Source organism: Hemitrygon akajei, chromosome 18, assembly GCF_048418815.1.
Source record: "Hemitrygon akajei chromosome 18, sHemAka1.3, whole genome shotgun sequence".
NCBI classification, from domain to species: Eukaryota; Metazoa; Chordata; class Chondrichthyes; order Myliobatiformes; family Dasyatidae; genus Hemitrygon; species Hemitrygon akajei.
Window position 1 is genome coordinate 22,123,614 of NC_133141.1, and position 102,327 is coordinate 22,225,940.

General features: G+C 42.8%; 1 protein-coding gene across 3 annotated transcripts; it reads right to left on the minus strand.

The window, feature by feature from the left end:
* Positions 1 to 7,723: 7,723 nt before the first annotated feature.
* Positions 7,724 to 65,927, minus strand: cd63 (CD63 molecule). 3 transcript variants are annotated; one of them, XM_073071062.1, is made up of 9 exons: positions 65,783 to 65,811; positions 65,283 to 65,367; positions 52,377 to 52,504; positions 20,257 to 20,445; positions 18,321 to 18,395; positions 15,606 to 15,695; positions 13,166 to 13,297; positions 11,333 to 11,416; positions 7,724 to 9,736 (listed from the first exon to the last, which is right to left on the minus strand). In XM_073071062.1, the coding sequence occupies exons 3-9, from the start codon at positions 52,383 to 52,385 to the stop codon at positions 9,671 to 9,673; spliced, it is 645 nt and encodes a 214-aa protein (XP_072927163.1). In that variant the 5' UTR covers positions 52,386 to 52,504; positions 65,283 to 65,367; positions 65,783 to 65,811; the 3' UTR covers positions 7,724 to 9,670. The 3 variants fall into 3 exon arrangements, with proteins under 3 accessions (XP_072927163.1, XP_072927161.1, XP_072927162.1); XM_073071060.1 differs by lacking the exon at positions 52,377 to 52,504 and having other exon boundaries at positions 65,783 to 65,927; XM_073071061.1 differs by lacking the exon at positions 52,377 to 52,504 and having other exon boundaries at positions 65,661 to 65,786.
* Between the last annotated feature and the right edge of the window lie 36,400 nt (positions 65,928 to 102,327).

Here is a 102,327-nt window from a genome sequence, read left to right on the forward strand (position 1 = left end):
CAGTCGTGCAAAGAAAGTGTTGTTATCCAAATGAAAATTTCTGTATAAACAAGTTTTAATTTGGGTAGTGGAGTTGTTTTATTAAATCTAGGTGGGATAGAGCAATGGTTCCCAAACTTTATTGGATTACCGCCCTCTTGGCTCCCAGACTACAACCTCTCCCTTTCCAATTAAATAAAAACTTAAAAAATTGGTTCACGATGCACAATGAAAGAAAATAGAAAGTGCAAATTCAAAGCCGTGACAAATAATTGCAAAAATTATTCAAATCTATTTATAGCTACAAATGCAATTAATTCTTTATTTAATTGCAGTATAAACAATTTTCATCAACAATTTTAGGGTATACATTAGTAGTCCAACTATTCACGACTTCATTATTTTTTCAACTTTCAGTGAGATGGATGGTTTGGGGCAGTGATATCAGCTTCTCAACATCAGGCTCAATGTACCTCAGACGGAGTCTCACTCAGATCCCCACGTTCAGTAATTTACAGTCTATTTTCTTGCTTTGAAACAAGTTGGACGACTTCACTGAAACCGCGCTCCACTAAATATGATCTTGGAAAGGCAATAAAGAACATCTTCACTTTTTTTCCACAGTGCAAGATGGCATTCAGAGATGTGTTTCTGCAGCCAAAAGTCTTGATATGATTTTTTGAACATCAGCTTCAGTTCAAAGTCATTTTGTAGCGAGATCAGTTCTTCCTCCATCCTTCATGTTCATTCCTCATTACAAGTGTTCAGGAATAGATTTATTATCCAATCTGGAGTTTGGGTAAGATAAATTTCAGATAAATTGCATTGTAAGGAAACTCTCAGTTTCTTGGTTGTCTAAGGGGTATGTGTCCCATCAAAGATTTTGCATGGTAATGTAGCGTCAGGGCACAGAACATAAAACATTACAGCACAGGAACAGGCCATTCAGCCCACAATGCGTGCCAAACTAATTAAGTCAATTTCACAACTCATCCCTGCTGCTTACACTACATCCATAACCTTCCACTTCCTGCATATTCATGGCATGAAGAGTCTCTTGAATGCATTGAGAGGCGTTTGCCTCCATCACCACCCCAACCAGCGCACTCCAGGCACCAAAAGTTGCCCTGCTCATCTCCTCTGAATTTACCCCTTCTCACCTTACTGATTATCTGTTGCATCCATTGCTGTAACCAACCAGGAGTGATGCTAATCTGTGCCTCTCCAGTGCTCACCCTTCCTGAGAGATCCCAGGCAGTAATTATGATCCAACTGTGAAGACCACTATTCATTTCTCAGGTCAGAACCATCAGGAGCAGGGGGTCCGGACTGACTTTACTTCAGCCCTTAGATGCCCCATGAGCAAGTCATATTGCTCTTTGAACTGGGTGCAAAGATAATGCTGATTGTCCTGTAAAACGTTTACAGACACACATATGAATGCTAAGACATCGAGAGTTCCCTAACAACATTTTAATGCCCTTCCATTCCATCTAGATTTAAGAAGACAACTCCAATACCCAAGTTCCAACTTATTTTATATACAAACTTTATCACTGTATTACTTATGTAAAATTAAACCAGTCACAGTAATGATGTGACGTATTCTTGGTTGTCTAATGTAGTCTATGAATAATAGATCACACGTTATGATAAATGGCATTTGGCAATGATCAATCTCAGTGGGAGGTGCATCCACTCAACATTAAATGGTTGAATTGACAAAGTAGTTTGCCTCAAGAATAATAAATGACAAAGCTGTGCACACACTGGAAGTAGAGCAGGCAGTTCATTACTGCTGTTGGATTCTGAGTTTCCATCTTACATTTGGCAGCATCCTACTACACAGACTGACGGTCGCCTGTGGACGTTTAACTCATCTGCAGTAATCTTGTGTCTGCACTATATTAACAGGTTGGGCTGCCTGCATTTACAACAGCGGTAGCAGCAACTGGGCTGGAACATCTGGTTACTTGGAATTAATGATACAGGGACAGTGAAGCACTCGTCCCCCAGCAATCCAATTTACTAACTCTCCAAGTCCATTTCCAGCTACATTGCGGATGTTCTCATGACAGGGTTCCTCAGGAAAATGTGATTCCAAAATTAGAAATATGTTCACTGATGATTTTACTACCAAGGATGAGCAGGGAGGGAGAGGAGATTGTGAGGGTTAGGAACGCGCTGGGAGAAGGATCTTCCTTTAGCAATGCAAAACCAAAAGATAAATTCTTCCCCAATTAAAGGAGGAACCTCCTTTGTTTGTTCATCTTCTGTCTGGGTGTGTTGCAGCCCTTGTGACTATCAAGTTCAACAATTTCAGACAGCCAGTTTTACTGTTGTGTGTTGGAACTGGCTGGTTCTGATGTAAGGGTATCCACTCAGAATTTCTCTCTCCACAGATGCTGTCTGATTTTCTGGGCATTTCCAGCTTTCCCTTTTGTCCCAGACTTCCAGCATCTGCCGTTCTGTCTCTCACAGATCTAACACGTCCTTCTGGTTGTCCCTCCCTCCCGAACCGCCCTGATGCATCTGTTAACTCGGCGGCTGTGGAAGCATTGCATCAGCGGGACAACCTCGACCTCCACCGTCACTGACATTCCCTTGTTCTCTACACCCCTCCAACTCAAAGCACATTCGCTTTCTCAGGCCCCCAGTTCTGATGAAGAGTCCTTGACTTGAAATGCTAACCTGATTCTCTCTTCCACAGATGCTGCCTGACCTGCTGAGTCAACAGGTACAAACAAGCTGGATGAACTCAGCAGGTCAGGCAGCGTCCGTTGAAATGAGCAGTCAACGTTTCAGGCCAAGACCCTTCGTCAGGTCTCGGCCCGAAACATTGACTGCTCATTTCAACGGACGCTGCCCGACCTGCTCCAGCTTGTTTGTACGTCTGGATTTGACCACAGCATCTGCAGTGTACTTTGTGCTTGCTGACCTGCTGAGTGTTCCCATCACCTTCTGCTTTGATTTTCTTTCACTGTCTTGGTCAGAAGTGGATTACCATTGAGGTAGCTCAGGGTAGCTAGCACAGACAACTCCTTACCAAGTCTGGGAAAGGAAGACAGAAAGGCAGAAGGAAAAATATGAAAAGAACTCAGCCCGAAGAGGCACCATGGAATTTCTCTGATTGGTAGGTTTTTACATTGGTGTGGAAGAGTCTATAACCAGAGGGTAAGGGGTAAGAGGTTGGATGAGCAACACCTCATATTCTGTCTGGGTGGCTTCCAACCTGACAGCATGAAAATCTATTTTTCTAACTTCTGGTAATTTCTCCTCCTTCCCATTTTCCTCCTTTTTCCATATTCTTCACTCAGGCTCCCCCCTTAAGCCGTCTCTTTTCCTCACTTGCCTCTCACCTCACTCTGGTGGCCCTTTTCCTTCCCTTTCTCCCATGGTCCACGTTCTTCTCCTATCAGATTTCTTCTTCAGCTTTTTACCCCTTCCATCTATCACCCTCCCCTCCCAGTTTCTCACTTCATACCCCCAACCCTACCCACCCACCTTCCACTCCCCATTTGGTTTCATCTAACACATGGCCAACTTGTACTCCTTCCCCCCACCACCTTGTTCTGACTTCTTTCTCCTTCTTTTCCAGTCTTGATGAAGGGTCTCAGCCCGAAATGTAGACTGTTTTATTTCCTTCCCCAGATGCTGCCTGACCTGCTGAGCTCTTCCTGTGCGTTGCTCTGGATTTCCAGCATCTGCAGAATCTCTTGTGTTTCAGGTTTAGTTCAAGTTTATTGTTGCCATAGGCATACATACACAGGGTATAAATACCATGAAAACTAGCTTTCTGCAGGAGCGGCACAGCACTTTTAGATCCAAGGAGGAACCCCATCTCCCAGATGGTTGGAATCTGGAACACACTGCCTGAGGTGATGGTGGGGGCAGAGACTCCCACAACATTTACGATGTATTTGGATGAACATTTTAATCACCAAGGCAGAGAAGGCTTACAGACTAAGTGCTGGAAAATGGGATTAGCACAGAAGGGTGCTTGATGGGCTTGTTTCTGTGCTGTATGACTATTTTGATAGTCATGATGAAGCCTTACGTTAACTGTTAGTGGACAGGGTGACCATTGGTGCCACATATATTGGCGTGCAAGAATTTGCTCAACATCTGCTGTGAAGTGCAGTGCTCTGGCAAAGTCCTTCAGCCTCACACTTGCCTGCTCCCTTCAACCTTGTCTGGTCGCCATTGTTCCACCAGTGGCGGCAGCACCTTCAGCTGCCAGGGTTGAAGTTCAGGATATCCCTCCCAAAACTTTCACTCTGGTGTTTCCTCAGCCATCATATTTTAGTCTGGCTGCGCTCGGTGAAGTGTCATGCCAAGTTCTTGCTTTATCAGCAACAGACTCTGATGGTTGTAGCTGCAGTTCCAACAATTCTTAGATTTTAAGTTAGGTTTCGAGATACAGTATGTTATCGGGTCCTTCCAGCCCACTTACATCCATGTGACCAATTAACCTACTAACCTGCGTGTCTTTGGAATATGGGAGGAAAGTGGAGCATTCGGAAAAAGCCCACACAATCGCAGGGAGAATACAAATTCCTTAAAGACAGCAGGAATTGAACCCAGGTCACAGGCACTGTAATAGCATTATGCTAACTGCTGCACTACCATGCTGCACCTTGTTCCAGGGCCCTGCGGTCATCAGCACCGAGAGGAAACTTGTGCAAGTGTGAAAAATAACTCAATAGGGTTTCTGCTAAGGAGCTGGAACTCAGCCCAAAGCAGTCATTTATTAAAATAAACTCTGGCCATAAACCAATAGTGGGCCAGCACTGAGCCGCTTAATAATTGACATCCCACTAACACACAGGAATATTAAAATCTGATGCAATGTGGGAGCTAATTGCATGGATTGGGACTTTGGACAACACTCACCTTGTTACACGAGGGCATTCAGCCTATTGAGTCTATGCCAGCTTTCAGAGCAACCCCATTAATTATATTTCCTTGTAAACTATTCACACCAACTCTCCCTGATTTTACCCCTCACCTACACCCTAGGGGCTACTTGCAGCAGACAATGAACCCCAAGACTCCCATGTCTTGGGGACAAGGGAGGAACCTGGAGCAAACATGCAAGGGTTTGAAGGTGGTACAAACTCTACACAGGTAGTACCCAGTCAGGATTGAACCTGACCGGCAGCAGCTTTGACCACTGTGTCACCGTGGCTTTCAGGCTGGACCCTGAAAAACTTACTGACTCCACCCTTAAATCCCTGCAGCAAATTGGGGGGGGGGGGGTGCAGAAGGTGGCAGGCTGGGTTGAAGTCTACCAGACTTGGTGAGTAGGTGCCTGAGGTGTGACACATCTGCTGCCTTTGGTTCTTTGGCAGAGAACTCCCAGCTACCACAGCCCTGCCTCCGTCACCCATTCTCCATTGCCACAGGACATCTGAAGCCTGTGTAGACCATGCAAAGCATGAGGAAGCGATGCACATCTAGGCCCACACAACCTCACTGCCGTGGTCAACTATCGTAACCAAGGTGACAGTTGATGAGCCTGGAAGCTCTCCTTGCCACCATAGGTTGACATCTGTCGGTTGTATTGTACTCACTGGAGTTTAAAAGAATGATTTGGGGGGGGGGGGGGGGGGGGGAAGAGAATCTTGTTGCAACCTATCAAATATCAAAAAGCCTAGAGTGAACATGGAAAGAATGATTCCTGTAACGGGGGTGCCTAGGACCAGACGGCATGACCTCAAGATTACAAGGAAGTCCCTTCAGAACAGAGACGAGGATAAATTTCTTTAGCCAGAGAGTGGAGAATCTGTAGAATTCATTACCACAGATGGCTGTGGAGTCCCAAGTCATTAGGTATATTTAAAGCAGAGATTAATGGGCTCTTGGTTAGCAAGGGTGTCATAGATTACAGGGAGAATGTGGTTGAGGATAATAATCAGCCATGATTGAATGTTGGGATGGACTTGGTACGCCAAAGTCTTATGGGTGGGCCTTACTTGGAGCACAGGTTTCAGATTATGTAGCTCCAGGGTCATTGGAAGAACACATCTATTCCCCATAGAGGCTAGAAGTCTTGCAGTAGCCCAGCTGTGCATCTCCACAACAGCCACCTACGTGGCCATGTGAAGTAGTGTAGAAATTGTAAATAGGAGATATCACCAAGCAGTGGAAAATAAAGTAAGGTGCAGGTTGGAGTTTAATTTGAGTCTTGGAAGCAGGAGTGTCTGGGCTAATGAAGGTGTGGATGGGAAACCATCCCATGTGGTTTGGTCTCCTCAGAGAAGGGCAGCATCAACTCTCTCCACTCAAGCACACTACAGCAGCATTGAGTCGACTTTGATTAGGATACAAGAAGCCTGTTACAGGTTCAAGTCCCTGCTTATTTCCTGATGCATGTTAAGACCACAAGACACAAGGGTAGAATTAGGCTATTTGGCCCATCAAGTCTGTTCTGGCATTTAACCATGGCTAATCCTTTTCCCCCCCCCTCCTCAGCCCCACACCCCAGCCTTTGCCCCATAAACTTTGATGCTGTGTCCAATCAAGAACCTATCAAGCTTTGCCTTAAATACATCCAATGACCTGACCTTCACAGCTGCCTGGGGTAACAAATTCCACAAATTCACCACCCTCTGGCTAAAGAAATTTATTTGCATCTGTTTTAAATGGATGCCCCTCTATCCTGAGGCTGTGCCCTCTTGTCTTAGACTCCCCACCATGGGAAATATCATGTCAAGTCAGGCTAGGGTTGCATCTGTGGAACCAGAACAGGAAGCTTCTGTGTTTTAGAGGGGGAAGCAAGAAAAGATTTCTTCCCCATGATTCGTCATCATATTTCATTGCTTTTAAACTCCAAAGTTCAAAACAAAAAGCCCATGGAATTGAAAGCAAGTTCGCAAACCAGATCCAAAATTGGCTTAGTAATTGGAGCTGGAGATTGCTGCAAATGACATTTACTAAAAGCTCCCTTTTGAAAAGTACTTGGGGTTATTAAAATTAAAAACTGCACACCATCTTAAGAAGTTCCTTCCCCCAGGCAGTCACTGTATTTTTCTGATCTGAAGTCTAATAGATGCTGGAACTCTTAACACTTGTGCTGAACACTTCAATGCAAGTGAGTGCCAAAAGATGCATTGTGCTTTCCTGGTGCCTGGCCAATGTTTGTTCCTCAGCTGACTCCAATTAGCCAGTTAGTTATTCATTGCTGAAACTCAATTGGTAGATGGCTTGTGAAATAATGTCAGAAATAGCTAAAATACTTATCACTCCAAATCCATTGAAATAAAACTAGGGCAGTTTCCCAACCAGGGATACTTAGACCATTTGATTAACAGTATTGGTCCACGGCATAAAAAAGATTGGCAAACCCAAACTACACCATTGTTGGAGATGAGGAACTATTGGAATAACTGCCACATCACAGCAAAAGGGCACCACTGGCAGGGTTGGCATTACCCTGAAAATCAGATTACTGACATTAAATTTATTCTGTGGCAACATTACAGTGCAAAAATGTTTTAAAATGGGTTGTTGGTCCAGTAAGACCTGTTTAAAGTTAACCTTAGTATGGGTATGGAGCTGCATGATCAGATTGGTTTACATTTGGTCAAAAGGCAGCAAATAGTGACAAAGTTTATGAATTCTTCAGGTTCTGTAGCGGGTTCATTCATTCACGACCACAGATAGTTACCTCTAGGTAGCAAACTAAACTGTAAGCTGTTGTATAGACTGTGCAAATAAAACATGATACATTACAGGCATGGCATACAACCTAGAAAATGTTTATTTTGCCACATACAGAACATCAGAAATTCAACACTTGAATAAACAAGGAACCATATTGAAAATAGCATGCGATCACATTTCCATGCTGACAAACTGGATAGAAAATACATCAAATTTAGAATTCCGTCAAAGGATCGCCAACCCTCCTCTCTAAGAGTGATCAGAAAGCTGTGAAGCAGTGTTGCTTTCAGGTGCCCTTATGAAGTTTAAGGATGGGATGTGAAGAGACTACCCCCTCAGTGAGGTTGCACCTATAATCCATAGGAGGCAGTGACTTGAAGTTGGAATGTCCTTTGAAACAGAACAGCGGGGCTTCTCTTTGAATTGGCTTTGGGGAAGGTGTTGGGAAGTAAACTGCACCCCACTCAATATACAAGAACTCTTGATTACCTCCTAAATAACCATGGCACAAACAGAATGCAAAAGGGTGTGGTGCTGGCACAGTTTCTCAGAAGTTCTCAAGATCTAATTTGAAAAGAAGCAACTTCCAATACAACCAAATATACTAACATGACTAAGACAGGTGGTGGTGGGGCAAGGAATGGTGGGAAGTGCACAAATGACATTGCAGATTTAAGCTTCATGAAGTGATATGTCAGGCCTTAGTATTTCCCCAAAATATAAAGACATTTTCATCCACTCTGTGGAGACAGTAAACACCCCACCATTGCAGCAGCCCAAAGCCTGGTCCAAAAAAAAAAAACAAAAAAGAAAACATTTTATTTTAAAAAAATGTCTTGGCCTGCCTTCCCAGATCACCTTTGACAAAACTTCAAGTGAAGTCATAGGCTGAAGTTTAGGAGTGGGAAATTGAAAATGGAACAAGGTGTTAAAGGCATGCCCATCAGGTGTATAGATCAAACAACATGACTGGAGCCAGCAGGAGAGCTCCCATACTCACGTGCCATGAGCTTTTAGATGTCAAACCAATGGTCTACAACACAGAGCCAATCTTTCACCTTGAGAGTGACAAGACTGCAAGCCAAAGCCTTTGAACAAGATGAAAAGGTTACTGTGCCCTCACTCTAGCATGTTTGTTTCAACTTTACAAGTTTCACTCGGGGGAAGAAGAGCACAAGGAGAAAGACAGTCATATTAGGGTTCTGCGTCCCTAGATATTGGAGAGTGCCTTGAAGAGAATTTTGATCAAGTGGAACTGTAAACCACTTCCAATGGGTGAGCTGGGCACAACTGAATAAACGGGCCAAGGACATGCAAGTGGAAGCAGAACTCCCAATTATATTAGCTCCTTGGCAAGGGAAAGAAAAATTACTCCTAGTGATCGCCAACTTCTCCATTGGGAGTCATCTAGCTGCTTAAAGTTGCAAGGTTAAGTAGCCAGGGTGTGGCAATACAAGCTATTAAAGCCCTCAAAAAAAATAAAAAAAATAAATAAAGCTTTCAAGAGATTGAGAGAAAGGTGAAGGGGACATTATCCTGGAAAAGGCTAACAACACATTTTACAGATTGAGCTGCAGAAAGTGCTGTGGCCTCTTGACCAAACACAATGGAGTGTTGCCTGATGATTGCAGAGGCTAGTGAGCAACACAAAACATGCTGACAAACATTTCATCAGAAAGTCCCCCTTGAAATGAGGGAGAAACTCCACCCTAAATCATGGCCCCTACAGTACAGCTGAATAACCCCCAACAAACTAAAGCACACTCTGCACATGATCTGTCTTTCACAAGAAAAAAAACATGGTGATACAAGACATTTGTAGAGCAGGTAGGGGGTAGAAAATGAGTAGCATTTACTGGGTCACCTTGGTTACATTTTAGTGCTCATATGTCAAAAGTAATGAAGGAGAAAGGCACAGACATTCATTTTCTTTTAACAAAAGAATATTCATTGTGATCAAAGTTCACAGTTGTGGCAAAAATACAAACGTAAGGTATTCAATGAACATTGGCTGTTGAGATGAAGACTACATTACTTCATAGCCACTTTTAATGCCTTTCATCAGCACGCATGCAAATATAATTCCAAGGAGCTGAAACAAAAACAAAATTAAATTAGACAAAAATTACACTGAAATCTCATTAACTAGTGATGTAATTGCTCAAGAGATCTTGACATACAATTGCAAATGGAAAGTCTACCATTGGTAGATTTTTTGGTATGCGTATCAAGGTAGCAAAGTGTTTGGACCAAATTTCTATCATTGCAATATTAGTCCAAAAGGACTCTGAGATTCTTTAATCAAAATAACTCAATGTCTAGAAACGACTGCACGTGCAACCTCTAGTGCCAAAACCATCCAGACTCCCTTTCAAATGACACACCAGCCCAACATTTGAAATATAATTGTTGCTTCCAGTGTATGGAAGCATCTCCCCCACAGCAAAGTGGTTCACTAGCACCACAAGGGCAACAGAGGAAGGGTGATAATTGCTGGCCTTGACCTCATCACTTTACAAGACTGCACTCTAACTCAACTGGTGCAACACAACACAAGCATTACTACCCACCTTGCCGACAATTGTTTTAGAAATTATCCACACTGGGCACAAATGAACCAGGTGACTTACCAGCAAGAACTATTACTCACCTACACCAACCCCTCTCCCCACCCCAGCAGATGCCACCTAGCCAGTTGAGGATTTCTATCACATTGTTTTGCTTTACTTGAGTCTTTCACATACAAGGGGAGAAAAGGCCTGATTTTCAATAAATCAGAACAATTGCTAGGGCTGGCTGCAAATCAGATTCTGGTATAGGCTGATCACCTAAAGCCATACATTTCAGGTCAATTCCCCATGTCATACCCCGACTGAAGATAGATTGGACATTATGAACTGGTGTATAGTTACAGGAGGTCAAGGGCTGATTATTTTAGTGCTTCACCAGGCAGTGTTAACACCATGGTCAACCACCCCTCCTAGCAATCTTGACAATTACAACAGCAGCTGGCCTTCACCTTGAAGTATATCCAGACAATTGGATCCCTACTAGCCTTTTGCAGGAGGAATCATCAATCTAATCCCACTGCAATGTTTCTCAGTGTGACATTCAACCCGGCAGCTTTTGAGGAGAGAGCCTCCCTGCCTTCCCTCTTCACCAAGTGGTGCCCTCAACAAACACCAGGAAAAAGACAACTCTTGGCCTTTTCTACTTCTGTGGAAACATGCCCAGTGTCCAGAGCATTTCCCAGGTCTACAACTGCTCACCATTGGTGATGCCTGAAATAACAAAACATGCAACTAAACAACCTGGAAAATTGCCCCAATGAGGCCATTTGATCAAAATGCAAAGAGGTCCCTTCTGATTCCTTTTTGAAGCCATACATCCATTGTCTAACAGACTGCACAGAGACAAGGAGGAAATGCCTTCTATCATTATTTGTTCCCCTCCCCCACCTGGATCCATCCATTACCTGTCAACTCTTGCCTCGCCCCTTTATACTGGCCAACTCCCCTTCTTTAGTGCTGAAGGGTCTTGACCTGAAACAATGACTGTCCATTTCCCTCTATGGAGATGGAGTTCCAGCAACAGGAAGTGAGTTCACTGGCTAGTAACAGTCACGGTTGGTGGATAAACATTGTCAAACTTTTATCACAGGCTGTCACACAGAAGAATTTGTTCTTACCTGGAATAAGGCAATTCCAAGAGCAACACCTGCCACGATCACAATGTTGTTTTTAAGCCAATCATTAATAAGCTGCACACAGCCCTATATTTAAAAAAAAAACAACTTACTGACAGGAAAAATACAAATGATGAAGATTTAAGGAAATGATAAGACCCACATAGATTTCCTTGTGTGCAGAGCTTTAAGATTTCCCATTCTGAAAGCAGGGCCCGAGCAGTATATTAGTGAGCTTCAGCAATAGTGAGTGGCACGAAGTTGGTGCTGATAAAGCCCTCAGATAAGGGACAAAAACTCAGGAAGAGCCAACTCAACATAATGCATCATTCTAGACCATGTCCTATCCACAAGACATCTGGAGCAGAATTAGGCCATTCAGCCCAGAGTCTGCTCTGCCATTCGATTATGGCCAATTTCTTCAACCCTATTTTCCCACCTTAGCTGTAACCCTTACCCTGCTTTCCAGATAAGAACCCATCAAATTCTGCCTTAAAAAACACCCAATAACTTGACTTCCACTGCTTTGTGACAATATTTCCAGATCCACCACCATCTGGCTGAAGGAATTCCTCATCTCAGTTTTAAAAAGTGATATTCCTTTATTCTGAGGCTGTGCCCTCAGATTCTAAAATGTCATACTGATGGAAACATCTTCTGCACACCCACTCTATCCAGGTCTTTCAGTATCTGGCAGGTTTCAATGACATTTCTGTGCACTCCCCCCCCCCCCCCACCCAGTTTCATTCTTCTGAAGTCAATCAAGTATAGGGCCAGAGATAAACATTCTTCATATGTTAAGCCTTTCAATCCAGGGATCATTCTTGTGAACCTCTTCAGGACCCTCTCCAGGATCAATACAGGGGCCAAAATTGCTCAATGTTCCAAATGTGATCTGACAATACCTTATAAAAGCTCAGCAGAGCATTCCAGTCCTCTCAAAACAAATGCCAACATTACATTTGCCTTTTTTCAAAAAAGCTACCAGCTTAACCTTGAGGTATCCTGAAAAAGGACTCCCAGGTCCCTTCGCACCCGATTTCTGAATTATACCCATTTAGAAAGTCTACACCTTTATTTTCCCTACCATAATGCACAGCCCCCACACTTAATGTTGTATTCAAACACTTTTTTGTTCACTCTTCTAATCAGTCCAAACCTTTCTGCAGACTCTGTCTCTACAACACTACCTGACCCTCAATCAATCTTGGTACTGTCATCACACTCCTTCATCCTGTTCATTGATGTGTAACAATCTGCAGTCCCAAAACTGATCCCTGATCCAAATCTAGGACTTCTCAAACTTTCTGGCCCTAGAGGAAAATCTACCTCCTATTCGCCACCTTTTACTTACAGATTTTTATTAAACTTGTTAGATTCAAACTTTGCAGGATGTTGGCACCAAAGTATTCCTAGCTACTCATACATACAACAGTGGCTTATTCAAACTCTTGGAGACTAAAATGGTCCTCATCTGAGCCTTTTGTGAAGAGAAGAGGTGGTTTCCTTTTCCATGAAGGAGAGTTAGTGAAGCTATTGGTTTTCAACGACAATCCAATAGCTCCAGTTGCTGCTTAATACCAGATTTACAGGAGAAAATTAAAATATCCCTAAAATGACTAATGGGATAGAAACTCAACAGCATTCCCATACACAGCATCAATGCCACTAGCAACTTGAACTTTCTAAGCAGGGCTGGTCACAGATGGTGAATGCAACAATCTAAGTGATATTCCCCCACCACCCGCTCTTCACTTGTAAAGCTGCAAGCATTCAAAGGCTCCGACATTAGAATCTGGTGGATGCCAGTGAACAGAAGGTCAAACCATTACTCACCTGCCTGTATATGTTTGCAGCATCAACATTCTTGCCACAATCTTTAGAGACATGCTTACAACAAGAATCTGGCACCGTGTTATTCAGCTGCGGGAACCAGTCACTATAGTTGACACTACCACAGCAGTGGAACTGCAGGAAGAGATGAAACAAATTGAAGCCAACTTGGTTTATGCACAGGTCCAACAGAGTAGAAAACAGGGACAATTGTGTTAACATTGTACCAGTAACAGGCTTAGTTAATAAGAGTTCCAAGTGAGATCTGAACCTTTAAGCATCATCAGTCCAAACCCCCGAATTACCGGCATTGGAGTTTGCGCTTCAGGGTTACAATGAGTCCGTTTCTGGGGGGAAAAAAATTCAAGGGACTGCTGGAAATAACATTTCAAAAATACTAAAGTTTCCTCCAAGTTTCTCCTCTCCCCCCACCCCCCCCCCCCCTCCCATGTGTACACGATAGTGTCAAGCTTTCTTTTTACATGCTATTCCCACAGATCATTCCATACACAACAATACTGGGGAAAAATAAAAGAAAACAGAATGCAGAATATAGTCCTGCAGCTACAGAAAGAGTGTAGTGCAGGTAAATAAAGTGCTAGGGCCACTAGGAGGTAGATTAGGAGATAAAAAGTTCATGTTTCGCATACAGAGGTTTGTACAAAAGTCTGTTAACAGTGGGATAGAAGCGGTCCTGGGCCTGGTGGTCTGCTGGTATGTGTTTAAGCTTTTATCCCTCCTGCCCAATGGGATTGGAGACAAGTGATAAAGAGTATGGGGTATTGGCTGCTTTCCTGAGGCAAGAGGAACTGTAGGCGAGAGTTCATCTTTGGCATACAAGAGGTCCATTCAAGAGTCTGATAACAGAAGGATATCAAGGTTTTATTTAAATAAAATGTAGAACAGGCCAGCATTCATTGCTCCTCCATAACTGACCTTCAAGTAAATCAGAATCAGGTTTATTATCACTGGCATGTATCGTGAAATGATGGATTGTTGGGTTATTTCAATGCCCACTTTAAGAGTCAACCATATTGGCAAAACCTGGAGTCACACAGGCCAGCTTGGAGAACAATATCACTGAAGTGACTGGCACTTACCCTATCCTCCTGGTTTCCCTTGTCCTTACCAACCACTCCACCAGCCTTTGCGTTCAGCACAGTTCTCCGAAACTTCCACTACCTCCAACTGGATCCCACCACTAAACACATCTTTCCCTCTCCCCCACTTTCTGCTTTCCGCAGGGATCGCTCCCTACGCGACTTCCTTATCCATTCGTCCCTCCTCACTCATCTCCCTCCTGGCACTTATCCTTGCAAGCAGAACAAGAGCTAACCTGCCCCTACACCTCTTCCCTCACTACCTTTCAGGACCCAAACAGTCCTTCCAGGTGAGGAGACACTTCACCTGTGAGTGTCAGGGTCATCTACCGTGTCTGGTGCTCCCGGCATGGCCCGAATATCGGTGAGACCCGTCATAGATTAGAAGACTGCTTCTCTGAGCATTTACGCTCCATCTGTCAGAACAAGCGGGATCTCCCAGTGACCATTTTAATTCCACTTCCCATTCCGATATGCCCATCCATGGCCTCCTCCACTAATGTCGTGTTAAGGCCCCACTTAGGTTGGAGGAACAACACCTTGTATTCCGTTTGGGTAGCCTCCAACCTGATGGCATGAATATTGATCTCTCAGACTTCCAGTAATGCCTTCACCACCCACCCCCCCCCTTTACCATTTCCCATCCCCTTTTCCCCCTATCCACCAGAGGGAGGTGCCTGCCCATCACCTCCCTCTGGTGCTCCTTCCCCCCAGCCCTTTTAATTTCTTCCATGGCCTTCTGTCTCTTTTCACCAATCAACATCCTAGCTCTTTACTTCACCCCTCCCCCTCCAAGTTTCATCTATCGCCTGGTGTTTTACTCTCCCATCCCCCCCCACATTTTCAAATCTCCTCAGCTTTTCTTCCCCCTCCAGTCCTGCCGAAGGGTTTCGGCCCAAAACGTTGACTGTTTTTTCCCCCCCCATAGATGCTGCCCAGCCTGCTGAGTTCCTCCAGCATTTTGTGTGTGTTGCAAGGATATCACTGAACCAGATTTCCCCAAATACAACCCCAAGTAGTTTCACAGCCAGATTCAAACCTGCACCTCCTGATTATTAGGAGAGATTAATAATGCAAATACTAGGTTATTGTATCACAGTCAGTGCTCACCTCTGCCGAGGTTCTCACTCCAAGTTAGGGCTTAAGAATCAAGAAGCTTTTGATGTTTGCTGGAAATGCTAACAAGATTTTCCACAGGTGGACAGGGTTTAAACCACATACAGAAAAATCTCAGGATAGGTAGTTACTTTTCTGCTAATAGAAAGAAATGCTCCCTTAAATGTGTCACCAGCAACCATGGTTGACGAAACTTGCAGTCAAAGGCTCCTCAGAGACACACATACCTGTTCCTGCCAATTGTCAATGTCCTTGCTAGTCGTCTGGTTGTACCTCTCCATGGTTTGATTAAACGACTTCTCAAAGGCATCGCGAATCTGTCAGATGAAGATGAGAACAAAAGTTGAAAAAAAATCAGATTGATGTGAAATCACAGACATGCATGCAGAAGCCAACAACCTCATGTTTTGTGCTGTCATTACTCAAGATGTCAAAGAACAAACTTCACCAAACTCCTAGCACTTTTCTCACTCCTAATGGCAAGGGGCTTTTAAACCACTGTAGCCCCACTTTGAAATAAAGTGCCAGAAACTCAAGTCAGGCAGCAACTGAAGCAGAAACTAACATTTCCAGTCTGAAACAAAAGTTCTGACACGGAGTCCCACACTTGGGGAATTAACCCTTTCTCCTTCTGCCTGACCTACTCAAATGGCAAAATAGTAAAACCACAGCTAACAAGGGAAGTCAAAGGTAATGTAAAACCAAAAGAGAGGGCATACAAAGCAAAAATTAGTGGGAAGATAGAGGATTGGAAAGCTTTTAAAAAACCTACAGAGAGCAACTAAAATAATTAGGAGGGAAGAGATGGCATATGAAAGCAAGCTAGCAAACAATACCAAAGTGGATAGCAAAAACTTTTTTAAATATGTAAAAAAGAGATGGGAGTGGATATAGGACCTCCAGAAAATGAGGCAGGAGAAATAATAATGGGGGACAAGGAGATGGCAGATGAACTAAATAAGTATTTTGCACCAATCTTCACCGTGGAAGTATGCTAGATGTTGACAGGTGTGAGGGAAGGGAAGAGAAGAGAGTGCAGTTACTATTAGAAGGGAGGTGGTGCTCAAAAAGCTGAAAGACTCAAAGTCAACCAGACCAGATGAACTACACCCCGGGGTTCTGAAAGAGGTAGTGGTAGGAGATTGTGGAGGCATTAGTAATTATCTTTCAAAAATCATTAGACTCTGGTATGGTGCCAGAGGACCGGAAAATTACAAATGTCACTCCACTCTAAGAGAGGAGGAAGGCAGCAGAGAGGAAATTATAGGCCAGTTAGCCTGACCTCAGTGGTTGGAAAGAAGTTAGAGTGAATTGTTAAGGATGAGGTTACGAGTACTTGTTGACACAGGACAAGATAGGACAAAGACAGCATGGTTTCCTCAAGGGAAAATCTTGCCTGACAAACTTGTTGGAATTCTTCAAGGAGATTACAAATAGGATAGGTAAATAGGATGCAGTGGACGTTGTATATTTGGACTTCCAGGAGGCCTTTAACAAGGTGCCACACGAGGCTGTTTAAGAGCTCATGATATTCCAGGAAAGTTACTGCCATTGTTAGAGCTTTGGCTGATTGGTAGGAGGAAGTGAGTAGGATCCTTTTCTATTTGGCTGCCAGTGACTAGTGGTGTTCTGTTGGGACCACTTCTTTTTAAGCTTGTATCAATGATTTAGACGATGGAATAGATGGCTTTGTTGCCAGGTTTGCAGATGATATGAAGATTGGTGGAGGGGCAGGTACTGTTGTAGAAACGGGTAGGATGCAGAAGGACTTAGACAAATTAGGAGAATAGGCAAGAGAGTGGCAAATGAAATACAATGTTGGAAAATGCATGGTCATGCACTTTGATAATAGAAATAAATGTGTTGATTATTTTCTAAATGGGGAGAAAATCCAAAAATCTAAGATGCAAAGGGACTTGGGAGTCCTTGTGCAGAACATACTAAAGGTCAACTTGCAGGTTGAGTCGGTGGTGAGGAAGGCAAATGCGATGTTAGTATTTATTTCAAAAGTTCTGGAATACAAACAAGAGCAAGGATGTGATGCTGAGGCTTTGTAAGGCACTGGTGAGATCTCACCTCAAGTATTGTCTGTGAACAGTTTTGGGCTCCTCATCTAAGAAAAGTTTGGCGAGGGTTCAGGGGAGGTTCACAAAGATGATTCTGAAAATGAAAGGGTTATCATAATAGGGATGTTTGATGGCTCTGGGTCTGTACTTGCTGGAATTCAGAAGGATGGGAGAGGATCTCATCCAAAGCTTTTGAATGTTGAAAGGCCGAGACATGGTAGATGTGGAAAGGATGTTTCCCATGGTGGGGGAGTCTAGGACAAGAGTGCACAGCCTCAGTATAGAGGGGTGTCCACTTAAAACAGATGTAGAGAAATTTCTTTAGCCAGAGGGTTGTGAACTTATGGAATTTATTATCACAGACAGCTGTGGAGGCCAGGTTGTTGGGTGTATTTAAGGCAGAGCTTGATAGGTTCGTTATCGGACACAGCATCAAAGGTTACAGGGAGAAGGCCGGGGAGCAGGGCTGAGGGGAATAATGGATCAGCCATGACTGAATAGCAGTCTTGATGGGCCAAATGGCCTGATTCTGCTCCTACGTCTAATGGTATTACCGTCTTAGAGCATTTGTAGCATTTTCTGTTTGCTGCAGATTTCCAGCATCTGCAATTTGATTTCTTCAACACCATTTTGCCTTGTTCTGGAACACTCAATCATTCAAATGTGGTAAGAACATACTCAGTTCTTACAAAATACTGCATGCATCTTTGAACCCTGTTGCAATGTACCTATTAAAAAGTCATTCCCCATAAAACTTTTGCATATGACTTGGCAGATTGAAATTGAGCTTCTTGTTCAAGGTCAAGAAAAAAAATTACAAACAACAAAACATTTGTGTAAAACCTTTCCCCAGAGAAGGGAAAAGGTAATACCCACCTTGTCCTTGAAAACGTAACCAGCAATGGCAGCAGCAATCTCCACAAGAAAGATGAGGACCAGAAGAACAGCAAACTAGAACCAGGAAAAAATATAAAGCATTTCAACAGACCATTATAGATCAACCTCTCAACTTCCCAACTCAAGTTGGGAGAAGTACAATTAGTACCTCACAGCAGAAAATAGAGAACGTTTACTATGCACTTACAAATTGTTTGGTATGATTTTTAATAATGGACCAGCAAGCTCCTTTGAGACCCTGCAGAAGCAGACCCTCGCATTTCAAACTATTTACTGGGTGGTGGTGGTGGAGGAAAATGATCTCAAGTCCACTGAACTGTTGCAGATCCCATGTAACCAGTGGGTGAATATCAGATTAGGCTCGTGACCATACTGAATGATACTCAGAGACTCGACTGGCTGAATTGCTACCTTTACATCTCAAGACAATATGAAAAGTGACAAAACCAAGACTTATTACTGGGTAGGCCAGATGACTACAAGGCTCTCTCCACAATTATAAACATGAGATTCTGCAGATGCTGTAAATGCAGCACAACATACACAAAATGCTGAAGGAACTCAGCAGGTCAGGCAGCATCTATGCTGTGGAATAAACAGTGAATGTTTTGGGCTGAAACCCTCTCCATAACTAGTCACTTTAGCAATGATAGCCCATCACATTAACAACCCTGACCTCCAACCTAAATATTTAAGGGGTGCAATACAAAGAGCTGGTGGAAAACGCAAAATGTTCAGTACCAGCACATCAACGAGTCAAGCACTTGGAGACTAGTGTACTGACAGAATACCTATTCCACTACGAACATTGAGGCCACTTTGCCCCTCAAGCTTAGCCTGCCATTTAATCTGATCACAGCCGATATGTCTGCAAGTTCAGCTCTTCCTGTTCACTTCCTCTTATCAAGAATTAATCTACCATTGCCTAATAATCACACTCAAAAAGGGCAGTTGAAGCATCTAGTTCCAGAGATCTACAGCCTTAAAAAAATTACTCCATCCACCTTAAGGATGGGTCCTAGTTCTAGATCCTATCAAGAGGAAACATTCTCCCTACATCTACCCATTCAAGACCCTTCAGAATTGTATGTTCCAGTAATGCCCCTTCACCCCACCCCACCTACCATTCCAGGCACCGCCTTGCAGACCTCTGAACTGCCTTTAACACATTGGTGGTCTTATTCAAGAAGAATACCAATATTGCACACAATATTCCTGATGTGGTTGCACCAAAGCCCTGAAAATCAGCATAACCTCCCCATTTTTATATATTTTTGTCAAATTACTGAACCTGGATTTGCCAATCCTGCCCTCTAACACCCAATCCAAACTGTTGACAGCTAGAGCGCAAGAATGATGGATTAAATACCAACGCCTGTACGCCAATAACACAGCATGATACAAGAGAAGGAACCTCCTTGTCGTGAGTACCAAGTGTCACAATGGAATACATGCCAAGCTATTACAGCCATCAGTAAACAGCGTTGTACAGTAGTCAATAAAACTGGGAATACCACAGAAACTAGTCACCCATTCATCCAAACACAAGAGAAAATCTACACATGCTGGAAATCCAAGCAACACACACAAAATGCTGCCTGGTGTGCTGAGATCCTCCAGCATTTTGTGTGTGTTGCACCCAATCATCCAGTTTGCCAAGACTGCACTGTGGCAGTGCAGACACTTTGTTTAGCGTGACAGCTATTGACATGAAAATATCAAGAGGGCTGCTCCTCGCACCCAGACTCTGACATTTATCCTTCAAAAGTGAAAGCCTCCAAATGTTTTTGTCGTTTCTATGCTTGATTAGGGCAGCCTGGAGGCAGAGCGAGGACTGAATGGAAAGCTGGCAGTCCTCTTTCACTTTGAGTTGTAGGCAATAGTGATATATAAACAGCCCAGGCAGGCCCCTTACCGTGGTTATCATGCAGTAATTCTCATTCCAGGCACCACAGCAACCAAAGAAGGCCACGAAGTTGATGACCACGCCAACTATGATGATGACAATGGGAGCACCAGAGGCAGCAACACTGGTGATGTGCAGTGTGCCATTCAGCTTGGTCTGGACCACAATACCAACCACAATGAGTGCAATGCCCGAGATCTGGAACGAGGAAAAAAATGTATATAGTCATACGATATTGCAGGATTTAAGAAAAACGAGGCACTGAACCACAAAGGCAATGAGAAAAGCAACATATCCGAAATGTGCAGAAAAAAGTGGTTTATAGCAAAACATTAACGAGTGGATTTAGAAGTGTTTATAAAAGCCAGGATACAATTGGACTGAAGAGTGTTAGCGTTTGTCATGACAATTTCCGCAATACATCACAGACAAGTCATTCACCGCAATGTTTCCAAAGCCAAATACTCATCTGACTTTGGTCACCCAAAGTCAAGTGCTTACAGAGGCAAAACAGCTATAGCCCACAACTCCACAAAAAGTTACACAAACCTAAATTGGGTTTTGAGCAGTAAGCAAACATTAATCTGTACTTAAGCAAAGAATCTCACCCACTGGGAAAGTATCCACAATTTTCTACAATTCACTCCTCCATTCCCTTGGAAGGCACTATCTTAAGCCATAGCTCAATTTTTGCACCACTGGTCTTATTTGGGTTGTTCTTGACTCGATCAGGAAATTTAGTATTCTGTTCCTCCGAGGACCTTTGCTTGTGGTGAGCAAGCACAAGACTTGAAAAGCGAGTGGGGCCAGTCAGGACATTACGCACTTGCCGAGGGCTAATAAATAGTTAGGTTTAAGCAGAGCAGCAGTTGCATGAGGGTCAGGGTTAGAGTAGAGAGTTTGAAGCTTTGGCAAGGAGAGATGGAGGCCAAGGCAGGCTTCTGGTAAATTTCTTTCTTTTTGCTCAAATGAAGTAGTGGGAAAGCCAAGCAAGACAGTAAAATGCTCTTGCAGTATGTGGGAGGACAGGGAGACCTCCAGTGTCCCTGATGACTACACCTTTAGAACGTGCATCCAGCTGCAGCTTTTTTCGTGTTAGGGAAATTAGAGCTGGATGAACTCTGGATCGTTCGGGAGGCTGAATTGATTGACAGGAGATACAGGCAGGTAATTACTCCCAAGGTGCAGTACACAGGCAACGGAGGGGGAAAAGGTGATAAGCAGTGAGTGCAGGGTACCACCATGACCACCCCATCAATAAGTACATCGTCTTGAACACTGCTAGATTGTTCACCCCCCCCCCCCCCCCGCCCCACCAAAAACAGGAAAGCCACAACAATTAGGTGTCTGGCACTGAGTCTGGCTCTGTGGCTCAGAAAGAAAGGATGGGGAGGGAAGGGGAAGGAGAAGAGGCAAGCAGTAGTGGTAAGGGGTTCATTGTTTAGGGGAACAGACAGGAGGTCCTGTGGAAGAGAATGAGATACAAGATTCCCAGATGGTATGTTGCCTCCCATGTGCCATGGTCAGGGACATCTCAGATGAAATTCATAGTATTTGTAAGTGGAAGGGTTGGTGAGCAGCCAGAGATTATGGTCCATATTAGTACCAATGACAAAGGAAGGGAGGATGATGAGGTCTTGTAGAGGTCAGGGAGTTAGGTACTAAGCTAAAGGTCAGGACCTCCAGTGAAGTGATCTCAGGATTGCTGTCTATCTCACATACCAGTGAGGCCAACAATAGAAGAATAGTTTCACTCATAGCTAAGGAGATGGTGCAGAAGGGTGGCCTTCAAGTTTTTGGATCATTATGGAAAAGGAGTTTGGCAATTATAGGGATGACTTACAGCAGACTGAAAAGCTTAAGCATATAGATATTAGGAAGAGAATGTGCTGGAGCTTTTGGAAAGCATCAAGTTGGATAAGTCACCTGGACTGGACTAGATGTACCCCAGGCTACTGTGGGAGGCGAGGGAGGAGATTGCTGAGCCTCTGGTGATGATCCTTACATTATCAATGGGGACGGGAGAGGTTCCGGAGGATTGGAGGGTTGCAGATGTTGTTCCCTTATTCAAGAAAGGGAGTAGAGATAGCCCAGGAAATTATACACCAGTGAGTCTTACTTCAGTGGTTGGTAAGTTGATGGAGAAGATCCTGAGAGGCAGGATTTATGAACATTTGGAAGGCATGATATGAATAGGAATAGTCGGCATGGCTTTGTCAAAGGCCTTACGAGCCTGACTGAATTTTTTGAGGATGTAACTAAACACACTGATGAAGGTAGAGCCGTAGATGTAGTGTATATGGATGTTAGCAAGGCATTTGATTAGGTACCCCATGCAAGGCTTATTGAGAAAGTAAGGATGCATGGGATCCAAGGGGACATTGCTTTGTGGATTCAGAACTGGCTTGCCCACAGAAGGCAAAGAGTGGTTGTAGACAGGTCATATTCTCCATGGAGGTCAGTGACCAATGGTGGGCCTCAGGGACCCATTCTGGGACCCCTACTCTTCATGATTTTTATAAATAACCTGGATGAGGAAGTGGAGGGATGGGTTAGTAAATTTGTTAATGACACAAAGGTTGGGGTGTTGTGGATAATGTGGAGGGCTGTCAGAGGTTACAGCGGGACATCGATAGGATACAAAACAGGGCTGAGAAGTGGCATATGGAGTTCAACCCAGATAAGTGTAAGGTGGTTCATCTTGGTAGGTCAAATATGATGGCAGAATATAGTATTAATGGTAAGACTCTTGGCAGAGTGGAGGATCAGAGGGATCTTGGGGTGCGAATCCATAGGACACTCAAAGCTGCTACGCAGGTTGACCCTGTGGTTAAGCTGGCATACCGTGCATTGGCCTTCATCAATCGTGGGATGAGTTTAAAAGCCGAGAAGAAATGTTGCAGCTATATAGGGCCCTGGTCAGACCCCACTTGGAGTACTGTGCTCAGTTCTGGTCACCTCACTACAGGAAGGATGTGGAAACCATAGAAAGGGTGCAGAGGAGATTTACAAGGATGTTGCCTGAATTTGTGAGCATACCTTGAGAATAGGTTGAGTGAACTCGACCTTTTCTCCTTGGAGCGACGGAGGATGTGAGGTGACCTGATTGAGGTGTATAAGATGATGAGAGGCATTGATTGTGTGGATAGTCAGAGGCTTTTTCCCAGGGCTGAAATGGCTAGCACACGAGGGCACAGATTCAAGGTGCTTTGAAGTAGGTACAGAGGAGATGCCAGTGCAGGTGTTTCTTTTTAAAAAAACACACAGAGAGTGGTGAGTGCGTGGAATGGGCTTCTGGAGGCGGTGGTTGAGGCGAATACAGTAGGATCTTTTAAGAGACTCCTAGATAGGTACACGAGCTTAGAAAAAGAGGGCTACGGATAACCCTAGGTTAATTCTGAGGTAAGGACATGTTCGACACAGCTTTGTGGGCTGAAGGGCCTGTATTGTGCTGTAGGTTTTCTATGTTTCATTGGGCTCTCTTCCAGGGAAGGTGGGACTTGTACAGACAGGATGGTCTGCACCTGAACTGGTGGGGGACCAATACCCTTTTGCTACTGCTGCTCTGGAGGGTTTAAATAACAGCTGCTGTGTGGGGAAAGTATGTTAAGCCTACATACACAAGACAGAAACTGAAAAGTTGACCATGGCAAGAAGAATGCTCCAAGTTACATTTATTTCAATTTCAATGCAAGGAGCATTGTAGACAAGGTGTATGAGCTGAGAGTATAGATTAGCACAATGGGATTATATTGCAGCAATAGAGACTTGCTTGGAAAGTAGGACTCGCAGCTCAGTATTTCAGGATTCTGTTGTTTTAGACATGATAGGAGAGTATTAAAGGGGGAGGGGTAGCATTACTAGTCAAGAAAAATGTCACAACAGCGCTCAGATAGAACAGACTGGAGAGTTCATCTACTGAGGCTGTATGGACGGAAGAGGAATAAGAAGGGATGACAGCATTAATGGGATTATATTATAGACCGCCCAATAGTCAGTGTGATATAGAAGCAAAATCTGAAGACAACAGGCATTTGCAAGATAAGTGATCTTCACTTTCCACTTATTGACTAGGACTCCCATACTATACGAGGACTGGATGGGAAAGTTTGCCCAATGTGTTCAGCAAAGTTTCCTTTACATATAGGGGATTCAGTACCACACTCCCTATTAGGTAAAGAGAAAGGGCTGGTGATACAAGTGTACTGAAGGGAACACTTTTGATCTAGTGACCATAATTCCATTAAAGATAATTATGGAGAATGATAGGTCTGGTCCTCCAAAATTTAAAATTGGAGAAAGGCCAATTTTGATGACATCAGAAAGGATCTGGCAAGTGTTGAATGGGACAGGCCATTTTCTGGCACAGGTGTACTTAGTAAGTGGGAGGCCTTCGAAAATGAAATTAAGAGTACAATGTATATTCCTGTCAGAATAAAAGGCAAAGCTAACAGGCTTAGGAAACCTTAGTTTGAAGGATATTGAGACGCTGGTTAAGGAGGTGCATAACAGGTATAGGCAAGCAAGGAACTAATGAGGCACTTGAGTGCAAGGAAAGTAAGAGAACACTAGAGGGAAATCAGGAGGGCTAAAAGACATGAGGTTGCTATGGCAAACAAGACATTAGGAGAATCCCAGGGGCTTCTACAGATGTATTACAAACAAAAGGATAGCAAAGGACAAAATGCATGGAGACAAAAGAGATGGAGATCTTAAATGGATTTTTTGAATCTCCATATACTTGGGAGATGGACACAGGGTCTATAGAACTGAGGCAAAAGATCAGCGAGGTCAAGGACCATATACAGATTACAAAAAGGTGTCTGCTGTCTTGAAGAAATTAGGGTCCCCCAGAGCCTAAGGTGTTCACTGTGACCTTGTAGGAAGTTAGTTCAGAAATTGCAAGGGATCTAGTAGAGATATTTAAAACGTCCTTAGCCATCAGTGAGGTGCCGGAGGACTGGAGAATAGCCAAAGTGCTTCTGTCATTTAAGAAAGGTTCCAAGAATAAGCTGGGAAATTAAAGGCTGATGACTCAGGCACCAGTAGCGGTTAAATCATTGAAAGGTATTCTAAATGACTAGACTCAAGTATCTGGACAGACAGGGTCTGATTAGGGATAATCCATAAGGCTTTGTGCAGGGCTTGTTGTGCCTAACCAATCTCAAGTTACCAGGAAAGTTGATGAAGAAAAAGCAGTGGATGTCGTCTAAATGGACTTCAGCAAGGCCTTTGACAAGGTCCCACATGGGAGGTTGGTCAAGGTGCTTCAGTCACTTAGCATTCAAGATGAGGTAGTAAGTTGGATTTGACATTGGGTTCATGGGAGAAGCCACAGAGTGATAGTAGATGGTTGCCTGTAACTAGTGTGGTGCAGGAATCAGTACTCTGGGTCTATTGTTGTTTGTCATCTACATCAATGATCAGGGTAAAAACCAGATCAGCAAATTTGCTGATGACATCACGATTGGGTGTGTGGTGGGCAGCGAGGAAGGCTATTAAAGCTGGCAGCAGGATCTGAAATGGGCTGAAAAAAGTGGCAGATGGATTTTAAATGCAGACAAATGCAAAGTGTTGCACTTTTGGAGGTCAAACCAGGGAAGGATTTGCTGAACTGTAGTGCACCAAGGTGTGCAGTAGAACATAAGGATTCAGAATACAGGTCCACAATTCCTTGAAAATGGCATCACAAGATAGGGCTATAAGAACACTTTCGGCACATTAGCCTTCATAATTAAAATACTGAGTACAGGAGTTCAGATGTTATGTTGAAATTGTACAAATTGGGAGCATTGTGTGCAGTTCTGGTTATCTACCTACAGGAAAGACGTCAATCTGATTGATAGAGTACAGAGAAAATTTTACAAGGATACTGCTGGGACTTGAGCACCTGTGTTACAAGATTGAATAGATTAGGACTTTATTCCCTAGAGCACAGAAGAATGAGGGAAGATATGACAGACGTATACAAAAATATTATGAGGGGTATAGAGTTGCAAGAAAAAGTTTGTGAAGGGGAATCCAAGTGGGAGCATCTCAACTCAGAGGGTGGTGTGACTATGGAACTAGCTGCCAGAAGCAGTGAATGCAGGTTTGATTTCAACACTTAGGTGATGTTCAGTACATTAACAGGAGAGGTATGAGGGCTATGGTCCAGATGCAGGTTGATGGGACTTTGCAGAGTAACAGTTTGGCACAGTCTAGATGGGCTGAGGGGGCTATTTCTAGCTGTAGCCCCCATGACCCTGTCAACTGGCAGGAACCCAAGTCCAACTCTCACACATTCGTTTGAGCTTTTGACAGGAACAGTCAATGAATAATGGCTCAACAATTGAATTGTGCAACACATTGTTACACAAGTAGAAAAAGCACTTCCACTGCTCTTTACCCAGAAGAAAAATTGACAGTTCCACGTCAATTTGCTTCACCCTGGATATGAATCTGGGTGTCATCATCCTCACACTCCGATGAAATTCCTGCTTCTTGGACGAGGAGGATTAATTTATTGACATCAACCCCCTTGGAGGTATTCTGCTTAAGTCATCTTGGGTTCTCAAAGGTCTCAGCATTTGCAGATTAGAAAAATACCAGAAATACTCAGCAGTATCAAGCACATTTGGAGAGAAACAGCTAATGTTTCCGGTTAAACTGGGAAAACAAGTTAGCTTCAATTTGCAGGAAGAAATTGAAAAGGACAAAGGCAAAGACTAATGGCCACACTGTTGCCATGAGCATAAACTGCACACAAGGTAAATGAGGTTCTGCAGATGCTGAAAATCCAGAGCAACACACAAAACATCGACTGTTCATTCATTTCTATTGATGCTGCCTGACCTCCAGCATTGTGTGTTGCTCTGTTCACAAGGTAAATCAGGTTAATGGGTTAGAGAGGACAATTGGGCAAGGAGAACATGGCTTTCATCATAAAAGCCATGTGAAATACAGGTGGTTAGTGAGAACACAGGCAAAAGAAATGTCAGTTGCAAAAAAATGGAGAGCTTTGGGGTATGCCCAGAAGATTAGGATTCAGGTTTATTTGTCATATGTACATCAAAACAGTAAAATGCATTTTTTGTAATAACCACTTACACATCCAAGGATGTGCTGGGGCGGGGGGAGGGGGATGCCAGCAAGCATCACCATACATTCCAGCATTAGCAATGCTTGGCAGAACACAAGCTGGGCAAGTGGAAACAAAGTTAACATTTCAGCTTGAAAGATAAATTTCCACAGATGCTGCCCGACTCAATGAACGTTTTCTTCCCCATCCCCTCAGATTTCCAGCTTGGGACAAATCTTCAAAAGCTGAAGCTTACAGCAGGGCCACCAGTGACTAAAATAACTGCTGGCATCCCAGTGCACTCACCTTGCCCATCCATCGTGGGATGCTTGGCACCCAAGGGAGAAGTTGCAGCAGTGGAGAGTGGGAGAAAGCCAAGATGCACCCTGTAGCCATGCAGCAGAAATCACAGCTGTCATTTATTTCCACTCACCCAACCCACAGGCAAAACAGCAGACCAAGAAACAACCTAGTTCATTCAGCTGAGCCACTTGAGCAAGCAGATACTATGGCACAGGTTAAAGAGTTTACATGTTACAACAAGTAAACTGGTAATACACCAGAGCAAAAATCTATTTCTTCAAACAGCCCCACCACAGTGAGATGAAAACAAAACTGCACATGGGTTCAACTCCAATTCCACTGAAAAAGCAGAGTCGTTAATCACCGTAGACAGGATTAGTGCAGGGTCCCATCAATGCTTTGCCCGAGGGGGTAAAATGTAATTTCCGAAGTTTACTGACAATTCTAAACTGGGTGGGTTTACAAATAGGGAGTCTAAGGGAGCAGCACAGCAGCTTAACAGTCAGCACAACACCTTACAGGGCCAGCAATCACTGATTGAGATTCAATCTCCATTGTAAGGACCACTTGGGTTTCCTCCCACATTCCAGAGCGTCAGTGAGCATGCCATGTTGCTGCTGGAAACATAGCAACACCTGTAGGCTGCCCCCATCATAATCCCCAGACTGCACTGGCTGTTGATGCAAAATAACATTTCACGGTGTTTGATGTATGTGACAAAGCTAATCTTTAAGGAGATTCTGACAAGAGCCAGTGGAAAAAGGTTTGGCAGAAATAAGTTATCCATTGTGTACAAGACATTTAAACTTTAAAAGAGACTGGGTCAGAGTTATACAGGAAAGAAACAGGCCTTTATCCCAACTTGTTAATACTGACTAAAGTGCCTTCTGAGCTGGTCCTATTTCTGTGTCTGTCCCAAATCAAAGCCTGCCCTAGTTAAGAATTAGACCCACTTCTAATAGTTCCTCAGGCAGTTCAATCCATCCAGACTATTGGGGGGGGGGGGGGGGGAGGAGGAAAAGAGAAACTGCAGGCCCCCCTTCAAATCTTTTCCTCCCTGTCCTCTATGCCCTTTAGTTTTCCCCTTTCCTCTCTATGACCTATAGTTTTAGACTTCCATATCCTAACCATTCATCTATTAACTATCCAAATTTTAAGCCTTTATGTCACGCCTCAACCTCCTTCATGCCAGAAAACAGTCCCAGCCCATCCATTCTCTCCTTAACCCAAGCTAATCATCCTCCTGAACTTTTTTTGCATCCTCTCTGGCTAAACCACATCCTTCCTATAGAATGGGCATGTTCAAAAAGAAACAGGCACTCTTGTACATTAATTATTGAAAGCTAAAACAGTTACAGAAAATAATTGGGAAGACAAATAGGACCCTGGCTTAAAAGGAATCGAGCACGAGAGTAAAGATGTCATACTGCAACAGCAGAGGACTTGGGGAGATGGCACCTGCAGTACTCTCTGCAGGTCTGGTCTCTTTACCCAAAAGATCAATTTACATTGGTGAGGGTGCAGAGTTGCACTAAACTGGTTCTGGAATTTGCCATTGGAGAGATTAAACAGAATTGGCCTGCATCCAAACTTTGATCAATGAAGGGACATTAGGAACAATGAAACATCAACTAAACAGACAAGACACTGGCTCCACATTGGAATTTAACAATAACCACCCCCCTCCCCCAGATCACACAGCCCATTTCTGAAGAACAGCCACTTGTGCAAGCACCAGTGGATGGGATAAGAGAGTAGTTCAAATTCAACATTGCAGCTCTGGGTCAGACAAAGTTTATTCAAATGCATAGAAAGTTGTAAGTTGTCAGTAGAAACAGGAGGTCACTTCTCCCACACTTTATTAGAATCGGTGGGATATCAGGAGGACACATCTGGCATGGGAGTGAGCCTACAAACTTCTGCCTTGTGATCATGCAGAAGAACCTATTTATTCCTCCAAGGAAACTGCTCACCATCAAACAGCATAACTAATGACAGTCAATGAGATTGAAAAGTGCTGTTAAACCAATTCAATGGAAGAGCTGTTTAAAAAGCATGTACCATCTAGTTTTGGATTTTTCCAGCACGGACACTCAGGATTAAAGCTTTTAGGAGTATTGTCACAAAAATACACTAGCTCCTTCAGAAAAAGATCACGTGCAAGATCAAAAGACCACCGCTTTTCAGGCAGTCTCGTGGTATTAAGGATAACATGCTTACACTTGGGTTTGGAGGTAGCTGGCAGAGCTGATGCACGACTGCAGAGTTTGTAACGGGGCAATTAGGTTTTTTCTGTTCTTTACACTGGGCTTGTGTGCTCTTGAATAGACTATATTCAATACTTCAGGCAGCCAGAGACAGTGCTGGTACAATGAAGTAGTGGGGAATTTCATCCACATGTGCCTTTGAGAAGTGCTTACCAAGTCATGGAAAAGTGGCCATGTTTTATTGGGTAACGGCTTGGATTTTCAGAGGACAGAGTTGAATAACAGGAGCAGGCTGGTTGAGGAATTACAATCCATAAGACACAAGGAGCAACCCTCAAACCCACTCACTTGGCTTCTCCCCAAAACCTTTGACACCCTTACTAATCAAGAACCCATCAACCTCCATTTTAAATATATCTAATGACTTGGCATTCCACAGATTCACCACCCTCCAGCTAAAGAAATTCCTCATCTGTTCTAAAGCCTTTTATTCTGAGGCTGTGCTCTCTCGTCCTAGATACCATGATTATAGGAACCATCCTCTCCACATCCACTCCAAGCCTTTCAATATTCAAAAGGTTTCAATGAGATCTCCCCCCCTTCCATTCTTCTAAACTCCAGTGAATACATGGAGGTGCAGCAGCTGTGGTCTCCGTTACCATGGTTGACCATGGCAGTGCATCCAATCATTGGCCTTCAAGGTTGTGTGGGCTTGAATAGTCATCACATCCTCATGCTTTGCATGATGTACACAGAATTAAGATCTCCTGTGGCAATGGGGATAGGTGACAGGCAGGGCTGTGGTATCGCCAAGGTCCATTCTCTTGAATACTTCAGGAGACAAGAAGAATGACAACTTGGGAGCTCAGCCTCTTCTGCACCACAACTCAACGATGCAAGCTGAGGTGATCGCACCATTTGTTGAAGTGATTCCTTTTTGACCTGTGTATGAGTTTCATCTACTGGGAGGGCGAGACAAAGGGCACAGTGCGGTAAGATGAGAAAAGCATGGGGCAATGGCACAGCCTTAATTGACACTAGTCTACGCTGAGAATGGTCTGTTGTGCACCCACAGGGTCAGTATTACCACGTCCAGATTCAAGATGAATACAAACACTTGCAGGCAGCCATATTTAACAATGCTGTACTCTTCCCTCATGATTAAATGGGGGGGGGGGGGGAGGGGGGGTTGGAAGGAAAAGGACTTTCATAAGGCAGAAGAGGCCAGGTACTATTCCTCAGATGACTTTCACTGTAGTAGACAGCTTGGTGACTACTGCTATTACTGTAGGCAGAATGCTCCTTCCCTGAAGACATGCCGGATTGGCGCTGGAGGTCACTCGCTTCTCAGTTGGAGGGGATGAGGCTTTGGGGTGAGATGAAATTTCTTTCTGCCAACACTTCAAAACATTAGAGGGGAGTGACACGTAGCAAAGTTGGACTGGATAGTATGTGGGGAATGGAGACAAAGATGTCTACACCATGGACAAAACTAATGGAATTCCTTGAAGTATTCCTTCCAGTGGATGTTAACTGCCTCTGCCCTTAAGAGTTCACCTACGTTCTTGACTCGCACCAGGGTAGAACAATAGTTGTCAGGGGCGCCAATGGATTCTTCAGTGTTGAAGCCAATGCACAATGGTTATTGGCACACTGCTGGATCTCGTGCATGCTTCTCACCCACTGTGTTCTTTTGTTTTTCTGTTGCATCTCACCATTGGGCATACATAGCACCATTCCTTCAAGACATGAGAGTTTCCACATTCAGAAATATCTCGCATTTATTATTACTTAGTTTTTGATCATTTTCCATCTAAACACTTGGTTGTTGGAAAAAGAAACCAAGAATCACTTCATGGATGCACTGGATATCAATGACACACCTAGAGATACTATATTGTACTCAAAGGGTGATCATCATCTCCCACACAGGTTATCACTGAAGGAACACTGCCTGGGAGGGGGCTGGCAGCAGCCTCAGGATAGGGCAGGGGTTGGAGAACAGAAGGCCAGAAGAGGGTCCATGCAACCAAAATATATTGCAACACACAGGTGTCTGTCTGTCACGACACAAAAGTACAGGAACAGAAAAGTAGTTTAAAAAAATAGATAATTATTAGGTACAGAGATGAAGTCAATAATTGAGCCCCATTACTTCAGCAAAATAGGAGTCATGCAGTGCATCCTGCAGGGTAGGATAACCCCCTTCACCATAGGATCAGAATCCCATTCCAGGGAGCGTATTTGAGGAACTTTCCAGCCAAAAGGTGCTGTACTGCAGTCAAAACATTATCCTCAAATTCCAACTACCCCATCCATGTGCCTAGAACACACTACCCAAGTGGAATGCAAAGTTTCCCCTTCTTGCTTGTCCCTTAAAATCAAACACAAGTAGTTCCCATCATGAGAATATGCTTGTGCTGCTTTTGGAGCAAATTGGTCATCTCCTAAATTTATAAACAGAAATTGCATCATCTAAGTACTACACTTTGGCTACTTAAGTCCAATAAAAGATTGCATAAATGCACTTTTCTGAAGAGATATGTACAACAGGAGAGTTTCTGCTGATTGAAGAGCTCCCCAGCCCAATCCCACTTCCTCACACAGGGTCCACAGACCTTCACATACATGCTCATATGCTTCAAGGCTGGATGAAGTCATGGATGATAACATGTACAAGTATGAAATCGAGAATTCTGGCTCAAAACATGACTTTAAACTGAACCCTAGCATGTCTTTCCACAAATATTTTAAGACAAGTGCTTAGCATGAATCCAATTTAAAAAATTGTAAAACTGCATAAATTTGTGACATCCAAAGAAGATCTATGGGTATAGTTACCCATTAATGGAAAGGGAGGGAGGAAAGAAAACTTATTGATGATCCATCAAAATCTCCTAAAAGGAGATGACCATTTTCATTACCTAAAAGCAGTTTTTCCAATTTCAAAACTTAAAACTTGTCACCTCCAAATTTGAAATACCTCCAAGAAACGTCCAGGTTGTACGCAGTCACTTGAAATGCCTTTGCAAAATGAAGCCTCTAATACAAGTATTATGGTGGAGTGTTTGCCCTTTGTATTGCAAATTGCTGTAATGTGAAGCAACCTTAAAAATTACATTTTTCATCCCCAAATTCCAGGAGACCAAATTTTATTGCATTTCAAATTTTGGGGTAGTGATTTGCAAATTCTGTAAAGGCAAATTTCCATTACTCAAATGACTGTAATATACAAGAGTTGCTTGAATAGTCAACAGCATCAATTTCACTCTTGGTTGAGAATTTCAGTGGTATAACAATCAAGAACATCTAAACTTCATGCATGCAACACAGTCCAGAAAGGTATAAACTCATGAATATAACCCCTCATCAATTGAAATTGCCCCCTTATAACACAGGCATTTCCAAGTTATAGTTCCTCTCCTGAAAACGCAGGCTTTTTAAATCAGTTAGAAATGAACAACTGCAGTGTGGGAATGCATCACTGAAACAGCCTTGAGGGGAGAGTGAGCAGGCACAGGAAGAGCAGCCATCAGCTGGTGTCTTTGATCGAGTTAGTGAGTCAGCTCAGCCTGACCCAACCCCAGCTATTGCACCTTGAGGACCATGGCAAGAATGAGAACTACCCCACTCCCATCTGGTAAAAGGTGATTGCAGCAACCAGAAAACCAATCCTACTGGTCTCCCAAACATCCGGGGAAAAGGGGCAGCACTGTAGCATTATACATTACAGCGCTTATGTTCACGGATATGGGTCCAATGCCCGCAACTGTCTGCAAGTTCACCCTGGGAACTTTCCTTTCACTTACCAAAGACGTACAAGTTTGAGTTAGTAAGTTGTGCACGTGCTATACTGGTGCCAGAAGCATGGCAACACTTGAGGGCTACCTCCCAGCACATCCTCTGACTGCGACAGCCATGGACGCATTTCACTAGGCTTCAATGCGCGTGACAAAGCCATCTTTAAAATACTTTGCTTGACATCAAGACAAACTCACAGCAGCTAGCAAATCCATCTCAACATTTCACAAACACTCAAATTCATCTAATAATCGTCATGTCAATATAACTTAATTTGTTTGCATATTGTTGCCCACAAGCGAGGGAGGGTCTGTAATAGAAAGACAATAGCTAGCTAGTCCAAACCTGAAAGAGGAACACTGGTGTTGGCAGAGGGGAGGATCAACACAAGACAACGGAGTGTACATCATTATAGCATTTCTTCACTTACTGTGACATAGTACACAAACTCTGACCCCCTTGCACTAAAACTGAAGACAACCAGGGGCGAAATGAATGAATGCTGCCACTGGACTGCCCTTTGAGCCAATGCTATTTAATAGCAGAGTGCCAAGGTGGAAAACTGCCACATCTGGCAGATCAACACCTTCCTGCAAAACCCACATTGTGGAACAAAGTGATTCCTTGAAAATAAAACAAGCCTTTGGCATTCTTGGAGATGTATGATGCATTACGAGAATTGCTCAGCCAAGGTAATCCAGAGCAGGAAAACACCTTGGAAATTTTGTAAACGGGCACCCACTTTTCCCTAGCTAATACAAGTTTCCAATTGCTCATTACACCACAATCTATTATGCATTTTAATAAATCTGTTTCCACACACCCCTCTCAGGATCCTGTTAATCCATCACTGATTGAATGCTCTTAAGTTGTTAGCTCCTTGCCCTCCACTCGCCACCCCCCCCCCCCACCCCACAACCACTGACCCAACCTTTCCAGGCAGCCCCACCGTCCTGGGCAATGCTAAATAGTTGCCAAATCAATCATCATTTCAGCTGTGCTAACATTAAAAACAAATGGTAAATAGATCTACAAATCTACTTGGTAGTTCATAGATGCAAGGATTTAAACAGGACGAGACAGATGGTTTACAGATGCTCACCATCCAACTTGAAACAATTAACACCAGAAAGTCATTTAATGACTACATTTAAACATAAAACTAATCAAAAGAAAAACACTGAGCAGAGGTTAACTTATGTAGGCTTTGTTTTTACTTTAGTGGGGTGTACACCGATGATGCGGTGGCATAATGACGTATGCTATTCACGTACTTTTACACAACCTGCAATGAGTTATGCAAGAAATGCTTAAATATATTTACAACATTACTCAAATATTTCTGAAAGATTAAATACACAACACTTCTCCCTTCTTAGCTACAACTCAATATAGAAAGCATATCAACTCAAATATGTAACGTATTGCTCTCTAGTCATAATATACACAGTACATTATTTGATACAACTACGTACTATACAGACATCCACAGCATAGTGAATTTTCCCATTCAGGCCTAAAGATTTTATCACTATGGAGGGGTTCTTACTCTTGTGGGATAACCTCTTTCCTGTTTGGCAGGAAAGAATTGTGCTGTATTGCTATGACTGATATGGAATACGTCTTTAAAAAGCTCACCCTCCTCCAAAAGTCCAACATTGGCTGTGACAGATGCAATAAAAGTCTAATTTGTGTACTTGGCCATGAGCATGCTCCTTCATTCTATCCAATCCAATTACAACTTCAATTCTGTAGTGCCATCTACTCCCACTGCGGCAGCCTCTTACCAAGATTCTAACAGACTTAAAAATATTCAAAAGCTCTTATGTAATGCCCTGGTTAAAAACATGTTTTATTTTATTTCTACTGCTATGTGGTGAGACGTTTTTATATAAGTTTTTTTCTGCAAATGCAGTGTGTCCCGTCAGCTAAGCTTCATAGACTAATGTTTTGGCTTCCGCTAAAAAAAAGGACCCATTTGCCCAACTTAGGAATGTTGTGTCAGCCAATCTGGTTTGTTTTGGAAATGTATTGTAACATTCTGCCCAGTGGGATGTGATACAAGATTTGAGAGAACTGGATGGGATCAGATTTCTGAAGGATAGTAGTCTGGTTTGAGGTCTTTTGTTAGGAGGTACGGAGAAGAGCACAAGGGAAGATGCTTGGAGGATCCCACCCTGAAGGGGAGATCCCATTGCAAGGAGTACTTTCTGCAGACAAATGGTTTCAAGGAAGTGCCAATAATTCTGGCTGGCGACAGGAGTTCAGTGCCATGAGTAAAGTGATACAGCCAACTACTACAGAAAAGAGCTCCAATGTATAGGTGCACATTTAGACTGGTTTAACTGTAATGGGCCCTTTTTTTTTTAAACCAGAATTTTACCGACCCTAGACGCACATTGCCTATTAATTGGCCTTCTCACCAGAGTCGTGTGGCAGTTAGAGTTAGCCAACGAGCCAAATCTGTTATGAGCCACCAGTGATAGGGTTACACTTACAGTAGTGGAAGCAGAGTGTTCAAAGAATTGAGAATCTTCAATTGAGAACAGGCAACTTGTTTGGGACAGTGCACCTCATTTCAAATTCACTTCATACCCACCCCTTCAAGGCAGCTCAGAATCTTGTTTCAATCAAGTGTCAGCTCACCTTTAAACTCCAGTGAATGATAATAGATTGTCCAACCTTTCCTCTCAAGTGCGTTTAATTATTAACAGGCAACTGGTGACTGTCTCCAAATGGCAGCCTGAACAGCAAGTTAAATCAATTAAACTTCACCCCAAGGCAACATGATTGGACTCTCCTATATCCCACCTTAACCAATCACTATTTGGTATGGGGTGTAGGGGATTAGAATCACAGGACAGAAACAGCCCCCGGACGCAGCAAAACCATGCCAATGAACACAAGATCTAAACCATGTGATGCGGATAGTGTACAGGAACAGGGAAGCCTTGCAATAGTCTTGCAAGGGGCATTACTAGTGCCCCCACCACCATAGCACATCAAGTTATCTCCCACCTCCTCCATCCCACACAGATGGAACGCAAATTCCCTTTGAAGATTACTGGATCCATTTCTCCACTTGTCCAGTGTATGCCCCACCATATCACGTTACCCCAGTACAGGGGAGAATTATTCTTAAACTGGTGACATTTTGGCAATGCTGTTAATCCTCACAAACCTCACTGCCAGAGCTCTTTAAAATATTGGGCCCCTTCCTTCAAACCTACCACTGATCTTCTGAACTCAAAGGAGAATGACCTTTTCTCAACTGCCTAGTATTATTCAGACACCTGCTAAATAACCTTCCAAGTGCAGTGCCTGGAACCAGCTGCAATACCTCAGCCAAGTCCCAAATGGCATTTCATACAAGGTTTAATACAAGTAGTTTTTTCCTTGAACATATCCACTTACTTCAAACCAAGAATCAGTCAAGTGCCAAGCACCCTTCAAGACATTTGTCTAGCGGAAGGCACTGCCTGCAACTGCAAATCCTTTGCAAATTGCCACAAATAACCTACTGCTGAACCACTTCCTCAGGTAACTAGTTTTGTTTTCACTGTTGTAGAAAAATGAACTTCATTGGGCTTGGCTGGAAACTGGAAGTTTAGTCACCAATTCCCCATTTTACACATAGGAACTTCGGTCAACTTCCACATTCCTTTTCACCAGGTGGAAGCAACCCTCATTGTTGTTCATGACCTACAGGCAGACACTCCATCCCATGAGGACGTCCCCTGTACATATACATAAAACATGACTACTTACTTGGGAAATGCGAAGGGCAGGTTCAGCAAGATAAAAAGTAACAAACAAAAATTGTAAACAGAGATTTCCCAAATCGGGACCAATAGAAGGTGATTAATAATATACTGACACTCAAGTTACTATGCTTTAAAATAAAGCACTGAGAAAGCAGCTAGTTTAGTCTTTGGTCATATTGCAAAGATCATTTGATAAAGGTGCAACCCAAGGTTACTGCACAAAGTTACAGCTTGTGGAATTACTTCTGTCACTGCACTGTAGACACTTTAAACCACATTTTATAATGCTGTCTACATTGTAAATACCGTAGATTCCGGACTACAGAGCGCACCTGATTAAAAGCCGCTGGCTCTAATTTTAGAAATAAAATCAATTTTTTACTTGTAAAGGCCGCACCGGATTTTAGGCCGCACCGGATTTTCGGCCGCAGGTGTCCCACGTTGTAATATGAGATATTTACACAGAAAGATATTACACGTGAGGATTTTTTAACTTTTAATTAAATCCATATGGTAACAAAAACAAATACATATTGCAAATGCTTTTTTTTGAACCGTGCCCGTAACGCGGCTACTTTTAAATATACGTTGCGTATACTTCTTTACTGAACAACATTCCAATATCTCCTAACGACTGGTAAAAAATATATATACTGCAGCCTACCAGGAAAAGTTATTGATCGCCTTTAACTTAAAAGCAGCGTTTTCGCTCCGCCGCTCGACCCCCTCCTTTCCGTTTATCGCAAACGGCATTTTTCCCACAAGACGCGGCGAAACCGGGTGTGACGTCATAGCATCCCGCGATGTAGTACAGAAAACAAATATAGTTAAAACTCTTCTAACTTTAACTAGAAAATGAATTACTAAGCGAAAATATTATAAACTAAATAACTGCCATAAGGCAGCACAATGCTTCGAGTGTTTTCCATGTTGATGAGGGTGAGTACAAATGACTGATTTACAATAATTTAATTGTGAAAGTGCGCTTGATTTATCGTACAATTTCATTGGACCTCTGTGAACTACTCATCAATTTTATTGGTCTACTGTTACGAGGCAAAATGTTTACGAGGCGGCATGAAAAAAAAAATGCATTAGCCGCTCCGTATTAAAGGCCGCAAAGTTCAAAGCTGTTCAAAATGTGGGAAAAAAGTAGCGGCTAAAAATCCGGAATCTACGGTACATGCTGGTATTTAGACAAGATATAGGAGCAGGGTTTGGCCCCTTCAGTCTGTTCAGCCATTTCATCATGACTGATCCATTTTCTTCTCAGCCCCAATCTCCTGCCTTCATCCTGTATCCCTTTATGCCCTGACCAATCAAGAATCTATCAACCTTTACCACAGGCAGCTGTGGGTGCCAAGTCTTTTGTACAGTATATTTAAGGCAAAGAATTCCACCGATTCACCACTCTCTGGCTAAAAAAAAAATCCTCATCTCCATTCTAGAAGGGCGCCCATCTGTTGAGGCTGTCCCCTCTGGTCTTAGACTTTCCCACCATAGGAAACATCTTCTCCACATCCACTCTATCAAGGCCTTTCACCATTTGATACTTATATGAAGTCACCCCTCACTGAATACAGGCCCAAAGCCATCAAATGCTCTTCGTATGACAAGCTGTTCAATCCTGGAATCAATTTTGTGAATCTCCATTGAACCCTCTCCAGTTTCACCACATCCTTTTAAGATAAAGGAGCCCAAAACTGTTCACAATATTTCAAGTGAGGCCTCACCAGTGTTTTATGAAGTCTCAACATTACATCCTTGCTTTTATAATTCCAGTCCTCTTGAAATGAATGTTAAAATCACATTTGCCTTCAAAAAGGTTTATTTATTATCAAAGTATACAACTCTGAAATTCAATTCTCCGGTAGCCACGAAACCAAAAGAAAGGCAGGATGAACATCAATCCCAAATCCCATTTCTCCGCAAAAAAGTGAGCAAAATAGATCAGGCTCATCGACCCCCAAATTTCCCTCCTTCCACAAACAAAACTAAGATTGGGCAAAGAAACAATATAAAAACTATAAGACTAAAAAAGTCTATAACCCAAGTCCGCATCCTGGGCAACGCTCTCCGGGCACAGCAGCAGACTCTCCTCTGGTACAGACTCAACCCGCAAATTAACCTTTAGCGAATCCTGCACAAGGACTCCCAAGTCCCTTTAATTTTTGCATTTTCTCTCCACTTACCCACATTTTATTCCATATTCACTCTTCAACCTTAGTTTTATATATAGGATTTTAATTTTATATAGTTTTTAAATAATTGCTGAATATTGTTGCATGCCATGCCCTGACCAACACACCACAGCACATTCCTACTGCATATAAATGTATATGGCGAATAAAGTCTATCTTTGATGGGTCAGTGGAAGGAGGGATATGGTAGCATCAGCATGGATTTAGGATTGAAAGCAGCAGGTACTAAATTCCAGGTCAGCGGGCTGCAGCTTGGTTGGGGGCGGGGAGGAGGGTGGGTGCATTTACCAAAAGCTGAGCACAGACCTCAGGTAGTTACAAGCATTAAGTGAAGCTGCAAGGCTACTTGCTATGTGTAAAGTGGGAAAAACCAAGTTGCAAGGTTGTAAAAGCAAATTATTTGAAATGGAATATAAAAAAGAGGGAAGTACAAGTTTACCTACTTTGGAACTAAAGGAGAAAGAACAGCGTATAGATGTGATCCAATAGGTCTCTGTACACCTCATGAAAACGGACCACTAGAGTTTGAATCTTTTTTTCTGAAAGACAATGTGCATTGAGGTTATGCAAGGGTCACTGGGTTAGTTTTGGGGAGGGCATTCCTCCCCACCATGTAGAGGAAGTGGAGAACTGGGCAAATGCTCCCTGGAGTTTAAATGAGTGGAGGTGGCAGAATGAAAAAAAAATTGCAAAGGGCTTAATAGCTTAGATGTTGAAGTCACAATCTCAACTGCATTTAGGACACAAGATTCAAAATAGCCTTCAGGAAAGTCTTAAATACACAAACCCAAAACACAGGACGCTTTTAGTGTGAGCACTAGAACTAGCTATACCACGTTAGGCTGGTAGCTAAGAAACTGATGCACAAACACTCTAGAAGTTTGACAAAAGTTAGCTACAATGTGTGACGGAGGTTAATAACCAAGATAAAACATCACTGAAGTACAATTAATAGCCTCATTTTCAAATCAATCACAAGGTAAAACAAAGAAACTATTGACACAAGCATGTGCTAATAGGGCAGGTGAAACTCATTACTGGAGCTAGCAAGGATGAACACTTCCTGACCCCACAAAGAAAACCCAAGTCACTTAATAGAATTATTCTCTTTACCAAATGCCTCCAGTTCTTAAACACTCAGAGCTGCATCATTCTGACTTTGACTATTCCACCATTGGGAATGGCATCTTTAACTGCCAGTCTTGGAAAAGTTCAAATTTTTATGGAAACTGGGACATTAAAGCAGCAAGTATAAAATGTACTGTAACAGAGCTAGTAACCACCCCCCTCCATCTTATTATAAGTCAGATCTGGCTCCTGTAACTGGGCCGAGAGGTTTGCAGAACACCAGAAGATGCTTGCTTCCACCCAGTACAGACTGGTGAGGCTTCAAGATCCTCACCATCTTCTGAGAAGCACAACCTTAACTAAACCTGGCAAAATAAACATGACTACAGCAGATCAGTGCCAACCCAAGTCTTTCCAGCATCTATGAGGCACACATATACAGAGTATGATGGTGTACTCTTCACTGGATATAGGTGAGGCACCAGAGTACCAGGCAGCTGGGCAGTAAATGTAGTTTCTTTTTCTCCCTCTCCCACACCCAAAAAAAAGACAAAAGGGAAAAGCCTGATGACTATAGACCTGCAAGTCTAACACTAGATGTAGACAAAGGTAAGAGAAAATAAACAAGGGAGAGGACAAGTGATCACTTGGAAAGACAGGGACTAGTCAGAGACAATATGGCTACCTCAATGACAGATCCTTGCTCTCAGCAATTCAAATTAATTCATTGAAGAGGGAACAGAGTGAATCGATCAGGGGAGGGTAGTAGATGTTGTTTACATGGACTTTAAAGCTTTTGACAAGATCCCACAGGAAGAATGGTACAAAAGGTTAAGGGCCCCACTAGAGCGAGGGCAAACTGGTAAACTAAATCCAAAACTGGCTTGGCAATAGAAGACAGAAGTTGGTGGTAGAAGTTGTTTTTACAACTGGTTACTTGTGGTGTCTCAAGGATCCATGCTGAGGCCCTTGCTATTGACAATACATGCAAGATAGGGCTGGTACATGTGACTAAACACACTGATGAAGGTAGAGCCGTAGATGTAGTGTATATGGATTTCAGCAAGGCATTTGATTAGGTATCCCATGCAAAGCTTATTGAGAAAGTAAGGATGCATGGGATCCAAGGGGACATTGCTTTGTAGATCCAGAACTGGCTTGCCCACAGAAGGCAAAGAGTGGTTGTAGACGGGTCATATTCTGCATGGAGGTCGGTGACCAGTGGTGTGCCTCAAGGATCTGTTCTGGGACCCTTACTCTTCGTGATTTTTATAAATGACCTGGATGAGGAAGTGGAGGGATGAGTTAGTAAGTTTGCTGATGACACAAAGGTTGGAGATGTGGATAGTGTGGAGGGCTGTCAGAGGTTACAGCGAGACATTGATAGGATGCAAAACTGGCTGAGAAGTGGCAGCTGGAGTTCAACCCAGATAAGTGTGAGGTGGTTCATTTTGGCAGGTCAAATATGATGGCAGAATATAGTATTAATGGTAAGACTCTTGGCAGTGTGGAGGATCAGAGAGATCTTGGGGTCTGAGTCCATAGGACGCTCAAAGCAGCTGCGCAGGTTGACTTTGTGGTTAAGAAGGCATACGGTGTATTGGCCTTCATTAATTGTGGAATTGAATTTATGAGCCGAGAGGTAATGTTGCAGCTATATAGGACCCTGGTCAGACCCCACTTGGAGTACTGTGCTCAGTTCTGGTCGCCTCCCTACAGGAAGGATGTGGAAGCCATAGAAAGGGTGCAGAGGAGATTTACAAGGATGTTGCCTGGACTGGGGAACATGCCTTATGAAAACAGGTTGAGTGAACTCAGCCTTTTCTCCTTGGAGTGACAGAGGATGAGAGGTGACCTGATAGAGGTGTACAAGATGATGAGAGGCATTGATCATGTGGATAGTCAGAGGCTTTTTCCCCTCAGGGCTGAAATGGCTGCTATAAGAGGGCACAGGTTTAAGGTGCTTGGGAGTAGGTACAGAGGAGATATCAGGGGTAAGTTTTTTTTTAAAAAACGCAGAGTGGTGAGTGCGTGGAATGGGCTGCTGGCAACGGTGGTGAAGGCGGATACGATAGGGTCTTTCAAGAGACTTTCGAATAGGTACATTGAGCTTAAAAATAGAGGACTATGGGTAAGCCTAGTAATTTCTAAGGTAGGGACATGTTCGGCACAACTTTGTGGGCCAAAGGGCCTGTATTGTGCTGTAGGATTTCTATGTTTCATAGTGGTTAGCATAATGCATTACAATGTCAACAGCCCTGGTTCAATAGTGTTGCTGTCTACAAGTTTGTACATTCTCCCCATAACCAAATAGGTTTCTTCACACATTGCAAAGATATACAGGTTAGTAGGTCACATGGGTGCAACTGATTGGCACAGGCTCATTGGGCCAGAAAGACCTGCTACTGTGCTGCATCTCTTTTAAAAAGGAAAAGCAAACAACAACTTTTGATGTGGGAGGCAAGATAAGCAAGTCCACAGGACGTGAAGGGTAGCCTTTAATGTTTAGGTGAAATGGGCTGAGAAGTTGCAGGCTAGAACATGCACTAATGAAGAAGTCCTAGAGTACAAGGAACAAAAAGGATCTTGGAATATAAAGAAAGAAAGCACTCCAGATAGATAATCTACTGCTACAGCCTAAGCATACCAAGTATAAACATACTAGGCAAAAAAGTAAACCAACTTGAATTCTAAGAATAGGTATACAGGAAGGTAGAGGTTAGCAAATGATCAGCTATGATTGGATTGAATGGTACAGCAAATGGAGGTGCCAGAAGAGCCTTATCAGTGGATTTTGTGGAAGACCAAGGTAATCAATATCATGCTAAGATAAGTCTGACATGGTTAAAAAGTGGCATGAAACATTGTGCTGAGGAGCACTAAAGCAGAACAGATGAGGCATTGATTTGGAATTAGCTGAGATGGCAATGTAGGGCTTGAAGAAGCTGCTAGTCGAGGTTGCTTCAGCCTATAGAGGAAGACAGCTTGCACCTGGGAAAGGGAAATTAACTGTCTTGCATGTAGCATTACACCAGTGTAATCACCCATGCCAGCTCACTGTATGCAACCTTGATGAAACAGTAAAGTATACAATAAGTTTGATGGGGGACAAGAGACATCCGTAGAATTTGGAACAGAATTATCTCCCCTCTCCAACTCAAAAGGAGAAACTATTGATCTTAAGTATCAACTGTCAACACCAGAACAAAGGTGGGAAGGGTGGAATGGACATTACATTTCACATTCATCTCAACTGAAAATGTAGAGGGGAGGTAGTCTAAAAGAGGCTAGGGGAAAGGGTGGCACAAGAGCTGGCAGGTGATGAACAAATTCAAGTGAGGAGTGACAGGCATGAGAGGGGGTTGGGGGAATAGAGTGGGAACAGGGACAGGGAGGTGATTGGTCAGGTGCAAAATAATGCAGTAGACATTTACCTTAATGTTACATTTAAAAAGTTTGAACAAACAGATAACAAAGTGAATAGAGAATGGATACACCAAAGGGTACTCCCTCAGCAAACAGTCATCAGAATACAGAACAATTGTCAATACTGAATTTGAACAGACTGAAACCAGTACAGCAAGTTTCCTATTTAATGTAAAAAAATTTGAAATGCTGATTTTACAGCCAACACACTCTGCCATCTGCCCACAGCCTCTCCCAGTATTACACAAGATTGGTTTTCTCACTGGAATACTTCATAGTTGATCAGCCAATTGCCTTTAATTATTGCAGGAACTTTTAAAGGAACCAGCAAAATAAATGTTATCATTTTCACTGCTGGTTTACACCAAGGTCAAGAAATTAGACCCTAGGCCTAGGACAATAGAGTTGGGTTAGAAAATACTCAGTGGTGAGTACATTAGTACAATGTATAATCAGTACAAAAAATCTGGGACATCAGCTGCTGTGCCACAGGTAACACCAACAGCTGGGGCTAACAGTTCAGTTGATCAGGCTCAATCTAACAGCTTCAAGGCCAACCACAGTAGTATCAATGAACTTGATTTGGTTTGAGCAGAGTCTGGCAGTGCAATTGAGTCAACAGTGTGAACGCCAGTAGGCTGAGCACACAACCCTGGGAGGCACCAGTGCTCAGCGTGATGGAGCTCGAGACCTGGCTGCCAACTCAGACTGATTGGGGTCTTCCTGTCTAGAAGGACGAGATCCAGTTATAGAGACTGGTTTTGAGTCCAAACAAGGACAGTTCCCGCACCAGCCCGAGGAATGATCTTGTAAACACCGAGCAGGAGTCAATGAACAACATCCCAGTGCAAGAAGTATCGTTTTCTAGGTGGGACAGGAGGGAGTAAGGGGCTGAGGCTATGGCATCATCAGTGCACCAGTTTGAATGGTAGGCAAACTGGGAAGGGTCCAGTGTAGCTGGTAGTTGACATTTTATTTGATCCATTCATTACCAGCCACTCAAAGCATTTCACGATTGTTGAGGTCATTGCAACTGGATGGTAATCATTTAGGCCAGGGGTGTCAAACTCATTTTAGGTCACGGGCCGGATTGAGCAAAATGCAGCTTCATGCGGGCCGGATCAGTCGGACGCGTGCGAACGCAGCTTTCGTTGCCTCCGTTTTTTCAGCCTGCTCTCATGTGTCTCAGTCTCTGCTATAACTACAAAGTGTTTCACTTTACAAATTCCGTTTCTTATGAAGAAGACTGCCGAGCAAGACTGCCGAATAAACACTAAAAACCCTGAAAACCTGGTACCTGAATAAACTCAGCATTAGCCATATCATATGCCATAGGCGCTTCGATTACTGGGGCCAGCTTTAATAGTAATTAGATATTATCTCGCGAGCCAAAGATAATTCCACCGCGGGCCTTGAGTTTGACATATATGATTTAGGCCAATTACCATTGCTCTCTAGGGCACTGAAATGATGCTGGCTGCCTTGAAACCTGCAGGTTCAGTGGACTGTTTCAGATATATTGAAGATGCCTGTCAAGAACTCTGACAGCTGGGCCGCACAGTCCTTCAGCACCTGACCAGATACACTGTCTGGTCTTGCAGCTTTACGTGAGTTTACCCTGCCTGGGTATCTGGGGTCCTCCTCCCCTTGGCTGCAGCCAGACAAGGTGCCTGTTCCTCAGGACTGGGGGGGTGGGGGGGGGGGGGGGCTTTCATCGATGTCACTTCATTCAATTGGTCAAATGATACAGAGAAGGCATTCAGCCCATCAGAAAGGGAGGTGTTACTGCTGTTGACGTGCAGGGTGGACGTAATCAGTTATAGTTTCTATACCTTGCCACATGTCTCTAGTGTCAAAGGTGTCTGTGGATTTTCTAAGCATACTCACTTTACCAGCCTGATGGCATGGGAGAGGGCGGCTCTTGCTGACTTTAGACATCCTGTCCCCTGATCTGAAGGAAGCATATGGTCCCATGCAGTGCGTGAACCTCTGCAGTTGGCCACAGTTTCTGGTTTATCCTGGCAGTGTAGCATTTAATAATCTTTGTCATATTACATTAAAAACAGTGAAATACGCCGTTTTGCATCAAATCAAATCTGTGAGGATTTGTGCTAGGCAGCTCACAAGTGTCACCACACTTCCTGTGCCAACATAGCAAGTCGACAACTATCCATTTTTAAAAGTGTATTATTGACCACAAAGCATTATAAATACAAGATATTACAAATGGAAAAAAGAAATCCATAGGCTAGCAAGTTAATATCAGTTTAATTTTGCTTGGTAACATCAGCAGAGCTTGAAACTGGCTTACGTTGAGACCAGTGGCGGGGGAGCACAATTACCAGACGTTCAAGAAACAGGTGCCGTCAGGTTGGAGGCTACCCATTTGGTTGGAGAGCAAAGCTGTCAAGGTTTGCACACGAAGCTCCGAATTTTGTCAAAAAATATTCTACACAAGTTTCAGCTCCTACAGAGTGAGAGTGTATACACACATACACAGGCATGCAAAAGTTTGGGCACCCCTGTTCAAAATTTCTGTTACTGTGAATAGCTAAGCGAGTAAAAGATGACCTGGATGATCACTGAGGCCAAAATTCAGCGTCAGAAGTTTGCAAAGGAACATCTAAACAAGCCTGATGCATTTTGGAAACAAGTCATGTGGAGTGATTAAGTTAAAATAGAACTTTTTGGCCGCAATGAGCAAAGGTATGTTTGGAGAAAAAAGGGTGCAGAATTTCATGAAAAGAACACCTCTTCAACTGTTAAGCACGGGGGTGGATCGATCATGCTTTGGGCTTGTGTTGCAACCAGTGGCACGGGGAACATTTCACTGGTGGAGGGAAGAATGATTTCAATTAAATACCAGCAAATTCTGGGAGCAAACATCACACTGTCTGTAAAAAAGCTGAAGATGAAAAGAGGATGGCTTCTACAACAGGATAATGATCCTAAACACACCTCAAAATCCACAATGGACTACCTCAAGAGGCGCAAGCTGAAGGTTTTGCCATGGCCCTCACAGTCCCCCGACCTAAACATCATCAAAAATCTGTGGATAGACCTCAAAAGAGCAGTACATGCAAGACGGCCCAAGAGTCTCACAGAACTAGAAGCCTTTTGCAAGGAAGAATGGGCAAAAATCCCCCAAACAAGAATTGAAAGACTCTTTGCTGGCTACAGAAGCCGTTTACAAGCTGTGATACTTGCCAAAGGGGGTGTTACTAAGTACTGACCATGAAGGGTGCCCAAACTTATGCTTCAGGCCCTTTTCCTTTTTTGTTATTATGAAACTGTAAAAGATGGAAATAAAAAAGTAATCTTGCTTAAAACATTAAAGAAATGTGCCATCTTTAACTCAATGCCTTTTGGAAATCAGATAATCTTTTACTCACTTAGCTATTCACAATAACAGAAATTTTGACCAGGGGTGCCCAAACTTTTGCATACCACTGTAACTACTAGATTGTCAAATTAGAAGCCTGACCCCGAGGCCGTTCACACCAACTATTTCGCTTAGCAACTATTAGGAAATATCTTAAGTTTAAGACTTCCATTTCTACCCCACCTCAAAATGAATGATGAAACACATTTGGTGTCCGTATGAACGAAACTCCCAAGATGTGCAAATAAACCCACCTTACCATTGAGCATGGTTAAGATAATTGCAGGGCAAGTGATTTCAAGGCAAAGTTGGGCAAGAGGAATGCTCAGAAATTTCAGACACTAACTAATTCCAGTAAGATGGCAACGTGCTTAGTCACAGCAACTAATGGGTCAGCCAAAGGTGTTATTGCCTCTTTTTTAAAAATAAATGATCACAAGATCCCACTGGACTTAAACTGTAGGTCTATTTCACAAGTTGCTCGTTGGCGGAGAAACCACAGGAACTGGACTTGGTGCAAATCATGCTGCTGCCTACGTCAGAAGGGTGCCGGAGGAGTCAGTAAAAGGTATTGTGCAGTCCAACAGTGAGTAATCATGTTAGTCATTTTTCTTGTGATTGCAAAACCCCTTTGAACGTTGTTAATGTGGAATGCTGCAAGTCTAATTCACTGCTTTATTGGCAGATGGCAGGGGAGCTGTGTGGCCTCTGCCATAGCGAGGACAAGGCCTCTAGCTGCGGAGTCACCTGTTTAAAGCTCCCCAGGATAATTGCTGGAGTCAATGCGCTCCACCACAGTGCCCGGGGTAGCGTGCCGTCCAAGCTGGAATCACTGCTGCTCCCCCCAACCCACCCCCTCCACGTTTGCTCGGCAGAAAACAAGCCATATTGTTTTCAACCGCAGACTGTTGCGACATTCAACGACTATATTTTTTGTGACTATTTTTTCTGATACAAGGTAGTGTGACTGTTGGTACTGTGTTTTGATCCTCAGCCTCCAGAGTAATGCTGTTTCATTTGGCTGTATTCCTGTATGGCTGAATACCAATTAAACTTGAACTTGGTGGGATAATAATGTGCAACTATTGAAAGCCATTACAAATTAACAGTCACACCATCGCAGTTGTAAAGTACCTGAAGATGCAGCCAAGTATTTAGTTATATAGGAAATGTAATAGTCAATGTGCACACAGCGAACTCCCAGAAATCAATCTAATAAAAGTCTTGTTTGATCTGGCCTTGAAGGACCAATACTTGCCCAGATGTTGACAACTTGCTCCCAGTTTTAATTCAAGAAGCCATAGGATCCTTCACATAGGAATTGGGGGGATAAGCTACTCAGCCCCTCAAACCTGCTCTGCCATTAAGACAAAGGCTGATTCAATTACACGTCCAAACTATCCACCCTCAGTAATCTTTCACCTACGTGCTCATAGAGAACTACTTCTCAATTTCAATATATTCAAAGACAACTTCCACCATCTTGGAGGAAAGATCCAAACAATCACTACCTTTAGAAAAGTTTTCACTTCATTTTAAAATGGCAACCCTTCATTTAAAAAAAAAAGGAAATGTAATGTTCCCCCACAGAGAAAACATCCTCTCCCCACCCCATCATCTTATGACTCCTCAAGGGTTGTGTTCCATTCAAATCCCCCATTGTTGTTTAAAACTCCAGGAGATACAAGCACAGGTCATCCACCCATTCTCCACAATGGCAACCAAGCCATTCCTAGTTTAACAGCTTCCAATGCATTAGCATCCTTAAATAAATAGATCAATATCACTGCAGACAAGGTCTCACCAAGCCCCATGACTGAAACAGCCTTCCTACTTGTGTATTCAATTCCCCAACACATGCACAAAACAAAAGGCAGTTGGAGTCACCACAATAAAAAGTAGGTGCAAAGGGGAGAATTTAATCATCAATGCAGCTTCCACTCATAAGGAGCTCCTCATCAACTTGCAAGAGGGATGCAGACTAGATACAGCTTAAGAAAACTTGTATAGAAAAAGACTTCCCATCTGGAGATTGCTCATCATTGAACAAAAAAATCAAGATGACAGCATCCATCATCAAGAATCCTCACCATCCAAGACAAGCCTTCTTGTCATTACTGCTATCAGGGAGGTGGTACAGATGCAATGCTTTCAGATTAGCTTCTTCCCTTCCACCACCAGGTTTCTGAATGATCCACAAACACTATTTTGCTCTTTTTGTGCTACTTTACATTTAATGCAACTTGTAATTTGTGTTGCATTGTACTGCAAAAGAAACTTCACAATATGTCAGTGAAAATAAACCCGATTCAGAGATTGTTCACCAGTGGGTTAACACGCCACTTCCAAGAGGACTAATTCGAAAATTTAAGAGGTCAGTGGAGGAACCGATCACCTGCAAAGCAGCGCACATATCACAAAGGGCAGCAACTCCAGGTGAACAGAAAACAGCATCAAATACGTAAAGGTGATCATTTGTTCTTGCCAGTGTAAGCTCATTTAGAGTCATGGTTGCAATTACACTGACAGGGGCCTTATCAAAAAAAAAAATTCCCAACCGACAGTACTGCTGGAGGTCGTGACGTTACTATTCTTGGGAGCTCACCCTACATTAAACTAGCTGCTACATTGCCTACTTGAGACAACACCTTGAAGTACCAGTGGCTGTGAAACACTGTTTCAATTCATATTTCACATTGAAATCACCAAGGCAGGGCAGTATCAATACCACTTAATATGGTGATGAGCCATCTTCAAGATAATCACTGGTCCTTCCATCGCTGCTGGTGATCCAGAATTTACAAGAGTGACCAGTCTTCAAGTCAGGATGATGGGGAAATCTGCAAATGATAACCTTATCATGCATCTGCTGCCCTTTTCCTTTCCAGTAACAGAGGTCCTGGTTCTGAAATGTGCACCATCACAATAGCCCGAGTGAATAACTGCAGTACATGTTGTAGACAGTTCACACTGCAGCTACTGTGTGCTATTGGTGGACAGCCACTGATCAAATGGGCTTTGCCCTGATGTTGAGACTCTTTTGTACTGAGGCAAGTAGAGACTGGGAGGGCAGAAGGTAAGGATGCCCAGTCTCTGACCTGATCTTGCAGCCACCGTATTTAGGACTGGACTATTAGTTTTAGAACAATAGTAACACATTCATTGCACACTCACACCCAATCACTTCCCAGGATGCTGGCAGTGGGGCACTAAAGCAATAGTAATGCCATTGAATGTTTAAAAAGTAGACAGTTAATCTACAGTTGGAGATATTATTGCCTCCTCCTGCTACGTGCAGGCAGTGGGCTGCTTCATTTGTTAAGGAGTGTAAATGGAATTGATAATTGACTGATTGCAGTGCCCCACCTCAGACCTTGGGTCAGAAACTGATGAAACAGTTGATGTTTGGATCTAGTGACACTCCAGGATAATTGACATCCAGCCACAACCATTTTCCTTAGTGTGAGGTACAAATCACAACAACGAAATATTCCCTCCCCCCCACCCCCAATCCCTGGGAGGAGGGAGGGGCAGGGCTCCTCGATTCTATATTCAAATACTGCTTTGAAGTAGAGGGCAATCACCCTCTTCTCACTTCCATCATTCAGCTCCAATGTATGCTTGGACTAAGTCTGATATCTGACACAGAATGGCCCTGTCAAATAAAACCGGGTATTGGCAAGCACCACTGACAAAACCTACAATTTATCTTCAGCCAAATGGAATGTCCCATTGTAGGAAGGACACACCTGGGCAAAATCCTCCACACAATCAGGTAGATGTAATCATATTAGGACAGATTGGCTAGAGGTACAGCTAGTATTCAGTACCACTGCTGGGATGCTGTCCAACATCACTTCCTTGCTTTCAATACCCTCAGCCATTTCACAGCATCATATGCAGAAAATCCAATTGGTTGAAGATGAACTTCTGAGAAGCTGGGAGTTTTAGATCATGCAAGGTTCGTGTCAGAAAAACAATAGGAAAATGACCAGTGGTTTAAATATGGTTGCAATTATCAAGACCCACCCCTATAGAAGGACAAGCGACTCACTTTCATTGTCACAACAGGGTATTTTTGTTACAAAAGCTAGTATTAGGAGAAATGCAGCAATATACAACAGTTCTACTGTTACTGAAAATAATTAACATAGTCATAAAAGATGAACCAAAAGGAAACATCCTGATTTACCACAGTGTAGACTCTGCTTTCAGAAGCTCCTTACTGAAGGCAGCTTGTGCTCTAGAATAGCAGCTCATGCATTGGGTTAAGTTCTAGGTGAAGTCAGAAGTTTTTTTTAAAAATGTGATCACATTGTTGTTGAATTTAATCCAGATGACTCAGATTTAGTGAGAATCACATAATATACAAGCAAAAGATGAGACGACAGCTCTATTTACAGCTTGTGCATAACTGACTCCTCTGCCTTAACTGGAAAGAAAACGGTGGTTACAGATGAACACCACAATAAGAGTCAAGGGTTATTTCAGCACAACCTTTCGAAGAGGAGCAAGAGTTCAAGAGACCGATTCGCATGCCAGACAGAAATTTAAATGGTGGAAACACCCACAAGCACAATGATTTAAAGGATGCAAGATTTAAAAGGATTCATGCCAAGGAAAGCTGGCAAGCTAGATGGCATCTTGCCTACACCCACTTGGCGATGGCAGAGCCAACACAAGGAGATTGTAGTGTACGGTCCAGATGGCAAGGGCTGCCAGTCTCATGATGGGAGAAGGACAGCAGTGGCCAGCAGCCCGCACATATACTGCATTGATGCGCCAGCCAGCAGCCTCCACAGCCAACTTCACCTCACTCGAGGACTCAAAGTACAGCAAAGTTTCTCGGCAAAGGAAGTCACAGTGCCAACTGGGCATCAGATTCTTGCTCCTCCTCAGCTGTGCAAAGTGACTCACCGGTGCCATGTTCTAGCTCACCAACTGCATCGTCATGTAGATGTACGGGTGCTAGCTAGCAAACGTTGGTGAAATAGACAATAGGGTGTAGCCTTGCTCAGTGCCTTCAGAAGCCTGCTCCTCAAGGTCTACAAAAGACAGGAGAAAAAAGGCACATTAGAATTTTTTAAGACACCTGAAAAATAAAGTTTGTATTAAAACATACCTCAAGGTTGATTTGCAATATGTATAACCATGTGGGTGGAACTCAGGAATAGGAAGGGTGCAAATCAGTGATGGGATTGTACTACAAACCCCATAATAGCCACCGGGACATTGAAGAACATAAATAATCAGATTAAGGAAATGTATAAAATAATAGGGTTGTTGTCATGGGGGATTTCAACTTCCCTAACAAAGTGGGACCTTCTAGTGCAAGGGGGCTCAGCCAGGGCTGAATTTGTTTAGTGCATCCAGGAAGGTTTCTTAAATCAATACATGGACGGCCCAATGAGAGGAAGGGCCATACTGGAACTGGTGTTGGGTAAATGAGCTCGGCCAGTTGACTGAGCTCTCAGTGGGTGAACTGTTAGGGAACAGTGACCACAACTCCTTATCTTTAAAGATAGCTTTTGATACGGATAGGCATGATCTTGTGGGATTTTTTTAAAATTGGAGTAGGACAAATTATGAGGGCATTAGGCAGGAACTAAGAGGCATTAATTGGGAACACCTTTTCTCTGTCAAGTCCACATCAGACATGTCGAGGGTGTTTAAAGATCAATTGCACAGAGTACAGGAAAGGTATGTTCTTGTTAGAAGGATGGACGGACAGGGATGGAAAGACAAGAGAACCTTTGATGATCCAGAGAGGTGATTAATTTAGTCAAGAAAAAGGAAAAGTACGTTAAGCTTCTGAAATTAGGATCAAATGAAGCAAATATGTATAAAGAAGTCAGAAAAGAACTAAAGAAGGGAATTAGGAAAGCCAGGAGGGGCCATGAAAAGTCCTTGGCAAGTAGGGTTGAGGTGAATCCCAAGGCATTCTATACATACATTAGAGTAAGAGGACAAATAGGGAGAGGATGAGATCACTTGTGGGAAAGGAGAGTATGATTTGCCTGGATGCAGAGAATGTAAGTGAAGCACTTAATAAGTACTTTGCTTCAGTATTTACCAAGGAAAAGGATATGGAGGACCAGTAAATCAGTGCCGAGTATATCAATATGTTACAGGGCTTAGAGGTCAAGGAGGAGGAAGTGTTGGGCCTCCTTAGGAATATTAAGGAAGACAGGTCCCCAGGACCTGATGGATTTACCCCAGGTTATTGGAAGCAGAGACAAGGTTGCTGGGCCCTTCACCAATATCTTTGTGTCCTCTCTAGCTACAGAAGAGGTCCTGGAGGACTACTGGCAAGTGGCTAATGTACCTCTAAGATGGAAACAAGGGAAAATCCTGGGAACTACAGACTGGTGAGTCTCACATCATTTGTAGGGAAATCGCTGGAGAAAATTGGTGGATGTTGTCTACATGGAGTTTAGTGAGGTGTTTGATAAAGTCCCTCATGGGAGGTTAATCCAGAAGATAAGATGCATGGGATACGCAGCAAATCGGCTATTTGGATTCAGAACTGGCTTGTACATAGAAGACGGAGGGTAGTGATTTAAGGGACTTATTCAAGCTGGAGTCTGTAATTACTGGAATTCCACAGGGATCTGTGCTGGGACCTCTGCTGTTTATAATGTATACAAGTTACCTGGATGAAATTGCAGATGGGTGGGTTAGAAAATTTGTGGATGATACCAAGATTGGTGGAGGTGTAGAAGACTGGCATAGAATACAGCACTATATAGACAAACTGCAGATATGGGCTGAGAAATGGCAGATGGAGTTTAACCCAGATAAATGTGAGGTGTTGCACCTTGGGAGGGCAAATGCATGGAGACAGTACACTGTTGAGGGCAAGGTCCTTAATTGTTGCTGAGTAGAGAGATCTTGGGGTCCATGTTCATTGCTCCTTGAAAGTGGCGACACCAGGTCAATGAGGTGGTTAAGAAAGCACATGAAATGCTTGCTTTTATTAGTTAAGGCATTGAGTTCAAAAGTCAGGAGCTTTTGTTGCAACTTTATAAAACTCTGGTTAGGCCACAGCCAGAGTATTGAAAACAGTTCTGGTTGCCTCTCTATAGGAAGGATGTTGAGGCTTTGAAGAGGGTGCAGAAGAGGGTCTCCAGGATGCTGCCTGGTTTAGAGGGCATAAAATGCTGGATAAACTTGTTTTTTTTTTCTGCTCTCGCTCTCTCTCTCTCTCGTGCCAGAGGGGAGGAGAGATTCTATAGAGTTACAAGATTAGGGAGAGTGGACAGTATCTGTCTCCCAGGGTTGCAATGTCTAATACCAAAGGGCATAAAATGAAGGTGAGAGGGGATAGATTCAAAGGGGATGTGGGGGCAAGTTTTTACTCAGTTGTGAATGCCCAGAATGCACTGTATGGTATGGTGGTAGAGGCAAGTACATTATAGGGTTTTAAGAGACCTTTGGATAGGCACATGGACATTGTGTAAGTAGCAGGGTTTGGTGTTTGGGTGTTTTTGATTTCCTTTTTAGCTAGTTTGGCACAACATTGTGGGCCGAATGGCCTGTTCCTGTGCTATACTCTATGTTCCATGTTCAAAGCTTACAGTACATAATACTCCGTACAAGGTTCATGTGTATGCCCGAAGGCAGATCAGCGTTACAAGAATGACTTCAGCTGTAACACCACCACAGGCCTGCAAGTTATGTTGCAATTCTCATGGGCGCAGCCAAGGAGGAGCAAGGATGAGCACAAGAGACAGCAGGAACAGAACAGCACTGTAAGCCAGTGCTTGGAGCAGTACCTCTAGCATCACCTTCATGCTGCTGTAGGTAAAGGGTGAACCTTGGAGGCCTTGCTTTTGAGCTCACATTCAAGTCTACAATCTTAAACTTTATTTAATTAAGAGTAGGGAAATTTGTTCAAGGGCAGGGCAGTATCTAAATAACTTAATAACTGACCATGCAGTTGCACTGTGTTTCCTTGTACGAAGGCTTTGTCGCCAAGATTTGCAGCCGCAAGTCGCGGCTTGAATGTGCGCCCTGCTAGAATGCAGCTGAAAACCATGCAAGATTGGCTGAAGGTCTGAATTTCCCACCAGCAAAGTAGATCAGCAATACAAAAACTGACAACACTGACACATGGGCCAAATGCCCATTGTGTGGTACTGTTGAGTAACCGTACCTTGGCAGTTTCCTCAGTGTGCACCATCTTCTTCGGTATCTGTTCCCAGGTCCAGCAGAGGTCATGCACTGTCGACTGCGACCAGCAACTTCTATCAGCCACGATGTTAAGCAGGGCAATCTTCCACGCGGTCCTCTCATCCTGTTCTCCACCAAGCAAGTAGTGAGCTCTAGGTCCTACACCGCTCATTTGGCTAAGAGTTTTTGCGCACCCAAGAGCTTTTAAATCCTGTATTCTCAGAACCTTGTAGCAATAACTTGTGTTTTGTTTGCCACACTGGTTTAAATGGTAGTTCCAGCCCATAATGAACCACATCCACTTTGTGTTTGCTAGCACTACCCATCTTGGCAGGTCTGGTGCATGTGCATAAAATAAATCATGATCAGGATGGCCACTTTATATGACACAGTACCTCAGGACAGAGGAACCAGTGGGGATAGGGGAGAAAACAAGAAGAGCTTAATAACAAAGCAGCATTATGCTCCTCTTCTCAGTCACTCACTCATTTGGTCCTGTGGAAAGATTTGCTTGACCTCCACTCTTCTCCCCACCAACTGAACTGTTGCTTAGACAGCAGAATGATGAGCCCTTGGACATAAAGCTTTTTCACCCCCTGAAAGAATTGCAATTAGTTCCCATGATTCAGCTAAAACCAAGATGTCTTGTGACCGATACATACGGGGAACAGCTTCGCATTTGTTGAATAGAATATCAGATTCAAGAATCCATCCTCTGAAAAGCTGGTCAGTCCAGTGTGTTTTTTGTTAAATCTCTCCCCAAAACTCATCTTCCAACACCCGCAAATGCTGTGCTGACATCTGGTCTATCATAGAACATTGCAGCATACTACGGGCCCTTCAGCCCATGATGTTGTGCCAACTTTTTAACCTACTCTAAGATCAATCTAACCCTTCCCTCCACACAGTCCTCTATTATTATCATCCATGTGCCTAAAGAGTTTCTTAAATGCCCCCAACATATCTGCCTCTACTACCACACCTGGAAGTTCATTCCATACACCTACCTCTACCCATATAAAACAAATCCCTCTAAATCACCTTAAAATTATGTCCACAGTATTAGCCATTCCCACCCTGGGGAAAAAATCTCTGGCTGCCCACTCAATCTGTATTTCTTATCTCTTGACTTCTTTGACTTTGAAACGATATCATTTGGAGCACGTAAGTGGCTCGAAATGTCAACTGTTTATTCTGCTTCATGAGTGCTGCCTGATTTAAGAGTCATAGAAAAGTAGTGTTCTAATGGCTGAAAGAGCTTGCTGGTAATCCCACTCCCTAGCTCAGATATCTGTGTAAATATAGACCACAATTTCAGCGGGTTCAAGAGGTTGGTGGGAGCACTAAGACAACATGACTCTAGCATTAACCAACCCCATCTCCTTTCCTCACTGCCACTCTAAAGAGCCCATTGGAGAGCCAGAGTCAACTTCCTTCCTCAGATCCCATATGCATCTCAACGTCAACTAGGTTTTCAAATATGAAGCAACTCAGCATTATTGAAAACTCATATTTCACATCAGTTTCTACTGACTCTTGAGCAATTTTGCCTGAGCAGACATAGGTTATTGGCATCATAAATTTAAAATGTCACCAAGGTGGAGAGGCCAGTCATGAATGAGTCTGTACCAGCTCCACATAAGCTACACAGCCAGTCTCACTCCTGCTCTCAAAACCAACAGCCATGAAAATTGTGTCCTTTCAGATTCGCCCTCCTTTGGCACTACAGCTAAACCTCCCTCCACACCTCATTGCTCATCTCAGATTAAAAAGCAAACATGCTCATTTTGGTCTCAACCCCCACAATGGAAACAGCTTCTCTCCATCTGTATTATTTGTCCTTAAATTATTCCTTAAGGACTTAAGATCTCAACATCTTGACCAAAGAACAACCTCTGCACCTTCAGTCCATCCAGATAACCAAATAATTTAACAAATCTCTTCTGCACACTCTAAAACACTTGCTTTTTCTTGTGCGCCAGCAAGAAAAGGAAAATAATTGGTGGACTAAGTTGGTGCCCTCCAACTAATGATCTGGACTCTGAAGTTCATCCCTTGCAATGTAGGAGGCAGCAGCCAAATTGCGCAGAACAGGCTTCCATGGAGAATAATGTGATAATATGCAATCATTTATTGGCCAATAACTAAAGATTGGCATTTAGGCAAAAGGTACCACAAGTCCTTCTACCAGCATCTAGGAAGGCAGAAAGGATTCTAGTTTAATATCTCAGGTGGTGTTACAAGACAGCACTTTCTGGTGTCAGAACAATTCTGTTTAGTCCAAGGGAGCAGAATTTAAACTGGGAACCACAATGAATGAGTTATCAGCTGAGTTGCACATAGCAGTTTCAGAATGCATTTGTGGGAGGGGAAAGTGTGGCAATGAGAAGCATGTGTTAATACTGTTGGAATTGGTGGCACATGTAGCTACTTTGTTTCATTTTAACCTCTCCCCCCCCCCCGCCACTCCCAACAACCACATTGCTGTGGTAGGTAGCCATGCCCAACAGCAAACTAATGACTGAACCTTCATTGTCCCTTGAAGAGCCAATGGCTGCTCCTCTCACTGGTCTGGCAGCATCTGGCCTCGCAACCACAGATTTATGCGCCATTTTAAGTGGCATCAGCACCAGGTCAAGGTGGAAGTTACGCGCCAAGCTCCTTCCCCCACATTACGTGCCACAAGTCAAGATGCTTGCTCAACACAGGAACAAACACTTAAATCTATCCAACTGCTAGCAGGACCCGTTGCTCGCTGCGCACATAGTCAGCAACTGCTTGAAGTCCAGCCTGCAAGTACACGAAGGGCAGAGAACGATGGTTACACTGAAAATGCAAGATACAAAAATAACTTTTACATTAAACTTTAGGTATCAGCCAAAACCCTTGATTCATGTAAAAGTAAAAAGCAGGATTTTTTTTTGCAATTAAGCTTTTTGCCAGAGGGAGAGTAGGAGAAATGTTGAACTGCAATAACTCGCATTTACATAGTGTAGCTTGGACCGTTTGAAAGAAAATAGATGCCAATTTCACAGCCATTAGGCTACAAAGCAGGCTTTAAAAATAAGTCTTAATGTTGAGTTATTTCCAGGAAGGCATTTCAAAGCTTAAGACAAAATGAAATTTGGCGGGGGGGGGGGGGGTGGTGTACACAACTGCGTCTAGAGTTAGAGAAGCTGGAGGGATGGCATTGGGCAAGAGCGTGAAGAAAAAAGTTCACTAAGAGATTACCGCACTGGAGAAGAAAGGTTGGCAGATAACACACCTGTGAACTTGCAGTTAAGATTCCAGTTTCCACTTGGAATTTCTGGGTTTGGTAGGAAGGAACCCCACTATTTACAGTTGGCACATTAGTGAAATGTTACACATGCCCCTGAAGGGTGAAAGGTATGGCAGGAATTCTGTCCTATTCTTCCATGGTATAAACCAGCTTTACACTGATACAGCAGTACCATTTGATGGGAATTTAAGGTGGAGGCACACCATTGAAAGGATGATCCTATCAGCCAATACTTGCAGGACTGTCTATAGTAGAAATTCAAATTCACCTTCTGACTAAGGCAGGACAAACATTGAGCCAAAATTCAAAGTTTTATTAAATTCGCTGGTCACTGGGGAAGTACTTGCTAAAGCTAATTCAGAACCTGTGTTGGCCTGTTAAAAGTTGAAACAAAAGGCAGAGAAAATATCTGTTAAAGTCTGCGAGACCAGGACAAAGACCCACGTTGCAAAAAGCCACGTCACAACTTTCACTTCGCCCCATTGCAAAAATAAATCAGCCGGAGGGACATAGCAGTCAGCATATAATGGCAAAGGTGCTTGGACCATACTCTGCTTTAGTGTGCTTCTCAGGAAGGTTTCCAAATGAAAAAGAACAAGCCTACACCTCCTTGTGTTATAACATCCTGAAATGTAGAGACTCAATAAATTGAAGGCATGACTAACTTTAGAGCCAAGATTAAGTAAAATGATTTGCGCATCTTTCACAATATCACGAAGCTCAACATGCAAGAATTACTAGACATGTAATATTAAAGGAGAAAATGTAACTAATCAGTTACTTTGATTGTTTCTGCTTAAATATAAAAGAGGACCAACTTCTAGAACACAATGAAGTTCTGTAGAATTTTTTTTTTACATCCACTGGGAGTGAAGGAGAGGCACCAATTTAACATTATATGCCAAATGACTGATGCTGCACTGCCAAGGCTTTTTCAGCTTCAGTCCGTCGGCCAAAGTCTCCAGAGTGGGAAATAAAACTTCAGACACCAGTGAGTAGGCTGCCAGAGCACTGGCTGACAGTTTTGCAATAAGAGTCACAAGGCAGTGAGCAAAGTAGTAGAAAAGCCACTCCTGTGCTTTGACTCACCGGACCTTCCACAACTGCGTGGGCACGTCAGCAACGAGCTTCCCCAAGTAAACCAGTTATTTGCGTCAGATAGTTTCCTCTGGAGAAAGTAAACTGGAATATCTGTACACAGAAACTCAATTTTCTCTCCCTGCTTGAAGCCAAATCTGAATTTTAAAAACTGGCCGTCTGCAGGCTGTACAGTAATACACACAAACCTTGCAACAGACATTACATCTGCTTTCGTGCAGAAATTATCACTGCCAGAGTCATTGTGGCCTTGTCTAAACAGAGGTGGAAAGAGCTCTTGCTGTTATCAGCAATGTAACCAATACAGAGGCGATGGTGACTGAACTGCTTGGGAGAGCACAGTCAACAGAAAGACAGGGAGGACACACACCCCAACCTAAAATACCAAAGCTTCTAGTGGCTCTACCACATTTGTAACTAACTGTAAGCTCTGAGTAAGCGATTAGACTTGAACTGTTCCATCATCAATCATATAGAGGAAGAAGTTGACAGTTTTCCCCATCCCTTCACTCAATTCCTTTCACTAATCTCAGGGCAGGCTCTTGCTGGGACAGAGCAGAGGCCAAAACCCAGCCCCCTCCTCAAAAGGCACTGGCCTTACAGCTCAATCTGTACCATCCTATCAGGCAGTGACACGGCTATTTGCTACTGTACTGATCACTTTCGCAGGTAATGCGGCCAGAAGCACTGTTGGCCTGTATAGACAGGGCAGGGCAACAAAGTGAAGGGCAGTATTGTGGGGCCACTGATGCCTCACAGTGCCAGTGACCCAGGGCTAATCTCAAACTCTGGTGTTGTCTGCACAGCATGCATTTTCACCCCGTGACCGTGTGGGTTTCCGTTCACATCACAAAGACCAAAGATTGGGAGGTTAATTGGCCCTAGTACTGAGTGGTAGCAGAACTGGGGAGGCATGCCGGAGAATGGATGATCAAAAATAGAGTTGAGGGGAAAATAAATCAGCCATGATAGAATAGTGGAGCATACTCAATAGGCCAAACAGCCCAGTTCTACTTCTATGTCATATGGTCTTAAGTGGATAAAAATGGGAGTAACTAGAATGCAGAGAGTCAGCATAAACTCACGGGCCAAATGGCCCTTCCTAATAAGAAGGAGATACATTTTCCATGAAACTTCAGTTTAACATTTAATTGAAATGCAAATCTATATTTCTATTGCTGGGATGGAGTCATAATCTTGGTATAGGCACCCTGCTTAAAACATCACAATATAACCAAGCCCACACAGCAGATGATGCTGACATGCTAGAACATTTGTGTGGGCGAAGCAGGAGAACCATTTATATTAAGCGTTACATCTGACTAAGGAGCACTTAACATGCAAGGCAGCCATTCAATTACAATTCTCCTCCCACTGTGGGACAGTTACCCAATGACACACTGTCTGGGCTTCAGTTTCATGGAGGTGGAAAATAAGTGGATGGGCTAAGAAACTGCCAAGGGAGACAGTCACCTCAAACTGGAGCAGAAAGTCAAGAGACCATTCAGCCCCTCAAACCTTTCAATTGGACCAAAAGTCTGTGGGTTATAAATTGTATATTTGTCAATGAAGTTACAATACAGGGGCGAGTATTATAATCACAAGCCAAGAGCACTCACTGGAAACTCCGAAGGTACAAGCTGATCACTTATAGAGGAAGAAACCAAATCATATAATGTTCAAATGGAAACTCCCTTCCAGCCCACACTGAAACTACAATACCATCATGTATGGTTCCTGGCAAGCCGCTTACACTGTTCTACACTGGCCACTGATCTACAAGGCTGTGTTCTCACACAAAACAAATCCTCACACTCAGCTCTCTTTTAGAAAGTAAAGGTGGTTGAATTTTAAAGAACCAGCTTCTTGGGTGGGACAACCACCAGAGGTCAAAGGTGAAAGGCAAGTAGCTTAAGCTCAGCACAAGGAGAAACGTCTTTACTCAGAGGGCCACGGGTGTGGAATGAGATGCCAGCACAAGTAGGGCATGCAAGCTTAATTTCAACGATTGAGAAGTTTGGATAGTAGGGATATGGAGGTCTATGGTCATTGGGTGGAGGCAGTTTAAATGGTTATGGCATGGACTATACGGGACAAAGGGCCTGTTTCTGTGCTGTACTACTCTATGACTAGCCACTTGCCATCACTTCATTATTTTACAGCTGATGTACATTAAAAGCCCAGTCACTACTGCATTGAAATAGACAGGGCAGCAAGATTTCACAAAGTTCCCACAAAACAGAAGTATACATCAACCAACAATTATAAACCATCCCCATTCACCCTGAACATGGGAACTTGCCCATTTCAGAGGGCAGTTACAAATCACATTGCTTACTTCAAGCTCAAATGAAATCAGGAGTGAACCAGTAAGTTTTTCCAAAAATGACATGCATGTTTTAGGGCTCTCCACTAGTTTTATAATTACTTCCATTCAAATCCCCCAGCTGCCAAATAAAATTGGCAACCAAGACAAACTGACCATTGGGCTGAAAAGCTTACCTGCCCGCCATACAACACAAAGGGAGGGGAAGGGATCCAAGAGTCACAAAAGCCAGACAACAGAAGCAGGCAGCAAGTTTATCGCAAAGCAGAAAATGTTGCTGAATCAGGACACAAACACTTAGAGCTGCAAGCTGGTCTCAGCAATTTTAACCCTTTTAAAAAAGTGTTAGATTCAGAAGGCATAAAGGAGGAAATTGAACATTTAGTCCCATCAGGCGGCAAAAGCTATTTGAGGAAGGCACTTGCTACATGTGCCTGGAGTTTAACTAAACAACTGTTCTTTACTTAATGGAGACAGGCCAGTGATTAAAGTAGTCAAATAAAAATGAAAGTTGCACAGTAGATGGTGCCATACTACTGAAGGGACAAGTCAGAAAGGGGCAAAATAGAACCTGCTCTGGCAATGTCCCCAGGACTACTAACCCTCCAGGAAGACTAATCACCTACCTGGACACTACACTGAATAAATAATCCAGGCAACATTTTCTTTCAGGCTTTGAATCTGGAGTGGAGAGCCACAAAATAATTGTGGAGGGGTAGTTCAGGGAATGGTGGCAACAACAACAAAAAATTGCCAACCTGAGGATTTAGCCTGAAGGATGGGAGGTAGTAGAGTAGCTTAAAAGTGGCTGCTCTATATTTATTTCATTAAAAAATGCACGGCAACGCCCTCAGCAAGAAAACATAGCCAGGCCAGTTCCCCAAAATGCCATGAAACCTTTATTCTACTTCTCTGACTTACTGGAGGTGCTTCTCCCCCACCCATATGTGGAACAAAATGCCCCAATTAAATGACTGTCAATGAGATTTTTTTTTTAAAAAAAGCTGATCTTGGGTAGTGTAGTGCATTATTGACGCATATTGCGATAACTTATGGGATGCAGTTACATCAGTAGGCTTTTTAGGAGGCAACAATACTCAAGTGGGGTAGTCATTTAATGCAACCATTTCCCTTCCTTGTCCAGCCAGAGGAAACAAAACCAGCAATCTAAACAACGTTACCCAAAATAAAACTACAGGAAACTGTACCTTAAATATTTAACACCTTTGCCCCCCCCCCCAACACTTCCACTAACCCAAAGGCACCTCAAGGTCAGTTTACATCCAAAACACTACTCACACATGTCTGCACTTCACACTAACAACAGACTCCTGGCAAATCGCCTGCATCTTAAAGCTAGAGGTTTGAAGAATTCAGTTCATACCAGTTATACTATATATTAAAGTCCTGCCTCCAAGCAACACTCTTGCATGCAGACATTTTGCACATCAAGTCAAAAAATGGACTGCAGCCCAGCCAAGTGTTGACTGCCTTGGACAAACAATGGGAATTCACACTGCAATCATCACCAGTTCACCAATTTGAATTAAGTACAATTAAGTTTTGATTGTAGTGAACAATTAATAGAAGGAAAGGTCACATTTAAGCACTAGGATGGAACCAGGAAAGCAGAAAAAAAACTACAAGGGCACCCATCCATACTGATGCTTCACAAGATAAATGATTTAGACTGAATAAGTGCATCGTTGGCTAAGAGGGTTTTTCTTATTCATTCTTGGTTAAACTAAGGGGATTGCAGCACAAACATCATTCACCACAAGCATCATACCGCATGCTTACTTAGGGCCCATGATCTCACCCATGTGAGTATGAATCACTCATGCATGAGGGAAAAATAGAATCCAGTTTCACTGGACAACTGCTTTGGTGACAATTCTGGGGCAAAACTAATAAGCCTCGAATTTCAGTACAGTTCTAAGATTACACACAGGAAACTTAATGGTTAGAGAATAAACACAGTCACCCTCCTCCCACAACTTTGGGGGAAGTCAATATTTCAAATTGGCAACGAAAAAGCTGACATTTCACCGAGACGAGGTTTAGAATAGCAAGTGTGTGAGTGCAGAAAATTAACGGACAAGTGATGGTAGTCCGCGACCCCTAACCTTGTTTAGCATATAAAATCCTGGCTCCACGGCCATTCCATGTTCTAGGACTGACCCCAGCCACCACCCCTCCCCCTCATTCAATCCCGCCCCACACTTGCCTAGTTTGCCCATTAGAGACAGTAGGTTTGACGCAGTTAGAAGTGCAAGAGACAACATGTCTGGTCAGGCGAGACGCAGAATAAATGGTCACCGCCAGCCCACATCAGTCCTTGTAGAATTTAGAAATAAAGTCAACACCCTGGCGTTTGGAAAAGGAGAGAACCCCCCCCCCACATAAACAGTTTATTTCCCCAAACAATGGCATTTCCTCCACCTCACATACAAATAATACTTTCCCCACCCCATGAAAAATATACAAGCGCTCTTTCAACACACCCTCCCCGTTTTGGAGAGACATTAAACTCACTGATCCAAAGTATATGTTGTTAGACCTTCGCAGATACAACACTCAGTCATACCGAGTAATTTCCAAACTTGAAACAAAACCATCCACGTAGCCGCTCCCTTGGTCATTTTAATTTTGGCGAGATAAAACGAGTATTTGGCTTGGAGTTTTCATACAGGGGAAATAAACGACCAGATCTTGGCGAATACCATTAAAAAGTGTTGAAAGGAAAATCTGTTGCAAAAGACTGTAGCAGTGTTAAAGGGCGATATTTAGATACTTTTCTCGGCTTATTCTAACACTAGTAGTCTGCTATTTTCGATCACTTCACAAGCGTTTACCCAAAAGGAAGTTGGGGCTCAACAACAAATCAGATACTAAAATTTATAGGAAAAGGGAAAATTAACACAAGTTTTTTTAAAAAAAGACTCACCCAAAACAAGAAGTTAAATATGAACAGCAAGTACTTGATGCACTTCATTCCTCCTTCTAGAGTCATTTTCGCTTGGGACAATTATCTAGAAAGAGAGAGAGAGAGAAAATACGTATATAATACAAGCCTGAACAGTTGAATGTGGAGCCGCGGTGGTGGGGGGGGGGGGGGGCGGGGGGGTGAAGGAGGAGAAAAGTCTGGAGCAAACACCACAGCTTAAAGACGTGGCTGAAAAACACATCCCCAGCCATATTCTCCCATAATCTGGCACAGCCCAGTAGTTAAGAGGCCATCTGGAATACAGACACGCAAACAAGTGTAAAAACAAACGATATATTTTTAAAAACACAGAAAATGTTGGAAATACTCAGCAAAAACCTGTAGTAAGAGAAACAAGGAAACGTTTCCGGTCAAAGACTTTTCACTGCAGATTTCCAACCTCTACTGTCATTTTGCTGTTGGCTACAGAGCGACAACCAGAAAAAAGTCCAGATCCCTACCTCACACCTCAACAAAGACGACACTTTGCTCCAAAAAGACTATGTAGCAGGAGACTCTCAAACACCTTCTTTTCCAATCCCCTGATCTGACGTCAAAGCCCTAGCATTTCCACTTAAAGGGGTAGTGGCCTTGTATACGCGACAAGTCAATATATCACCCTCTGGAGGAGAAATAGAGAAGAGGCACAAGAGACTGATTTGTCTGACTGTTCTGTAGAGAAGCTTGCATAAACATGAAACTGCACACAACTTTTTGAAAAAATACTCACTTTTATTTTTTGAGAATGGCAACATTTGGGAGCTGTTTAACTTACTGGTCATTTCGGTGTTTTATATATAATAGCCGACTTCCAACACGAGTAAAACTCTTCGTGGACTGATTTTAGTGATTGACTGCATCAGTGAATAGCTTGCACATTGTTAGTTTCAAGACATCCTTTCCTCACTTCTTGCTTTATACACGCAATCCATATTGTACCTATGCTGAACAAATCCCTATTTTTTGGGTAAGAAGGGGAGGAGAGGCATTAACGGAAGTTAGAGATGTCAGTGTTCATGCCATCAGGTTGGAGGCTATCCAGACGGAATATAAGGTGTTGTTCCTCCAACCTGAGTGTGGCTTCATCTTGACAGTAGAGGAGGCCATGGATAGACATATCAGAATGGGAATGGGATGTGGAATTAAAATGTGTGGCCACTGGGAGATCCTGCTTTCTCTGGCGGACAGAGCGTAGGTGTTCAGCGAAACGGTCTCCCAGTCTGCGTTGGGTCTCACCAATATATAAAAGGCCACACCGGGAGCACCGGACGCAGTATACCACACCAGCCGACTCACAGGTGAAGTGTCGCCTCACCTGGAAGGACTGTCTGGGGCCCTGAATGGTGGTGAGGGAGGAAGTGTACGGGCAGGTGTAGCACTTGTTCCGTTTACAAGGATAAGTGCCAGGAGGGAGATCGGTGGGAAGGGATGGAGGGGGGGATGAATGGACAAGGGAGTCGCGTAGGGAGAGATCCCTGCAGAAAGCAGGAAGGGGGGGGAGGGAAAGATGTGCTTGGTAGTGGGATCCCGTTGGAGGTGGCGGAAGTTACTTAGAATTATACGTTGGACCTGGAGGCTGGTGGAGTGGTAGGTGAGGACAAGGGAAACCCTATCCCGAGTGGGGTGGCGGGAGGATGGGGTGAGGGCAGATGTGCAGGAAATGGGAGAGATGCGTTTGAGAGCAGAGTTGATGGTGGAAGAAGGGAAACCCCTTTGTTTAAAAAGGAAGACATCTCCTTCATCCTGGAATGAAAAGCCTCATCCTGAGAGCAGATGTGGTGGAGACGGAGGAATTGCGAGAAGGGGATGGCATTTTTGAAAGAGACAGGGTGGGAAGAGGAATAGTCCAGGTAGCTGTGAGAGTCTGTAGGTTTAAAGTAGATATCAGTAGATAAGCCATCTCCAGAGATGGAGACAGAAAGTCAAGAAAGGGGAGGGAGGTGTTGGAAATGGACCAGGTAAATTTGAGGGCAGGGTGAAAGTTGGAGGCAAAGTTAATGAAGTCAACGAACTCAGCATGCGTGCAGGAGGCAGCGGCAATGCAGTCGTCGATGTAGCGAAGGAAAAGAGGGGGGTGGATACCCGTATAGGCTTGGAACATGGACTGTTCCACAAAGCCAACAAAAAGGCAGGCATAACTGGGACCCATTCAGGTGCCCATGGCTACACCCTTGGTTTGGAGGAAGTGGGAGGAACCAAAGGAGAAATTATTGAGAGTAAGAACTAATTCCGCTAGACGGAGGAGAGTGGTGGTAGAGAGGAATTGGTTAGGTCTGGAATTCAAAAAGAAGCGGAGAGCTTTGAGACCTTCCTGGTGGGGGATGGAGGTATATAGGGACTGGACGTCCATGGTGAAAATAAGGCGGTGGGGGCCAGGGAACTTAAAATCATTGGAAAAATTCAAAGCGTGAGAAGTGTCACGAACATAGGTGGGAAGAGATTGAACAAGGGGGGATAAAACAGTGTCAAGGTATGCAGAAATGAGTTCGGTGGAGCAGGAGAAAGCTGAGACAATGAGTCTACCTGGACAGGCAGGTTTGTGGATCTTGGGTAAGAGGTAGAAACGGGATGTGGGGGGTGTGGAAACTATGAGGTTGGTGGCAGTGGATGGGAGATCCCCAGAGCTGATAAGGTTGGTAATGGTGTGGATGGTTCTCCATCTCCCACTGGTGCTCCCCTCCCCCTTTCCTTCTTGCTAGGCCTCCTGTCCCACGCTTTCCCTTCTCCAGCTTTGTATCCCTTTTGCCAGTCACCTTTCCATCTCTTAGCTTCACCCTACCCCCTCCTGTCTTCTCCTATCATTTTGCATTTCCCCCTCCCCCTCCTACTTTCAAATCTCTTACTAGCTTTCCTTTCAGTTAGTCCTGACGAAGGGTCTCGGCCCGAAACGTCGACAGTGCTTCTCCCTATAGATGCTGCCTGGCCTGCTGCGTTCCACCAGCATTTTGTGAGAATCAATGAAAGACCGCACCCAACAGGACAGGCAAACAACTAATGTGCAAAAGACAACAAAATGTGCAAGTAGAAAAGAAAAAAAATAAATAAGCAATAAATATTGAGAACATGAGAGAGGGAGTCCTTGAAAGTGAATCCATAGGTTGTGGGAACAGTTCAATGATGAGGCAAGTTACTAACAAAAGCATGTTTTAACGTTTATCTTCCTTGCAAGATGTTATCACTATGTGATAAAATATCAAATTAACACTTTTAATTACTGTAAGGCAGTAATTTGGTCTATTTCCAGTGATGGGTTGATATTTCAGATGTCAGCTTTTAGAATGTTGTATCAACCATTCTCATATCTGTCCCTTTTTGTTTAGAAAACTGCTTTGGAATAAACTTGAATCTGATCCCCAAATGAAAGCTAGCAAGTCATTACCCTGAATCATCTCCCACATTTTAGGCAATCTCTCAGGATTAGGCAGAGAGCAAACTGCTGGAAGAACCCTGTGCATCAAGCAGCATTGACCTGAAATGTCAATCATCACTTTGTCTTCACAAATGTTGCTCGCCCTGCAGTTTGTTTTTGACTCCAGATTCCAGGATCTGTACCCTCCTGTGCCTCCCTTAGAATCAAAGATAATGTGTTTCCACTCCGCTTTTGTGGGTTATGAAGTGTGGGGTGGTGTGCTCCATCTGCCTCTTGTGTTTTCCTGATGCATGACCTCGAGTTCTTAATCCCATCCCAAATCCCTTTTCTTCACTTGGAGCAGAGGTAGACCGTGAATTCCCAGGAGATAGTGGGGATGCTGCATTTCTTCAAGAATACTTTAAGCAAGGATGTCATTAAACTAGCGGTGGTGCAAAAAAATTACAAGGCTTTTATTGGAACCGGAGGGTTTGAGTTATGCTGGATAGGCTGGGACTTTTTCCCTGGAGCAAAGGAAGCTAAGGTGTCATCTTGCTGAAGTTTGTAAAATCATGAGGGGCATAGTCACATCTTTTCCTCAGAATAAGTGAGTTCAATACTAGAGGGCACAGGTTTGAAGTGACAGGGGAAAGATTTGAAAAGGATCTGATGGGCAAGCTGTTTCACACATTTGGTGGTGGGCATATGGAACGAGCTATCAGAGGAAGTGGTCAGGTAGGTACAACCTTGATGTTTTAAAAACACTTAGACAGGTAGGTGGTTAGAAAGGATGGAGACCAGGGGTTCCCAACCTTTTTAAAGCCATGGATGCCTACCATTAACCGAGGTATCCATAGATCCCAGGTTGGGAACCCTTGATCCAGAGGGATACAGGCCAACACAGGCAAATGGGACTGGCTCAGGTAGGCAACTTTGTTGGCATGGACAAAATCACAATCAGAATCAGGTTTAATATCACTGATATATGTCATGAAATTTGCTGTTTTGCAGCAGCAGCATGGTGCAACACATAAAATACATGAAGAACAAAAAACACAGGTTACAATAAGAAATATGTTGTACATAAAAAATGTGGTTCAAAAAGAGAGCAAAAATAGTGAGGCAGTACAAAAGTTGCACTGAATGACCAGTTTCCGTGCTTTATAGCTCTATGGCTCTATGTCCTTGAACCTTTTGTTCTAATGGCCCATCACATAGCTCATAGGATGTCTGTTTGAGGGTATGCAAATGATGTGCTGAGCACAATGACAGGGTATAACTATGGCCTCAGTACTGTGGATATTGGCCATGGAGAGGACTCCAATGGACACAATCCTTCCAGTGGATTTGGATGGTTTTGCAGAGATATTGCTGCCAGTAGCTTTCTAGTGCATTGAGGTACCTGCTGTTGGTAGTCCAGATCTCAGGGCAGGGATCACAGCTGCTGGTAGACCATGAGTTTGTGTGTGGTCTGAGTTGTTGATGTACAACTGTGTTGAAGGTGGTGGTGAACTTCATTATTGATGACCACCTTTGATGAAAGATGGATCCCACAATATGTAAAGTGATTCCCCATCAATATGAACCATCGTCATGAACCTTTACCATTACAAGGAATGGGAAGTAGAGGAAGTTGATCTTATTGAGTATAAGGCCCATCGTCTAGTATGCTTCAGTGAAAGCACTGACAATGCCTTCAAAATTTGAAGTACATTTACTAGCAAAGTATCTATACTATATACAACCTTGAGCATTCACAGTGGTGGCATAATGTTGCACAATTTTTTGATGACAGAGTATTAGTTCTCACGTTTGCCTTTGTTAATACTATGGGCAAACTCAAAGTATTTAACCAATGCTTGGCCCACTGCTCTACTTTCTCTATGCCAGGCACAGCTCAAGCATCATCTATAACTTCACCGATGACACCACTGTTGTTGGTAGAATCTCAGGTGGTGATGAGGAGGCATACAGGAGTGAGACAGATCAGCTGGATGAGTGGTGTCGCAACTCATCCTTGCACTCAACATCAGCAAGACCAAGGAAATGATTGTGGACTTCAGGAAGGGGAGGTCAGGAGAACACACTGAGGGGTCAGCAGTGGAAAGGGTGAGCAGCTTCATGTTCCCAGGTATCAAACATCTCAGAAGATCTGTCTGAGGGCCAGCACATTGATGTGTCACTGAGTTTGAGGAGATTTGGTATATCAACAAAGACTCTAGCAAATTTCTATATAAGTACGATGAAAACCATTCTGACTAGTTGCATTACAGACTGGTATAGAGCCTTCAATGCACAGGACTGAAAGAGGCTACAGAGGTTTTCAGCTCCGTTATGGACAGCCATCCCCACCATTGAGGACATCTGCAAGAGATGGTGCTTCAAGAAGGTGGCATTCATCATTAGATTACTCAACATCTAGGACACGCCCTCTTCTCATTACTACCATCAGAGAGCAGGTTCAGGAACGACTTCTTCCGCTCTGCCATCAGATTTCTGAATGGTCCATGAACCCATGAACACTACCTCATTATTTTGGCTCTCTTTTTTGCAATATTTAATTTAATTTTTATATACAATATATTTCTTATTGTAATTTATAATATCTTATGTATTTGCACTGTACTGGCCCTGCAAAATAACAAAATTCTGCACGTCGTTGCAATTGTAAAATCACTTTTCCCCATGTGAAGCTTCTCCTGTATATTTTAAAGTCACATCTGACTGAACTGGAAGTAGTGGGTAGTTCTGGTGTGTGACCCAGGCCTATAACCATCTGACTTAGTAGCACAGTGGATGCAGTTCAAAAGTCTCAGTCAGGAGTGGTATCAATAGCAAAAACATTCTCAACTTTGTAGCATTTGTGCCATGAGATTATAATGCCTCTCGTGTATCTGCACTCTAGAATCTCCAAGCAGAACAAGGACAGAAGCAGCTAGCTGTTTCCATCAGATGGAGAGGGAAGGGTTTGGGGAGTACATCCCAGAGGAAGAGCGCAAGAAAATGCCCAGGGATCTAGGCGAGGCTTTGCTCCATCCAGCAGTATGAGGCAACAATAACACTATAAATAACTGAACTTTCCAAGCCTGGTTGGCTCACTTGAGAAGGCACAGCAAGCTCGTCTACATTACACCTATTATCAAAATGATCAGTTGGGCTTTCATGACATGGTTTGCATATTTAAAGCAAGACCCATTTCCTTCCAACACGATATCCCAGAGGCTTGACAACAAAAAAAGGTAAAAGTAATCTCACAGCTGTACGCCTGCCAAATTCTTCACTGTCCTGTAACCACAACCCAGATCTCTTCCTCTTCTGCCCCAGTCCCAGTGCTTTGTGATCAGGGGCCTCAGAAGTAAGTCGCCACCCTGATTTTAACTGTCTGTCAACTCCGTTTCTACTGGAAAGCAAAGCTTAAAGTCAGGCCTGTAGTGTCTGAAGGGAGAAAAAAGAAAGACCTGTATTTTTGTAGCAGCTTTCACATTCCTCAGCACATATCCTGAATCATTTGGAAGTCAATTAAGTATTTTTGTTTAAATCGGTTCAGAGTTGTAGGGAGCTAATGAAAGTACAGCAAACTCCCACAAACATCAGTTTGATAATAAGCGGATAAACTTCAGTTACCGAAGTTGACTGAAGGATAAATACTGACCAGTCCTCATTAGGTCATTGGAAGTGGAGAGAGTCAGTAACTTTAAATTCCCTGGTGTTCCATATCAAAGGATTTGTCCTGGGACCAGAGCCTAAGTACCATTACAAAGAAGGCACAACAACGCCTCTTCTTTCATAGAAGTTTGCATAGATTTGGCATATCATCTAAAACTTTGATAAACATCTATAGATGCACAATGGAGAGTATTCTGACTGGTTGCATCACAGCCTGATATGGAAACATCGATACCCAGGAATGGAAATGTGGTGGATACAGCCCAGGGCATCACAGGCAAAGGCTCCCCACCATTGAGCACAGCTTCAAGGAGTGCTGCCACAAGAAAGCAACATCCATCATCAAGAACCCCCGCCATCCAGGCCATGCTCTCTTCTCGCTGCTGCCATCGGGCAGAAGCTACAGGAGCCTTAGGTTCCACACCACCAGGTTCAGAAACATTTATTACTCTACAATTATCAGGCTCCAGGGGTAACTTCACTAATCTCAATGCTGAACTGACTCCACAGTCTATAGACTCGCTTTCAAGGATTCTACAACTGATGTTCTCAGTATTATTTTTTAGTTACTTTTATTTTTAAATTATTTGCTCAAGTTGTCTTCTTTTGCACATTGTTATTTACCAGCCTTTGTTGATGTTATAGTTTTTCATAAATTCTACTCTATTTCTTTATTTTCCTGTAAATACTAGCAAGAAAATGAATCTGAAGGTAGTATATGTTGACATATACATACATTGAGTATAAATTTGTTTTGAACTATGACTTCGATACAGAACTAAGTGGTGTAGTGGAATTAGTGTAGGATTGGTAAAGGCTGATGGGTTGAGAAGAATTTAGTGGGGTTTACCTGGAAATTGCTCAATGTCGTGAGGAGAGAATAGGGCCACGGGACTCATTTGGGATTGCTGCAGGTAATGGGCATTCGCCAGGGATTGATTAATAAAGAGCCAGCTCTGACAATTAACAGAATAATCTATTTCTGCACTGTACACCTTTGAATTGCAATTGTCTCAAATGGAATCACACCCAGCAGGCATGCTAACTGAATCTTAAAACAGTCAGAAACTTACACTATGTACCAAAGCTTTTCCCCTTCTGCTTCCTCAAAAGAAAATTCCAACATATTTCAGAACAAAAGCCCATACAAACAGATTATTCATGGGACTGATAAAATACCCCTAGGGTCTGATTAAATGTGCATTCGGCTTGTGACTAAACTTCATGACCCCCTCATGATTCTGAAGTTCATTGCTTACATCTCACCACATAAGAGGCCGTTCTGCCTATTAAATCTATATAGTTCTCAGATCAATCACATCAGTCCCGTCCCATATTCAGTTTTCTGTCACTTATCCTCTCCATATTCCCATTAACTGCCTCTGTCCCACAGATTGTACCACTCATCCACACACTACGGGGGCAATTTACAGCGGTCAATTAACCTACAGACCCATGTATCGTTGGGATGTGGGAGAAAACCAGTGCACCCAGGGGAAACCCATACACTCACAGGGAGAATGTGCAAACTCCACACAGACAGCAGTTGAGGTCAAGATTGAACCCAGGTCTTCAGAGGTGTGGGGTAGCTGTCACATGCTGTCCATGAGGCTGGATTCCCTTCAGAAGTTATTAAATTGCAGTAGACCCGTGACACTATGCTCTGATTTGCATTAAGTTATATTCCTTTCAGATCAAACAAAATATGCAAAAGAGTTTAGGCATTTACAGGCTTCTAGTTCCGAGAAGGTTGAAAGGTTCTGATGGCAATTACATCGCATTTGGTCCTTGCTACTTCCCATTAACCCTAACAAAGTCATTTACAGCTTTAGAACTGCTGATGGTCCTTCCAGGACAAGAAGGATTATCAGCCATGGTTCAATGACTTGCACTTTTGCCTTTGGAGCAGAAAGTCATGAGTTCCAATGTTGCTCCAGAAATAGGCTAAACATCTAATGCAGTATTGAGAAAAGTGCTGAACTGTAGTCCTTCAGGGCCGGCATTAAACTTAATTTGTGTCTGCTTTGCTAAATAGTTCTGAAAATGCAATGCTATGAAAGTAGTGTCAATGCATCTTGAGCTTTTAACATTACCAATCAAACCAAAGATGTGGTTAACAAATAAAAATGTGGCATGTAAATGGGTGTTAGCTTAGAAGGTTGTCCATGAGTTAACTTTCAAGTAGTCTCTTAAAGGAGTAAAGAAAGATGGAGAGTTGTAGAGAGCTTGTGGGTTCTGTACCTAAAGGTATAGCTGTTGGCGGTGGAGCAATTAAAATTGTGAATGATCAAGTGGTCAAAATTAAAGGAATGCAGAAATCTCAGAAGGTTAAAAGGCCGGGAGAAGTTACAGAAGGAGAAGATCATTCAGGTATTTAAGAAGAATAGTGAGAGCTTTAAAAGTGAGGTGTTGTCCAACTGGGAACTGATGGGGTTGAAGAAGCCCATGAGTGATGGGTGAAGAGGTGCAGTTAGGCCACTGGTAGCAGAGGCTACAACTTTGTGAAGAAACTGGGTTACTGCTTCCCTTCTAGAAGGCTCTGTGTATCCAGTGAGCTTTGGTGAGTGCATTACGAATTAATTTTCAACATCAACTCATTGAGAGCAAAAGTGAAGAAAGGGGATATGTAAGAACAGTGGACAAGTAAGAATTAGAGCACAGAGTGTCACTGTCTGTCAAGCATCACTGGAAAAGAGTGGTTGTGGGGTATCATGGAGGGAATGTAGACAGGCCCTGAGGGCACAAATGGAGTGACAGGCTTTCTCCACTTAGTGTCACAACGGTTCTGAAAGTTGAGTTTATTTTCATGTGCACAAGTACAGGTATGAACAGGTGTGATGAAAAACTTGCAGCAGCATCACAGGCACAGCATCAGATATGCAGCATTCACAAAAAAAACGACAAATGATGCACAATTTTCATAAGAAAGAACTCAATTAGAACAAGAATAATGAAGTCTATTTTAGTTCAAGGTGGTCACAATGCAGTGATTAGGGTCGGCAAGTTGTTTCAAGAACTGAATGATTGAAAGTAGCTGTTCTTGATTCTGGTGGTGTGGGACTTCAGGCTTCTGTACCTCCAACCCAATGGTAGCTGTGAAAAGATGGCATGGTCTGGATAGTTGGGGTCTTTGATAGATGGATGTTGCCTTTTTGAGGCACCACCTCCTGCAGGTACTACCAAAGGTGGGGAACGATGTGCCCAAACATCCTCCCTACTCAAGAGCTCCCACTCTCACTACCACTCTTTAGCTGTGTACTGCAAGTAGATATATACCTTGCACTGCACAAAGTACTTCTGGCTTTCTTCCAGGCCATCTGCATGGATATTGTGATTCTGCACACAATATCAGGTCTGAGTTTATGGTTTCTATTGGATTGGCTCATAGATTAAACCACAAACAAATTCGTTGCCTGACACCTGGTTTAGAAAGATACGGAATGTGCAGTGCAGAGAAGGGTCCATCTTTAAGCCAATGTGCTTGTTGTTTCCTACTTCCCACTTTGTAGTATTTGGAAATAAAGTGATCCGGTAAACATTGCACCACTTCACTTAACAAAACATCTTTTGCTTTTTGTGGTGACAGAAGATTTACAAATACCACTTCTGTCAGGAAAATGGTTTCCTTGTGTTTCCATGCAACACACATTCCACACCATGCCTTGTCACATATCTATGAGAGCAGAGTTGCACTGCTTTCTGGCTGCAGTTCATCAGGAACATCTCTTGCCCTGCTACACCCCCTCCACTGCAGAGCATGGGCAATATCCTGTCCTATGCTCACACCTGCTGACACTCACTTCAGGTTAGCTGCCACTGTGGTCACCAGCACTATGTTCTACCTCACACTGTTATTTCACACATACAACGCCAACACCTCACTCTGTTCCTGTCCTATTCAATACTCTGCTGCTTAGCAACCATTCTGCATTAGCTGTCAGAAGCTGGCTTGTAATGTGTATGCGTGTGTACGACCAATGACCTACCTTTCTCACTCACAGTAAAACAAGGAACAAACCATTCACTAAGTCAGCAAAGAGATAGAAAATAGAGGTTCCCCATTTACTCGCTGCTTTTCCCAGACTCACTTTTCTATATTCCACCTCTGTCTACAGACACTACTGATAGAGATCACAGCATCTCTGCACTATGCAGCTCAGTACGAGACCATTGGCCCTTCATGAGCTCACCTTATGGTGGCTTGGAGCCACTTGGAACACACGAGTCGTCATCCACCAAATTGTGTGGGGAGGTTCCAGACATACTGGTGTTTGTCTTCAGCCCCTTGGCAACTTTTCCTGCCACTGCACTCTGGCTGACATAGAGAGAATTCTTAAAGGTTTAACTCACTTTCCAGAGGTCAGCCAATCAAGAATTGCACAGGAAGGGGTGAAAATAACTTCAATTTCTTGCTGGTATGGTGGTATCATAAACACAACATCAGCCATTTTCTAATGTGTCCAGACTAGCCAGTACCAGCTTACTTTCACATCTGTGCTCATGTAAAGTTAATCACACAACTCAGGTTGAAAACCATAAATCATTTTATAACTTTTTTTTTCACCATTTCCCTGAATTTCATTGCACAGGTATGAATGCTGCACATAGCATCCGGATAAAAGTGATCACCTCCAGTGTCTAGGAGGGAGAGGTTTGGTGCAGGCTGGTGGGGGGAGGGAGTATGTGGTAGACTTGGAGTCCTTGCAACTGAAAGCCGTGTTGGTGTTATGTAAAAGGAAAATGTGAGTTCATCATGAGCAATATATGTCATCAGGGCTGGCAAGTGTCTCCGCTTCAGTAAGAAGGAACTGAGAAGAAGTTCTCCAAGCTCTCATGATGTTCCTCACGGTCAGTCAGATGATTGCTGATTTACGACAGAAGTATTATACAATGGAAATTCATTCTTTTCACTGCGCAACAAGCAGCTCAGACACTTTTAGAGGGGGCTGATTTGCTGCTGCTTTATTTTAGCTCTGTCCTCTCACTTGAAGCTCAATTGGAGATGTAAAGGAAGCTGTGGAGATTTCATATGAGAGAGAAAAACACCCATTTTCTGGGTGCAATACAACACTGTTGTAACTGTCGATCAGGCAAGTGCACATTTTAGGGAGTGAGTTTCTCAGTAGAATCTCAAGTGATTTGACTGCACGTGGCAGTGTTTTGCACATACAAAACAGCCACCATTTTTGGATCTGATCTGTGATTCTGTCGCTCCAAATATGACCTTGCCAATGTTTTATACAGCAGTAACATGACATTTCAAATCCTGTACTCAATACCCTGAACATTTTTTTTTTAAATCAGGACATGTTGGACGGAACATTCCCTGATGTTATTCAAGGAATCATTATTATAAAGTGCTTCAATGCAGAAATTGTTCTGCCTTGGCAACATTCCTCAGCCTATAATTAAGCAAATGATCAATAATTTGTTTATAACCATGTTAAGTGAGAGAGGAATGTTGGCCCAGCCAATCAAGAGAGATTGGTGTCAAACTATAGTTCTGCATTGACTTGAAGAGGCTAATTTAATGTCTCTGTTGAAAGACAGTACCATCGGAATTGAAAGACTCCCTCAGTGCTACACTGGGGATGTGTTCAAGGTGAAGTTAAAACTATGAGCTCCAGTTAATGACCCTCTGACCCTGAGATAAGTCTGATACTGAGCCAAACTAACACTAAAGGACTTACACTGCCTATTATCATATATGCAATGTCCAATTTAAGGCAACCAAAATTTACCCTAAAATTCAGCTTTTACTAGCATTTCCTGTATTTACATTGTGATTTTCTTGTTCACAAAATATTGAGTGGGAATATTTTAACAGCTAAATTGATTCCAGGATTTTCTTACTGCATATTCTGGCGTACACCATTCTAGCATGCACAAATCGATAGCAAGGCACTACACACAGGGAGATAGCTGTAAGTCATGAAAGCAGTTTGTGATTTGACACAGTGTTGCTATGCAATTGGAATATACTTAATGAGGCAATTTTACCAGTCCTTTGGTGTGTGTGGCCTCCCTCGGTCGTGGTCGACCATGGGTACTGCGCCTCTGGTAGTCACTGGCTTGTCAAGCAGCGTCAGGTTGCTGCATGTGTAGGGCGTCGTGGAATTGTTGTCCACTGTCCGCTGTGCTCTCCGCTCCTCAAACTGACTCAGGATCACTCTTTCGCCTTGCTCTGGGTGTTACTGAAGAGTACCTCGCCATTTGTTGCAGCCATCTGCTGTATCCTTCCAGCACTCTGTGTTGATTTTTAAGGCTTTAATGTCACGTTTGCAGAGGTCCTTGAAGCGGAGCTGGGGTCCACCAACGTTCTTCTGGCCTGGTGCTAGTTCTCCGTAGAGGATGTCCTTTGGAAAGCGCAGTCTGCGTTGTCTTAAAAGCATGAACATTGTGGGAAGTCCAGCATGGGAGAGGACCTCAGAGTTGTTATTGATGTCTGGGTTATTACTAGCTTGTACACAACTCAGGAGCTGAAACCCTCTCAAGTATAATAAAATATTGGGGCTGATTTTTTTTCTTTTTCAATCAGTTCTTTGCTCCCATTCCAATCCTTGTTTGGCAACACTTTGAAATGGGAGATTTATCTTCATCTCCATTTCCTACTTTGGTCTTAGCCCTGCCATCTCTGTAACCTCCTCCAGCTCCAGCCCTATGAGATTGCTGCAGTCATCCAATTCCACCCCGAATTCAATCGTTCCATCACTAGCAGTCATGCCTTCAGCTGCCAAGCCCTTAAACTCTGTAATTCTCATCTTGAACCTCCCTGCCTCTGCTTCTGTCCTTTGAGCAGATCTTCCCAATTGCCCTCTGCAGCCATGCTTTTGGTCCTAAGCTCAAATGGATTCTCATGTGGCTCATTGTTAGCCCTTCGTCTTAGTAATATTACTGAGAAGTACTCTTGGAACGTTTTGACTGTCGTAAAAGTGTGGTAAAAATGCCTGCTGGTCTGTAAGTGATGTGTTTGTAAGTGAGAAGCAGAAGGCGAAAGGAAAGCATAGGGGTGGTGATGAAAATACTGTCTAGAAATTCATCTATGGTTGAGTATCATGTTGCATTCCTTGTCTGAACTGCATTCCATTGACTCCCTTGTAAAGAATTTCAAAAACAGAACACAACACACTGACACTACTTGTAGGGGATGAACTTCTTGACAACTCTTTTGCATCAAATTTACTGGACATTGTTGCTTCTGGGAGAAGCAATCATGTAGCTAGCCATGTTTCTGCAGCCTTTGAATACACACTAACAAGGATTCAGTGCCCCAAACTTTGGGCATTAATAGTGTAGTTGTGCCTGTTGTCTAGAATTGCAGGTTTTCTGTCAGTGAAACGTATTGATTTGTTAACCGAGCCAACTTCAATTTTCTGGACTTCATCTGCTCTGAGCAGGATTCTGACATATTGCATGTACTTTTGCAAACCTTGCAATTCCTGTTTACCTTGCCTCTAATAAGTCGAAGATGTCAGTGTGCAGGATGAAAAGGAGTGGCCACATACTTTGCTGCTTTCAACCTGATGGGATCTGAGTGAGTGCCTTGGTATTTCTGTAACACACCACAATCCTCAGAAATAGGCACTGACAAATCACATTTTATACTTTGTGGCCTTTATTTTTTTTAAGATTCAAGAAGGTTGCTTGCACGTGTCATTTCAACAAGCACAGGTATATGCTCCACATTGAAAAGAAAATTTACAAATAAAATTAACCGTGTGTGTTCATGAACAATTCTTGATGACTCATCAGCCGGATACTTTATAAAAATGTTGCATAGCTTTGACGTCAGAGACAGATCATTTAGTGTGAGTTTGTTGTTCCTCAAACTTCTTACTCAAGACCTCCCCCCCCTCCCAATTTTGGTGAACACCACCCACATATTTTCATCAAGTATTATTTTTTTCTCACTGATAATTTGCGGAAAAAAATCTAGCTGAGCTCCTGCTGGTGCATTTTAATGTTTTTCATTCCTTAAGCATATCCAATGGTAGCAGCTATTTTGTTAACGTGTGTGTGTGTGTGTGTGTGTGTGTGTGTGTGTGTGTGTGTGTGTGTGTGTGTGTGTGTGTGTGTGTGTGTGTGTGTGTGTGTGTGTGTGTGTGTGTGTGTGTGTGTGTGTGTGTGTGCGCGCGCGCGCGCGTTCTGTTGTCTTGTACCCAGTTTATATTTGTACCATTATATTACCAGCAGCACAAAATGATTTGACCCTGAATCAGAAGCTGCACAACAGATTTTTAAAATATCTGACTAATTAGTCATCAGGAACAGATAATAAATACACATAGCTAATTTTATTGAAAATTGCTAAAATAATTATCTACCTACACAAACCAATGATGCCACAAAATGGCAAGGTACATAAAAGCCATGGTATCTTACAATTATAAGACCATAAGACATAGGGGCAGAATTAGGCCATTTGGCCCATCGAGTCTGCTCCACCATTCAATCATGGCTGATCTTTTCTTTTCTCCTCCTCAACCCCAGTTCCCAACCTTCTCCCCATAACTCTTGATGCCATGTCCAATCAAAAACATATCAATCTTTGCCTTAAATACACCCAACAATCTGGCCTCCACAGATGCATGTAGTAACAAATTCTACAAATTCACCACCCTTTGGCTAAAGACATTTCTCCGTATCTCTGTTTTGAAAGGGCGTTTCTTTATCCTGAGACTGTGCCCTCTTGTCATAGACTGTCCCACCATGGGAAACATCCTTTCCACATCTACTCTGTCTAGGCCTTTCAACATTCCAAAGGTTTCAGTGAGATCCCCCCTCATCTTTCTAAATTCCAGCAAGTACAGACCCAGAACCATCAAACGTTCCTCGTATGATAACTCTGAATCATCGTTGTGAACTGTGACTGAAGCCTCTCCAATGCCGACACATCTTTTCTTAGATGAGGAGCCCAAAACTGATCACAATACTCAAGATAAGGCCCCACCAGTGCCTTATAAAGCCTCAACATCACATCCTTATGCTTGTATTCTAGACCTCTTGAAATGAATGCTAACATGGCATTTGCCTTCCTCACCACTGACTCAACCTACAAATTAACCTTCAGGGTGTTCTGCACAGGACTCCCAAGTCCCTTTGCAACTCAGATTCCTGGATTTTCTCCCCGTGTAGAAATTATTCATTCTAAAGTTCAAAGTAAATGTATTAACAAAGTACGTATACTACCCTGAGATTAATTTACAGTAAAACAAAGCAATACAATGGAATCAATGAAAAACTACACACAAAGAATGACAATCAATATGCAAAAGAAGACAAACTACCCATCTTTAAAAAAAGTAAATAAATTATACTGAGAACATGAGTTGTTAGAGTCCTTGAAAGTGAGTTGAGGTGAGTGAAGTTATCCACACTGGTTCAGGAGCCTGATGACTGAATTGTAACAACTGTTCCTGAACCTGACGGCGTGGGATCCAAGTCTCCTGTTCCTCCTTCAACATGGTGGCAGCAAGAAGACAGCATGGCCAGTGGTGGAGGGTCCTTGATGATTGATGCTGCTTTCTTGTGGCAGTACTCCTTGTTGATGTGCTCAATGGTGGGGAAGGTTTTGCCCGTGATGGATTGGGCTATGACCACCACTTTTTGTAGACATTTCTCTTCTTAGCCATAAAACCTATTACTAATAGACAAACCTCTTCAGCAGCCGCCCTGAAAGCTAAGGCAATGATTTCCAGCCTTGGTGCCACATTGGAGTGTGTCAGTGTTTGATCCTGTAACCTGAACCTTGACTGACACTGAGCATAAGTAGCTCCTTCATTATAAAGAGTAAGGAAGGAGATAATTTAAATAGGAAATCACTGGGCAAATGTGGAGCTAGGAGGATGGGAAGGCTGTGGGAAATGAGGGAAGTATTGGAAAAGCCTTTTGGGAAGAAGGTTTCATTAACATCAGTTAGCTCCTGTCTGTTGACAATAATTTCAGCTGGTGGTTTACAGGAACTGCCTTGACATTCAAGTTGTAACTAGTCTATCCAAGATATTTCAGCATCTCATGCTGTCACCTATAATGACTGAACATGTGTATAAAGAAGAATTGAAACTAGTAGCCTCTGTGTAGAAGGTAACGTTTGTTGAAAGTCCCAATGAAGGGTCTTAGCCCAAAATGGTCAACTGCTTATTTTTCTCCATAGATGTTGCCTGACCTGCTGAGTTCCTCCAGCATTTTGTGTGTTTAGTGCTGAAATAATCTGGTTTAGAGATGTTGACTGAGAAATTAATATTGAGGTGTGTAACAGGAACTGGCTGGAATGGATTGAGAAAGACAAAGAAACATTGGGTCAGTGGAAATGACGCTATCTGTCAATAACTGGGAAGACCTTGGTTATCACGTGTGATGTGTTCTCAGGTGTGATGTGTTGGCAGAGGTGCGGCCTGTTCCTTGCTTCTCCGCCTCAGTTATCATCCAGGACATCTTCCAGTTTTTCTGGAGCGAGTCAGATAGGTCACAAGTCGGCTGAGAATGTAATAATAATCATAACGATTTTATTGATAGGGCACTTTTCAAACAGATGATGTAGTTCAAAGTGCTTTACAATGGGATAAAGTGCAAATGTGAAAATAAGAAAATAAAAATGGGAGCAAAAGTCTAAACAACGTTGCCTTCAACCTGATGACCACCTTTGTATGTTACTGTATCAGTGTGTCAGCCCAAAGTACATGGACCCCATGTACTGAAGTTTTGTCTATCCCTGGTGTTACGGAAGACAGGACTGACCCTTCCATTCAATACCTCAGTCAGCTGGACATTGCTACACTGCCTGTCCTTTGTGGGAGAGTTTGTCCAAGTAAGCGTCTTTGATTACAAGTCCATCAGACAGTGGTCAGTGTGCAATGTACTGCAGACACTGTAGGACAGGAACACTCTGCATTCTGTTGGTTTGTTCTCTGAGCAAATGGTCCAAACCATGAGGCAGAACGCCTCATCGCCGGATCTGACAAACAAGCACCAAGACCTCACAGCTGGCAGTGAGAGGGGCCCTCCCAGTCAGAGCTTTCCTCCACAGACAACATATCACCCCCAGCGTACACTGCCCTCAGGCTGGCTGCAGCAAGGAAGAAACGGTCACCCACCAATCCAGCAGACTGGATTTGCTAAGAGGGTGTGGGGACAGATGCAAGGGTCCATGTCCTGGTTCTTCCCCAGCAGCTATGTAACAGAGGACTCTGATCTACAGGCTGTTCCCCGGAACACTCACTACTACTGGAAGGTCATCGATCAGTTCAGTGAAGGACACCCTTTGGTCTGCCTGAAACACGTTGGTCTTCCAGTACAGCGAGATGTCCATGAGGGAATACTGCTGACTGGTATATTCCAGTTTGCAGGAGTATGTGCTGAGGAATGCATTGAAACATGGTATAGCCAACGCAAAGGCTCTGTAGGGAAGGAACACAGTCTGGGCTCCTTCCACTACTGCAGCTGGAGGGGCTGAGTCAGGTGGGAAACCCCTCAGACAATGATAGGGTTTATCACCCCAGGGGATCACACAAGTGGCAATGGTGCTACATTTGTTTGTGCATTTTTGCTCTTTAAAGTTTTCACTACTGAATGCACCAACCACGAATGCACTCTGCTTCTTCCTTTATATGTATCTTTTTTATCGTGAACATAGTCTATTTTTGAAATATGAAAAATATTGGCCAGGACACTGAAAGAACTCCCAAACATTTGCATCCAGCTAGAAGAGCAAGCACTGTCTTGGTTTAAAGACTATCTCTGACGGTGCAACATTCTTTCTGAAGCAGGACTTTCTCGCTCAGAGGCAGGACTCTTGCCAACCGAGCTTTGGCTGCTGCAGATGCCTGGGTTTAGAGATCATCATTCCTCTCTCTAGTCCTTGACAGTGGTCATTGGTGATTAGCCTAATAGAATGACTATTAGGGTCTGGCTTCTCCCCAGTCATTTTTTCCCCCCTTTTTGTTGACTGCACTTCAATGAACTGCTTCATACAAACCCAAGACTGTAATAAAGCACTGCTGAGATTGACAGAAATGTAATTGCTGTTCCCTTGTCTGAACTTCAAGCTCTTTGACAAGCTCAAAAGTTCAGTAAAATTAAACTTCAACAAAAATGTCTTCACTGTTGTGCTAGCTGAGTTTCATTATCAAATGGCTGATTGCCAAGATAGGCCTCTGTACTGTCCTGGTGGTATGAGATCCTGGAAAAGTGATTTATTATTACTCAGAGCTGGGCAAAAATCACCATTTTTACAGTCCAGCCAGTTTGTGGCAAACTGTGGTGTTGGCAAGGCAAGGAGGCAAGTGTCTCTGCAGCTGGGTGAACTGTAGCTATCCATTGAATGTCACTTACCCAGCTGATCCCATATTTCACTGCTGCTTCAGAAATTTTAGTCACATACTTTGATAATACACCACAAAACATTAGGCAGATATAGTATTGTAGCATGGTGTAACATAGCCATTCAACCCATCAAGTTTGTGCTGACTCTTCTAAAAGCAATATGCACTCAGTGGTCACTTTATTAGGTACACCTGTACACCTGCTCATTAATGCAAATATCTAATTGGCCAATCATGTGACAGCAACTCAATGCATAAGAGCATGTAGACATGATCAAGAGGTTCAGTTGTTGTTCAGACCAAACATCAGAGTGGGGAAGAGATGTGATCTAAATGACTTTGATTATGGAATGATTGTTAGTGCCAGACAGGGTGGTTTGAGGATCTTAGAAACTGCTGATGTCCTGCGATTTCATGCACAGCAGTCTCTAGAGCAGGTGTTCTTAACCTTTTTATGCCATGGACACCTACCATTAACTGAGGGGGCTGTGGACCCCACGTTGGGAACCCCTGCTCGAGGGTTTATAGAAAATGGTGTGAAAAACAAAAAAATCATCCAGTGGGCAACAGTTCTGTGGGCGAAAATGCCTAGTTAACGAGAGGTCAGAGGGGAATGGCCAGACTGGATCAAGCTGACAGGATGTCAACACTAACTCAACCACTTGTTGCAACACGGGAGCCTCTCTGAACACATGTTGAACTTTGAAGTGGATGGGCTACAGCAGCAGAAGACCATGAACATGCACTCAGTAGCCATTTTATTAAGTACAGGAGGTAGCAAATAAAGTGGCCACTGAGTATAGTAGCATTTTTTTAATTTTTCCACATCCCTGCAGTTTTTCTTCCCTTGAGCATTTATCCAATTCCCTTTTGGAAGTTATTATTGTACCTGCTTCAATCACCTTATTGGGCAGTGCATTCAAATTCTAAGTAGTTGTGGTTCACTTATTAATCACCTTATAGCAGTTTCACATTAAGTACACTATCAATAATGGAAGATAAGTATAATTGTATTTTATAACAGAAGAGACACAGCATTACATAATGTATATAACACAGTGTGACAAACTGAAAATAGCTGTATATGATGACACAGTGAAGGTGTTTGGACAATTTCTTCTAAAAATCACACTTGTGACCACACTGCTGCACATGCTTGACTTTAACGCACAGAAACGGTGTATAACTATCTTCTACTCATTGAATTTTCCGAGGCAAATTACCTGGCCTACTGTGTATCATGAGAAGTTGGTCTAGTTTGTGTTTCTTCCACTTTTTGAACTGACTCTGTTTTCTGCATAAATTGACATTGTTTGTGAGTCATACTGTATGCCTTATCCCACAATCAATTCATTGGCTAATATTGTGGCATCAATAAATACTATTTAAAAATTGTATAACATCAATGTATGCCACAGGGAGACTCTCCCAACAGTTCCACATCAATACCAACTGCCCATTTCACATTAATCATATGCTAATCTCATTTTATTAGAGCAGTGCAGCACAGTACAGGCCCTTTGGCCCATGAAATCGAGCTGACCTTTTAACCTACTCCAAGATCAATCTAACCCTTCCCTTCCACATAGCCCTGCATTTTTCTTTCATCCATATGTATATCCATGCCTCTGCCACCAACCCTGGCAGTGCATTCCCACATTCTCCCACATTCCCTTCAACTCCCCTCCAAGATTCCACTTCCCACCTATACTTGGGATAATTTACAGTGTCCTATTAACCTATCAACCCATGCATTCTTGGTATGTGGAAGGAAACTGGAAAACCTAGGGGAAATCCACACATTCAGAGGGAGAACATGCTAACTCCATACAGACGGTGCTAGGGGTCAGTGTTGGAGCCAGATCTTGAGAGAAGTTGTTACATGCTGTTAATTATACAAAACACACTGGAGCTGGCATTCTCAGCAATATCAATGACAAACTCATTACTTAATAACAACATACATTTATAAAACAACTTTGATACAGCAACACTATCATATGAAATTTTGCATTGAAACATGCAACAAGATATTAGAATGCGTGACCAAAAGTTTAGATTTAAGGAGCGTGAAGGAAGAAGGTGTTAGTGACTGGGATCATTAAAGGAGGAAATTCCAAAGCTTTGGTCTTCAACAACTGAAGACAAACCAGAATATGGCATGATACTTACCATCAATAGCTTGACTGTGTACAAGATCCCTGACAATTCAGGATCTCACAAGACTATTTCCAGACATGAAGACAGCAAGTTCTGTGGGAAGTTAAAATATCACATAAAGCTTAATTCTTAAAGAATGTTATCAGATCCAATTTCACTGGATGTTAATGCAGGGTCTCTCACTTTTGTTATTTTTTAGATTCTGGGAACTCGTTTTACTGCTGTGAATCTAAACATGGTCTTTGTTGCTGTTTCTTTATCTGTTAAATAATCTGTTTGGGTAGGTTGTGGTCCAATAGTGAATTTGCCTTCCAAAGATGAAGTAAGTGCATATGATGGATACTGTTCACTGAATATAATACAAGAGTTTTGACTGAATCCCTGGACTCAATACAGTTTATTAGGTATCACATATATCAAAAACACACTCAGAACCATAAGGACCAAGAGGTATGGTCTTGGAACATTGGCAGCCTTCAAATAGGCCACTAAACCAAAGGTCTCAATGTGGTGCTTAGTGCCTGGCAAAGATCCCAGGATACTGTTCAAAGAAGAACAGGAAATTATTCTGGAGTCTTGATCAAGATTTACCAAAGACTATCCAGAGCACTAATTTCAATAATGTTTAGAATATTGCTGCACAGAATGGGGACTTGGGTATGTATACACTCATCATTGAAGTTTAAGAACAACTCACAGTGGCAAAATGTCTGGATGTGATTGAATATACATTTGAGTGCATTCCAAGCATTGTGTTCAGGGGAGCTCAAGTGGTGGAATTTTACATTCTCATTTAGTGAGGCAATAAAACTAATTAAAAGAAACATATAATTATGGGGTGTTGGAGATACCACAAAATGAGCATACTGGTTGGGCTTGTTTAAAGTGTAGACAGTCTAGACCTGGGTAGTATAAAAAAGGATTACAGAAATACAAATTTCATTTAAAATTGTGTTGCCTTTGAAACTTTATGCTTTGGAATGTTACAGAATATATCAGATCAATATCTCCTAGGATGCACCCCTTATACTTATTGTTTTCTTTCCTTTGCTATTTTAGTTCATATCAAACATTTATGGTTCTAACCTAAGAAGGTTGGCACTCATGTCAGCCCTTTCTACACAAGAATTTCAAACCCTTAAGGAAAACTTTGGTGATTTATAAACATGAGAAAGTAATTTAGCTGTAATATAAAGATAAAATTTTGAAATATAAAATAAAGCAATAACAATAAATGAAAGAAAAAATATAGAACTTCAACCATTTTATGAAGTGAAATTTGAAGAAAAAATGCTCTATCATTTCCTATTTAACATTCAAACAATCTAACACATCAAGATCTTTAACAGTAAACAAATGGATTTTTTTGTTCTTCTATATCTGTCCGAATTATACGATAAACACTACTTTTAAAACCATACTCTAGCACAGTTGCTTCATCTCTCAAAGACTTATTCCATTGCAACACACACAACATGCAAGAGGAACTCAGCAGCTCAGATAGCATCCATAGAGGGTAATGCCACGACCCTTCTTCAGGACTGGAAAGAAAGAGGGAAGAATCCAAAATAATAAATTGGGGGAGGGGGAGGAGTACAAGCTGGGAGGTAATAAGTGCAAGAGGTAAAGGGCTGAAGGAGGAATTTTGATAGGAGAGTGAACCATAAGAGGTAGTGGAGGTGGGGCACTAAAGGGAGGTGATGAGCAGGTGAGCTGAAGAGAAGAGCTAAGAGTGAAGTCAGAATGGGGAATGGAAAAAGAGAGAAGGGGAAGGAGAGAGAAATTACTGGAAATTGGAGAAATCAATATTCACGCTGTCAGGTTGTCGACTATGAGGTGTTGCCCCTCTAATCTGAGAGTGACCTCATGTGACAGTAGAGGAGGTCATGGACTGACATGTTGGAATGGAAATAGGAGGTAAAATTAAAATGAGTGGCCACCCAGAAATCCCACCTCTTCAAGTCCAACCCTAAGTCCCCATTGTGAGAGGTGAAAACGGGAAAAGCCAGCCACCAGGGCTCTGGTGAAGCTGTATAGGCCAATCCCCTGTACAGTGGATGCAATGGATTGTAGAATTGTTGACGAACTCCAACCATATCAATAACTTCAGAGGACAATGGAGACAGGATATCATCGATGGCCTATGCTCCACTGCTGAAGGCCCAAGAAGAACTGAGAAATCCCACTTTTTGTAGTGGATGAAATGAAAATGCTCAACAAAGTAGTCCCCCAATCTACATTGGGTCTCACTGATTTAGAGGAGGCTGCTCCTCCTTTGGGTGCACATGTTGCCTGCCTTGCACAGGATTAGACTGGGACACTTGTAAGACAGGTCAATTACTCATCTTCCATTCTTAACCAGCACATCTCCCCCACCACTTTTCCCACCCCAGCACTGCACCAACCACAAATAACAACAATAATTCCCAATCATGCCCCTGAGCCAATGATGCTGCAGCCCTCGCCCCAATTTGCCACCACCCAATGTCCAAGTACCTCCTAATTCATTTGATTTTGCTACCCAGATTCAAGCTGGTGGTTTCTGAACGCTTCCTCAATCTGAACTGCTAGCCTTAATTCACTCCACACCCCTCCATTCAAACAGTCTACCTCGGTGTTTCTCCTCCCCACCATTGAAACTACCTGCCCTTGATCCTACCACCCTCCCCAACCAAACTGTCCATCTCCAATCACCCATCCATTAACAATTACTTCCCTTACTCCCCCCAACACATTTAAACTTTCTGCGCCTAATACCATCCATGTAAACTGACGATTCAGTTTCCCCCACTGCATCCCACCATCGTACTCAACTCCAAGCCCTCCCCATCCAAACACTTCACCTCTGATTTTATCCTCTGCCATCTTAACTACCGGCTTTCTGATTGCACTCCTTGGTGCCTTCAGCGTCTACCATCCAGTCTGTTGACTTTCTGATCCACACTCATTTCCCTTCCCCAAGACATCCTGAACCATGTATTGGTGGCATTAGAATTTCTAGCCAGTCATCTGCTCATTTTCTAGCTGTAACCTATGGCATTTTGCTATGCTGCTGCATTTTCTGTTCTGGAATTATAGAGTTACACAGCATAGAAACAGGCCCTACAGCCCAACTCATCCAATGCTGACCAAAATATCTATCTAAGTTATAGATAGTCATAGAACACTACAGCATAGAAATAGGCCTTTTGGCCCATCTAGTCTGTGCCGAACTATTATTTTGCCTAGCCCCATCGACCTGCACTCAGACCATAGCCCTCCCATCCATGCACTTATCCAAATTTCGCTTAAATGTTGAAATCGAACCTGAATTCACCACTTCTGCTTACAGCTCATTCCACACTCTCAGCACCCTCTGAGTGAAGAAGTTCCCCCTCATGTTCCCCGTAAACTATTCATCTTTAACCCTTAACCCATGACCTCTAGTTCTTGTCTCAACCAACCTCTGTGGAAAAAGCCTGCTTGCATTTAGGTCTCATCTATACCCCCTATACCCCTCTAAACCTCCCTTCAATCTTCTACATTCCAAGGGATAAAGTCCTAACCTATTCAACCCTTCCCAATAAATCTGGTCCTCGAGTCCCGGCAACATCATTGTAAATTTTCTCTCCACTCTTTCAATCTTATTGATATCTTTCCTGTAGGTAGGTGCCCAAAACTGCTAACAATACTCCAAATTAGCCCTCAACAACATCTTATCCAACTTCAACATAACATCCCATCTTCTGTACTCAATACTTCTGAAGGTCAATGTGCCAAAAGCTTTCTGTACAACCCTATCTACCTGTGACACTACTTCCAAGGAATTATGAATTAGTTGGCCCGGATAGCTCTGTTCTACTGCACTCCTCAGTGCCCTACCGTTCACTGGGTAAGACATACCCTGGTTTGTCCTCCCAAAGTGCAACACCTCCCACTTGTCTGCATTAAATTCCATCTGCCATTTTTCAGCCCATTTTTCCTGCTGGTCCAGATCCCACTGCAGGCTTTGATAACCTTCCTCACTATCTACTATGCCCCCAATCTTGGTGTCATCCACAAATTTGATGATCCAGTTTACTATATTATAATACAGAATGTTGATATAGATGATAAAGAACAAAGGACCCAGCACCAATCCATGTGGCCAGTCCAATTTGTCCGTGTTTGGCCCATATTCCTCTAAAACATTTCTATCCATATGCTGCTTAAATGTCTTTTAAACAATGTTAGAAAAACTATAGACTTCAGTACCATTTATAATTTTTTTGTTGCTATGACAGGCATGATGGAAATGTAAATCTCACTCTCTCCTTTGGAAGCATCTCAATTGTCCAACCCAATAAAACTCAAGTTTTTCAGGTCACAATTTTTTTTCTCATATATTTAGAAAGCACCAACTCATAAGTGGTTATTGGGCTGATAATCACTCCTGGTACTGTACATGTCCAGCCCTGCCTTGTCCCAAGATAAGGTATAATGGAAGTGATATAATCAAATTAGGATTTGCATATTCATCTATCATACTTTTGAATATGCTTGCTGATAAAAATAATATCAATTCCTCTTCATGTTAACACATGTACAGGAGAACAAAGCTTGTTACTATATTAAGACATGAGTAGGAGGAGGACATTCAGCCTTAAGCTTGATCATCATTAAAGACAAAGCTGTTCCTACACTTCATCAACTTTCCTGCATGATTCCCATATACACTGATTGTCATTGCATTTAAAAATCCTGCCACCTGGTCTTGGATTCATTCAATGGCTGTCTCCACAGAAGAAGTATTCCAAAGATTCCTAACCCTCTGAGATAAGAAATATATTCTCCAGAGACTATCTAGAAATACTGTGGTCAGGGTGTCCAGAGTTGTTATTTTTTAACAATATGGATAAGAAACAGACCAAGTTATTACATGCACTGCACATGCTCAGTGTTGGGTCAGCCCTGGATTTAATGTCTCACTGTGTTTGCTGAGGCTTTTCTCTGTGGTCTATTGAATCAATACCTAATGGCTAAGAGGTATCAGTGTACACTTACGCACAGTGGCCACCTTATTAGACACTTCCTGTACCTAATAGAGTGACCACTGAGTACATCCTGTCTTCTCTGACCACTCCAACAATCCATCCTCCCCTGACCCCAGCTATAATCCCTGACATGTCTTCACCACGGTCTTCTGCTGCTGTAGCCCATCCACTTCAACGTTCGACATGTTGTGCATTCAGAGATCCTCTTCTGCACACCACTGTTGTAACGTCTGGTTCTTTGAGTTGCTGTCACCTTCCTGTCAGCTTGAACCAGTCTGGCCATTCTCCTCTGACCTCTCTCATTAACAAGGCGTTTTCATCCACAGAACTGCCACTCACTGGATGTTTTTTGTGTTTTGCACCATTCTCTGTAAACTCTAGTTTGTAGAGCGTGAAAAGGAGCTGAGCAGTTTCAGAGATACTCAAACCACACCATCTGGCACCAACAATCATTCCACAGTCAAAGTCACTTACATCACATTTCCTCCTCATTCTGATTTTTGGTCTGGACAAGAACTGAACCTCTTGACCATGTCTGCATGCTTTTATATATTGAGTTGCTGCCACTTATTTGCCATTAATGAGTAGGTACACAGGTATACTTAATACTGAAGGTATAATATGGAGGAATTTGCAAATTTTCACACTGAGTGTTTATGAAAATCAGGCTTCCACCTACGTTGCTGTTGCCCGCATGCTTTGTTCAAATCCATTCTTGGTGTCTGAGCATTTTCAGAAGCTGGGCAGCCATGTGAGAACTCACCATTTAAAATGGGGAATTATTTCACAAAGAGAAGGGGGGGTAGTATTGAACAGCGAATGGCAAAATAACAAAATAATTGCAACGGCGAAATGATGTGGTGATACATACCAGATGTGAAAATCCATCAATAAACTATTACTCGATCCTGTTTGAAGGCATACTGTTAATGTTGAGATTGATAGGCTTTGGCTGTGTAAGAATAGTAAAAGAAATTCAATAAAATGCCTTGTAAAATGATGTTCCTAAGGCTCAGTAGATCTGTGGGGAGGGGTAGTGTGTGCTCTCTTTTGAGCTCTGTCATGGGTAGAAGATACCAAGCAGACCCAGAAAAAGTTTCCAGGATTTGTTGAGTGTCCTTGAAAAATGATTCCTGGGGATCTCTCCACTGTTACTCTTCAAGTTGGAGGAGCATTGAGGATGGTATTGAAAGCCTCGAGGACATGAAGACACAAAATTCCTGTGTAAACGACAGAAGGAGTGCACGGTCTCATGAACTATCCATCCACCTACCACTTCAAGCACCTCTTGTTCCATCTATGGAAGTGTAGGTCCATCTTTAGCCTTATCAGCCAACTGAACCCACAAGTTGGAGTGGAAAGCAGAAGAGACTGCAGATGCTGGAAACTAAATTAAAGATAGATTGCTGGAAGAACACAAGTCAAGTGGCATTTGTGGGCTCAAAAGATGTAAGTCAACCTACTGTAGGCCCACCTAGTTTTCTTCTCCTATCATTCATTCCACCCATTCCTTTTTCCTCACAAATTTCTACAGATGTACCTTCGAGGGCATTCTAACTGATTACATCACCATCTGGCATGGAGGGGCCACCGCATAGGATTGGAAAAAGCTGCAGGTAGTTGTAAACTCTGCCAGCTCCATCACGGGGACTAGACTCTCCTTGAATTGAGGACACCTTCAAAAGGTGATGCCTCAAAAAGGTGGCATCCATCATTAAGGGCCCACGTTACCCAGGATATACTCTCTTCTCATTACTACCATCAAGGGAGAGACACAGGAGACTGAAGACAGACTCTCACATTTCAGGAACAGCTTCTTCCCATCTGCCATCAGATTTCTAAATGGGCAATAAACCCATGTACACTATCTCACTATTTTTCCCTGTATTTTTGCACTACTTATTTAATTTAATTAATTTATATATATACTTATTATAATATAATTTTTTAAAACTTTTATGTATTGCAATGTACTGCTGCTGCAAAACAAATTTCATGACATATGCAAGTGATATTAAACCTGATTCTGATTCCACTGCCCATCATCCTCTCCCCTCCTGGTGGCTCTCTTCTTATACAAACATTCACCAGTCCATTTGGTTTTCTTCTCCCTTTGTTCATCCCTCAAATCACCTCACCCCACCAGGTTCCGTCTGTCTGTCTTCCCTTCCCCATGTGTTTCCACATATTACATATCAGCGTCTGTCCTATCCACCTAGTTTACTTGGTTCCATCTATCGATTAACCCCTCCACATCTGGTCTCACCTATCACCTACCAGCCATTATCTCTCCACAAATCCCACCCCCACCCCCCAACTCCTTCATGTACTGGCAATCTTCCCAGTTCCTTCTTCGTTGATGAAGGGTTTTGACCTGAAATGTCGACCAAAAAAATTTGCCTCTGCAGATGCTGATTGACCTGCTGAGTTCTTCCAGAGTTTTGTTTTTGTTTTAAACTGAAGTGGGAGCAAGTGACCACAATGTACAGCTTAAGAACAAAATGAGTAGGACTAATTATTTTTAAAATCAATCAAGGGATATGGGCTTTGCTGGCTTAGCCAGCATTTATTGTCCATCCCTAGTTGCCCTTAAGAAGGTGGCAGCAAGCTGCCTTCTTGACCTGCTGTAGTCCTTGAGATGTGGTTAGACCCATAATGTTGTTAAGGGGAGAGTTCCAGGATTTTGACCCAGTGACAATGAAGGAACGGTAAAATATTTCCAAAACAGAATGTTGCTTGGAGGGCAACATCCAGGGTGGTGGTTTTCCCCATGCTTTTGTTGCCCTTGTCCTTCTAGCTAGTGAGTTTGGAAGCTGCTCTCTCAAGTCTCTGGGTGAGTTACTGCAATGCATCCTGTAGGTAGTACAAACTGCTGCAACTGTGTGTCAGTGATGGAGTGAATAGTTATGAATTGACTCCAGTTTAGCCAGGGCTCCTTGAGTATTCTAACTGGTTGCATCACTGGAAGGGCACGGGCAATAACCTCCTCAACATCAAGAACATCTTCAAAAGGTGATGCCTCTAAAAGGTGGCATCCATCATTCAGGACCTCCATCACCCAGGACCTGTCCTCTTCTCATTACTACCATCAGAGAGGAGGTTCAGGACCCTGAAAACACACTCAATATTTCAGGAACAGCTTCTTCCCCTTCACCATCAGATTTCTGAACGGACAATAAACCAACCCATGAAAAATACCTCAATATTTTGACTCTCTTTTTGCAATACTTATTAAATTTTCCAATATATATATTTCTTGTGCAATTTATAGTATTTTTATGTATGGCACTGTACTGCTGCTGCAAAATTGAACATTTCATGACAAATGTCAGTGATACATTAGGGTGACACAACACTTTACAACACCAGTGATCTGGGTACAATTCCCACCGCTGCCTGTACGTTCTCCAGTTTCCTCCCACAGTGGAAGATGTACCACTTGGTAAGTTAATTGGTCATTGTAAATTGTCTCATGACGAGTCTAAGATTAAATCAGGGGGTTGCTGAGCAGTGCAGCTCATGGGGCTGTATCTCAATAAAAAACTAAATAAATAATATGATTCTAATTCTAATTCTGATGCGATACTTGATCAAATGCAACTTGTTGTCAAAGGCAGTACTCTCACTTTTCCAATGAAAAAATCACTCACTTTAAAAACTGGGGACAGTGTGCAATCCATGAAGCTTCAATTTTTTTCTGGATTCTCTGTCAGTCAGATGCGCGGTTACTCCAGGAGCCTAGGCGTGTGCTATGGCACCCACTAGCAGAAAGCACAACACTGGGCACCCCTCCCAGGCATGTTCTGCATTGCCTGTAGGCCACTCGTGCAGAAGCAAATCTCTGCACTTGGGAGGTCTGCTTCAGCAACGGAAAGGCTAATTAATAATTTTGCTGTAAAAGGGCCTGTAGGAAAGACTGACCGTCACATGATAGCATCTTACTTTGTTTGAAAGCGATGTAGTTCAATCTGAAACCAGATTTTTCAATTTACACAAAGGAAACTACGTATGAGGTAATGAAAGACAGATTGGCTGGGGTAGTTTGGGAAATTACATATAAGGGAAAAACAGTGGACAATAGCTAACAATTTTAAAAGAATACAGGATTTACAACAACATACATTCCTTTAAAGCATAGGAATACAACTGGAAAAGTGGCCTAGTCATGGAGAAATTAATTATAGAATCAAATTGAAGGAAAAGGCTTATAAAGTTGCCAGAAATTAAAGCAGCAAACCTGAGAATAGAGAGTGCTTTAGAGTTCAGTATAGGGTGGCCAGGAAATTGATAAGGAAATTGAAAATAGAACTTGAGAGGAAACTAGCAAGAAACATGAAAACAGACTGTGCTTTATATGAAATGACTAGCAAAGAAAAATGTGGGCCTTTTATGGATAGAGAAGGCAGAATTTACAGTTGGGAATAAGGAAATGACAGAGGAATTAAACAAGTACAAACGTTTGTACCTTATGCCTGTCTTCACAGATAACGGCAGAGAAACTTTGCAAAACTAAGAATCCACTCCAAATGAGGAAGTAAATAAATGGAAATATAACTCGAGAAGTTAATGAGCCTGAAAATCGATAATCCCAAATACCTGATAATCGACATCCCAGAGTTTTGAAAGAAGTTGCCACGGAGACGACAGACTGGTTTACATCTTCCAATATTCTATAGATTGTACAATGGCTTCCCGCAAATTAGAAAATGTTTAAGAAAGGAGGGAGAAGGAAAGCAGGGAACTACTGACTTGTTAGCCTAACATCAGTTGTTATAAAATTATTAGAATCTATTATAAAGGATATAAAATCCTGATACTAAGAGAATAACATATCTAAATAGTCAATGTAGGCATTGTGCTTTACCAATCTGTTGATGTTCTTCAAAAGTATACCTAGTAGTGGATGTAGTGTATTTGGATTTTCAGAATTTTGATAAGGTCTCACATAGGTTGGTGAAAAATATAAGAGCAATTGTATATGGGGATAATATACTAGAGTGGATTGACAGTTGATTAATGGACAGGAAACAAAGAGCTGGAATAAATGAGTCCTTCTCAGATTGGTAGGTTCTGACTAGTGGAGTACTTTGGAGATTGATGCTTAGGCCTTACTAATCACAATCTGTATCAACAATTTGTCTGGGTGTGCCAAATCCAACATTTCAATGGTTTTCTGATGACATAAAACCAAGTAGGAATGGGAACAGTGATAAGAATACAAAGGGGTTTCAATGGAATATAGAAGAGCTGAGTGAATGGGCAGCAATGTGGCAGAAGTCCAATAAAAAATGTGAGGTTATCCATCTTGGCAGAAAAAACAAAAATACTGAGTATTACTTAAATGGTGAGGGATTAGGGAGCACAGGAATTCAAAGGGACCTGGGAAAGCTAACATGAAGACACAGCAGGGAATTAGGTAGGCAGATAGCATGGATTTGAGTGTGAGAGTAAAGATATCTTACCATAATTATTTTGGGCTTTGATTAGACCACACCTAGACTATTGCTTACAATTTTGGTCCCCTTATCTCACAATATCCTTGCTGTAGAAGAAATGCAGTGAAAATTCACCGCACAGATTTTTGGGATGGTGCGTCAGTCATATGTCTTTCAAACTTAGAAGATGAAGATAAAATCAATGAAATATAGTGAGATATGATTTCACTGAAATCTAAAAATATTCTGAAAACTTCCCTCCTCTACAGTCCATAACCCTTTCAATCAGAGTCAATATTCTATCATTCTTCTCAATTACTTGCTGTATCTGCACTTCACTTGTAAATCTTTGAAATTCTCTCTGTCAGAGAACTGTGGAGACTGGGTTCTGGTGAGGCTGAAAGCAATATATTTTTGGAAATCAGAGGATATAAGGATGACATAGAAAAGTGGACAAGGCTTAAGATCAACCTTGATCAAGCTAACTAGAGCAGGCTGAGAAGCTGAAAGTCTCATCGTACTGTTGTGCTCCTGGCTTTGATAAGTGTTGAAAAACTGATAAATAATCTCATGAGGAAAAATTGTTGTAATCAATGGGGGACCTGGATTTTTAAAGAGTAGTGATACTTATAGTCACTCTGTTCCCTGGAGGTGAAATTCTGAATCAAAACAAAACAAAAACTGTGAGTACTTAGCCAGTCAGGCAGCATCCATGGAGAGAGAAAGTGAATTAATGTTTCTGGTTGATTAAACTGAAATATTAATGTAACGCCCTGGGAAAGGTTTCACTGCTAATGTAATGGTTTCTCTGTAGCAGCAGTGCTTGGGTTATGACTAGAGATAACGGGAGCTTTGGAATATGTGCCGTCCAATAAGGGCAGTGTTTCTTCTTTCTTGTGTGCCCGAGAGCGAGGTATTCACAATCTTTTGTTTGGCAGAAGATAGAGAGAGAAGATGCCAGAACAGAGAGGTCATAGACTGCAGGACAGAGTGGACTTAGAATTGGAATAGTCAATGCTACCGGGGAAAATCGATGGAGGACTAACGGAGGAAAACTGTGAGCTCCAACATGCGCATTAAACTGTTTCATTAAAATAGGCCCTTTTCTTTTTGTTTTCTTTACTAACCCTATAGCCAGATTAAGAAGTACAAAGCTAAATCATTTAATTGAATATAGTGTACTGTTTGTTATTTTGTGGCACTGATTTGAAACAGAGGAACACATCACGCAGCATCCACACAAACAAGAGGTTTTGCACTTCAGGTTTCACACGTTTGGCAGGGCCAGAGACTGTCTTCCCTAGACAAACGCCGCCAGCTGAACCTAAGGGTTACATTAATAATAGTTCTCTCTCCACAGACGCTGTCTAACCATCTGAATATTTTTTTTATTTCAGAGTTCTAGTAAATAAAGTTTTTTTTTGCTTTTCAAAGATCTGATTTAATTTAGGTTGAATTCATGGAGGCTTAAGACAGGAGTGACATACAATTCCCTGGATGCATTCATGGGCCAGGAAGGATCTTTTGAGGGAAATGAAGAGTTAATGTTTCATGTCTTGAAACATCTATCTGACCTACCGGGTTCCTCCAGTGCTTTGCTTTTCGCTCCAGATTCCAGCAGTCTCTTGTGTCTCCAGACTTAAGACAGTAACTCAATACTTGTGCACTGTGATAGTTGGAGAGGAACAAACATTCTTAAAGGGTACTGGATGTCATGGCTGCCTAGTGGCTAGCGTGACACTATTATAGCTTAGGGCGTCGGAGTTCGGAGTTCAATTCCAATGCCCTCTGCAAGAAGTCTGTACGTCTTCCCTGTGGAATGTGTGGGTTTTCCCCGGGTGCTCTGGTTTCCTCCCACAGTACAAAGATGTACCAGGTCGGTTAACTGGTAATTGAAAATTGCCCCATAATGTGAAATTGAGGACAAGAGTGGGCAATTCTAATTATCATGAATTTGGAAAGCACTATGGAGATGTTGTAAATTGCATTTAAGGATTCTGTTATATTGTTATATTGATACATGTTATCTTGTTATTTCATGCTTGTTATTTATTGCTATTTATATCTGCATTTGCCACTACTACACGTAGTGGCATCAGCGCTGGACTTCGGGGCGAGAGGTCCCGAGTTCGAATCCGGCCGGCTCCCTCGCACGCTCTCCATCCGTGCCTGGGTTGAGTGTCGAGCTAGCAACTCGACCTCGTAAAATAAACCTGGAGAGGGATGGGTTCTGCCAGGTTTCAGATGCCCAAGACACGCCATACCATACGATGAGCAATCACCAAAAAGATCGGTGCAAAAAGCTTGTCATGATGGCGCCCCGACGACACACACACACACACACGCACGCACGCACACACACGCACGCACGCACGCACGCACGCACGCACGCACGCACGCACGCACGCACGCACACACACACACACACACACACACACACCTCCCCCCCCCCCGCATCGCATTTGCAGTTTGTTTACAGTTCCTGATATTTACAGTTTACAGTTACTATTCTATAGATTTGCTAAGTATACCCACAGAAAAAGAATCTTAGGGTTGTATGTGGTGACATGTATGTACTCTGATAATAAATTTTACTTTGACCTTTGATGGTTAATTATGTGGTGTCACCTCATCCTGTAGCTTTGAAGGTACATAAAATGCATCTCAGCCTGGGTTCTTGGCCTCAGACATGATGCATTTGCTCACTTCAACTTGGCAGCAGGAAAAATACTTGCATTTAACATCAGTTTATTGCTCCAGAATTAACCTCACCAATGTGCTTTGCAGGTGTTAATTAGCTACAATAGCTGATCCATCTCTGAAGAGAGGAAAAAAACCTGCATTCACACAGAACCAATAAAGTCCTCTATATGACACATCGAGGTGATTTGCAACCAGTGGTGTACTTCTGAAGTGTGAAGAACATTGCTGACATTATGACACTGTGTGATTATACAAAATGCAGTGTAAAGCAGTCCAGATCATCTGTATTTTCAATAATATCAAGTGAGGAATAAATTCCTCTGCTCTTCTTCAAAATTGGGGTCTCCTTCAAGATTAGGGGGACAGGTTGATAACATTCAGGCAGCAGAATCAATACAGTTAGATCTAATCAAAATCCAGAAGTGGGCAGATAAATGGCAGATGAAATTTAAAGTAAGTAAATGTAAAGTATTACATATAGGAAGTAGAAATATTAGATACAAATATACAATGGAGGGTCTTGAGTTAGAAAGTGCACTATACAAGAAGGATTTGGGCGTCCTGGTAGACTCATCACTATCAACATCTAGACAATGCGCAGAAGCAATTAGGAAGATTAATAGAATGTTGGGCCTCATAATGACCTCTGTGGAGTTCAAGTCTAGAGACATTCTCCTTAAGCTGTATATACACTTGTGAGGCCACACCTTGAGTACTGTGTACAAATTTGTCTCCATATTTTGTGAGGGATGTGAAGTCACTCGAGAGAGTTCAGAGAAGGGCGATGAGACTCATTCCAGGGGTATGAGCGATGAAGAAAGGTTGGAAGAATGAAATCTTTTTAGCCTAAGTAGAAATGGAACAAGAGGAGACATGATAGAAGTGTTCAAAATGGTTAAGGGTATATGTAAAGTGAATTCCAGCTGCTATTTCAAAATTAATCCAACATCAAGGACATAGGGCCACAGATAAAGACTGGTTAAAGGGAGATTTCAGACTAACCTTAGGAAGCATTTCTTTACACAGCAAGTTGAGGACACATGGAACAAACTACCTGGCTGTGTAGTTGAGAGTAGTACCTTAGAGACTTTCAAATCTGAACTCAATAGTTATTTCAACACACTATGTGAATAAGAATTTGGCAAGCTTTGTTCTTGTCAAAAACAATCTGATGTTCTAATGTTTACTTTCACCTAGGAGAACAGACATTAACATCTCCCTTCACAAAATTATTTCAACAAGCCAAAGATTTTTTTTTGTTCTTGCTTTCAGAAGAGAAACACTGTGCAGATCACTAAAGAGATTCACCTTGCTCATTTCTCAAGAGAACCAAAGGATCTTTAGGAAAATCTTTCATGGAATCAGAAGGATTCATCAGAGGCAAGCAGGATCTCACCTTAATGTGTCTGATAGGAGAGTGGATGACCAAAAACTTGTCAATATGGTAAGTTTTAAAGGAGAAATATAGTGACAGTTGTGGGCGGGGAGAGATTCCAGGCCTTAGAGTCTTATCCCACAGCTACTTGAGTCAGAATCTTGACAGGACAGTTGGCCACAATCTCTCCAGCACAAGGGAAAGGGAGGGCCTCAGCCACAGACCCAGTTCCCATCTTTCAGCAGAAGTATGTAATTGGCTACAAAGTGCACTGGAACATCCTGAATTTAGAATAGAAAAGAACAGGTATCCAGTTGGAAATGCAATGTACAGTTTACTCAGTCTCTACAGGACACGGTTCAACTGTAATGACTACAGCAGTCCACAGGACCACTCTGGAATGAACCACTACCTCAGAGGGCAGGAGCAGGAATAAGAAGGGCAGGGAAGGTGGAAGTCAAAAATAAAGAAGGCAAATGTCATTCTGTGGATCACAGATCCAGCGACCCAGGTTTTATCCTGATCTCCAGTGCTGTGTTTCCTGCAGGTGCTCTGGTTTCCTCCCACATCCCAAAGACATGTGGGTTGGTAGGTTAAATGGCCAATGTAAATTACCCCTAGTGTGTAAGTGGAGGGGGGGGGTTAGAATCTGTGGAGGGCTGGTATATGATAGAAATACTTGGAGAATAAAATGGGCTTTGTGTAATGGTTGGTACGCACTCAGTGGGCTAAAGAACCTGATTCCTTGCTCCTTGACTCAGACTTTATCTTGACCCATCCAGACAGAAGCTGTCAGTGATTATTATACACTGGCTTCAATGAGGAACCTTGCCTCAATAGTTTTGGATGGGTTGTAAGAAATTAAAGAAACTACTTACAGATTGAGGCTTTGTAGAGCAAGAGAGCCTTGTTTAAAACACATAGCACATACCTGTACTGAGTGTAGACAAGGACTGTCTGACATTCATTGGCAGAATCCTAGTGCT

Coding starts and splice junctions, on each gene's coding strand:
- cd63 (XM_073071060.1), bottom strand. CDS start 65,348: ATGACTCTAGAAGGAGGAATGAAGTGCATCAAGTACTTGCTGTTCATA. Junction 13,298..15,605: donor TTGACAATTGGCAGGAACAG/GTATGTGTGTCT, acceptor CTCTTCCTGCAG/TTCCACTGCTGTGGTAGTGT. Junction 11,417..13,165: donor CTGCAAACATATACAGGCAG/GTGAGTAATGGT, acceptor TTTTAAATATAG/GGCTGTGTGCAGCTTATTAA.